General features: G+C 52.2%; 5 protein-coding genes and 1 pseudogene across 18 annotated transcripts; 4 read left to right on the forward strand and 2 right to left on the reverse strand.

Annotated features, from left to right (window-relative positions):
* Window positions 1-3,410: 3,410 nt before the first annotated feature.
* On the forward strand, window positions 3,411-10,671 carry GOLGA7 (golgin A7). Of its 2 annotated transcripts, none has more exons than XM_042801329.1 (5): window positions 3,411-3,642; window positions 4,958-5,110; window positions 5,465-5,566; window positions 6,741-6,804; window positions 9,358-10,671. In XM_042801329.1, the coding sequence occupies exons 1-4, from the start codon at window positions 3,532-3,534 to the stop codon at window positions 6,786-6,788; spliced, it is 414 nt and encodes a 137-aa protein (XP_042657263.1). In that variant the 5' UTR covers window positions 3,411-3,531; the 3' UTR covers window positions 6,789-6,804; window positions 9,358-10,671. The 2 variants fall into 2 exon arrangements, with proteins under 2 accessions (XP_042657263.1, XP_042657262.1); XM_042801328.1 differs by having other exon boundaries at window positions 3,449-3,642; window positions 9,355-10,671.
* A 285-nt stretch (window positions 10,672-10,956) lies between these two features.
* GINS4 (GINS complex subunit 4) lies at window positions 10,957-17,457 on the forward strand. Of its 8 annotated transcripts, XR_006166114.1 has the most exons (9): window positions 10,959-11,112; window positions 11,283-11,369; window positions 11,678-11,791; window positions 12,240-12,337; window positions 12,649-12,737; window positions 13,111-13,201; window positions 13,295-13,401; window positions 15,705-16,526; window positions 16,843-16,929. XR_006166114.1 is itself a non-coding variant. In XM_032997509.2 (8 exons), exons 1-7 carry the CDS (start codon window positions 11,014-11,016, stop codon window positions 13,389-13,391), a joined length of 675 nt encoding a protein of 224 aa, XP_032853400.2. In that variant the 5' UTR covers window positions 10,959-11,013; the 3' UTR covers window positions 13,392-13,401; window positions 17,339-17,457. The 8 variants fall into 8 exon arrangements, 7 of the variants coding, with proteins under 7 accessions (XP_042657261.1, XP_032853400.2, XP_032853438.2 ...); XM_032997509.2 differs by lacking the exons at window positions 15,705-16,526; window positions 16,843-16,929 and adding an exon at window positions 17,339-17,457; XM_032997547.2 differs by lacking the exon at window positions 16,843-16,929 and having other exon boundaries at window positions 15,705-16,831.
* Window positions 17,371-20,651, forward strand: LOC104367411 (annotated as a pseudogene).
* Window positions 20,652-21,314: 663 nt separating this feature from the next.
* On the forward strand, window positions 21,315-28,730 carry GPAT4 (glycerol-3-phosphate acyltransferase 4). The gene is made up of 12 exons (XM_009969856.3): window positions 21,315-21,482; window positions 24,296-24,365; window positions 24,701-24,998; window positions 25,181-25,255; window positions 25,593-25,682; window positions 25,800-25,893; window positions 26,385-26,500; window positions 26,729-26,784; window positions 27,117-27,202; window positions 27,440-27,568; window positions 27,650-27,729; window positions 28,349-28,730. Exons 1-12 carry the CDS (start codon window positions 21,318-21,320, stop codon window positions 28,455-28,457), a joined length of 1,368 nt encoding a protein of 455 aa, XP_009968158.2. The 5' UTR covers window positions 21,315-21,317; the 3' UTR covers window positions 28,458-28,730.
* Window positions 28,731-33,513: 4,783 nt separating this feature from the next.
* NKX6-3 (NK6 homeobox 3) lies at window positions 33,514-36,110 on the reverse strand. The gene is made up of 3 exons (XM_032997482.2): window positions 35,562-36,110; window positions 34,342-34,511; window positions 33,514-34,265 (listed from the first exon to the last, which is right to left on the reverse strand). Exons 1-3 carry the CDS (start codon window positions 35,941-35,943, stop codon window positions 34,035-34,037), a joined length of 783 nt encoding a protein of 260 aa, XP_032853373.2. The 5' UTR covers window positions 35,944-36,110; the 3' UTR covers window positions 33,514-34,034.
* A 1,094-nt stretch (window positions 36,111-37,204) lies between these two features.
* On the reverse strand, window positions 37,205-107,209 carry ANK1 (ankyrin 1). Of its 6 annotated transcripts, XM_032997291.2 has the most exons (45): window positions 106,327-107,209; window positions 78,258-78,350; window positions 68,219-68,320; window positions 61,951-62,049; window positions 61,037-61,135; window positions 60,234-60,332; window positions 59,935-60,120; window positions 59,698-59,796; window positions 59,026-59,124; window positions 58,577-58,675; window positions 58,065-58,262; window positions 57,873-57,971; window positions 57,425-57,523; window positions 57,070-57,168; window positions 56,682-56,879; window positions 56,408-56,506; window positions 56,220-56,318; window positions 54,904-55,101; window positions 54,577-54,675; window positions 54,033-54,131; window positions 53,634-53,732; window positions 53,440-53,532; window positions 53,180-53,252; window positions 52,775-52,798; window positions 51,764-51,863; window positions 51,326-51,473; window positions 51,028-51,125; window positions 50,715-50,939; window positions 50,172-50,326; window positions 49,801-50,012; window positions 49,496-49,700; window positions 49,212-49,308; window positions 48,597-48,825; window positions 48,289-48,414; window positions 48,082-48,201; window positions 47,785-47,869; window positions 47,450-47,524; window positions 46,759-46,890; window positions 46,418-46,564; window positions 44,193-44,745; window positions 43,328-43,586; window positions 41,938-42,021; window positions 41,524-41,691; window positions 41,116-41,237; window positions 37,205-39,490 (listed from the first exon to the last, which is right to left on the reverse strand). In XM_032997291.2, the coding sequence occupies exons 1-44, from the start codon at window positions 106,450-106,452 to the stop codon at window positions 41,139-41,141; spliced, it is 5,994 nt and encodes a 1,997-aa protein (XP_032853182.2). In that variant the 5' UTR covers window positions 106,453-107,209; the 3' UTR covers window positions 37,205-39,490; window positions 41,116-41,138. The 6 variants fall into 6 exon arrangements, with proteins under 6 accessions (XP_032853182.2, XP_032853203.2, XP_042657257.1 ...); XM_032997312.2 differs by lacking the exon at window positions 41,116-41,237 and having other exon boundaries at window positions 106,327-107,206; XM_042801323.1 differs by lacking the exons at window positions 78,258-78,350; window positions 106,327-107,209 and adding an exon at window positions 77,588-77,725 and having other exon boundaries at window positions 41,116-41,246.
* Between the last annotated feature and the right edge of the window lie 10,550 nt (window positions 107,210-117,759).

Here is a 117,759-nt window from a genome sequence, read left to right on the forward strand (position 1 = left end):
CTCCACTGCAGGACCCGTACAGGCTGGGCTGCCTCCCAATGCATCTCTCACGCACACGTGCTCAAGAGGGGCTCACAGCAAGTTTTGAAACGGCGGACATTTTTTTATTTCTTTCCTGATTTGTAATAATTTCAGACCCATGTTATTAACATTAATTAAGTTAATTAGTTATTAACAGAGCTCCTATCAACTGAGACAGCAAGAGTTTTGGAAGTAAAATGTAAGATCGATTTAAACAGTAAAATTATGTCTTTTCTCCCAGGCCTTAGTCCCCTGCTTCACCCCAAAGTTTTGCTCTCTGGAGGTGTGCCCCCCCGTCCCTTACCAGGCACAGGCACGTCTCCATCTCACTCAACAGCCAGTAGTGCTGCTGGGAGAAAGAGCAGGCAGAGCACTGCTGTGGCTTCTGCGAGCCCTGGACATCAGAGACCGCGGCTCTCCTCTTCTGCACGTGCCAGCCCCAAGGCAGCCAGACACTGGGAGCACGGGGGTGAAGCCATGCAAGGACACAGCCAGCCTACGAGCTGAGACATCCCTGGGGTTCACAGCTCCTCGCTTTGCTCAGGGTCAGTGTTCCAGGGCTGGGAACCCGGTCATCCTCTCTCAAGAGGAAAGAGGGTTAGGGAGAAGTAATCTGTACAAACCACAGCAAGGGCATCACAGACAGTGAGCCTGTCATCCACAGACTTCAGTGCAGAATGACGGGTGAATGCCGTGCTGCTCAGCAAGGGAGAACATGGGCATCGGGGGTTTTTTGCTGCTTGGGCAAAGGAAGACACCGATGAGCATGCCCTTCTTCCCCTACAGCTTCAGCTCCAGGAAGGCAGGACTCTTATATCCACTAGCACTCTGCAAGTCTCATTAAGATCTGAAGCGAGACAGTTTTCAGGTAATGTCTGCCGAGGCAGTGCGGGAGTTTGCCTCCACGGAGAGGTGGATGAACGCCAGCAGAGCAGTGTCCGAGAAGCGCGCTGGGGATGTTCCGCGGCCTGGCTCAGCCCCACACCCCCAGACCTGCAGCCAGCAGACCCAGCAACCCCCCGCTCTCCCCACACAGCGTCCCAGCAGGTCCCACACAGCCGTGGCACACGGCCGGGCAGCGTGTCCTCCCTCCGTGAGCCTTGCTGCAGCTCCGGGATGCCTCCTCGTCCAGCACAGCAGCCTTGGTGCCCGTGCTCGCGGGAAGCAGGTCAGACCCTGCAGCCTGCTCTGACCTGGTAGAAATGGCCCAAGCCAGCGTGTCTGCACTTGAGTTCATTCCTCCTTGGGATGCCTGGGACCTCTTCTCCTGTATATCATCTTCAGCAGACTGAGAAGGAGCAGCTGCAGTAAGCAAGTAATGAATGTCCCAAATGCTTTGCTTCCCTTTACTTTTTGTTCACCAAGTGATGGTTTCCAATAACTGTTTAAATAAACATGTCACTGATTAGCTAACTTCTGAACCTTGGAACAGTATCTTTCAGTCGTCTAAGATTTCACAACTTCTGGATGAGAAAAAGACTCTCAGGAATGCTGAAGGCAAGAAATTGGCTTAATTTGCACAAGTCACAGAATAAGGAACAAGGATTACATAGGGAGGATCCAACTAAGACGCTTCCTAATTCTGGCTGATGGTGTGTCTCTAAGACTTTTCTGCCACTGGACCTCAAGCTCCTGCAGTACTTCTGTGAAGTACTTCATTAATTAACACAGACATACAGTAAATAACTCAGTGGCAGCATTTGCAGAAAGGCTTGTTCCTAGAACCTCTCATGTCTGACCTTAGAAAATACTTTGAGGACTGTGCTGAAGCCCAGGCTCAGTAATTGTGCCCATAATTAGTGTCCTCTTTTTTTTTTTTAATCCTGTGGGCACAGCCTGCCACAGAGACCTCAGAAATCTTTAACAAGTTGTATCATTCTCTGGTTCCCCTGCCTGGTTTCTGAATTAGCTGAAAGGGTGCTGTCATTTTTCAGGGTCTTTATGGAGGCTATGGCATTTGTTTTACTGAACAGAAGCATTCCACATCCTGAAAAAGCCCACTTTCACTTTTTCTTCATTCAAAATGTTTTTAAATATTTTTATTAGATGCAGAGGCCATTTAGCTGCAGCAGGTGAATTTTCCACTGTCTAAAGAATTTTCAAACTAAACTATCTCTCTGCAAATCTAATGTCCTGTTGCCCACAACACACCCCACTGGGCTCCCAAAGGCTCTGGAAAACTTACAGTGCTCTTTCAAGCCCATCCCTGCCGCTCTGAAACTGCTCAGCAATGCAATGCTCTACACACAAAAGGCAAAGGCCTCAGCAGAAGAGTCCAGCTCATCGAGTCCCCACCTCGCTGTTCCACACCTCGGATCCACGAGGCCAGCCTTGTCCCATGTAATCCCCGGGCAGAGGGGCAAAGCTGCTCCACAGAGCATTACGCTGAGAGAGACAGGAGGCAGCGAAAGCTCACAGTGAGCCCCAAGGGGCAGGACAGTGAAAGCTCACAGTGAGCCCCAAGGGGCAGGACGTCATCCCGGAGCAGAATTTGGGCTGGGGGCTCAGGGGGACGTGCCAGCTCCCGTCCAGCCCTGCAGCCGCCTCCCCCAGCCCCAGCACAGGGCACCCAGCAGGGACCCTCCCGCCGGCGCCAGTGGGGCGGGGGGTGTCAGGCCGGGACCAGCACTGGGGCTGTTTCCCCAGCCTACCGCTGCCACATCTCACCACGTACCCCAAGCGGGAGAGCAGAGGAGGCACAAAATCCCGGTTTGAGATTGCCAGTCTGCTGCTCGCCTGGTTTCAGTAAACGGTTTTCAGGTTTTCCTTAAACTGAACGATCTCTGACCTCACTCATGCCTTGCGGAACTCCCGAAGCCAAAGGTTAACGGGCCTGGAAAGGACAGCGTGCTTATCAGCAAAATCAGCTTGGAATAAAGCAGCCTTGAACGCCGCGCTGTTCCCGCCGCATCGAATTCCTACGAAAACATCGTGAAATTAACACCCGGGGCAGCAAAGGCCGAAGGAGCGCGGGTCTCCAGCAGCTGCCAGACAGCCCCGATGCCAGCTCCCCTGGGCACGGGGCGACCTCGGGGCCGGTCGTGCGCCGGGCCGCCGCCGCCGCCGCCGCCGCCGCCCCCAGCCGGTGCAGCACCCAGGGCCCCCCCGGAGCGCGGCCGGGGCACCCCAACAGCCGCCCCCCCCCCCCCACCCGCCCACCTCCCCGGGCAGCGCCATGTCCGCCCGCGGGGCCGGGGCCGCACCAAGTGTTGGGGGGGGAGTGTGTGTGTGTGTATGTGTGGGGGGGTCGTCACGCGGGCTGTACCATGCCTATGGTGAGAGGGGGGTGTCTCCGCGCAGCCAATGGGACGCAGGCGGCGCGCACGCATGCGCAGAGCCCGGCATCGGGCCGCCGCGCCTGCGCGCTGCTGCCCCCGCCTTGAGGGCTTCGGCGCGTGCGCTAGGCGGCACTTCCGCCCTTTCCTTAGCCCGGAGTCGTCCCGACGCTTTCGCGACAGCCGTAAGTGAGCGGCGGCCGGCGGAGCGGAGCGGAGCGGAGCGGGCGGCGGGATGAGGCCGCAGCAGGCGCCCGTGTCGGGCAAGGTGTTCATCCAGCGCGACTACAGCGGCGGGACGCGCTGCCAGTTCCAGAGCAAGTTCCCGGCCGAGCTGGAGAACCGGGTGAGGCGAGGGGGATCCGCTCCGTGCGTCCCGGGGCCGGCCCCCCACCGCTGAGGCTCGGCCGGGAGGAGCCGAGCCGGGCCGTGGGGTGCGAGGGCGTGCGGACAGGGACCGGGTGGCGTTCGCGGGAGCCCGGACGGACTCGCGTGGCCCGAAGCCCGTTCTGCGTCTTTCTGGCGCATGTAGCGGGTCTCTTGCACAAACCTCTGCTCCTTCGCCTGAGGCCGACCCCTCGGGAGTAGGAGGGAGGTGGGGGTGCTCCCCCGTGCCCCTGTCCCGGGAGCAGTTCTTCCTCCAGCGCTCCCCGAGCATGCTGTGCTGAGCTCTCATGTTTAGTTTTAAGGGGGCTAACGCTTTGTAATCCTCTGTTTTTGCTGCAGCCCTATGCCGAGTGTGAGAGGCATGATTTCAGTTTAAAGGCATATCCTGCTTTGGGCATTGCTTATTTTTTGGCATGAAAGTGTTCGGGTTTTGTCCAAATGGCGTTTTTGATCAATTGCATCAAGCAAATACTTTTGATTTGCAGTGAAAAGCTGCATGAAAAATAGTTTAGAATGCTTCTCTTTGGTGTTTACAAAATGCGGGTGTTTTGTGCTTTCTTTAATCCTGAGGAAGGCAGCTGCCTTCTGTAGTGGTAAAATAGAATGTGTGCATTATGTCTGTGAGAATAAAGCGTGCGTTGTACTGTTGTGCAGTAACACTGTCCTTTCTTGGGAGTCCAGCCAGTTCTGCTGAGCCAGTCTGGTAGACTCATAAGTACTGTCTCAAGTACTTTTTGTTTAATGCTGTCAGATGTAATATCTTCAACTGATAGCAAAACAAACACTCCTTGCTAACACCTTTTATTTCTCTCACTATACTTTTTTTTCTCTTCCTTCTTTGTTTTGTTTTGTATTGTTTTCTTGAGAACTTGTTTGACCAGCACTGCAGCAGCAGCAAGCCATTATTGATATTAAGAGCAGCTCTGTCAATCCACTCCCTAACTGCTCTTTTTAATCTAGTAGATCTCTTTGTGAATTAAGCTGCCTTTTTTTTTTTTTTTTCAATTGAATTGCGCGTTGATTTAGTTATGTTTACTCTTAATTATTTTATGTTCACATTGTGTTGGAATTCAGACTTAGTTTAATCACTTGGCAGATATTAAACAAAGAACTACAGGTCTATAACTCAAAGTGTCCTTCACACTTTGGCTTTAATCACAGCAGGTGGAAAGTGTGGGAGTGCAAATAAGCAATAAACGAAGGTAGGTATCTGAAGATATTGGTGAGTTCTGAGAAGTGCAGGGCACAACAGCCAAACTTGACTTCTCTTGCAGATTGATAGGCAGCAGTTTGAAGAGACTGTCCGAACGCTGAATAACCTCTATGCAGAAGCTGAAAAACTCGGGGGCCAATCTTACCTTGAAGGATGTCTCGCCTGTCTGACTGCCTATACCATCTTTTTGTGCATGGAAACGCATTATGAAAAGGTGCACTTCTTTCTGTTTATCTTGTTACTTGGAAGGCAGTATGTCTCACAGACTTCAGTCAAAGACTTATTTCTTGGTAGATTTTCTGTGATTTGCACGATTGTCATACAAATTCCATATGGACTCTGGACCTCATTGCAGAATGATTTCAAAGCTACATCAGACAGACTTGTCTGCATTAGTCAGTTTGAAAAACGTAACAATTGCTTGTGCTTCAGAGGAATCACACAAGTTCTGTCTCTTGTGTGCTAGGTTCTCCTCATGTTGCTGTATGTGTGATATTGCTGAGGCTCTGACTCTAATGTAGGGAAACCTGATGAAGGAACTGTGACTTATGTGCTGTTCTGTTACCAGGTTCTAAAGAAAATTGCCAAGTTCATTCAGGAACAGAACGAGAAGATCTATGCTCCTCAGGGCCTCCTTCTGACAGACCCCATTGAAAGAGGATTAAGAGTCGTATCCTTCTGTAGTTTCTTAGATTTTCTTCTGCTTTGTTCATCTATGATGTGCTGCTACCTGTTTATCTCAGTGTGCCACCCTCTGGTCGTGCTTGATCTGTGATACGGCAGGGTATGTGATTAGTCTTGTTATTCTTCATTGTGTACCGTGCTCTGGTCAGATTTAGTACATTAAGATTTGTCACATTGAAAAACAATGAAAATGCAGTATTAGAATCTGCCCTTTGAGACTTCCTTGAAAACACAGTATGTATAAACAGAGTACTTCCAACACTTTAGATGCTTACTCTATTTCAGTCACGTCTAAAAATGCAGTTTGTCTGATTGGAAAAAGTGACCAACTTGGTAGGATAGAAATTGATGAGCAAGAGAACTGTTGTTTAATTTGTAACCCTCAGCTCAGGTTCTGGTGAAGATTTAGCCATATGACGTAACTGCAAGCTGATACCAGCCTAGCGCTTGCCCTTGGTTCTAGCATGGTTTATTTCAAACTTTTTTCTTCAACTCCTGAACCACGATGCAGGCGTTTTATTTAGTTATTAAGTTAGTAGTAGTAAAGACCTTGCATAGCAAATCTAGGTGTAGAATGAGTAACATAGCGTTTTTTGAGAATATTGAAACCAGAGCAACCTGAAACACAGAATGTCAATTAGATACGTGGTAAGGCTAATTCCTTGTAGGTGGGTTATCTGTATATTAGTCTAAATAGCTTATAGCTGTCACCCAAGTGACTTTATTATTCAGTGTTTTATGCATTTTTCTGTGCATACGCTTCCTGGAAGAAAAAAACATTCAACTCAAGTAAAAGCATTTTCAGGTTGGTTAGTGACTTAGTAGCTGAACTGTAGAAGTGTTAACTCTTGTCTAATGCAGAGCCTTTCCTGAAATTTAACAGAATGTGGCAAGGCTCACAAACCCTCCACACACAGCATCTTGTGTTCTTGTTGTCAGAACAGCCCTGGACTGGATAGACCACTGATCTGACCCGACAGGGCATCTCTTCAGTGTACTGTTCCGTTTGCTTTGTAGCTCTGCAGCTAGCCTTGAAACAGCATGTGTGAAGGCAGAAGGATTGAAGATTCTAATATCTTAATGTTTTTCTCCTTTTTTTTTTGTTGTTGTGTTTTCATAATGTTTTTATAGTATGTTTCCCTAACAGCTTTTCTGTGCAGATTGAAATTACCATTTATGAAGACAGAGGTATGACAAGTGGAAGATAAAACTGTGGAGACTCAGGTACACGTTAACTTTATACTAGATTAATCGCAACCCGTTTTCTGTGGTCAGAGGAGTAGATTCTGTCATACTGAGAGAGAATATGTACCCCACCACTCTATGTAATCAAGGCTGTTCACCTAAATCTTGTGTGGTCTAGTTTTTCTGAATAAGTAGAAGTATCAATACTTGGCATTATGCCACTGAATGTTAATGCAGATCAAATGAGATTTACCTTTAGAGAAATCCAGGTCTTGATTGTGTAAATATGCATAAACCTAACTTGTGCTATATTATGTCCAAAATTGTTCTCTGTTCTCTAGATAAAAGAATCTTTTCTTATTCTCATGAAGTCTTTCTGTCATAAGGTTCCAAGCAGACAAACTGAAGACTAGCCCTTAAATCTAGATGTAAAAAAAGGTCACTATTTAAATACTTACTTTGGATTTCCAAACACTTTTAATACTAATAGCGTGAGAGAAATATTCAAGAGAAATCATTAATGGTGCTATACTAGCACCTGCTCTTCCTATACTGCTGTGAAAGAGACGGCTTTTCCTTTCAAATGTTTTCTGTGGTACCCCAAACCAGGGTTTATTTTAGAAGCTTCCACGTTTTGAGCACTTGTGAAATCAAGGTCATAACCACAGCATGTTACAGATCCCCTTGTATTTTGTGTAGCAGTCAATATTATTAGCCCCAGAATCCTGAGCAAACCAATGTGAGTAATTGCAGTTTACCTTCTTGGTTCTAAGATTATAGAAGATTCACTTCTGTATAATGTTGAGTGGCAGCTTCTCTGTTGCAGAAGGGACTGAACAGTAAACTGCTGTTCCCTGGGGTGACACTTTGGTTTCATGTGCCAAGTGCTGGGATGCTGCCAAACCTCTTCTGTTCAGAAATGTTTGATAAGATATTCTTTATTTATACAGTATCTTATCTGTTGTCCAGAATCTTAGAATATGACATACTCTAAGAATCAAATCTTACACAGCCTAAGGGGAAAACGCAAGTTACTGTACTAGGTAGTATTACTAAATCCTTTCAGTGCTTTTTCTAACCTGCCTCTGCCTCATGTCTAGGATTTCTCTTTTGGTAGTCTGCTTATGATGGACCCATATTTACAGTGCATATAAACCAGATTAATCTACTACAAGCTGGAGCAAACAATGACAAGAAGTACTGGTAAAGCAAAACATTGAAGATTCTTGCTGATGCATACCTCTCTCTAAACCACTCTGGCTTGTAACTTGGCATCACTTGTAGATGCCAATTCTGTCTCAAAATACCCTTCTTTATCTGGTTATTAGCACTTGGGAATCTGTTGTATTGCATGGCACTTGTGTTCTGCTATTGGAATAAGTTTGTATTTTATCAACTTCATCTGCATATATTTGGCGTGAGCCATTTGTTATGATTCATTTTACAGCAACTATTGCAGAATGTTTTCCTAGGTGATGTGGGTTTTAAGTAATTACATAAAAGCTAGTTCTGTCAGTGCTCAAACAACTGAAATTTCTAAAATGAAAAAAGATTTGTATCACGAATTTCTGGACAGTTTGATGAATTGCAAATATTTGTTGTCAGTGAACATCTGTTTTTAAAGCAGTATGAGTACCCAAATAAGCCTGATCTGGATCTGGAGCTTTATTAGGTATTCATCTCCTCCTAGTCATTTTGAGCCTGTACACTGTCCTGGATATCTGTTCATGAATATAGCCTACATGGGCTCTACAAAATGTGGACTGTCTTTCTAACCTGTATAGTGGTAGAGGATATGACTCTGGCTAGGAATAGGCGGTGTACTTTAGGACTTCTAGTGGTCACTGCGACATCTATGAAAATTCAGAGGAACTCCTGAGATCTCCTACTGTATTTGAGATCTTATCCTACCCAATAGTTTTAAGTGGAAAAATCTTTGTGTCCCTGAATGTTTTAGCATACAAGTTTTTATTGCAGTTTTTCAGCTGGATACTGTTCCAGTTCTCACTTTGGTACCCTCACTTGTGATGCTTTCAGTTAAGAGTAGCCAGCAATCTCTAGCATTGGTAGCTTTTAGCTGGAAGAAGTTGCTGAAAGGCACTTAGTTTTCATGATACTGTGTGGCAGTCACAAAGTGAAAATAGTGCTCAGCATACTCGAGAGAAGCTAATTTAAAGGATCATGTTAATTGCATACAGTATTGAACTGCAAAATTACTGTGCCTGGACCTGTTGAATTTTCATTAAGCTTTGCTTTTGAAAATCTCAAATTTGAACTGGCTCCCTTGTCTTAGGTACTCTGCAGATCCTGGAGTGGTAGTCTAAGTCTAGATTGTTGGCAATGCGTGCAGAAAAGAGACTGGAAATATTTATGCCTGTTATGCAGGCATAATAAAGATCTTTATTTCCTGTTAGACAAATCCAGAGTGTTGGCTTCTGTTCCTGCTACTCTGACCACAGCACATGGTAACTCTATCCTTCCTGCTACATACCTCCTAAGATAACAGAATGTAACTATGTAAAGGTTTGTGTAGGGTTTTTTTGGTTTTATTTAGTAACAGCTTCTAATAATATGAAACTTCTTTTCTAGAAGATAGCTCAACAGTGGACTTGCTGTATCAAAGTTCCCCTACCTCCTACTTTAGAGCATCATTCCTTTCTCTGCTGCCAGATCCACAGTGCCATCTACTACAAGGACTAACTTCCTAAAACTGCTCCACATGGGGAGACTGAGCTGGTCAGCATCCATTTTACGGCGAACTTTTAAGCAATGAGATCACTTTTTATTTGTTTTGTTTAGTTGTTTTGTTTCGTTTGTGCTTTTTTTTTTTTTTTTTTCAAGAAAAAGCAGAAGTGGTACAGCTACGTACTCTTCTGAAAGAAACGGGGCACTTAGCCCAACAGAAGTCTAGTTTTAGTCACATAAGTGCAGTGCTGTTCCTCCCTAGTTCTTAAACCGTTCTGTACATCAATCAGGCCTTGGAAAGCTACAAGTCAGAGTTGGGAATTTTTCAGAAACAAGGCCTTCCCTCCAGTTGAGTATTGGAGTGAGGGGATACACAATGCCTCTGTCTGGCAAAAAGTGACTCAAGGCATAGAGCATTTTACGTTTCCTGTGCTGATTCTCATGGAAAACCAGAAGGCAAAGTGATGTTTGTTTTAATGTTTTGGCTGTTCCTAGGAGGGGGAGGAATAGTTGGACTTTAATGCTGGTGTTTTCTCTACTACTGTATCTGTGCTGTTATTGCATCTGTCAGTGCTCACCAGAAGAGGGGGGTCTTTTCATTCATAAAACAGTAAGTACAATAAAATGGATGCTGAACCAATAAACGTAACAATTCCTACCCTACTCTGATTAATATGTGAAGTGTAAAACTGTTTCTTTATGGATTTATAATTTATAGGAGAACATTTGATTTCACAAACTGTTAGATGTTGTATAAGATGGTTTCTTAATTCTGTCTGCTGGCACACTATTGAAAAGTAGAACTGTGCATTATTTAGTATCCTCCATGCATCAACATTCCTCAGCAATACCTGCAAAAGTAAAGTTCCTACAAACCAAGCTGGCTTAATATTTTTCTCTTCTATCCTTTTCCCTTTTCAAAGCAAGGGTGTCCTGGTTTAGGTTCTGAGTGTCATTGTCCAACTGTAGAAGGAATTTAAGAATTTAGAGAAGACTTATGCAGAACAGATTGAGTGTTTTGGCTTTTGGTGGTACTGTAGGTGCTAATACTGGATGTGAAATTCCAGGCTTATTACTCAGCCACTGATATTTTTTTTGAGATGTTTTAATATTTTAATTGTATAAAACTTGTTTTTTCTAAACTGTAACAGTGTTTGCCTTTCACATCTGTTGCACTATTGGCGGAAGTACTAACGGATTAGTAAATTTTTTCTTAAACTGTGTCTGTGTCATGTTTGATAGCACCGGTCTGCATAGCACTACTGGCGAGATTCCTGCTCCTGCAGTAGCAGGGTCCTGGTTGTGAACAGAGATAGCGCCGTTTCAAGATCAGTTCCTAACCCTCAACCGTTTTGTCCCCTCTACTCTAGCTTTGTTTTTCGGGCGCCTTTCGCGGCCCCTGACCAAGCAGAGTGGCGAGGCCGCTCCCCTCTCCGCCGCCATTTTCTCGGGGCTGGAGCGCCTGCGCAGTGGGACCCGGCTGAGCGCCGCCGGGCGCCTGCGCGGTGGGGGGGCCGCGCAGGCGCGGAGGGGCCGTAGCGGTTGGCGGGAGGCTGTGGCGGGATGGCGGCGGCGAGCGGTGCCGGGACGGAGGGGGACTCGGATGGCGGTAGCGAGGAACTGGTGCTCACCCCGGCGCAGCTCATCCGCAGCCTGGAGCAGGTGCCGTGAGCTGGGCAGAGCGGCTGCGGACCGGCTCCCGGGGGTGGCCGGGGGCTGGGCCCCCGGGTTCGCCGGAGGAAGCGGAGAGGCTTGAGTTTCTGGCCTCTCTGAGGGCTGGGGCGAATCGTAGGTGCATTTCTCGCCTCTGCTTAAAACGTGCCTTCTTTCAGGCCTGGCTGAATGAGAAGTTTGCCCCAGAGCTGCTGGAGAGCAAACCTGAGATCATTGAGTGTGTTGTGGAGCAGCTGGACCATATGGTAGGTTCTGCTGGCCTAAGGTGGTGGTACAGGCAGGCCGTGGTTGCCTGGCCTGGCAGATACATGCATGGGTTCCTCCGCGATTGCCAAGATTGTATGCTCCTCTGTCCCCGAGATAAGGCTGTTCAGAGGACCACCTTTGAGCTTGTCTTGGTGGGCGGACTGGGAGGTACAAGGAAGTGTGCTTTGTGTCACCAAAAGCAGCTGCAATCTGTTTTTGTGAGCCCTGTGTACAAAGCCCATCTTCCTCTCTGTTTCTTGTTGTTTGGCATTTCAGCCGTTTAATTTCTCTTTGCTTTTCCTTGCAGGAGGCAAACCTGAAACGGGCAAAGAGAGGAGACTTAAAGGTCAGCATTCACCACATGGAGATTGAAAGGATCCGTTACGTGCTCAGCAGCTACTTGCGATGTAGGCTTGTGAAGGTAATACTTGCTATGCTACCCAGAGGATGAAAAAGGGTGGCTTCAGGAGTGATTTTTATCTATACAAGGCCTCCTGCTCCAGCAAGGCACTTAGTGAAATGTGCTCTCCTTCTGTGTCCTCTAAAGTGCAACCCAAAGGAGTTCATTCTTTGGACATGCTTTTCTGTTGTGATGGAGGAAGATCACAGCATTGCTGTGAATACCTCATCTAAGTTGAGGGTGACACAATTGGATGCTTGCATGTTCTACCTGGGGTCCTGCCATGTACACATATGGTTGTGCGGCTTGGGGATCCCAGCTCACCATACTGCTGTTAATTCAGGAGCAGGTATTTGGTCAGGCCTGCGGCTACTGTACAGCAGTGGAAGCCTCTGAGGAGTGGGGATTGTAGGCACTGAACTACTGGGAGAGGTCTGTTTCAGTCTTTGGGATTTTGTTCCAATATCAGATAGAGAAGTTTTTCCCCCATGTCCTGGAGAAAGAGAAATCTCGAGCCGAAGGGGAGCCTTCCATTCTATCACCAGAAGAGTTTGCTTTTGCTAAAGAGTGAGTATGTTTTGGACGCATCTCCCTCCCTTTTTATAGGTTATAAAACTTGCCTGTGTGTTATGCTGAACAGTTCTTGAGACTGTTAGCCTTAGACGGGTTTGCAGTAAGAATCACAGGTTTTACCAGGAGGTTTCCTTATGGACAAGGAAAGAGCTGAAATAAAGTAACACTGGTAACTGAGCCATTAGGCTTGTCTCTGGTCATGCCTGTGGGACCAGGAGATGTCGCTTGCTGGCATTTTGAGTCAGTACTCGCCCTGCAGATCTGTATTTGAATAAGCCAGTAAATACTCCAATGATTTGTTTCAGGTACATGGCAAACACAGAGGTTTATCTGAAAAACGTGGCCCTAAAACACATGCCGCCCAACCTGCAGAAAGTATCTCTCCTAAAATCAGGTAAGTACATCCAGTCTCCAGGGTAAGCTGAAAATTATAGCAGTAGGAGTGCGGGGAAAGCGATGGGAGCATGAAATGTTAAGGGCTAGTCCTCCAGCTGGTGTTCAGTAGAAGCAAAGATGACATGAGGATGTTGTCTTATTGCTGCTCTGCTATGGTACGTGGTTTGATGCTGCTATCAGAGGGTCATGCTGACCCCTGCCATTAAATCTTGTCTTATGTTGAGGCAGTGCAGACTGTGTCTAATTAGAAGTGTCTAGCTTTCCTTTACTGGACATGAGTTTGCTGTCCCTCCTACCCCTCTGTCAGCTCAGTGTCCTGCAGAGGAACATAACCGAGTGCTGAGCTTGTGCTCTGAATCCATTGTCTGCAGTTCCAAAGCCCAACCTGGACTCATTTGTGTTCCTGAGGGTGTTGGAGCGTCAGGAGAACATCCTGGTTGAGCCAGAGATGGATGAGCAGAGGTAGGTGTGCGCTCGTAAATAAGTTAGTTTCACAAAAGTGGAATGGGTTATAGTGAAACGGAGACGGCTTAACTTCACATCTGTCTTTGGCAGAGAGTACACCATCGACCTGGAGGAGGGGTCACAGCATCTGATCCGTTACAAGACCATCGCCCCGTTGGTGGCCTCAGGAGCGGTGCAGCTCATCTGAGGGGCAAGCAGTAAGTGCAGGGCCAGGACCAGGGTGACACCAGGGGGCAACGGCTGCAGCCACCATGTTCCTCCCCTCCCTATTTAGAAAGATATTGGAGCATGAGGCTAGCAAAAGGATGAGAATAGGAGTCCTGGTTTTGCCTTACCTTCTATGCATTGTGTGTTATTCATGTGCTTCCTATCAGGCTAGCACTCTGATTTCTGCAGCAGAGCATTCAGCTCCCTGTGAAGGGAGACTTGAATCAATAGAACAAATGCAAAGTGACAAGTCAGAAGGCGTTTTCTGGAAAGCTTCAGTGTGTAGCTGCTGGGATGCCTTATTTAAGACCAGTGGTGGACAGTTTCACTAAAACAGAACAACTGTGATCATGGGCTGAGGAGGAAGCAGCTTTCTATTATGTGTGGTCTGAAGACCCTCCCTCCACCACAGAGTGAGGGGTTCTGGTACAGCTTCTGATTGCAGTTGTGAGGGTAGAAACTGTCAAACTCCCTGCTGCTGAAACAGCTGCTGGGGTAAGGGGCATAAGCAATTCCTTTGTGCTGGTCACGCAGAGGAAAAGCTCCACTGGCCCTGTTGACCCATGTGTGCATGCTTCTTCTAGTTGGAGAAGCCAGGGTGTCCCCTGCTACCTCAGCTCTGTGCCTGTCAGGTGTGTGGACAGACAGTGCCTCATGTTCCTTCAGGACAGGGTTTTCCCTGCATGGTGATCTGTGTGAGGAACAGCCTGGTGCTCCTCTGGCACTCCCCTTCCTCTGGCAGGCAGGGCGTGACAGTGCATCTTGTAGTGTGAGTAGCTTTGCATATGTGGTTTATAGTATTCCTACTGAATACATTTAGGCAAAGAAGATTGGTTTAAGTACAGACACGACGAGAGGCTGGGTTTAATCCTTAGGAATCAGTAGCACATATCTCTGCACAGCACTCCAGGAAGGGCTGCAGATTGTGCCCTGTCCTTAGCCCAGGCAGATGCACAAAAGTGACTGAAGCTCCTAGCCAAAGTCATTGTTAATCTGCTGCAGAAGAGTACTATAGAAGAGCTGCTTGGAGAATGTCTAGGTAGCATGTCTGGAAGATTTTCTCCTTGGCCCTATTAAGTTTGACTGAGCAATTGTCCAGACAGCTAGTACTTGCCTCACCACTGCATCTCATGTGGCTGCAGCAATGTGAGCATAAGGGGTGCCTGTCCTCTTCTAGCAGCTGAATCTTAACGGGGTCTGATTGTTTCCAGAGTGCCTTCAGTACAGATGCTCTCTGGAGTCTGACAGCTGGCACATGGCAACTTCATCACAGGCTATGCAGGATTTTTGAAGATGGCTAGTAGGCTGAAATCGGTCAGGCTTATAGTGAGATTCACTTTATTCTATACTTGAAAATGTTGCTGTCTGCTCTTTATGTCCTTCCATGACTAAATACCAGGACACTTCTGGGACCGGATACTGCCTTACTGCTAACACCGTGCCTCTGTTCTGGAGGGAGGGGAAGTGTCTGCAACTTTATCAGGGAAGTGATGCTTTGGGTTTGTACTTTTGGATGAAGAAGACCCAACAGTGCATCCAACTTAACCTCTGCCTCTGGAAGAGAATGTGCAGAGTGGGAACAGCTTTTCCAGCTTCCATGGGTTCTGCTGTAGAGCTTAGGCTCAAATAAATCCCCTGTTCTCTGCTCTCTCCAAGATGGAGATAGCATAGGTTTACTGAGTGATTAAATGCAAAATAGGTGGATGGTGAAAGAGGTCTCAAGGAGTGCACTGATGGTGATCTCTGATTTCTGAGCTGGATCCACTCTCCTGAGTGCAGGAGACAGGTGGGGCAAGTGGTTTCAGTGCTAGAAAGACACTTTCATGTCTGGGTTGATTTCTCCCGAGTCACTGAAGTGGGTGGAAACACCCTGTCAGACTGAGAGGATGTGATAAAAGCATGGTTCTCCCAAAGCAGCTGCTGAAAATTGACTCATTGCCTGCATTGTATGTGCAGGAGGGCATCTGTGCTTGTGAGCATGTGGAGTCATCTAGTATGCCACCCATCACAACAGTGCACAGGGGACTGTCTTCCCTTGGGCCTCAGTCATGTGTGAAATGTGGAGTGTGGAAAGCCTGTCCGTGGTATTTTCCTGTGGGTTTTCTCTTCTACTGCTGTGGTTAACTCTGGCTGTAGGCTACTCTGCTTCTGGGTGACAGCAGCTTTCCCAGAATTGAGAAATATGTGCATTGGAGCAGGTATCAAGGGAGTTGTTCCTCTGAAAGTACTATCTGGGAAGAGTAATCCAAATGTGGTTCTATTTTTTTTTTTTTTTTTCCCTGCGTATCTACAGGAAAATGATCTCAAATAACATGTCATTCAGTGGGGTAGCAGTAACTACCTACAGAAACTTTCCTACATGGTGGGGAAACAACTGGGAATTCTGTGGGAAAAGTTTCAACTATTTAGAGGTTCAAAAGCAGACAACTTGCAAGACCGTGAGCAAGAGCCCTTCATTCAGAGAAAAGGGGGTGCAGTTTGCTGTCCTGACCTCAGGAGGTGTCGCTTGGGTTTGTAACTTGGGCGGTTGCGGCCACAATTAAACCTTGTAGGGGTGAGCATGCGGTAGCTGATCCTCCGTCTGACCTCTGTGGAAGGATGTGTCACTGCCTGTCTCTTGAGGCTGGCCTCAGAAATGGGGAACACTGCTTCCCGCTCGGGCCTGAGCGTGGTCACCAGCCAGGGGGCTTCAGCTCGAGGCCTCTGCTGCAGCGTGTCGGCCGCGTGCTGACGGCCGGACGCCTGGCCTCGGCCCAGCAGACAGATCTGTCCCAGCGGCAGGACTGGCCGGCAGCACACACTTCAGCTCCTGCAGGCCCTGCCAGATGAGTGCATCTGGCTCCTGGTCACCCATCAAAATCACTGTCCTCTTCTTCCCCAGGCAGGAGTGTCTGGCCTGGAGTGCCACATGTCCTTCTAGGGGATGGTGCTGCTTTGACTCTCTTGCTGCTTTTTCTGATGTTTTTGCTGACTGAGGCTGGGGCCGAACTGCAGATTTTTACCAGCCAAGCACTTGTGTTCATGCTGACTTCTGACCATCCTGCAAGAGGTGTCTCGGGTTGTGCTGGAGATGTTCAGACACTGGTGATGGAAAGCCATGTATAAATACTGATAGGTAGGTTGTGTCATGAGCTGATGAAAATCTGTGATGTCAGCTGGAACAATCAAGGCTGCTTAACATAAATGGCTAGGCAGCTCAGGAGGGATTAGCAGGTAGTACAGGTCAGGGGTGATCTGATTTAGGTGACAGTCAAGGAGTCGCATGTGAGCTAAACAGTGAAGGTGATTTTGAATATAGATGTCAGGGACAGCAGAGTGTCTCTTGCCCACTCAGATGTGAGTGAATTTCAGGGCAGGGAACTGGGGTAACTGAGTTAGATTCACTTTTGATAGAGGATGAGACTAGAGTCTGGGACTTTCTTTGTGCCTAGACCCCCTGGAAATAGCTGTCTTCAGAGAAGCATCTGAAAAGGGATGTATAAAAACAGTTGAAACCTCCTACAACTAAAGACAAGGTGAGAGGAACATGCTCTTCTTCCTCCTGTAGCTTCCTCTGGGTGTTGATAGTTCACTAAAGGCAAAAAAAGCTGCTAAAAGCACTCGGGTTTTTCTGGCATGAGGAGGTTCGCCCACTTCATGGCTGAGCTCAGCAGCAGGAAGCTGGGCTCCTCTTCTCGCCCCAGGCAGGAGCCGGTACCCGGCAGAGGGAGCCGGTACCCGGCAGAGGGTCCCGGTGCCCGTTCGCTGGGTGCCCTCGGTCCCGGGGCCGGCGGGCGGAGCCGGGGCGGGCACCGCGCTCCCCCATTGGCCGCCCGGCGGCGCGTCCCTGGCACTGATTGGCTGCCGGCAGCGCCGGGGCGGGCAGCGGGGCGGGGAGGCGGCCGGGACACCCCGCCCGACCCCCTGTTCGCTTCCCGGCCTTTCCAGGTGTGCAGTGCCCGGCCCGTCGCCCCCCAGCCATGCCCGTGGAGCTGGCCGTGCGGCTCTGACGGAGCCATTCACCTCCCCATCCACAAGCTGCTGAACTGTGAGGAGCTGTGGTGCAACCGGGGCACAAACCCCTCCGATCCTGTCTCAACCAGAAGCCATGTGCAGAACCTGAGTGGCGAGATACCACCGGGAGCTCCAAAGGCCAGAAGACAGTTGTGTTTTCTGACATGAAGAGGCTCTCACTGATGGCTGTCGCTTCTTCTCAAAGATCGAGGAGGACCTCTGTGACTTGCAGCATACCCTACGTGACCTTGCCTGCTTCTGACCTAGGCTGCGGGACTCGCCCAGAAGCATGAGGGTGTGTGATGGACTTCCCCCAGCCCTCTGTGGACTGCGCAGCTTTCCACAGCCACCTACACAGTAACCTTGTCTGTCTGGAGAGCTGCCTGATCCAGAACCGTGCCCTGTCAGGGACAGTGAGGGTCAGAAACATTGAGTATGAGAAAAAAGTGATGGTCCGCATCACCTTTGATGGCTGGAAGAGCTTCCAGGACATCTCCTGCCAGTACATGCATATCATATACAACTTGGCTGACACAGACATCTCTTTTGAGCTTGCCCTGCCCCAGCCATCTATCTCCCACAGGGCCACAGAGTTCTGCATCTCCTTCCAGTGTAGACAGAAAACCCACTGGGACAACCACCATGGGAGGAGCTACACGATCTGCCACACAGGCATGATCCACCCTCCCTCCCATGCCTTGAAGAGTGTCAGTGGGGCCTGGAAGCATCTTGGCACTTCTTGGGCTGCCGCCCCGGTCCTTTCTCACCTACAGACCTGGCGGTGCTCAGAGACCCGGGCTCCTTAGTGGTAGGAAAGCAGGGGGTGGAGAGGTGTAGGTCCCTTCCCTGCCTCAACTATGGTACCGGGGTCTGGGGGGAGGAGTCAGCTGCAGAAGATGCTCTTCCCAGTTTTAGCTCCTCTCTGTGCCCGGCCTGGTGCTGTATGAGCAGCTGCCGGTGTCCGCAGGAGCTTTGTCACTGCTGGCTCCTGCCGCAGGCTGGAAGCTGCTGCTTGGTGTAACTGCTGCCCCTCGGTCCTCGAGGCAGGGCAGTGACAAAGACGCGGGCCGCGTCCGTGCCCCGTGGGAGTCGGCCCTGCCAGCCGCGGGGCTCCCGGAGCTGCCCCAGTGCCTCGTGTGGAGCTGCTGGCGCGGGGGGGTCTCGGCAGAGCTTGCCTTCCCAGGCTCCGTGCCCGCTGCGGGCTGTCCCCGGGCCGCGGGGCCGCGCCGGGTGCCGGGGGGGCCGCTGGTGCTGTAACGGGGGGTCGCGGGCCTGCCTGGGCCGCGCTGGGGGTGGGGGGTTCGCTTGCGGGCGCGGCCCCGCGCTGACGTCAGCGCGCGGAGCGGGGGCGCGCACGGCACGTGGCGGGGGCGGAGCCGGGGCCCGGCAGCGGCGGCAGGTGAGTGCGTGACCGGCCCGGTTCGGCCCGCCGCGCTGGTACCCACCTCCCCCTCTCCCGCCCCATCCCCGCCCCGCGCGGGCTTCGGCCTGCCGCCGCCTGCTCTGCCCGGCGGGGTCGGGGCGCCCGAGCAGGGCCGGGCCCGGCCGCGGACCGTTAGCCGGCGCCCGCCTCCGGGAGCGCGGCCTGCCCGCCGTGCTGCGGGCTGCGCCGCAGCGCCCGCCTCTTCCTCCACCCCCACACGCCCCCCCCCCCCCCCCCCCCCCGGTCGCCGGCTGCGGTGTGGGCCGGGCCGGGCCGCCGGTGCCACGGCTCAGGGCGGAGGAACGGGGCCGGCCGCAGGCGGGAGCGCTCCCCGCGGAGCACCCGCCGAGGCCGAAGGTCGCGGGGCCGAGCCCCGGCTCTGCCGGGATTCGCTGCGCCCAGGGGCCGTGTCCCGGCGCGCCGCTCCGCGCCGCCGCTGAACGGAGCTGAGGAGGCCCGCTGGCCGGCCCGGCCCCGGGCGCGCTGTCACGCACACCCGTGGATCGGGATCACCCCTGGCCCTGCGATCGGCGGGCCGCGGTGCCGGCAGCCCGGTGCCGCTCTGCCCCGCGGTGGAGGGGCCGGACGGGCGCCGCCTGCCCTTCCCCACGGCTCCCTGCATGCAGCTGCTGGCCATGCCCGCTGCCGGGCCCCACGGGCCGCGGCCGGGTGACGCGGTGGAGGAATGCAGTAGCTGAGCCCCTCTTAGGGCAGCGGCTGCCAGCTCAGGTGGCCGGTCTGACCAGTTTACCAGCACGAGTCCTGGCTGTGATGGGTGACAGCTCTGCCATAATGGGCAGTTACACGCGTGGCTGTAGAGCTGCCTCTCCCAGGACATGGTTTATGCAGGCACGCGTGTTCCTTTGAAACACTATCAGTATTCTTAGCATTACTGATAGAGCAGTGCTAAGCCGGCAGCTGGAACACTGTACAGAGGAGCAAGAGGATCTTCCTAGGCCTCTCTGCTCCTGCGTGCTTGTCGGGTACCTGATAAATCCCATCCTCAGGTTGACACTCCATAACCGGGTGAAGGTGGAATCTAGAGGGAAATCTCCCCCAAGCAGACTCGTCTCTTTTTAGCAGCCTCAGTTGGCCTCACTTATGCATACCGGTGCTGCGGAGGGTGTCCTCCGCTGGAAGGGCTGTAGTGCCGGGTGTTTGACCTTTGACTGGTCCTCATGACCCCATAAGTTCCACTTTGGCTAATCATCAGCACTAATTCACCCCTTGGGCTAGCTTCCTGTCCTGAACTGTTTGTAAAGCTGCCCTGTGTGACCTGGGGGTGAGATGTGTGTATGGCAGAGGAAGTGATTCCTTCCCAGGAATCTGGGTACCTGGCTAGCTCAGTGCTCTTAGATGCCTCTGAAATGAGAGAGGCAATAAGATCTTCGTCATGAGGAGGGGTTTTATGTCTCTCCATTGACTTCTTTCCGGTACTTGGGACCTGATTGCAGCATCCTGCGCTCTAGGCGTGGTTCTGGACAAGTCTGCTCAATCTGAGGTGTGGATGGTATGAAAACAGAGGACGAGTGGCAGCAGGGAGTGATTCCTAAGTCTGCGACAGTGCCAGGCAGTAGCTGGAGTGCCAGTCTGAGTCTGCTGTGTCTCAGGAGCTGCTCTGAGTGATGTGACCTCAGCCCAAGCACTGCCTTCCAGGTTTCAGAGCCCACTGTCCCTGGCCTCCTGCCACCCTCTCTGAGTTGACGTCTCTCCGAGCTGCATGACTTGCCTGACTTCGGTTTCTCTTTCCTTCACTAGCGCTGGTGGCATGCAAGTGCCTTGTCTGCCAAGAAGCCAACTCGCTGTTTGAAGAGCTTTCCTGGGACACAGGCTTCGTTCGTGTCTGTAACAACCCATCAGCGTGACTGGATGCCAGGGGCCTCCGGAATTAAACTTGTTCCAGGCGTCATGCAAAGATCTGTACTTGTGCCTGTGTCCTCACGGAAAGAACAATAATAGCTCCACATACGGTAGGCTCCTGTAAGTGCCAACTCCCTCGATCTCCTCCAATGCAGGCTCAGGGATGGACTCCACCTTGTCCCTGTGAAGAGACTCTGCATGCTGTCAGCAGCCAGGAGGGGATTCTGCTGCCAGCCTCTTCACAAGCTGCCCCACAGCAGGACTTGCTCAGCGGCGCCTTGGGAGGATATCCATTCATGCAGTTGTGTCACTGCAGTGCCCGCTGCACGCCCATGGAGGAACCTGTGTGCGTGTTCCATCTTCTTTGAGCTCTTCCGCCCCCACTGTCTGAACTTACCTGGGATCCTGGCAGACTCTTTGCTTGTTTTCCCAACAGCTCTCACTGATCCTATTGCGTTCCCTCTCTCGCAGAGCCCAAAAAGGATGTGAACTTTGGAATGGGGTCTGTGAGCAGGCTGCGGACTCAGTGCATGTTTGAGACTGTTGCTGAATAACAGGAGGACCGGTTAATCACTGCGGGCAGCCCTTCTGTCTGGCTGCAGGGCACCAGCCTTGCCTGGGCCCTTCACCATGTTCCTTCTGCTCCCCTTTGACAGCCTGGTTGTTAATCTCTTGGGCATTTCCATAACTGTCCTCTTCACTCTGCTTCTGGTTTTCATCATTGTGCCAGCAATTTTTGGAGTCTCCTTTGGCATTCGCAAGGTTTACATGAAAACGTTATTAAAGATTTTTCAGGTAAGTCATGTTTTCAGAATTTTTTGTGTTTACAGGGATCTTGCCAAGCGTGGTCGTGCTGGGGAGAGAGAGGCTTTTGCACCTCAGCAGGGCACTGCAGATAACTGGGATGGGAGGTTGGTTTGTTGGTGACGTGCTGGTGCCATATGACCTGTTTGGGTCATCTCAGCCAAATGCAGTTTACTAGATCTCTGTTCGTGGGCTGTTTTTTTTCCTGTAATTAACCCAGTAAATCTTCAAGTAAAGTAGTAGGATGGTGTGGCCTGTGAGCATGCAGTAGTACAGTACGATCTGTAGATGTGCTGAGAGGAGGTGTGTGCTTGGATGGGTTAATGTCCCAGGCAAGGCAGAGTGCTGTTACAGCTCGATGTGGAAAGAAGCCAAAAGGGGTGTAGGGTGTGATGGGGAGGGACAAGACTGCAGTCAGCAGGTTGCTCCTCTCCAGGACATGTTTGGATGAAGCAAAAGCAGGAGGTAAGACAGGACTTTGTGTACAGCAAGCCCCAAGTGGTCTGTGGCCAGAACCCAGAGCTCTCAACACCCTTCTGTACCAGAGTGCTGCCTGCTTATCTGCTGAGCCCATCAGCCATGTCTGGACCTGTAGCCTCTGGGACGATCTGCAGCCTTTGCTGACCCTTTTGGCACAGAGAGGCCAAGTGGAATTTTCCAGCTTGGGGTCATGCTGTTCTCTTGCCTGCCTTTGGCAGACTAATTTTTTATGGGCTGTCAAACAGCCAACACCTCTCCTTGAGGCAAGTCCCTGGTGAGACCAGAATTTTTGCCAAACTCCTAGTAGGTAAAGTCTACTCCACACTGCCCTGGCAGCCCAAGCAAAAGGAAAAGGGGTGCCCTGTGCTTGATAGGGAGGTTTTAGGCTCTTAAACGTGGAGTTCAAGCTGCTAAAGGATTTGTGGTACGGCTGCTGCTGTTTGAACAAGGCTGGTCTTCCCCAGGAGTATCTCTGTACTAGCTGGCTTGGGAAGGCAGCCCTGGAGCTTTCAGTGTTCAGTGCTCTAAACTGAGTCCTCCCAAAAGCCTGAGATGTGAATGGGAAGACCCTGGGCTTTGTGAGGTGCTTTGTTGACACAGATGTCTGAAGACCTGACTTCAAATTTAGTGACTGAACCAGGGGGAAAAATTAGTAAGAAGATGGTTTATCTGAAATGGAACTTTTCACCTTGTTTTCTTTTTTTTCTTTCTACAATTCAGGAATGTTTATCTCAACACCTATTTTGGTGTTTAATTTTTAAACTTTCTGAAAAGACTTTGAAGTCTATTTCACCTTTTTTCTTTGCGGTGGGAGGGAGGAATGCTCTAGCACAACCACTCACATATTTGGTGGAAAATTCATTCACTGGGTTTGGTCATTCGGAACTGTATTTTTGGGGAGCGTTACTTACCCAAAAGATCCTCCCAGCTCTAGCTGCCAGTGTTGCGAGCCCAGCCCAGAGGGGCAGTGTTCAAGTCTGTCAACCTGTGTGACACAGGCAGAGCTGCGGGGCCTGGGCTGGCAGCTGCACATCTCTGTGGGTGCTGAGGGAGACCTGCCTGGTGCTTCCCAGGTGGGAGTCTGGGTTTTCTGCTGCCGCAGTCGGGATAGAGGCATGCTGGGCTTGTGAGGAATGTCTTCTCCATAGGCTGCCCAGCGCCTGCTGGGTCAGAGCTCCTCTGCTGACTTCTCTTGGGATGGCAGTGTCTAGTCAATCTTCTGCAACTCTGCAGTTCCTTCTGCTGGCAGAGGAGGCTGCTAGGTGAACTGGATACTCCATATGCAATTAGTATTCCTACATCACTGCTTCCTGATCTGATGCTGGCATGGGCTGAGACCAGGATGCCAGGAGTTACCCACAGCTTCCCCTTCTTTGCAGATCCCTGGTGGAGCAGCTAGCCTGGAGCAATAAGCGTGTTGTACACAAGTCCTCCTTTAGAAGGTTCTTCTCCCAGGCCTGTATAACGGAGAAGAGTGTGAGTCTGAGAGGGTTACTTGGAGGGCAGGCAGGAAGACTGGCCGGAAATCCAGCCTGCAGTTTTTGCTGGTGCCCTTGGGAATTAGCTGAGAGAGATTTCTGTGATAGTCTGGGCATGGGATTTGGCAGCAGGTTGCCACAGAGCTGTCTGAGGGTGCTTGCTGCTACTGTTTTGGACTGACCGGTGGGCTGAGAAGCAGCAGCAGCTGTTAGCTGAATCAGAGAGGGAAGGATTCCATCCCGTCACCAGCCTGATGTTTTCAGCAACAGCCTGGAAACACAGTCTTTGCTTTGAGCGTGGAAGAGATGAGGGTTGAAAAATAGCACCAGTCCCATGATCGGCTTCCTGCGCTGTGATGCAGACCACCTCAGCAGGATGCGTGGTCCACCCAGAAGCTGTGCAGTGGCAACCACGTGCCAGGTGCAGCAGAGCCTACGGGACACAGAGACTGCAGAAAACCTTGCTGTGCCCTCCCATCACTGAGCATTCTTCTTCCTCCTGGCACTCCCTGCTTCCCGCTGGGGCTCTGCTCTGCAGAGTGGCACACAGACATGTGCACATCATGGCTGTCCTGCGCCTGTGCTAGTCACCTCCCCACCAGTCCTCTTGTCCCATTGGAGGCAGATCTCTGCTGTAAAAATGTTCTTCCCAGGCTAGTCTCTGCTTCTACCTCAGTTCAGTTGTGTTCATCACTCATTCTTTCAGTTCTGTACAGAAGCCTCCTGCTTTAGCCCCATCTTCTCCCCTTAACCATAGTCTTCCCTGAAAGTGACTGTAAAACAGGAGTTGTATGAAGCAGAGCTACAGGTCTTGAAAATCTTGCTTGTCATGTGTGTCTCTTGCAGTGGGCGACACTGAGAATAGAGCGTGGTGCCAAGGAGAAGAACCATACGTTATACAAGCCCTATGTCAATGGTAAGATCCTGCCCTGCCTGTACATATGAAGTTCAAAATTCTTTTGGGAAGATGGGGTAAATATGGTGTCTCTGAGCAGCTGAGGTATGCTGGGAAGCCTTTTCCATGTAGATGGATTGGAAAGAGCTATGGAGAGGTCCATTTTGTGAGGAAGAGTAGGGAGGCACCCAGGGAGTGCTTAATTTCTAGATAGCTGGTAGGACTGGTTTATGCCTGTCTGGACTGGAGATAGGAAGGCGGTCCGGTGGAGGGCAGGCGAGTAGGGGCCCTGGCTCTCAGCTGTCTTTGAGCGGGCAAGTTGCACTTTGCTCAGAGCTGCCTGTGGCACGCTGCAGGTATCATTGCAAAGGAGCCAACATCACTGGAAGAGGAGATCAAGGAGATCCGCCGGAGTGGCAGCGGCAAAGCCCTGGACACCCCTGAGTTTGAGCTCTCAGATATCTTCTATTTCTGCCGCAAAGGCATCGAGACCATCATGGACGATGAAGTGACCAAGAGGTTCTCAGCTGAAGAGCTGGAGTCCTGGAACCTGCTCAGCAGGACCAACTACAACTTCCAGTACATCAGTCTGCGCCTCACTGTACTCTGGGGACTGGGTGTGCTCATCCGCTACTGCTTCCTTCTGCCCCTCAGGTGAGTGCTGCTGCAGCAGCCTGCCTGCCAAGATGATGCTGATGGCCTGTTCCCACTGCACCAGGGGCAGCTGGTCCCCCAGCCCCACAGACTCTGTTCAACATAATCGGGAGAGACAGGCTACTTGATGAATAGGGCCTGTGGCCTGACTTTTCTAGCATGTAGCTTCCCTCTTTTTGCAGGATAGCCCTGGCGTTTACTGGCATCAGTTTGTTGGTGACTGGTACTACAGTGGTGGGATATTTGCCAAATGGAAGGTGAGTTCGACTCTGAGGGAAGAGGGGATGGCAAGCCCCCTGTGCAGTTTAAGACCTGATAATCCTGAAGTTGTCCTGCAAGGCCTGTCTGTTCTGCCTGCTGCAGACAAGGCAGGTGGTTGTGACATCTGTAGCTTCTCAGGAACAGACACCCTGTAATTTTAAACAAAGGGCCTAGATGTGAACAGTAAACTTGTGGCAGAGCACTCAGCCCTGGGCTCTGAAAGGAATAAGAACAGAAAAAAACAAAGGCCAAAGTTTGGTTCTCGTGTGTTAAGAATCACTGGTCATAGAGATTGTAGAACTGGGGGGTGATGGTCTCTGTCCTGGGCTGCAGGTGTAAGGAGTTCCTGAGCAAGCATGTCCATCTGATGTGTTACCGGATCTGTGTGCGTGCCCTCACAGCCATCATCACCTACCATGACCGGTAAGGAGGCCCTGTCTCTGCAGGATGTCCCCTCCCACTAGCTTCTCCATGCCGTGCCTCTTGCAGGCCTCACACTTTGTTCCTCTGTCCTCATCACTGCCTTTGTTTTGCATTTAGAGAAAACAGACCCCGAAATGGAGGCATCTGTGTGGCCAATCACACATCTCCCATTGATGTGATCATCCTGGCCAGTGACGGTTACTATGCGATGGTAAGGTCTGCACCCCAGTCCCAGTTCTGTCCACCAAGGCCTGGCTGCATGTGTGGTGGGTGCAGCGAGCATATTGCATGGGACAAGGAGTAGGCAGCAAGAGGATTCTGAGCATGCAGAACTTTTCCTTACATGACACTGCAGGGCACTCTCCACCCCTGTGCACAGATACCCTGTTGTTCATGGCTTTCCATCAAGCTTGGTCTGGGACTCAGGGCACCCGGGGTCTCTGGGCACTGCTTTGCAAGTAGAGCTCTGGGGTTTTCTATCCATGGGAGAGCAAAGCACTTCCCCAGCTGGACTTCTTGCAATGTGGAAAGCACTTGGGGCTTGCTACAGCTGTCCTTCCAGTCAGAGCCTGGGATTTTTCCTTTCAGCCTTTCCAGGGCAGGGGTAGAAAGATGAACCTTAACTTGTCTGTGAAGCTAAGAGCTGCCTTGGTCTTCTTGTGTCACCAGGTCTGGTAACTTGTGCCTTCTTGTCCCATTCAGGTGGGTCAGATCCACGGAGGGCTCATGGGTGTGATTCAGAGAGCCATGGTGAAAGCTTGCCCCCATGTCTGGTTTGAACGCTCTGAGGTCAAAGATCGTCACCTTGTCGCCAAAAGGTGTGGCAGTTGCTAGCTGCAGGGGGAAGTCTGGAGGCTGGGAAAGGAGGGGGGCTGCCCACTTCCCTTGGGTGAGGACTCTGCCTTGCCTCCAGCGGGGGGGACTGTGCCACTGTTGATGGCGCCCAGATAGTCCCCAGTGACTGCAGGATAAGGACTGCATGCTGTGTAGATTGCTAGTGATAGCTTCTGTGCCCTGTGCTAATTGGTGACACTCTTTTTGTTCAGGCTGACAGAGCATGTCCAGGACAAGAGTAAACTGCCTATTCTTATCTTTCCGGAAGGTGAGTTGTGAAGCAAGGCCAGACAAGCAGCTGGTGGAGAGGGCACACTGTGACAGCAGCACATCTCTGTGCCTTCCCTTGTGCAGACAAGGGCCTTGAGACCCCTCATGGTGACAAAGGGAACATTGCATCTTTAAAGCTGACTGAATCCAGAATGTGGAAGTCAGATATATGGTGTCCCGGTGACACATCCTGTGCCCACAGAGAACAGGGTTTAGAGTGAGTGTTAGGGGGCACTTGCTGGGTGCCTGCAGCCTGGACCTTAGGTGTATAGCTTAGACTTCTGAACTGGCTTGCAAAGGGAAGTTGAGCAGACTGCTTGCCTCTTACAGGAACCTGCATCAACAATACGTCTGTGATGATGTTCAAAAAGGGGAGCTTTGAAATCGGAGCCACAGTTTACCCTGTAGCCATCAAGGTATGAGAAGGCAAACATTCTTACAGCACAAGTAGCCCTCTGTGTGAGAGCTCAGTCTTGGCAGCCCAGTCTTGGCTTTGTTGGGCCAACAGCCTGGTCTGTGGGCGTGGGGCAGCTGAGGTCACTCTGTGTAGTGCTTTGGGAGGGCTGGCATGTGCCTGGGCTTGGGGTGGAACTTGGAGCTTCAGGGAGGTTGCAGCCGCTGCCTGACTTTCATGAGCTCTTCTGCCGCTGTAGTATGACCCGCAGTTTGGCGATGCCTTTTGGAACAGCAGCAAGTATGGCATGGTAACCTACCTCCTTAGGATGATGACCAGCTGGGCCATTGTCTGCAGTGTCTGGTACTTGCCCCCAATGACCAGACAGGTAAGTAAGGTGAACCTGGCCTATCTGATCTGCTACCTGTTTGGCCCTTGGCTCCTGCTGAACAGTGTTATTTTGCCACAGCCTGAAGAGGATGCTGTCCAGTTTGCCAATCGAGTGAAGTCAGCCATTGCCAGGCAGGGGGGCCTTGTGGATCTGCTCTGGTGAGTCCAGGCAGGCTTTTCTCTTCCTGGTGCCAGGGTTCCTTGTTCGTGGGTCCTAGTATGTGCCTGGGGGCTGTAGAGCTGTCTTGCGTTGGGCAGAGTAGGCCTATGGAGAAATGGAGATACATCTTCCCTGTGACCTCCAAAACTTCTCTTCTGCAGCACAGACCAAAGTTTTTGCTTCTGCTGTGTGTGTTGGGCATCAGGGCTTCATTCTGTGATTCCAGCTCACACTGGGATGCCCTGGTTTTGGCTTGATGCTGCTGAGCAAAGTAGGTTGAGCTTGGGAACTTCCTTTTTCAGGCACTGAGATCTTCAGAGCCTGGGAGGCAGAGGGGCTCTGGAGACAGTCCACTGTAGTGGTGTCAGAGCAGCTCACACTTCTGACAGAGCTGCCGTGCTGAGCACAGTGCCAGGTCATGGGTGCAGCTCTTGTCAGAGCAAGGTGTGAAAGTAAGTCCCCTTGGGGACAGTTGGTCTGCAGTGTGCCCTGGCAACGTAACGTACAAGTGTAGCTGCCTGGCTGTTGTGGGAGCTCTGACCTGCTCTGAGCATTCCCAGCTGAAGTTTCGGACAATGCATGCCTGCAGCTCCTCTGATGTTATGACTCTCTCCCCAGGGATGGAGGACTGAAGAGGGAGAAGGTGAAAGACACATTCAAGGAGGAGCAACAGAAACTCTACAGCAAAATGATTGTAGGTAACCATGAAGACCGGAGCCGCTCCTGAGCCCTCTGCCTCCAGCACTGTTAATGGGCCTGGCCAGAGCCCTCTGCCTCCAGCACGAGCCAGGGCTTGTCTGAAGCAGCTCTGAATCTTTGGACTTTGGCTACTCCAGAGCTGCTTGGACTTGCTGCTTCATCCTCTGGCCGTTCTCTCCTGGAGGCACTATTACTGCCTAGAGTCTTTAGGCCCTGGGAAGCTCTTGGCAAAGATGCCTTCTTGTTACTGTTACAGTGAAGCCCCTTGCAGGGGCAATATTAAATGAAACACTTATGGTGTCGTGCGCTTCCATATGGTGTTTACAGGCCCAGGGGGAGGACTGGTGTGTTGATGTGCATGTGTGTCAGTCGCAAGTCTCCCACGGTACAGAAGCTGGTGAGCTGCACTGAAATTAGCTGCCTTGACAACCAAGGGAGTCTTCATGAGCCTGTGCCTCACGTCTGCAGCATAAACCCTTTATGAACAGTATGTGGTCTCCCAGGCCATTTCCAGCTTTACTTCCAGAAGGAGAAACCTTTCCTTTTCCTTTCACCACCCTCATGTCATAGCCTGAGTCTTCTCTAGCACCTGAGTAACAACCTCTTTGCTGGGGTTCCTCAAGCAGTGAGGACCATCCTCCTTGGAAGTCTCCCTTTATCCCCTGGAACTGCAGGTTGCCAGGCAGTTGTCAGTGATGTGGTAGGTGGGGCTCTTGAGGAATCCATATATGCTATGGTGGGAGCCCGTGGTGGGTGGGAGAGGCTGAGACTCCATGGCTGGGGCAGGAGACCCCTTTTAAATGTCTCCTGAGGGAAACAGTGGGATCTGATCTCGTTATGCACCAATATGCACATACATAATCTCAAGCTTTTTGCAAGGAAATGGAAATCTTGTGCTGGAGGTGGTACCCCCTTTCCATTTCAGCTCTGCAAGTATATTATTCAGTAAAACAACTTGCATTTGAGCATTCATCCCATGTACTTCCAATTTTCCTTATGTCCCCATAAAGCAGCACTTTCATTGGGTCCTCTGCCTGCTCTTACACGCAAATGCCGTTTCACTGCTGCCTGCAGAAACCTGCTTGCATTTTCTAGAGCACTGGCAAAGGCAAGACTTAAGTGCCTCCTTTGTACCCCAAGTGTTATTTGTTGGAGGAGTGCATCTGCTGCTCCCCAGGTCAAGACAGCTATTCTGCATAAGTGTCCTTAAATTTGAATTTCACTGCACTAGCTACCAACAAGGATTCAAGGTAGTTTGCTTCCTGCTTGGTTTTATTTGGGTAAAACACCATTATATCAAGAAGGAGAGACAGGGAAAAAAAAGCAACAAAGAGAGTCCAGAAAATCCCTAACCTTTCGCAAGAGATATAATGCACATATCCTCACTTAGATTATTCCGTTCTCTGCAGCCCCCCTGCTTTGCATTTTTTCATGGCTTCAAACCCTCCTTTTGGGTCAGGTACACAGACAACGTGCAAGCAGGGTATGCACAACTTGTCCTCGTATTTGAGGAACTCCATTCTCCATGGTGTGCTATTTTCCACCTACCCAAGGACCATCAGCTTACGCACAAACAAACTGAACTGTTCCCAGACAATACCTGAGAGGGCACAGTCTTCCTTGCAGTGATGTAAAGCTACACTGAATAGCATATAATTGTTAACGTACAGTTATGGGAAATATTTCTGTACTGAATTGATTTACCTTTGCTACTTGCACTGCTCAAAATATGATTCCTTATAAACATGCACACAGAGACACGCTACCTACCCAAACATTGCATTTAACTATCCGCGATCAGTTATATGATCACCACCAATGTCCAGCCTCACCAAGAGAAACCAGGCTCTTGTTTGGTGATGGCAGCACCCTTACTGGCCCCACGCTTTCCACTGTTACCCCAATTTCGTACTCTCCTCTTCTGCCCAACTTCAGCTATGGCAATTGATCTGGGGGAAAAAAAGAAGAAACAAAGCCTGGTATCTTTTCACCTAAGATAACAAAACAAATGCAGCTGAAGCCACGCAGGAGATAGTTAACAACAGCTACAGGGTTGAAGTGTTTTGCCTATGCTCCTGTGCTACCAATAGAGGACAAAACGACTGCTCATTATTAATAGTTATCTCAGTTACCCAGGCTAGGACCCCTCTCTCATTAGGAGTTTATAATGGCCTTAAGGGTCTTACTAGGCACAGCTCCTAACACCAGTTCACTGATCCTCCATCTGTGTCTGTTAACTGATACGGCTGTTGCTGTATTACTTAAAGAAAAAAAAAAAAAAGTACAACCTTTATCTACTTGGCAGTTGTTACAGTTATGCAGAGGGTTTTGACCATCATCTTTTAGTTGTATAAGAAATGCTGAATATTGCATATGTATTATGGGAGCTAACCTATAGCATAGTTAAGCTTTAGTTACCAAGCAGGTCTGTGTTACCCCGTAGTACTTGCCTATACCATTTAATGATAATATTTTACAAGCTGTATTTGCCCCAGTTCCTGCTCAAGCCATATGCTTGCCCAGACAGCTATTGCAGCCCTGGCAGCCTCTGGCCGGGGTGATGGCCTGGTCCAGCCCCAGCAGCTCTGCTGCTCTGGCCCCAAGGCTTGCAAAGCGTTCGCCTTCAGGCCATGCAAACGCTGGTGCACAGCCCCTGCAAGCTTTCCCCGGGGCAGACCTCACAGGCGCTCCGGAGCCTGCAGCGGCACACCCGGGGGGCTCCGACCTGGCTGCGGGTGCCCGCAAGTCTTCTGCCCACAGCTTGCTCCCCTGGCCCTTGTTGCAGGGGCTGCGGTGACGCGCAGGAGCCCTCCCCTGCCTGCACACCTCCCCAGCTCTGCGGGACCTCCAACCACCCCACCGTGCTCTGGGACCAGCCCCAGCAGCCCCGCTACTGCCAGGATCCTCTGCAGCAGGCAGGGAGCTGGCTGGACAGGTTAGGAGGCACACATCCATCTTTCTTTGGCTCCCCCTTCTCCATGCCCCCAGTCAATATGTCTCTCTCCGATGAGAAAGTTAATAAATTTAGCTCTAGATTAAAAGTATCGATCATTTCATTTGTAAGCGATAAATAACCAGGGGGAGCGCTGGGCGGCCCGTGGGGTAGGGGCTGCTGGCTCTGGCTGCAGCAGCCATGCAGCCCGCTGGGGCCGGAGGCCCTCATATGCATTCTACCCGGATGCTGGCATTGATTTGCTATTAGTCTCCACGCACCACCCAGTAGCACATCATTCCCAGAGCCGCTATTAATGGCCTTTTGATAAATAATCACTTGTAAGTCAATAAATTTTTATTAAACAGTGTGGCGCTTTGATTTATGAAAATCCGACGGGGTTTGTCTGGGAGAAAAGGGATGCAGAATTGAAGCGGAGCTGCCATCCATCTGCCTGCCAGGCTGCCCTGCCTGCGCTCGCACCCCCACGCCCCCGGAGCAGCCGGCCCCAGCGCTGCGTGCTCAGTGGGAGCCCTGCCTGCGTCCCCCAGGGCTGCTCAGGCCCCAGCCGCCGGGCACGAGGCACGTTCGGGGCGGGCAGAGCTGGTGCTCCCCATTGCCCAGGCTCCACGTGCCCTGTCGAGACCCCAGCGCTGGCAGAGGACCGCTGTGCTGCAGCAAGTCGCGGCAGCGCGCGGCCAGTGCTGCTTGCAGGGAAGCAGGAGCCGCGGTGGGCAGAGCAGGCGGGAGAGGAGGGGGGTCCTGGCCGCCGCTCTGGGGCCCTGCGCAGAGCAGCACTGCTCGGGGGACCTGCCCGGCGGCGGGGATGCACAGGGCAGCCAGGCTGCGGCTGCAATTTGTCACTCTCCCCGGCTGCAGCAGGCCCTTTGCCACCTGCTTTATTTGTCTCCCAGCCCTGACGTGGCATCAGACAGGTGTTAAACTACTTAATCACTTTAAAATTGTTTTAATTTTCTGTTTTGTATTGATTTCCACAGCACCAATTAATCAGCTCACTGGACCAGGCAGTTAGTACATTAAAAATTGTCAGCCACGCTGGGCAGCTTAGAAAATGTCAAAAAAATATCCCGACAGCAGCCCCTCACTTCTCCCACTGTGCAGAGCCTGCTCCTGCCAAGAACTGGCTCTGCCCACAGATGGTGACGTGGCTCTGCCCGTCCTGCCACAGGGCCCGGGGTGCGTGGGGTGCACAGCCTCCCCCCAGCACCGTGCTGCCTGTGGGACCCAGCCTCCCGCATCCTCCAAAGGGTTCACTGGCTCTGCCACCTACCGGCATTTGTCCCGTCGAGGCAGCAGAGGGGCTGCGTGGCTGTGGGGGAGGCATTATGAGCCCCACACTCACTGTGGGTCTGGACGGGGACCTGTAGGCGGGGGGGAACCAGTCTTCCCTAAGCCCTGGGAAAACATTGCCAAGGGGTCAGGGCTCCCTGCAAAGGGCCCCCCAGCCCAGCATGTGGCAGAAAGTGACAGGCTGGAGAGGACGTGGAGCCAAACGTGGGCCTTGCAGCCAGGGCACACAAGTTGCACAGTGACAGGCTGCAGCCCCACACCACGGCTCCATGGCACAAGGCCGGTACTCAGGGCCACTGCAAAACCCCTGTGCTGCGGGGGCTTCAGCCATCCCCAGGGCTGGACGTGGCCTGACCTCAGATGCCGCCTGCAGCTGCAGGGGAGGGCAGCTTGCGTTGCAGCCCCCAGCACCTCCGCTGTGCCTGTGCCATGCTGCTAATCAGTATATGATGGGCCGGCAGCACCTTATCTCCTATCGATTTCCTCCTAAGACGCGGCCGGTCTGTTTGCTCACACCTGGCTGGCACTTAGCTGGCTCCCGGCTGAGCAGCCTGCCGGGCCCCAGCAGTGTGCCTGGGCGAGCAGGAGTCCCTCTGGCATCCCGAGTGGCTGGGGCCAGACAGCCCTCTGTGTCACCCACCACTGGTGTGCAAGGTGCCAGAGCAGGGAGTGTGCAGACCCACGTGCACACACATGTGCGTACGCACAGCCCCCACTGATCGGGGGTGCAGCACGGGGGGGAGGGGGGGGCCCCACCAGGCTGGCAGGTAAACACACCAGGGCTATTGATGCCACATCAATCCTGCAGCCCCGACAGGTGAATGGGCTCTCACTCACACCATTAAGATAAATTATATTTATTTGCTGCTAAGAGGTTCCAACAAGAGGCCCCAACAATTGACTTTTGAACCAGCACCTCTTGCTGCCGGTGCACACCCAAACCGGGGAAAACCCTCGGAAATGTCCCCAGGGCTGCCCCGCTCCCGTGGGCTCTTCCTGCCCCACACACAGCACCACAGCCACGGCCCCTTCCCCTGCCTGGCACGCAGACCCTGACCCATATGTGCTGGCTCAGCCTCACCAGGGCACGCTGGACCGCACGCCCACGAAGCAAGCTCTGGGACCTGGCTGGGGCTGGGACCTTTATTTCATCAATGCTGACAGCACAGCTGTGCCTGGTGCTGCCCACACGTGCTGCTCCCAGCCCCACCAGCCATGATCCCTGGGCAGGAGCCCCCAGGAGTGGGGCAGCAGCCGCTCCATCCCCACAGCCAGGCATCTGCTGCGGGGTCACCCCCCTGGCAGGAAGCAGGCGGCTGGCCCCGGTGCCCCATAGCCTGGAGGGGCAGGCTGTGCTGGCACTCAGCCGCTGTGCGAGCCCAAGCCCAGCACTGAGAAGGCTGCACGGTGCTTCCTCAGCAGCAGCCGGATCTTCTCGTCATCTGAGTCGGGGTCCAGGGGCTTGTTGTACTCGTCGTCCTCGGTCTCAGAGGCTGCCCGCTCTCCGCCAGAGCCCCCCGCCCGCTGCGAGGACGAGGAGGGCTCCAGGGCGCTCTTCTTCCTCCATTTGGTCCGTCGGTTCTGGAACCAGACCTGCCGCCCCATGGGCCCGGCTCGGTGAGCAGCCACCATGCCACACACCCTGTGCCACGTGGGGACCAACACTCACCTTCACCTGGGACTCGGTCATGCCAAGGGAATAGGCCAGCCGTGCTCTCTCCGGACCCGCCAGGTACTTGGTCTGCTCAAAAGTCTTCTCCAGAGCGAAGATCTGGTGCCCCGTGAAGGTTGGGCGCGTGTGCTTCTTCTTGTGGATGCTGTCGGCCAGGTGAGCAGGGGCTGCGGGAGAGAAGGAGGGAGGAGGGTGAGCACCTGGGCTCTTTTCAGTGCACGGCTCTGGGCAGCTCTCCCCTTCCTGCACACCGCACCAGCACGCCCGCCAGCCCTCAGCACCCACAGAGTCCCTCCGCGCTGGCTCCCCTCCAAATTGAAGCTGCATTCTGGCTTCAAGGCTTCCGCCTCATACCAGGAGGGCTGAGCTGCCCTCTGTGCAGGCCCCATAGAGCCAGAGCTGGGCTATGCAGCTCCCACTCGGGGACAGCGGTCATTTGTTGTGCTGAGAGAGGAAGGGTAGTTAGCAGCAGTGTATGACCCCAGAACCACGCAGCACCGGGACCACTGTGCCCCCACACCCTATACCTTGCAGAATGCATGACTGGAAGGCAGGCAGAGTTGGTCAGCTCGTAGCTGTGCTGGGAGCAGACAGGTGAGCTGCCTGACCTGTCTGCTCCAGGAGCATTACCTGGAGACGGGGGGGGAAAGGGGACCACGGCTGCTGGTGCCAAGCAGCTTCATCCAGCCCCTGGCCCAGAGCCTCCCAAGGCTCCCACAGGACAGTGGGTGCGCACATCCCACCCACCCTCTGGCACAGCAGCAACATGCTCTGCAATCCCCCTGCCAGCTCACCACCAGGCAGGCAGTGCTGCCAGCCCGGGGCTGGCCATCCCGCCTGTCTCTGCCCCGAGCTGGGCCAGGCAGCGATCCCAGTGAGGCTGCCAGAGGGATGAGGGATCTCCGGGACAGTGGGCTCTGCTTGTCCTTGCCAGCCGTGCTTGCCTGGGGGCTGTCAGAGTTAGTCTCTGCCATTGGAGCTTCCCCGGCTCTTGAGCTGAAGCCTCTGCCGCAAGTGGAGGTCCGGCAGCTCTGGAGCCGGGGCCGTTCCCACCATCCCAGGGCAGCCTGCCGGGCGACCAGCCGTGCTTGCCCAGGGAGACGAAGACGATGCAGCCTGGGCAGCCGCCCCGATGACAACAGGTCGGGGCTCCGTGGGACACCCACCACCGGCAGCACCCACCCACCAGCCACCCGTCCCAGCCCCACTGTACTTACGGCCACTGCACTGCCGGCCGCCCCGCCAGTCCGGGGCCGCCTCTGCCCAGCAGCTCCGGCCCCGCGGCAGGTACTCGCCACCAGCCTTGGGGAGGGCCCCCACCTGCGCCCCGTAATAGACCCCGGGGGAGCTCAGTCCGTTAAATCCACCCGCGTGGGGGTAGCCAGGGAGGAGGCTGCTGTTCGGCGCTGCCGCGGGCCGGCCGAGGATGTCGGAGATGCCGTGTGGGGTGCCGGCAGCCAGCTGGGCGCCGAGCCCGGGGGGGCCCAGCTTGTAGAAGGAGCTCTGCACCGAGTACTGGCAGACGGGCGCCTTGGCCTCGGGGAAGGGGCCGAGCGAGGGGCCGTTGAGCAGGAAGGTGCCTGGCAGGTTGGCGTCCATGGCTCCGTCGCCGAGGCGGCCCTCAGAGCCCCGCTCGCCGCGGGTGCGACAGCCGGCCCATCGCCACCAGCCCGGGGGCTACCGGGCCCTGGCCCCCGGGGGTCCCTGGGGCGGGGGGCGGGGCCCGGGCAGGCGGCCCCGGCTGACCCCGCCGAGCGGCTCCAGCTCCGGACACTCAACTTGGGCTTGGCGAGAGCCAACATTTCTCTGATAAAGACGAGGTGCATTAGAATACCGGGCGCCCATTGGCCGGGCGGCCGCGGGCGGCCGCGCCCATTGGCCGGCGCTCCGCGGCCTCGGCCGCCATTGGCTGCGCCGCACGGCCCGCGCGCGATTGGCCCGGCCCAGACAAATTGCGCTTTGAAAGCCGGCGGCGGGGGGACGCGGCGGGAGCGGCGGGGAGGTAACGGGGTGGGGTGGGGTGGGGTGGGATGGGATGGGATGGGGTGGGGTGGGATGGGGTGGGGTGGGGTGGGGTGGGGTGGGGTGGGGTGGGGTGGGGTGGGGTGGGGTGGGGTGGGGTGGGGTGGGGTGGGGTGGGGTGGGGTGGGGTGGGGTGGGGTGGGGTGGGGTGGGGTGGGGTGGGGTGGGGTGGGGTGGGGTGGGGTGGGGTGGGGTGGGATGGGATGGGACGGGACGGGATGGGACGGGACGGGGATGGGATGGGATGGGGTAGGGTAAAATGGGACGGGACGGGACGGGACGGGACGGGACAAAATGGGGTGGGACGGGATGCGGAGCCGGCGTGGGGTGGGGGAGATGGGCCGGGCCGGGCCGGGCCGGGGCAGTGCGAGCGCTGGGCAGCGCGGCAGGAACGGGCCGGGGTGCGGCGCTGCGGGGCCGGGGTGCGGCCGCCCGGGCCGCCCCGCGGGCGCTGGGCAGCGGCGGAACGCGGCGGGGCCGGGGCTCCCGTCGGGGCCCGCGAGTGTGGCCCGGCGCTGCCGCTGCCCCCCGTGCGGCTGCGAGACCCCCGCTGAGCCCCCCGCAGCGGCACGGCGCGCCGGGGGCACCGGCTGGGCGGCCGCTTCCCGCTCCCCCAGCGAGAGGCTGCTCGGGGCCGGCCCCGGGACCTGCTCGGGGCCGCGCGCGTTCCTGCACCCTTCGGCGTCCCCCCTGAGCCGCAGGGCATAAACAGTTGCCAGCCCCCCCACAATCGCCCCCAGCCCTCCTGGCAACGGGGTGTGGGCAGGGGGGACCCCCGCCTAGCCCCGCACTCCGGCGCCTCAGGCTTCCACACACCCTTGGAAAAGCAGAGACGAGATACGGTCTGGGTTGGTTTCTTTATTAATTCATAGTCTGATAGCTGGTGTACAGGGAAATGATCTATACATTAGGGGCTAAGACAGGGAGATTCAAAAGGCTTGTTTCCATAACAATTAAAAAAAGGAAATAAAAGTAATTTTTAAAACCTCTAAAAAGCTTCTAGTGTGCAGACTGCAGCATTCTCTAGGCTCAATGTCGGGTGCAGCCACCCCCTACCAGCCCTACGAGCAATCTGAGCGCAAAGCAGTGTCACTGCAGGTGCCTGGCACGGTTGCAGCACAGCACATTCCCTAAGGCAGATACAAGGCCAAAGCACAGGACCCACACACAACTCTACTGTGATGCTACGGAGTCAGCTGTCGCAGTGGGTCTAGGAAGGTTATTGTACACAGTAAGGGTGACGGATGGAGAGTCTGTGCCTATATGCCTCAACTTTGGGGTGGGAAGGGGTTGCTTTGCTCTCCAGGGCTAAGCTGGGTCATTTGCTTTGCTGCAGCTAGGCTTCTTCCCGACTGCAGAGGAGCCAGGGACATTCCCAGCAGATCTGCACCCACCGTGACAGGGCTGCCCTGCCGGGGCCACCAGTGCATGGCCTGAAGCTGGAGGTGGGCTGGTTCTGCACGTGGCCACAGAGAGCAAACTCAGGCCCTGCGAAACAGGTCCCTGTCACCTCCAGGGGAAAGAGCAGGGGGTCCCCACACCGCTGTGCTACAAAGACCAAGCCTCCATGCTGTTTTAGGTAAAGAACAGAGTTGGGGACATGGGACCTACTGCCACTACCTGCATCCTGCCCTCCTGGGGTCGAGTATTGTAGGAGATTCAACCTGCTGCACAGCTCAGAGTTGCCCCAGGCAGCTCTGCCCATCACCCTGCTAGAGCCGCTGGCCCCGGGGCTGCCCTAGCTCCCACAGTGACTGCTTGGTCCAGGCTGCTGCAGCAGGACACTTCACCTGGCCAAAGTGCAGCCACCAGGGGAGCAGCCCCCCCACGTCTCTAGGATTGGTCCTGGGAGGGTCAGCATCCACAGGGTCACCAGGCTATCTTCATTTGTGCCCCTGCAGGGAGGCCAGGGGACCCTGCAAAGCCCTTGCATGGGGTACGTAGCGCAGGGCTGCTGGCTTCTGCCAGCTCCTGGCTCATCTCCTGAGCAAATATTGTGCTGAGTAGAGCTAGGCACAACCCCATGTGTGGCACAAGCACCCCTTGCTCTGTCTCACTACCCAGCCTCCCCGGGCCCCAAGCGCCTCAGCGCAGGCCTACAGCTTCACCCCAGCTGGAGCCAACACAAACTGGGACTTGCCCCATGGACAGGCCCATGGGACCGCACCTGTGGGCCCCCCTCTTCAGGCCAGGAGGGGACCAGGCTAAGCCGGAGGGGCACAGGGCAGGGGCACTCTGCTGCCCTTTTACTCCTACGGCCTCCCAGCTCCACTCACCAGAGCTGCTCACGCACCCCAAAGGTTTTGCCCGTCCTGCAGCCTGAAGAGGTATTTGGGAGCAGAGCTGTTAGTGCTTTGTACATACTGCTAGAGTGTCCCTAGGGGTTTGCATAGTATTTATTGGTTCATATACACAAGGCTGATTGCTGTACAGTTTACACTTTCAACACAAGCAACGAGCTCAGTGCTCAGCCCAGAGCCCTGCCCTGGCGGGAGACCTTGCACGTTCCAAGGGGGAGGAAGGGCAGCCCTGCACCAGCCCCTCTGCCCAGGGCACTTGTGCTCCCTGCAGCCCTCCTCTCACACACACCCTGGCAGCTGCTGCCCTACCCATAACCCAACACTCACTGAGAGGGACGAGAATCGAGTCCAGCAGAGGCAGCACGGGCGATGGTGGGGCCAAGCCCCTCTCCTTCCATGGTGAGCAGCGCCGTGCTGCCTCAGCTTCCCTCTTGCAGCTGGAATACAGGCATGGGGATGCATTTACACAGGCAAACGTATTGAGGGTGGAGTCTCCTTCCCTCTCGTTTTCTGCCAGTCCAGCGATTGCTTCCCAGAGGAGCTGAGAGGATGCCCCTGGTGCGTGCTGCTGTCCCTGGGCTCCTGGCAGCAGCGGGGCAGGGACGGAGGCCCCTCCGTCCGTTTTAAGTACTGTAGCTCATGCGTCTTGCAGTCAGTCAGTCATGCGGATAGGACGGTAAGTATGTCTCATACAGAAATCATGCCATTAGCCTATAGAAACATGTACAGCCAGCCCTGCTCCCCTCCACTCTCCGCTCTCCTCTCTTCTCAGGTATGTGTCAGAACGTGTGTGGAGTTCAGTGGTTTGGAGTTGAGGTGAGATCCTGGGGAGACACAGAGAGAAACAGAGATGAGGTTACCAGTCATTCATGGTGGCCCAGCCAGGAGAAAGGGTGGGGGCAGCCAGGTACATGGCAGACCCAGCCCTTTCTGCACCCTGTGCTTGTCCCACATGGATCCATCCTGCCCAGCCTCAGTCCAAGCCCCCAGCCTCAACTAGGGTGACCAACTGCACCTCACTCTCACAGCAGCAGGGAAAACCCCATACGTTCCTAATGCGCACCCTGGGCCACTTTCGCACGCTACAGAAAACAGCAAGAGCAAAGCAGCAGGAGCACTTCCCCAGGGAGAGGCAGACCCAGGGACTGTCTGGAGAGTGGGGCAGGCAGCAGGTGTGGGGACATAATCTGCATGAACGTGCATCCACAAGCACAAGCCTCTTGACTGTCATGCACCCACAGAGAGCCCACTAGAACAGTGGAGAGAGAAGGCAGAGGGAGGACAGACAGACAGACACAGCCATGCATGTGCAGCAGAGGCCAGACGACTGACCGCCCTGCCTGGCAGCCTCCTCCCTGCCTCGGGCATACCTGGCAGCTGGCTAATATGCATGCAGAACCTTCCCCAACTGCTGCACGGCCAGCCCAGCAGCAAGCATGCAGAGAACGATTTGGCTGGGTCCAAGTGAGCTGTGCCAGGCACCCTGCCCTGAGCCTGGTCTAGTCCCACCCAACAGGGAAGGCAGGGGGAGCAGGGAATGAACAAGACTCAGGGGACGATCCAGTGCTCACACTGGGGATCAGCAGAAGAAATGTCCTGGGCCAAAGACAGGTCCCTTGCCCTCGACTCCTACAAGCATTGTATTCCTGCACCCCGCCACTCCTGCATCCCTACAGTCCTGATGTCCACCAGCAGCACCCTGCCACAGCCTGCACCCCTTTCCCAGCCCCAGGAGCTACAGCAGACCTCACTGCCGCCCTCTCGTGCCACGCTGCGTGGCTGGCAGAGGCAGCTGCCTGCATCTCCCAGCCACGCTGCGGCGAGCAGAGGCAGCGGGACACGGCCCAGCAGAACTGTGACTCCCCTCACGCGGCTCATGGCTCTGCCAGCGCCTGGCTGCACCCTGTGGGAAGGGCAGGCAGAGGCACCAGGCTCCAAGGGCTGGTCCAAGGCTGCACAGTTAGTGCTCACGCACGAAGGGGACAGCTCTACTCAGATGCCATGCAAATGCTACCCACTCCCTGGAGCGGTTTTGGACAAAGATCATCCCTCTGTTGTAGCCCAGCTTAACCAGGAGTAATCACCCCGGGGCCCTGTCACCGGGGACCATTGCCCCAAGTGCCCAGGATGCAGCCCCCAGCGCTGTGGCTGCAGTGGAGTGCTGAGCACAGAGGCTGACCCAGCACCAGCAGCTGGCTGGAGCAGCACCGCACAGTGGGGCAGCCCATGCCCACTGCACCCAGGCCCTTGGCTCGGGAGCAGGTTAGCAGCAGGGGCACACCGCGGCCCACCCTCAGCATTTTGCTACAGCACAGAAACCCCTCTCTGCAGGTCAAGATCTGGGCACAGCCCCATTATGCTTTCCCCAGGAGGATGTGCATGACCAGCAGCTCAGTGCAGCCAGCAGCATGGGGAGCTGGAATAGAAGGAAGAGCAAAGGTGGGGTTACCTCAAAAGAGGCCATTTGAGGGGTCACTGCTTCCCCCTTTTCAGGCTGGCTCGTTTCACTATCTGAGCCCCCATCCTGCCCCCGGAGACCTCTGGTTTCGGAACACGCACTCGCACCTCCTCCTGAGGAAGCCGCAGGGGCAGGAAGCAGAACATCACCCAGGTGAACAGACAGACACACAGAAGAGGACAGGAGAGGGAAAGGCAGAGTCAGTTGGCAGAAGATACCGAGCAATAAGACTGGTGCAGTGGGCAAGAGCTTCTCCTGGAAGCCTCAGAAGAGGAACAGGAGAGGAGAGGAGAGCAGGGCAGAGGGAAGGACAGAGGGCGGCGGAGTCCCAGAGCCTGCAAGTCCTGCAAGAGATGGTGCTGGCCCCGGGCAGGGTGCCTGCCCTGAGACACACTGTACCTTGGCCCCCAGACTGTCCCTGTGCAGGATGGAGTATTTCATGAAGTGATCGTCCTCAGCCTCCAGGTCTTGGGGCTCCTGCAGGGAGCCCTCCAGAATCAGCTCCTCCTGCTCCTGCCTGTCAACCATGTCACCAGGGCCCAGCTGATGCATCACCTTCCGGATGACCTGTGGAGACGCGCACAGCCGGGCATCACAGCTAGCCCCAGGGCACCATGCCTCCTCCTGGCCCCGAACCGCTCGTGGCAGGCAGCCTCTGTCCCATGCGCAGAGTCTGGCCGGAGAAGTGTCGTGACTGTAACTGAAGATGGTGGGACGCGGGTGCCCTGCATGGGCCCCTGGGCTGCAGGGAGGAGCAGGGCAGCTGGGCAGAGGGGAGAGGAAAAAGGCTGCAGCATGCCTTTGGTCACTCACCTTTTTGGTGATAATATTGCCCTGATCATCTGTGAACTGCTCCTCAGTCACCTGCTCCCCAGGGAGATGAAGGACTTCATTTCCCTGCAGTGACAGAAAGGACGTCAGGGCATTTCTGGGGGGGTAAGGGGACCCCCTTTGCAGGCAGAACAGTACAACTGACACGCACCCCACAGCCTCTGTCTCCCACCTTGCCCCGTCCCTTCACTGCTCTCCTCTGTGTCTGCCCCAGGGCTGGTCTCTCAGCTCCCTGCTCATTACCTTCACGAGGACACGCCGGCGGACGACCCTGGTGGAGAGAGTCTCCTCATCGTCCACCAGCCCCTGGTTCTCCCCAAGCTCCTTGTCCAGCTCGCGATGCGCATGTTTGAGCAGGAAGCGGACAGAGCCCCTGATGATGTGCAGGACGTTGTGACAGCTGACCAGGAAGAAGGCCAGCAGCACCAGGGCGATCAGCAACTGGGCCAGGAGAGCCCACATCCTGCCTCAGCACACGCAGCGGCGTGCATGCCCTGCGGGTCTGAGCCCGCTGCTCAGAGCCCTGCCATGCTATCTGGCTGCGATGGGCAAAGCCCGTGGGGCAGGAGCAGCCCTGCGGGTCCGCAGCCTGCCCGGCGCGGCTGGCTCTGCAGGAGGACTGCTGTAACCCTAGCTCAGCTGGCTGTGGGCGGTGAGAAGGGGGTGGGCAGGTGGGGCGTCCCTTGGGCTCACAGCTCTCTCAGAGTCACGGGGCCAGGACTGTGACAGCACCCCCCATCCCCAGCCAGGCGGTAACAGGCACAGCCCTGTCCCCCTTTTCCGTCAGCTTGCCAGCAACCTGTCTTCCTGGCTGTGGTCAGAGGGCAGCATGCAGTCCTCCGTCACGGGACAAATGAAGTCCCCTGCAGGAGCCAGGGGCTCGAGGTGTCACTGGAATTGCACGTGACCTGGGAGACACGCACTGCAGAGAGGAGCAGACACCTCCAAGCACAGATGTGCTGCCGGGATGGCTGTGCATGCCCTGGCTAGGGAAAGGTGCTTGCCCTCACCTTGCACCTGCCGGCTCTGCGTGGCCATGGCAGGAAGCCCACCGCCCAGCCGGGCCCCCAGACCAGCTCTATTTCTGGCTCCAGCAGGCTGTTGGGCTGCTGGCCAGGGCAAATCCTCAATAAGGAAGCAGGCAGGGAGGCTGGCTGGATTATAATTGGAGAGCAAGAGCTCAGGTGTCAAGCACAGCAGGCTATTCTGGGCTGAGAGGCACTCCCTGGGGCAGGGGTCAGGAAGCGTGCCAGGAGACTTGTGCCTCCACTAGCACCCAGTTTGACTGGCTGACCTTGCGGCAGCTCAGGAAAGGGCTGCCCATAGGGTCTCCACCTCCTGTGGGGCCAGATCCCCCTGCTCTTACCCTCACCTTCCCAAAGAAGCGGCTGTCTGCCTCCTCTTGCCAGCCACCCATGGGGTGCTGGGGCTGCCATTCGCTGTCCTCAGTGGAGCTGACCCGCATCAGCTCCACGGCCGGCACCAGAACCTGCTCTTGCTCCTGGCCCTGTGCCCCAGAGGCCACGGTGTGCGTCGGGAGCAGCCTTCGGGTGACCCCTTCCTGCCAGGAGCCCGCTGTCAGGTCCTGTAGGCAGGAGATAAAGGAGCCTTCTGCATTCCAGTCCCTCAGCCTGGGCACCAGAGAGGGACAGGGACAGGGAGAGAGAGACAGAGAGAGAGAGGCAGTCAGCTTTGCCATGGAGTGCTGCACACCGAGCACCAGCCTACCTCTGGCAGGCACACCGGCGCAGCCTGCACCCCACCAGGCACTGGGCTCCCCGGCTCCCAGCGCTGCCAGGTGCCCGGCACAAGCAGCACAAAATGCAGATGCACAAAGGGCACACGCCTCCTCCCTGCCACGCTCCCTGCCCACCCCACGGCCTCGCAGCCTGGCTTCAAGGGTTTAAGGCAATGCTGCGGAGCATCGCTGGGCTCTGCCAGGGACCTCACGGGATCGGTGCCACGCAGAACACCCAGGCACCCAGGCTGAGATGGCTCTGGGAAGCACAATTGACATGCAGGGCCTGGCTGCCTGCCTGGGGTCCCTCCCAGGTGCTCTGCAAGGAGCCCCCCTGAGCATCTCCGGAGAGGTGCGAGGCACTTGGCCCGAGCCACTGCTCTGTCTGCTGGGGATGCCCGGGCTGCAGAGCTGGAGACCAGCAGAGAAGCAAGCAAATAGCTGGCAAAGCAGTTTTGCTCCCCTCCCACGGCCACCCCGGTGCCCCAGGCTGCAGTACCTGTCTGCACTCTTCTCCACGACGTGGCTGACGGTAGGTGATGCCGTGATCCTGGCTTGCACCTTCTGCTGAACTGAAACAAAAGAGACTTCAGTCTCCGGATCCTGCTCCCCAGTCCCTGGCTGGAGATCACCGGCTGGCATCTTCCCCTCTGGCCTCTGCCCCTCCTCCTGCTCTAGAAGGTCAATCAGGCCATTCATGGCATCTGAGTCCACTGTGTCATCCTCAACCAGGTCCATAGAGCCCATGTGGTCTGGGCCATGCGTGTCTGCTAGAAGCTGCCCCGGGAACCGGCCTTCGCTTGTAGCATCCGAGTCCTCAGCCTTGCTGCACTCCAGAGAGGAGTCCTCAGCAGTCACCAGCGAGGGGGTGAGCCCTGAGGACCACACCTGCATGTCGGACATCTCCATCAGGGCGTCCTGCTCGGTGGCAGCCATGGGGATAGCATCCATGATGGCCACCTCATTCCAGTACTGGTCGGCGCGCAGCGGGGATGGCAGCGTGTAATGCAGGGAGGCAGGGGACAGCAGCTCGTCCTGCAGCGAAGCGTAACCTATATGGGCAGACAGAGGCGACATCTCCAGCAGCCGTCTCACGCACGCACAAGCACAGTGGGGCGAGAAGGGAAACAGCCTCTGGGAGGGTGCCTGCCCCAAGGACAGCAGTGCTCATGCCACAGACCCCCGTGGCTGCGCTGAGCAGGGCTGTGCACACAGCAGCCGCCACCTTTGCACGGTCCCTACGAGCGCTGCCATGCCTCCCTTCGAGTCCTGGGGCAGGTTGGGGCAGCCCCTGGGGCTGCCCGCTCCCTGAGGGGAGGACTGGCCTGGGGTCCACATGATGCCCCATCCACACGGCAGGACACAGTGCTCTCTTTGCTACCCTGCTCCATCAGCCCCCAGGTCCCTGCCCACAGGCCCCATCCAGCATCAGCTGCCTGACAGTCAGCCTGGAGTCCAGGTGGTCAAGTCTGGCAGGCACTGACTCCCAAAGTCAACCCCTCTCTGCAGCACAGAGGAGCAGGCTGGAAGTAGTACCATGAGCAGGGAAGGATGGCTCCAGTACGTGTCATGCAACCCTGAGGCCCTGTGGGATGCAGCCAGGGCCCTACAACCCTGTCGGTGTCTCCTGGGCTACAAGCAGTTGCCATGTCCTCCTCACCCAGGGCCACGCGCACAGCCCAGGCACAACGATACAGACTGCAGCCAAGCCGGGCACTCCCACCCATGCAAGTGGCTTTGCTCAGCCCTTTTCAGCAATGAGCCACTAGCCCCTCTTCCACCCCCGGGCATCAGCAGAGAACCTGTTCTGCTCCCCAGGCAGCCAGGGATTGATAGCCACAGCCGAGGCATGGGGGACAGCTGGGGCCCCCAGCATGGAAAGGGCACCTCTGCCCCGTGCAGGTGCCTGGCCAGGGGCAAGCAGTGCAGGGCCAGTGAGGGAAGGAGCGCAGGGCAGTGCAGGAGAAGGCCTGGGGTGTCTGCCTGCAAGCACAACAGCAGTGAGAGGGGCAGTCCTGGTGGCATGCAGTCGCTGAAGCAGTATGCAGCTCCCAGAGGGCTCAGCTGAGGTGGAGACAGTGGAGACAGGCAGTGGAGGAAGATGAGAGAAGGAGAGGCCAGGATGATCTCAGAGGAGAGAGGTGACAAGACTTGACCCACAGGAGTGCCCGCACCTAAGGGCGCTAGGTGGCATGTTTGAGAGAGCAGAACAGAGGGAGAGACAGAGAGGGAGAGAGCGATGAGCCAGTGCTGCACGGGGAGAGCCACGGTGCAGGGCTGCAGCAGCACAAAGCCCTGTCCCTGCCCGGTGTGCCGGCTCCCCGACGGCACACGCCATGGCTGACGCCGGCCGTGTCCCCACACCTGGGCACACTCCACCTGGGACACAGCCCAGGCAATCCTCGAGCTCCCGGGCCCCCGCACAGCTCACAGCCAGAGGCTCCTCTCAGGGCATGGCAGGATAAGGAACGTGTGTCCACCCCACCTGGAGAGCGTCTGAGAAGGCAGTACGGCAGGGCCGAGGTTCCTGCAGCAGAAGCCCCAGTGCAGAGGCTGGGTCTGTCAGCAATGCCGGGCGCCCCCTGAGCTCCCAGTGGGCCACTGGTGCACTCTGGTCAGGTGTCAGTTATCAGGCATCACTGGTTAAGATATCAGTCCCGATCTGTCTGCACAGACTCTGCCCCTGGGGCCCTGCTGCGGTCCCTGCCAGAAGCTGGGACTCACCATTCATCTGGGACGGCGAGAGGGAGTAGTCTCTGTCTGTGTAGCACCAGCTGCCCTTCAGGCCGCGGCTCTGCCGGCCGGAGCCCTCCAGCGTGTTGACAATCTCACTGCGGTCGATGTTCCTCAGCGCTGCGTACAGACTCTCAACTGCAGAGGGAAGCTGGCGTCAGCAACCTGGTCACTGAGGGCACACAGCCATGCCCCAGACACACTCCAGGCAGGCAGGCGTACGTGAACCAGCAGTGTGAAGCCAGATAGTGACCCCCTGAGCAAGCACATGCTGCTCTGCACAGCCAGTTCTGCCACCTCCACGCCTATAACAGGGCACCACAGATACTCACTCTTGACACTCTTGCCCTCACGGCTGACCCAGAGGTTGAGTAAGGCTATGCTCTGCTCCAGCAGGGAGTTGGGGTTCTCCACACGTATCCTGTTGATGTCATCCACCCCAAACTGCAGCTCACGTGCTAGCTCTGGGGGAGACATCACATCTCAGCATCACACCCCCCCGCACCCACTGCCAGCTCCCAAGCCAAAAAGGCTAGGGACGTTGTGAAGAGCTCAGCCAGAGCCAGCACGGAGTGCCCCCCTCAGCACATACAGCTGAATGTGGCAGAACATGCAGGAGCAGGAGCTGGGATGGGACAGAACCTGAAGCAGTGTCTCATGCCAAGGAGAAGCGCGGCTCCTGCTGTTGGATGTGTGGCTGCAACAACAGTGCTGGGCCACCATGAACAGCAGCAGTATGTGTGACTTGGAACAAAATCCTAGCTTGGTATCCGTGCGCGGGCATGTGAATGCATGTACAGCTGCAAGAAGGTTCATTTCAGTGCCGTGGTATGCTCACAGTCTAGCAGAGGTGCTGGGAGGCAAGGCTAGCCTGCCAGAGGAGCTAGTGCAGGCAGCATGCACATCAACTGCACCAGGGCCCAGCTCCCTGGACTGTGTAAAGCATATTCAATCCGCTCTGCATCATGTTCCCAGCCTTCCGAGGAGTGTTGTGCACCCTCAGAGCCTCAGGTGTGGACTCACCAGCCCAGCTGAGGCCCAGCTGCTCTGCTATGTCAACCATCTTCTGGTCGGCCTTGTCTGCACTGCTCAGAGAGCCTGGAGGAGAAGAGGGAGTCACAGCTTCAGCTGTGCAGCCCTGCACCCAGGTGGGGAGGGGAAAGGGCTTCTGGCTGTGGGGGTCCCACAGCCCATAGGCACGGCACTGCCCTGCAGGCAGGACCAAGGAAACTCTCAGGGAGAAAGGGGAAGCTGCCACAAGCACAAGTACAACAAGGTTAGCGCCGCCTCTCCACTGGGCTGGGGCACCCCAGGCACTGGTGGTGAGTGGGCTTGAACAGTCCCAGCAGACTGCGTACCGAAACTGGTCTCACTGAGGATGCTGTATCGCTCCCGCAGAGACAGTGGCGTCAGTGTCCTCCTCCGCTCCTCACTGCCGCTTTCCTGTGGGAGTGGGGACAAACCTAGGGGTCACCAGCTTGAAAAGAGGGCAGCAGCTCCGCACTGGCACCACTTGCACAGCCCCAGAGCAGCATGGCATGGCCACGCGGAGCCGCTGAGGAGGAAAAGCTGAGAGAAAGGGCTGCCTCCTGCACCTGGGGGAGGGATGGGCCCCCACTGCCCCCTCCCAGAGGCGCCAGAGACCCGGCACTCACCTTGGTGCAGGGTGGTATGCTGATGTTCAGGTGGCAGAGCACATGCTGGAGGTCCTCGTATTTCATGGCCTTGCGCAAGAAAGACAGGGAGCCACTGGCTTCCCGGCTGCTGTCCCGAACCTGAGCACCAAGAGCCCTGTTAGGTGGCCTGGCACAGGGCTGGAGCAGGGGCCACGATTGCAGCCCAGCCCTGCAACCTGCCCTTACCTTGATGGGGATGGCAAGACGATTCTCCCGGAAGGACTGGAAGAGGAAGGTGCGGGGCTGAGTGGCCTTCTTGACAGGCACCAGGTTCCCTGAGAGCTCCACATGCAAAGGCATCCCCTCTACTACCTGGCAGAGAGCAGAAAACAGGCTCAGACCCCGTGCAGAGCTGCTTCTCCGGCCCCTGAACAGGGCAGGTAACCCTGACTCTCCGCTCTGGGCCAGGGCCAGGCCCCTCCACTGGCATCAGTGTCCCCTCTCTTGGACAGCCCTCTCCCTGCTGCCCCCCACGCACACTGCTGGGGACAAACCTCGATGTCCCTGCTGCGGGCCACCTCAGTGAAGTTTTCATGCTGCTCTAAAGTCTTGTCAACCTTGTCATCAGTCATGCAGTAGCAGCGCAGCCGGCCTTCCCGTGCATCATTCATCTTGGCAAACACCACGAATTTGGCCATGTAGGGCACGGCTGTCAGCTCCTTGTACAGCATGGTGGCAAAGTGCACGGCCTCGGCCGTGCGCGGGCAGTCGGCCAGCCAGAACCTGCGGGAGGGCTGGGTCAGGGCACTGCCGGGCAGGTTCCCCAGCAACACCAGGAGACCTTCCCCCCATCCCCGACAGAAAACTGCACTGCAGAGAGTGCCCCGAGAGCTCTGGGTACAGGAGAAGCCCCATCTATCATGGGGACACACCCAAGAACAAAGATTGGCCCCTTCCCTCTGCACACCCAGTTGTCATGAGTATTTCCTGACACGTGCCAAGGCAGCGTGGGGGTCTCAAGGCTGGAGGTGTCTGCCCTGCATGCGCGAATGGGGCAGCACCACAATGAGCAGAGGGGCAGGAGGCTCCTCCTGGCACAGGCTGTACCCCAAGAGGGCACAAGGAGCAGCAGATGTCCCCAGAGGAGCACGTGCTCACCCAGGACTCACCTGGCAGACACATTGGTGGTGAAGTTAGCACACTCTTTTTCATAGACCAGCTTCGTGGTGCCTGTTATGTCTTCCCACTGGGCTTGGGCTGTCCCTCCTACAGCAGAAGGCAGGGGTGAGCACACTGCCTTTCCATAAGCCTGGGGTCTGCATCCCCCCGGCATTTGCTCTCTCCACCGCCATGCCCTGCCCTTAGCTCCCAGTGACTGCAACCCACGGAGGCAGCCCAGCCCATCCCCACCAGCGAGCACGCTTGTCTGCACGACAGGGCCTGGCAGCCTCACCGATCACGCTGCAGAGCAGGCGCAGGCTGGTGGTGTCACCCTCACCGCTGTCCCGGGGATTGTCCTTCCAGGACGGGGGCAGTGGGATGCGGAGGCCAATGGGGCGGTGGAACTTCCTGCGGCGCGGCTCCACCGTGACGATGGGGCTGAAGGTCGCCTGGTTCCCCAGCAGCTTGGTCACCAGCTCGTCGGGCACGGGCTGCGCCTGTGGGCAGCACAGGCACGGGCATCAGGGCCGGCGTCCCCCAGATCGGGGCACAGCCTGAGCCTGCTGCCTGCCCTGGGCCAGGCTCTCCAGGGCTCACCTGCAGGGCCAGCCTCACTTTCTTGGTGACAGCGGTGTCTGGGAAGGTGGCCTGCACCATGGGCACCAGCGTGCTTTTCAAACACCCTCCCTCGGGGCCAATCATGTCACAGTCCTGGCAAATCCGGGACATGACCACGAAGTAGAGAGGGAAGTCGGTGGTGATGATGCGGCAGACCCTCTTCTTCTCCAGCTCCTCCAGGCTCTCCAGCTCTGCAAGGGCAGCACGGCCACCCGTGCTCACACACCAAGCCCACAGCTGTCACCCACCACCCGCTCTGAGCTCAGCTCCATCCCACCCCCCGGGCCAGCCACAGCCCTGCCTGTGGGGAGCCGCGTGGTGCCAAGTCCTGGGCTGCCTGGCACACTCACCCTCATCCATGCCGTTGAGCAGCTGGTCCATGTAGCTCTCCTCATACTGGTTGCGGTGCTCCTTCCAGACAGAGCCGTTTTCGCTGCGCAACACCACCAGCTCACGGTCTCCGCGCCCGTACGAGGCAAAATGTGGGATCTCCACAATGACAGGGCTGCAGACAGTAGAGGAAAGGTGCTTGCACCCACATACTGGCACCAGGACAAGCAGGCAGCAAGGTGGCCCTGGGCAGAGTGCCTGCCCATGCTGTACAGCTGCTGGAGGAGGAAGGCAGGACTGCTCACACCCCTCTCTCTGGGAAACAGGGCTCTGCGCCTGGTGGGGCTGTGAGGGTCAGGGCTTTTCCTACGACAGCACAGCTGCTGCTCCATTTTGCTGGAATGACCCACCCCAGAAACACGCTGTGCCTGGACGGGAGTGGGATCCCTCCCGCACCAGACCCTCAGAAGCAGAGGCTCCAGAGGAGCCCGGATCCATCTCCGGTCCTGAGGAATGGCCCTGGCGTGGGCAGCCCCATCTGCTCTGTTCCCAGCTGTGCTCACCTGAGGAACTGGGCGCCGGCGGGCCCCAGGGCAATGATCCGGCTGGCCAGACCCTCCTCCTCAGCCAGGTTAGGGGGTGCAGGCAGCTTTTGGGGCTTCACCAGGCGGCAGGTGATGCGGGTTGGCGCGGCGCAGGCGCGGGGCGGGATGACCACGCGCAGTCCGTGGTGCCGGCTGCCCCGCATGGACCCGCCGCGGGCGTCCACCATGAAGCTCACCAGGAACCTGGAGCAGGCAGAGGTGTGGGCAGCGGGGCACCTCGCAGCCGGCTCGCGCGCAGAGCATGCACGGGCCCCGCGGGCTGGGCACTCACCCTGTGTGCACGGGGCTGGCCACTGGGCTGATGTTATCTGAGGTCTCGGTGGCGGGGCTGCTGGGGATGAGGGAGTCCTCGTCGAACTCCTTGGAGGGCTGTGTAAGGCACGGAAGAGCCCCCATGGTCACAGGGTCCTATGTGGGGGTGCCGAGCCTGCCCACTCCTCCATAGTCACACAACCCTCCCTGGGCAGTGTGTCCCCCCCCCCCCCCATGTTCTGACTCGGTGGTGTTGGGGGGCTCCCCCCCGCAGGGAACGCCTCGGGGAGCTGTTGCAGGCTGTGTCTCACGCTCACCTCCTGTGGGGACACTGAGGGCGCATGCAGCAGGCTGACTTGTTCAGCTTCTGTCTCCACAGGTCCTACCTGCTCAGTCTCCTCCGCTCTGGTCACCACAGTCTCAGGTGGGATGCAGGGGACCTGCAGGACAGCTGGAGACTCCACCCTGCCAGGAGAGTGCAGTGACAGCCACTGAAGCGGCAGGCCTGGGTCCCTCAGCCCCCGGCCGTCCCCAGGGAGTCCCAGGGCTGCTGGACGAAGGCAAACTCAGCAGCAGACTCATGTCCTGATGCAGGAACAACACTGACTAGATTTGCCTGCTACGCTAGCTGGTGGGGCCTGGCCTCTGTGATCCATTCCTTGCCCAGAGCAGTCCCTGCCCCGCCGGCATTCCAACCCAGCACCAGGCTGGCCCCGTGCCCTCCTGGTCCCTCCCCACCATCCAGTGCCTCTTACGTTTGCTCCACTGTCGTGGTCACAAACTCCAGCATCTCCCTCTTGCCCTCCTGGTCCCTGGGATCGGGTGTCCTGGGCTTTGGTGCAATCAGTTCCTCCTCTGAAAGCAAGAGCTGGCTCAGCAGGCAGAGAGGCAGAAGGAAAAGGGAGCACAGACATCCAGCCCTTGCCCTCATCCCTCCTCAGGGCCAGAGACAGGACCCATCTCTGTTCCCACTGCTGGCCACACGCGCTCATCCCCTGGGTCGTCTCAGCTAGCCACGGGCCGTCTTTGCCTTCTGCCAGATGGGGTCTGCTGGCAGGGGCAAGACCCATGCTGCGGGTCAGTGGGACAGGAGCTGTGGTAGCTGTCAGGGGTGTCGGCTACTAACCAACCTGTCCCACAGCACCAAGCACAGAGCAGAGCCTGCAGAGGACACCCTGCCATTGGATGCTGGGGACAGGACTGTAGGCAGGGCTGGGGACGTGGGAAGGATGCCCTAACACTGCTGAGTGCATCTGCGCACCCTCCTTGGAGGCACAAGCCCAGCCAGCACTGCCTGCTGGCCCAATTAACATCTGCTAAGGAGTTCACCAGGGTTCGGCTCTCCCCAACGCCCTGTGGGAGGGAGTCCAGCACCTCCCAAAGCAGGGAGAGAGCCCCAGTGATGGGGAGGGGACTGTAGCAGCACAGAGACCCTCAAGCACTCAGGTTCATCCCTGCCTCGGCCAGGATGGCACAGGGTAGTGGTGGAGGGGCACCAGAGCTTTTCACAGAACCAGGGTCTCCTGGGCACAGGGCCTGGGGCCAACAGGGAGACAGGGCTCCCCCCAGGTTGGGGGATGGCCCCATTCATGCAGTCACACCACAGCAAGCAGCACGGACACAGATGGGCAGGGCAGGATGGCAGGGCCTCCACTGGATAGCGCCAGCTCAGCAGCAACACTCAGCAGATGGATGTGGCGTGCGGATGGTTAGTGGCCGTGGGGTGAAATGGGCCATTGAGCTGGGGCAGGGGACACATTTCATACCCATTACTGTGACATGAGCAGTGCCTGCAAAGTAAGAAGAGGCAAAGGTGAGGTCTTGGTGGGAGGGAGCAGGAGCGGACCAGCTGCAGCTGGGCCGGGAGCGGGTACCACCCCATGGAGCAGGGCACAGTGTCTCCATGCCCAAGGACTCTCTGCACACTGTCCCTGGGGCACGGGACCGTGGAGAGGTCCAGACGTATCCTTCCTTCAGAGCGCAGGGAAGCACCAAGCCAGGAGGTGCCACCCCAGGAGTCTGGTGGGCTTCCCTCATCCTCTCTACACCACCACCATGGGCCCACGCAGCTCCCCCACCCCAGCCTTCAGGAACACCGGTGCTCGTCCCTGGGGCTGCTGCCTGCCGCACTGGGATTTCTGGGATGGTGCAACCCAGATCCGGCCCCTCACCTTCATCCTCTGACACATCCAGAATCTCGTCTACCGTCTCCGGGAAGCTCATGCGGTGCTTGTCACTGACTGGCTGCAGGAGCAGAGCGGAGTCAGAGGCCAGCCCATCATTGCACAGCCACCTGCAGCCCCTTCCTCATGCCCGGGCTAGGCACCCAGCTGTCAGCCCTGCCCAGCTGCCAGCCCAGCAGACCTTTGCCTGGCTTTTCCCAGCCCCAGCTCTCCTCCACAGGGTCCTAGTCCCAGTCCCCAGGACTCACTGGAATGTCGGTTTCCTCTGTGACGATCTTGAGCACGTCTGTGACAGAAATGTAGCCAAGCCGCTTCGCGATGGCCAGGGGAGTGGTGCCGTTCTGTGCAAGGATGGGGTGGGTCAGCAGCAGCCGCAGGGAAGCCCGGGCAGGCACCCGGGTTTGCCATGGGGCAAGGAGGTGCAGGCGAGCGCCGTACTCACTGTGCTGATCTCATTGGGAGAGGCACCGTGCTTCAGCAGCAGGGTCACAACATCCGTGTGGCCCTGCTGCGCAGCTTGGTGCAGAGGGGTGTAGCCCAGCTGCAGGGGAGAACAGAGGGTGCTGCCATCAGTTCTGGGAGTCTGCTGCCCCAGAAATGCCCCCTGGGCCTCACACTGTGGCAGCTCCCTCCTTTATGGGGTAAGCAAAGGGCTCTGCAGGACCCAGAACCTGCCCAGGGCTGCAGCTAGACTACAGCAGCTTCCAGCCACGGAGACAGGAGGGCTTGGAGCAATACTGGGGAAGAAATGGAATCAGGGAGGGAGGCTAAGCCTTCCCTGTCAACCTGCATGCTGTTGCCTGGGGCAGAAGGGTCCTTGAAGCACAGGATATCTCTGTACCTTAGTCTTGGCATTGACGTCAGCCTGGTGCTGCAGCAAAAACTTCACCAGCTTGATGTTCCCATAGTGGCTGGCCACATGAAGTGGGGTATAGCCCATCTGAAAGACGAGATCAGGTCTCGGACTCAACAGTACCCTCAACGGTACTTCCTGCCCTCCTGGCTTGCATATGCTCATCCCATATGCAGGCCCCCATGGATGAAGGATGAAGCGCCTATGCGGGTGCTGCCTGAGAACCCAGGACCAGGGCAGAGGGCACACTGCAGAACAGGGCACACTGCAGACCACACCACATTGTGTCCAGGGGTACAGGGGTGAGCTGTGGGAGCAGGCAAGAATCATCCCTCCAGAGAGGTGGAGGGAAGAGGAGGAAGAGTTCCCAAGACTCCCCTTCAGGAGCCCTCCTCACCCCAAGATAGTAAGGATGACTGTGAGAGGGGATACTCTTGCACAAAGAAAAAGAAAAGGAATGCTTCTGGAGCAGGCCTAGCGGTAGTTCCCCCACGTGTTTTGCACCACAGCCATGGTCAATGAGCTACTTTACCCTGGTCGTTGCATCGACTGTGACTCCATGTTTCACCAGGACATCAGCAACCAGCACATGTCCCTCTTGCGCCACGAGATGGAGAGGAGTCAGGCCGTTCTGCAAACAGAGGAGGTCTCAGCACAGTGGCAATGCCATCACTGCAGCTCTACCAGCAGAGACTCTGAGTCAGGTCTCCCACCTGGCAAACTGACCGACACTGTGCTGTTGGCCAGCGCGCTGCTATCCGAGTGCAGGGAGGCACGGGGGCCTGCACTACCACCCTGTCTGCTACTCCCTGCTGGGCTGTTCGCCTCCAGACTGGCAGGATGGGCCGGGACAACTTACTTTGTTGCCTAGGTCGCCGTTGGCTTGTTTGGAGAACAGCAGTGCCACCATGTCTGCATGCCCCTCCTGGGAAGCCAGGTGTAGGGGGGTGACTCCCTGCGCAGACTGCGCATTCGCAGAAGCCCCGTACTGCAGCAAGCTGCTGGCCACTTCCATCTGGTTCTGCTTGGCAGCAAGGTGCAGGGGGGTGTACCCATTCTGCAGGAGAGAGGTTCGTGGCAGTGCCCTGCCCCTGCCGAGCAGACCAGCAGGGACAGAAGGTCCCACCTTGCCTCTCCCGGCCAGGCCTGCCCTTCCTAGTTGCCTCTGGAGCTCAGGGATGCAGGCTCACACCCAAACCATCTCACTGACAGCAACTAGCCCTGACGCTGAGGCCATATCCCACTCTTCCAGCCAAGTCAGCACAGGGGTTTCAAAGACCACCTGCTTCAGGTTCGACCGGTATCGGCTGTCCTTGAGTTTTCCACACAGGAATTTCTACAGCAGTGTTTGGCCACCTGAAGCTGTGAGAGGCCAGCGCAGACAGACACCTCCTAGAACGCGTCTGACTGAGGTGTGGAGCAAATCTGGCAATATGCAGGATTAGTATTCAGGCAGAGACTGCAGGGCCCTGAGCAATGCCTTTGCTGCCACGCTGCAGGAGCAAAGCGGCTGGCAGACACCCTCTGCCCAGGGTGACGTGCAGGCTGTCAGTGACGCAGATGAACGAGGCAGGGATCGGTGCCGATACCGGCTGCTCCCGATGCCTTCCCAGCAAGTCTGCTGGCAGCCTGCGCAGGGGAAGAGGGGGGTGCCAGATGGGGAGGGCCGGCACCAGCAGCGGCTGTCTGTTCTGAGGATACAGCGTCTGCAAACAGTGTGGAAACTGAGGCTGCTGGCCTGCTCTTTGGGGAGATGTTCCTCTCGCTCAAGCAGAGCAGGGCAACTCTTACGAGCTCGTGGGTTTTCTGACTCACTGCTTCAGAGCAGAGCGGCACGCAAACATTCATTTGTGGTTTCCTAAACTGCCAGACTACAGCGCAGGGCTTGCCATGGAAACACGTCCCCAAGCAACAGCCACAGGCTGCCAGCAGGGACTATCCCTGACACAGGCTGTCTGCTGGGACAGGACAACCGCCCGGCACCCCTGCCTGCCCCACGTGCTGCTGCAAGGGACCGGCACGCATGAGCAGCAGGCGTGGAGAGGGGCTGGTGGTGGTCAGTCCCTTGTACGCTCCCTGAGTGTCAGGGAAGGGAGACAACGCTGGCCCCCGGCTGGCAGGCACTGGACACACGACACATCCCCACGTCCCCAGGGACACCCAGTCCAGCCTTACCCAGGCTGAGCTGTGCGGGGTGCTCCCCTTGGGAAGAAGCAGCTTGACGATCTCCAGATTGTTGTGGTGCACAGCCACGTGCAGTGGGGTCAGGCCATTCTGGGGAGGGGGAGAGGGCACAGACAGGTGAGACATAGCCTCTCCCCATATCACACCACTCCTCCCGCTGCCACAGGAGCAGAACTCACCTTCCCTGCTGCATTGGGGTGAGCGTCATGTGCCAGCAGCAGCTCTGCCACATCCACCTTCCCGTACTTGGCTGCAACGTGGAGAGGGGTAAATCCTTTCTGAGGAGAAAGGCAGCCCATCACAGGGTGTACAGGGATGAGCAGGAGAGCACTGGTGCATGCTGCGGCACAGGAGGTGGCTGCCCCTCCTGTGACAGGGACACTGTGCCACCAGCTTGCCCAGCCTTGGCCCAGCTGGGTCACGCCTTCAGCAGCAGTGGCCACAGCAGCCTACCTTGGTCATGCAGGTCTGTGAGGCCCCCTTCTCCAGCAGGCCCAGGGCCGTGTCCACGTGCCCCTCTCGGGCGGTGATGTGCAGCGGCGTGTGCCCCGCTGTTGTAGCCAGGTTGGGGTTGGCGTTGTTCTCCAGCAGGAGTTTGACCATGCTGGTGTGGCCAATGCGTGCAGCACAGTGCAGAGGAGTCTGGTCGTCCTGCGAGGGAGGCAGAGAAGCTGTTTTGGCCTGGCTAGACCAGTCCCTTGTTTGCCATGCCAAATGGGCCCCAGTCCTGCTCCTGCTGTTGCACGGCCCCTGGCAGGCTGGGCTCTGGGCAGTCAAGAGTGAAGAAACCAGCACCAGCTGTTCCCAGAGCTGGACTATCACACAGGTTCTCTGTACCCACCTTGGCCTTGGCATTGGCTTTGGCTTTGTTCTGCAGCAGGTACTTTGCCACGTCTGTGTGCCCAGCTCTGGCTGCCATGTGTAGGGGCGTCTCCACTTTCTGCATCAAGGACAGGATAAAGTGGTGAGGCTCCAGAAGGGGATAGGCCTTCCTGCAGCCATCCCTCTGAGCACAGGAGAGCAGTACCCACAACCTTTGCTGGCCCCTACCAGCTCCTCCTGCCAGTAAAAAGCGGGGGGCACCAGGGATTGCCCAGGAGAGCAGAGAGAGCAGGACTCAGACAATCTCCACCTCCTGATGGACCCCACCATGCTGAATTCCCGCAGCTCCAGCCAGGACGGGTGGTGGGACTCACCACATTGGACACATTAGGAGAGGCTCCACGCTGCAGCAGGGTCTTGACGATGGGCAGGTGTCCCATGAAGGCAGCTACATGCAGCGGGGTCAGGCCAGACTGTAGAGAGAAAGGGGCCAGGAGCCAAGCTGGGGGCTGATGGCCTTGCCAACACCTCTCTCTGCCCCTGCCCTTCCCTCCCCAGGGCACACTCCATCACAGAGGCAAACTCTGGGTCCCCAGCCTGGCCCCAGCAGCCTGGCAGGCGAGCTGACAGGAACATGGAGAGCTGCTGCCTCCCTTGCAGTCCCCCTGCCCTGCAGGGAGATGCTGCCAGGCTCAACAGCTCCTGAGCTGCAAAGAGCTCTAAGCCACAATGAAGAAGGTGCCTGGGGACCAGCAGAGGCAACAGAACCATCATCACCTGCAGCAGCAGGAGAGAGCTGGGGCTGGGCTGCAGCCCACCTACCTCCGTGACCGCATCGATGGAGGCACCTGTCTTCAGCAGCAGCTCCATCACCCGGATGTGGTTCTTCTTGCAGGCAATATGGAGGGGTGTGAAGCCATTCTGCAGACGGACAGATGGACAATCGTTTGCGAGAACATTCTAGAACACTCTCCCTCTCCCCCGCCCCAGCCCTGCCTGCCCCTCCTCACTCACCAAGGCTCGGGAGTTGGGCTTGGCCCCCTTCTCCACCAGGAGCTTGGCAACCCGGTGGTGCCCACAGTGCGCAGCCACGTGCAACGGCGTCAGGTGGTCCGAGGTGATGTCGTCGATCTCGGCGCTGTACTGCAGGAGCAGGCGCACGCAGTCCAGGTGGTCACCCTGCGCTGCCATGTGGATCGGCGACAAGCCGTTCTGCAACCACGATGTGGGGCCTCAGGGCTGGGCCAGGAGGGGGGCCAGGCATCCCACCCAGCCCCTGCCTCGCTCCCCTGGCCACAGCTCTGGGGCAGAAAAGATGGCATTGTTCCCCAGGGTGCTACCAGGGAGGTGTCCCAAAATCCTTCACCAAGACTTAGGTGGTCAGGAAGCTCCTCACCCCTTGGCAGGCCAAAAACTCAGCCCTCGCCCAGCCACAGGTGGCACCCAGCAACTGTGCGGAGCGTGCTACACCCCTGTGCTGCCCTGGAACCTGGCCCGAGCACAGCCCCACAGAGTTCCACGGGTACCTTGGTTTTGGCTTGAATGGGAGCCCCATGGTCCAGCAGGATCTCTGCAATCCGCACATGTCCATTGCGAGCTGCACAGTGGAGAGGGGTCAGCTCATCCTGGGAAGAGAAGGGTCCAAGGGCTCATCATGGGCAAGGAAGGGCAGGGCTCCCTTCACCAGGACAGTAAGAGGGATTTTGAACTTGTTTGCAAAATAAAGCAAAAATGAGCCTGCCCTCAGACCCAATGGCAGACCCACTGTAGCCAGGCATCCTCCTATCACCTCTACAAGCACCAGCGAAAAACCTGGTCCATCCCCTTAGTGCACTGGGGACCTTCCCTCACACACCCAGCAAGATGTTCACAGGGTATGCACTGGGCAGTGCAGCACGGAAGTGCTCCCTGGATACAAACACTTCATGGAGGGAGACAGCCCGTGTACTTGCTGGTGATTCAGAAGTGGCCTCACCTTGGTCCTTGTCTCTATCTGGGCCCCGCGGTCCAGCAGCAGCCGTACCATGATGATGTTGCCCCGGCGGGAGGCTATGTGCAGGGGAGTGATACCATTCTGACAGAAGGAATGACAGCCTGTTAGAGGGAGCAACCCCTTCTCTTTCCCCCCATGGGGCTGCAAAGGAGGCATGGAGTGAACAAGGGACAGAGGGCAGGGGACGGGCTAAATCCCTGCTCAGGGACAGCACAAGGGAACAGTTTGTTTCGCAGGGCTGGGAGAGAGGGTGAGCACCTGTTCCTGCCTGCAGCTCAAGGCTGTGGACAGAAGCTGCACAGAGCTCACAGGAAAGCGCCAGCTCATGGGTTTGGCTGCACCCAGGGGACTGGAAGAGGAATGCCAACTGCAGGGACTATAGGCTCTGCCCTGCAGTGTCAGCACCAGCTTTCCCTCAGCCTGGACACAGGGTCCCAAGAGCTCCCAGGATGCATGGCTGCATCCAACAGAGGGGAGACATAGTAGAAAAGGCCCACGCTGGTTATTAACGGCAAGTCCCCAGACATGCATCAGTGTGCTTCCTTCTGCATGGTCCCACCTCACCAGCGTACCGTGGCAGCTGCTGCTGCACCTACATGGGAAGGAGGCACAGCATCCTCCTCAGTCCCAGCAGCCTTCCCGCTTTGCACTCACCTGGGGTGTGAAGTTGACGCTGGCTCCACGGTTCAGCAGTAATTGGGCCACACTGAGATTCTCGTAGTGGGCTGCAATGTGCAAGGGGGTAAATCCAGTCTAGGGGAAAGAGAGAAGGATCAGCCCAGCCATATGCATGCTCTCTGCTGACAGGATGGATAAATACAGCATACCAAGCTGCTGTTCTCCCTGGGGAGGTGTGAAAGCTCCCAGAAACAGGATGAGAAGGCCACACACCTTAGACAGGACGTCAGCATTGGGGTCGTTCTGCAGCAGCACGGCAGCTGTGCGAGTGTCATCATTGCGGGCTGCAATGTGCAGGGCGGGCAGGCGGACCTTACCCTTTGTTCCATAGTTGATAAGGTGAGCAACCACGTTCTCATGCCCTTGCTGCAGAGCCACAGCTAGTGGCGTAAAGCCATCCTGCCAGGGAGAGGCAGGTGAGAGGGGGAGAGCCGAGGAGCCATGTCAGCATCTGTGACATCCAACAGCAGCCCCAAAACGCAGGGCCCTAGGGTCCTCCCCAGGGGTCTCACCTCTGTGGCTACATTCTGGTTGGCTCCATTTTCCAGCAAGAACTTGACAACTTCCAGGTGGTTTTCCTGCGCTGCCATGTAGAGGGGTGTGAAGCCTTTCTGTAAACACAGAGCCACGCACATCAGCACAACTCCTCCTTGAGTTTCTCAAGCTCCTTGCAGATCTACACACCATCAACACCCATATCCCCAACTCACTGAACTGGGGCAAAATCACACACAGTGTGAGTGGGAGAAAGGAAAACACTGGCAATGGTAGAGTAATAGAGCGCTGAAGCTCAAGGCTCCCCACATCCAGAAAGAACCAGGGGATGCTTCACAACAACAGTCAATCCAGGAGGCACTGCCTTCTACTCACTGCCACTACTCTCCCTTGCTTCAGGGATGTCTCTGCCATCAGGCAAAAGCTGAAGAGCTTGCAGCCCCACTAGGCCCAAGGAAGAGGGAACAAAGGAGGCAGAGTGTGCAGAGCTGCAATGTTACTGGAGCCCTCAGGGCTGTGCCAGGGAGGCACTGGCCGCCAGTCCTCCCAGGATGAGTTCACTGTGCTTGTGTGTGATGCCATGGACTCCCTCAGCAGAGGTATCATGCTGGTCTCCCCATAACCCTCAAGACTCCCTCCCCACTCCTCACACACTCGTCTTGTTTCAGGAGTCTGGCAGAGCAGTCCTTGCCCCTGAGCAGGACTAGCAAGAAACTGTAAAGGGCTGCTGAAATATCCCTGCTGAGCACAGTTCCCACTATGAGGACACCACTATCGTGCCTGCTGGGTGCTCTTCCCCCCCCAGCCCAGGCCACTCTACCTGTGACTGCGCATTGACGTTGGCCCCATAGTTCACCAGTTCCCGGACCACATCCTGTTGTCCAGCCAGGGCAGCAATGTGCAGGGCTGTGTTTCCCTTCTGAAAGACACCACAGGGCAGTGTTCAGGGGCTGGAGCAGCCCAGAATGCCAGGGAAAGATGGGCCTGGTATGTGCTATCACATGAGCAAACAGAGCAGCTGGCCAGGGGAATCCTGTGGGGCCATGCAGCCCTTGCTCCATGCCTCATCCCTGCTACAGACCAGGCAGCTACCCTTCACATTTGCTGGCCAGGGAAGAGAGTGATCTAATCTTTCCCATGAAGTTACTGGCAGCAAAAGCACTGTCAGGCTCTGTGTATTTCCAGCACCGAGGGATGAGGAGGGGAGGGAGGATGGGGGAGCTGAGCTGGCAGCCTTCAGGCAAAACTGCAGCGTGTGCCCTGGTAGCCAAGGCATCCCAGCACAGCTAAGGCATGATAAGCAGGCTGGAAAATGCAGACACAGGCTCTTCTGACTTGTGCCTTTGGGTGGTATGGCAGAATGCCAGACTCTGCTCTGCACCCCGAGCCCTGCCAGAGCACTGGGGCAGTGGCAAGCCAGGCCCCCTCCTGCTCTCACAGCCCTTCAGATGGTGCTGGAGGCTGCTCATTTGTCAGCCCTGCTCACTTGCACCGTTGTCTCACTTGTCACCAAGCAAGAACCACACCCCACAGCGGTGATGCAAGAGAACGATATGGTATTTACAGAGCACCACGGCTCTCTAGGCCCCAGCCCAGCAGCACTGCCACCAGCACAGCCTTTCCAGGGGCTGAAAGCAAAGAGCATGATTCACTGCCCAGCTACTGCTGGTGCGTCTGGCAGCGATGGCAGGGTGCGGAGCTGTGACTAATGTGACCAGACTCCCTTGTCCTCACCTTGGTCGTTGTCTCCAAAACGATCTCCTTGTGCAGCAGCTCCACCACCATTTTCACGTGGCCCTCCTTGGAGGCCAGATGCAAGGCATTCAGCCCATTCTGGAGGGAGCAAAGGTGGGAGAGGGGCATTAGGCACCTGCTGGGGCTGGGGATTTCTGGGGAACCCCCTACTCTGAGCTCCCGTGCAGACACACCTGTGGACACTTGGCCCATGCTGGAGAAAGTCCTGGCTGGTAGGAGCAAGAGCTCCTTGCCCATCAGCCCAGCATGGTTAGCTCCATGCTGCAAGGGCAACTGCACACAGCTGAACGCTGAGGTGCTGACTAATGCTGGAGGCTTCTCCATGAGCAAAACAGGCAGCCCCCATAGATGATTTCCTACGAATGGGTTGCACCACAGCTCAGTGTGTGTGTGTTTGGCCCCACAGGCACTGTTTCAGTCCTTCCTGCTCATGACACGTCCCTGATGTCAACTCCTGTCTTTGGTCAAGCGACTTTCCTTGGGGTGCCCCTCTCTGCAATCGTCTGTCCAGTCAGGCTTTCCAAACCTAAAGCACAGAGCTGAGCTTTGTGTATGGCCCAGACTGAGGATGAACCAGATCTGCTGTGTTAGTGCACATACAAGCGTTAAACTTTAACATTTACACAGACAGAAGTGCAGTGAGAAGTCCTGTCTGGGGCAATGATCTTATCAAGCAGCAGCCAAATTTAATTCACAACAGTTCAGGAGCTTCCAGTCCATCACCTGCCTTCTTCCTGGCTTTGCAGACTGCCCGGCAACAGCCCCATCCTGCAGCCTGTGCTCAGCAGAGGGTCAGCTTTGCTCCCTCAGAGTTTAGCTGCAGAAAAAGGTGCAGAGAAAGTGTTGGCTGTGCCACCGCTAAGCTCTACCAGCTCCAGGAAGCTCCTAAACAACTGAAGTGACTTCTCAGGAACATCTCTGCAAGTGCCCCAGTTTATCTCGCCTTTTCCTACGTGTGGCATCTAAACACCAGGAGCAGAGGGCTGGCCAGTGCCCTTGTAGCATCCCTGGGCTGTCAGGAGGAGGTGTCAGGCCAGCCAGCACCCCAGAGGCTGCTAAAACAGCTTCTGCTCCACTATTTCTGACACCCTCTTCAGCTTCCCAGATGTGAACAAAAGGGCTAGGATATTTGCTGGCAAAGAGGTTAAATACCTGCAGGCAATTTCAGATGTCACTTTTTCCCCATAAGGCAAATGTCCCTTGTCCCTCGCTTCTCCCAGGTGGATGCACTATGTTTGCTCACCCCTACGCAATGCTGTCACGTGGCAGAGAGATGCCAGCTCCTTGGGAGCACACAGTCCTGCCCAAGTTCTCCACCTCCCAGCCATCTGTTTCAGCTCCTGTAGAGTACTGGAAGGTCACCTATTCACAGAATTGCTTCATCCCCTACCTGAATATAGGTAGGGGAGCAAAAAATGCCTGGGGAGGCTCTAGTTCCAGCCCTCAACACTCCAGTTAAACTTAGAACAGCTTCAAGAGTGTTACCATACTGGAAAAAGGTTTTCCACCCTCTCACACTCAAAGCACCAGCTATCCAGGATCATAGTCAGAGTGTCACAGATTCTTTTGCTCAACTCTGATTACAGCACTAAGAGGAAAATCTAAAAATCCCCAGGCTTCCTTAGCACACCAACTCCAAAGTCCTCTAGAGCCTCAAGCACAAAAGGCCTGCTACCAAGGGAAAATGAAATGGGAATACTGCAACACCCACAGAACAGATCCACCAAAATGAAATGCTCCCCACCCAGGCCTGGCTACACTGAGTCCATCGCCTGGGTTAAGCCCAGCTCCTTTGACTAGGTCACACCTACACAACCCCATACAGACGGTCACTGACACCCCTACCTTCGTGGGCTCACAGGTTGGATATGTGGCCACAGACACACAAGCTTTTTCTTGGTTGCACTCACACAACAAAAGCCTGGAGTGAAAGACCACAGATGCTCGGTTGCTCTCCTCAGCACATATGCCCTTTTATGCAAGGGATTCATAAATAACCTTTTGAATGCTGAAAACCTGTGAGGAATCATTATTCTCTGGCCTTACAGCAATAAGCGCAATGTTTGCAGAAGATTGTTTCCCAGTGGCCTATCAATATTTCCGCTCCAGGAACAATACAGGCTCTTCTGTACATTTGCTTTGGCTTGACAGATCATCCGACTCAAAACTGCCACAGGATGGGCTGAATTTGAAAGGTGCAGCTTTCCCCTCACTAAGTGTTGCAAATGCTTCCCAGAAATCCCAGTCTCTGGCTGTCAGTGCGACAAACCCAGCCACACAGAAAAACACAAAAGGTGGGACTTTGCACTTAGCCTGGTCCAAAGCAGAGCCCTGCGCCGGTCTGCCCATCAGGACTGCGACCGGCCACCCCAGAGACTATCTCCTGGCACCATGCTCTTGCACAGGGCTGTTCGCTGATGGTGAGGGTCCTGGCAGCAAGGTGTGCTCATCCTCAGGCTTCCAGCTCCTCTTGCATGAGACGGGAGCATTCAGACATTCAAAACACAAGAGAGGTGGATGATGAAGACACTGATGCAGATGGCAGCAACGAAAGGGATGAAATCAGTGAGATGGTGATCAGATGGCATGTCAAGGTCTCTGCACTTGAGTAAGAATACAGGGCCTGTGGGATAGGTCTGACCACATATATCCCTCTTTATTCTATACAGGACATGTGAGGTTGGACCTTTCCCACAGGTCTGATATTCCTCAGAAGGAAACCCCAAAATGCCATCTAACCTCAGGGAGATGGCAGGAACCAATGCAAAGATGTCACTGAAATAAGTGCCTGATACTGTTGTAGCCACGTGTTCCCCATCAAGGTGTTACATCTCCTCACCAGCACCAGAAATCTGGCTGAAAACAGGACTCGCAGCCAGACAGTGGAAACAAACAGCTGATGACTGACCGTCTCTCTGGGTGAGGAGGAAGTTCAAAGCCATCGTCTTTATCCTGTGGCTGGGTGTCCCTGTTTTAATTCTTTGCAGGCCCCTCTTCAGAACCACATATTCCTCTACGCTAGAGCGGTAGAGGAGCAGTGGGTGCAGAAATCCTTTCTCTGCTTTCAGGCTTGTCATCAGAAAAGAGTGAACATCCGTGGCACGCTCTGCTTGCGGAGTCTCCCATCTCAGAAGGCACGGGCCAGCGTGACCACACACAGCCCCCACCCGCTCTCACCCCTCTCTTCCAGACACCCACAGAAACTGGCAGGAGGGAATTCTCTAAGCCGCTTGTGAACAGGCAAAGTAAGATGATTTTCCCTGCCAGGTTCTGCTTCAGCCTCTGCGCACGGAGAGCATACACAAAAGTGCCACACATGGCAGCATCCCCAGTCCTTCCTGGAGAGGAGAGTGGCACAAATAGCAGCAGCAGGATCTCCCTGCTCCTTGCAACTTGCTTTGCCAGAGGTCCGTAAGGGAGCAGTGGGCACATTAAACACCTACTTGTCTCTGCTCACTTGTAGCTAAGAGTTTGGAAGCAGGAGCAGTGTGACTGCTTCCAGCAACTGGCCTGCTGCTGCTTGGGGGCTTCTGCTCCCCCAAGAGGGTCTAAGGGAGCAGTAGTTGGGTTTAATGACTAGGCCATATTCTGAAATGAGGCACAACGACATGGAAGATCCTTCCAGGTGCAAGCATGCAATCTCCTCAGTGTTGAGTGCAAGCCAAGTCCTGCAGCCCAGAGCTAAGAGCATCTCCTCTTTCCAAACCCTGTACACCTCCAAAATGGTTATGGGGTCAGAGCCTCTAACCCACCAACAGGATCCAATGGAAAAGCTCATCTTCAAAGAAATCCGAAACTGAAAATTTTCTACCTCTTCTCCCTACAAGACCTCTCTGATCTAAATCCCATATGTCCACACACAGCCCCAGGATAGAAGTCTTTGAGAGTATCCAGCTGCTGATTATGAACTAATAATCCAGATTATACAGTGATGAAAAAAATTAGCATCTCCTGAGATTTCCCCAAACCTCATCTAGTGTCCCAGAGAGGTGAATGCAAGCTCTAGTGTGCCCCAGGGGCCTGAAGAAGCCCAGCATCCCTGCATGGTACCATTAATCAGAAAAGAAAAGGAGACGATGCCATTTCCTGGGGGAACCTGTCCACAGTAACCACACTGGCCACTGCAGTGCACAAATCAGTAGGTCTGAACTGCGCTTGATTTGGGGACGTGATACAAGGTGAACAAGGTGAACATACATTTGTGCTACCTGCTAAGTCAGCCTCCCCAACATCACTACTGCTCTGGGAAGCAGCCAGCAGTGCAGTCTGTCTGTCCCCCCTGCTCAGCCCAATCCCCCTGAGTCTCTCCATATAGCACCTACCCCAATTCAGGCTGAGCTGCTTGCATTTGGCAGCTACACAGGTACAAAACGTTCTGTCGATTATGTGCATACAGTTCCTCTGTGCCTGCAGCTCTCCTTTCCTGGGGCAGACCTGTCTCTGCTCTGGGCTAGAAGGGGCTCCACCTGCCCAACACCTCCCAAGCCACCAAGACTGGCATTTTGCAAACATCCTCTGCTTGGGTTAAGCTGCAGCTTCTGGGAATCTGAAAGCCTGGGCATCGCAAGCAAGGGGAAAATACCCCAGAGTGATTCCTGAGACATTCCAGCCACTGTGCTACACTCCTCACAGCTCTCTGCTCTGCCCTCTGATAAGCAGCTGAGCACCTTCCAGCTGTCCCAGCCGCTTGTCACCCTAAAGGAGCCTCAGAGCTCCCTCTCTGCTTACCTGTTAATGCCCTTTGCCGCACTTCAGCCAGTACTGTCAGGATCCCCAGATCTTTATAGCTATTGCTGCCCTCCCTGCGCCAAAGACAACTGGTCCAGATCTGCCTTCTGGTCAGCCGTTCTCCTCCCCAGCAGAGAATCTGTTTCCAGCCAGCTCAGCTGTGGAAGTTTCCCCAGCAAGGGACCATGTTGCAGTCTGCCTTTCGTGGCCTCTCCCCTGAGCTCAATTCTGGTCAGGAGCTCCTGTGCCAGCTGCCTGGCACAGGCAGGGGCAAGGGGCTGCAGGTTGCCTGGAGCCTGGCAGGGGGTGGTGCATGTGAGAGGAGGATGGGGTCTGCCAGGACACCCAACTCCGTACCCCAGGGATCTCCCCACCATGCTGGCAGTCATGGCTCCATGCTCTGCCAGGGTGGTGCACACCTACCTCTCAGCTGGGCATGTGTCTTGGTTTGGGCTGAAATAGAGTTAATATTCCTTTTCAGGGACTAGACGAGTGCTGTGTTTTGGATTTAGCTTTGGGTTTGGTATGGGAAGAAAGCTGATAGCACACCGATGTTTTCAGCTGCTACCGAGACTTCAAGGACTCTCTGACTCCCCATGTCCTGCCCGTGCACAAGGGCACAGGGAGCAGGGGGGTAGCACGGCCACAGCACCTGACCCTAACTGGCCAGTGAAATATTCCATATCATGGCACGTCATGCTCACTATATAACGGAGGGGTGGTTGGGAAGGAGCTCTCTGGCTTCCGGGATTGCGATTGTGGGATCTTGATATCTCGGGGTCACTGGCCGGGAACGGGCTGGGTATTGGTCAGCGGGTGGGGAGCAATTACGCTGTACATTGCCTGTTTTTTTTTTTTTTTTTTTCCCCATCATCATCATTGTTCTTGTTTTATTGCCATTATTAAACTGTTCCTATCTCAGCCTGTGAGTCTCCCTTCACCCCTCTAATTCCCTCCCCCATTCCCAGGTGGGGAGGGGGACGGGAGGGTGACCAGCTGCGTTGTGGTCGGCTGCCAACTGGCCCAAACCACAACAGCATGCCAAAGCTCTGCAGACGTGCCTGGAGACTGCACAATGCCTTTGCAGAGCAGATCATACCCAGGAAATCACCTTCACCCAGCAAAGTTGCCATTGCACTCCACTTAACACAGCATCTCTTTCTTCTCACCCCCAGATGCCTCACCAGGAGCCAGGCACATCAGCCACAGGAGGGGAGTTTAGACAGGACAGTCAGCCTCTCCCACCTAGCTTTTAAACTTCCTTTGCCAGGCAACTTATTACCAGCCAACTTATACTCTGCTCCATGGCAGATAGGACTGTGGGATCAGGGCAGGTGCTCCCGATCAGCTGTGCAAAGCAGAACAAGTGAACAGCCATGGGGAACCTCCCTGCCTCCATCCTATGGGAGCAGTGTAAGGAAGGGGTGCAGTGACTGTCACTGGGCCTGGGCGAGCCATCGCATGGCACGTTTTCACATGAACTAGAGATGGTATCAGAAGCCCTGTGGGTTTCACCTACCTGGTTACAGGTGTTAATATCTACCCCATTCCTGAGGTGATCCAAGGCTTTGTCCAGATTCCCAGATCTTGCAGCTCTCAAGAAACTGGTTGCAGCATCGGCCTTGGGGAAAAAAAGGAAAAACATGAGACTCAGAGTCCCCCTGTTCTCCTCCATCACCAGCACTGTGCCAGCTCTCCACTTGGTTGCAGAGAACATGACTACAGAGACCAGACAGAAAAGGCAGTCTGGGCAGGTCCAAGTGGGAACCGCTGGAACAGCCCGCGGTGCCCCAAATCAGACAGCAAGAAGCAGGGCTGGGACCTGGACCTAGAGCGAAGAGCATCCAGATGATGGGGCAGGAGAGCCACACAGGTCTGCAGCTCGTCCCAGCACTGCAGGTGGGCTAGGGAGGAAGCTCTAAGGGGACTTTTGCAACCATGACAGCCTCCCTTGGCCCAGGAAATGCCTCTGTGTCCTCGCTGAGAGACTGCAGCGATGGACAAGGCCCAGACTGCGGCTGTGGTGAGCCCATCCCAGCTGTCCTCCAGAAACTGCTGGGTAGCCACTGTGGTGAGTGCGAGTACCAGAACCAGGGACAGTGACTCCAGCTGAGCACCCTATAGCCAGGAAAGTCACAACTCTCTTTTCCAACAGAAACAAGGCTGTTTCTCCCTGCACCACTAAAACACAGCCACCCCAGGCAAGGCACAGCAATACTTTGAGCAACAATACTTAGCAGTGTAAGGCAGCGAAGGAAGACCATGGGATCGATCACCAGAAGCTGGAGAACAATAGGCTGGAAATGCAGTGACGTGGCTCTGTGAGGTTGGGACCTTGGACAGGTAAGTACGAGCTGGTGCCTGCCTGCTAGGTCCAGCCCAAAGGGCTCTCTGCAGCCAAGAGCCATGAGACATCCGTGGCAAGGGTGCAGGACACACTCCTCTGCCTTCAGCTCCAATAGAAAATCAGAACTCTTCCTGTTCCACTCACATTGGGTCTGACCAAGGGACCTCCAGTGCTACAAGCACTTATATTCTGTCATCCCAGGCCATCCTGTAGTGCCCACAGCATGGTTGCGAACACCCAGGATTAGGAGGCTCCTGGAGAGGGGCTGGAAGCAGCACAGCCACAAAGGACAGCTCTAGAGGCAGACCTAGGGAGGATGATGCACCACACAGGTTCAGGGCTCCTCTCTTCCCTTCTCTTTGCGGCCTCAGCCATTCAAATTTGGACTTTGGAGCAGCACAACTTGGCTGCTTTCTGCTGTCCTCCATCTGCCTTCCCCAGCCCATCCTTTCTGCCCGACCCCCCTACCCCAGAGAAACGTAGCCACGACCTGGGCCCACCACCCTGCTACTCCCTGCAGAAGAAGGGCCCCCAGAGACGGTGTCCTGGCCCCCACTGTGCTGGGCACTGCCTGCAGAACTCAGCCTGGGCTCCTGCAGAAGTGGCCGGGGGCCATGGCCCCTCCTGGGGCAGCCCACCGGGTCAGAGGCGCTGGTGGGGCAGGGCAGCACCACTGTGCCCTGTCCTGGTGCGCAGCCTCTGCGTGCAGGGGGGGATACATGCTGATCGCATCACCTCCTGCGCCAGCTGGCTCCACTTGCTGCCACCTAAGAGGAGAGCCCTATCCCTCTGGGAAGAGCCCCCAGATGCACAGCAGAGCTGCTGGCTTTGGGGAGGGCTGTGAGCACAGAGGAGGCACAATGCAGTGCCTCCGGGCTCTGCTTGTACAGGATGATCTACTGTAAGAGGCAGAAGGCAGCACCAGCTCTGTGCACATTTGCACTCTGAGCCCTGCGTGCTGTCTGGGGTCTAGCGAGGAAACACTGACAGCTTCAAGCTGAATGCAAAGAGCTTTTCCAACTCCAGACCCTGCTAGAAGCCTCTGTGTCTCAGGTCAGGATCAATGACAGGGCAGCACCTCAGCTATGCTGCCGGCATGCCAGCCACAGCACAGACCTTTGACAGCAAACCCCTTGGAAAGTCAAAGCACAGCTCAGCCAGGCTCTCCCATCCATGGGACACACATGGAGCTGCGAAGATTAAAATGGCAAAACTGTACCAGGCTCCAGCAGCAAAGGGGCCCCCGAAGTCCCAGCACACCCAGCAGCAGAAACTACAGGCAGAAAGCAAGCAGGAAAGCAAAGCAGAGATCTCTGTGGGCACAAAGGAGAAGTGCATTGTATACTCACAGCCACGTCTGGACCGGACCTGCCCCTTCGTGCTGCCATAGCCCGGCACTTCAGCTGAAACCTGAGCCTGGTATCCCCTCTCTGCCTCCTTGGTTATCTACTCCCCAGCTTTGAGAGAGCCAGTAAGTTACATTGCATTCTATCTAAAAATACAGGCTCCCTCCTCGCTCCAACGCAGACCCTGCAGGGATCGCCAGCCGCTAATGGAATTTGTTCATTTTCTCTCCATTATTGTGTCAGACAGGATATTTAATACCAAGCCGCCTCCGGAAAGCAGATGACTGCTGCCAAGTGCAGGGAGTGGGTCAGAGCTGCAGATACCACTCTGGGAACAGCAGAGAAAGAGCAGCCCCACAGACATGACCAGGAGCCTGGCATTTCACAGGTAACGCCTGCTACAGAGGAGAAGGGTCATGGTTCTCTCCTGACCCTCTGGATGCTGGAGGCCAGGGCTTTGGAGAACATGCTGAGGCTTGAGTGCTTCTGAGGTATTGCCCTTCTGCTCCCCATGCTCAGTGTGCACCTTTCAGAGATGCATAGAGGGATGCAGGAACATGGAGACACCAGCAGTCAGACAACACACGCATCCAGAGAAGGGATAGCTCAGCTCAAATGGTAAAAGCAGAGCAAATAGATCTGCAGCCATACTGCCCTTCTGATGTCAGTGTGCATGTTGGGACTGCCCACCTGTCACGTAGCGGGTATTTGTTCACAACAGCTCGCTTTATTTTGGGGTATCACAGAGATCAAGGCAATACTAGATTAGCCAGGGAAGTGAAGTATGAATTGGGTTACTGCCATGTCCTGAATTTCAGCAAAATGAAGCAGTGACAGCCAGAAATGCAGAGACCCTATGGACACAAGTAGATGTGCAGATCAAAACAATACACACATACATCCCAGTCAGCACAACACCAACATACCTAAACACGAACGGACGGACACACTGCACAGTTACCATCCACCAATAAGCACAAAGCACAGCATGTGCATGCTACATGCACCCCCCTGGTATTTGTACACACATGCACAGGCAAATCACTTGCTACCCATGTGCCCCAGGACATACGGCAACTGTATACAGATGTAGACTGCCTCTGCTGTTTTTCCTTTCTTTGGAGTTTCTTTCAATTCTCAATTGCCTTCCTAGCAATTTTCCAGGAAGGAGATATTCCAGGGGAGAAAATAAACTGCCTCACTTGCCATTGTGTACCTCTTGTACTCTTACATGGCTGCTAAATCCTACACAGAGGTGTTGTGCTCCACAGGCTTGCGGACCTTCAAGCTGTGAAGTGTCAGGAGGCTGCTGACAGCAATTCCCCATGGGAGAAGCCTCAGATTGGGACTTTGCAAAGTGCTCCAAGACCTTCTAAAGTAAAAAACGTAGCACAGCAAGTAAGACTGCACTACTGTTCTCCTTCCCTTTCTTTCATTTCAGGAAAAAGCTGCTGACAATCTAAATTTTTCCCTTTCCATCTCCTGGCCCTGATTAGTGGCTTCTTCTGTTTCTGTTCACAGGTGCCTTCCTGCTCTCACAGCCTCACCCCACAAAGCATTACCGCTGCTGGATGAATGTCCTAGCCCCTTCACCCAAACATGAGAAGCCTGGACCTGACCAAGCTCATTGCACTGTAGCCGTGGCTAAGGCAATAAACAAAGGGGAATTTCTGCCAAACCAGAGATCCAGGCTGGATTTCAAAGGCTGCAGTCACAAATTCAGTAATCCTACTCTGTTTTCTGTCTGTGGTTAGAGCCCTGCTCTAATCTCTTCTGGCAGTGCCTGGCTTTCACTCCCACCCAGGGAGGAGGTCCTGCTAGCTCCTTCTGTACATCACCGATAAAGGAAGGGAGGGTCTCAACATTGCCTCCTTCTGTGAAGGGTGGCCACATTTGTCAGGAGCCCAAGTCTGTACAAGCTGCTAAATGCTGCAAGTAGATGATTCCCAAGTGCAAATGAGTTCAGGGACTTGTGTTGATCTCACAGTGTATTCTGAGACACAAAGACAGGCAAGAAGCAAGTCACCACACTGTTCCAGACTGGCAATAAGCACACGTTCATTCGGCTACACTGCCCTCTTTATCCTATCTGCCCATTTGTCTCTTCTATCTGCAGGTCTTCTGCTGGAGCAATGAGGCAGCCTGAACAGGGACTACAACTTCTTCACAGATCACACAGCATCCTGAATGAGGAAGGGCTGAGTTGGCTTCTTGCTGATGAGCTCCCATCACTGCAAGGATGTGCACACAGGTCTCTGGGACTGCCTGGGAACATGTCCTGCTATGGACAGGGCCAAAGATGCCAAAAGAGAGGGACTGGGTGCCCTTTCCAACAAGTCTGTGACTCCAGTAGCCCCTGGCGAACAGCCCTGCCCATGCCGCACGACCACCAGCCCGTAGCACAGGCAGGTGAGGGGCAGCATACCCAGTCAGAGGCTGCTGGCATCCACTAGCATAAACAAAGCGCTTTGATGCTTGAAACCAGCTGATTCCTTGCTCCATGGGAAGAGCTGCAAGGGCTAGTTACAGAGAGGGAAGAACTGAGGGAGCTTGCAGTCACTGTGAGGTTTTTTTAAATGGGCTGTATTTTCTTCACTCTCCATCCAGAGGTAGCGCACAGCCAGATCTGCCCTGTAATTAAGTATGCAGTGCTACAGGGAATTCTCAGAGTCTCAGTTCTCTGTCACATCATTCAGCCCCTGCCTTTCCCCTTCCCTGGTCTCTGACGCGTATCTCGAGAGTCTCTGGTCTCACTGAAGAACAGTGCTGCTCTTACACCAGAGAAAGGAATTGCAGTTCAGACTTTCAAAGAACAAATTCCTTCCCATGCCTTGGGGAGCAAAATGCTTTCTGCCAAATGGCAATCAGACCCACTGCCCCGGAAGTTTGGGTCTGCTCTGCTGCTGAGCCACACGGTTGACGCCTGCATGGGATGAGAGGGGAGATGGCTGTATGGCCGTTTTGCCCTAGCCTCTGCATGCCAGAAGCAGAAGGATGCAGACCAGGCCCATATACATTGTCCTTGGGGCAGGCACCCTCCTGCCAACCCTGACACTCATGCAGTTTTGTTTCTTCCAGGCCTAGCTACTGGAAAACATTGCCAGTGAGGAACTGCATGAAAATCTTGCTATGGCTGCCCTATAGCAAAGATCTTGAAAGCAATTGCACTCAATTATACCATTATGCAGGTTTCCTGCTGTCTCATGAGTTTTGCCACTAATGATAACTCTGCATCTTCAAACTCTTTTGTCTCTTTTGTGTGCTTTGGAAGCCATATGCTCCTTCCAGCAAGGAGCTTAGCAGCTCCTGCTCTGCACACTGCAGGCATCTGTTTCCAGCTCAATTGTTCTAACGCTCTCTCAAAACCCCTTATCAGGAGCAACATGGGCCACCCTTTCTCTCGGATACATTAAGAGCAAAGTCAGCTGAGGCATCTTGTGGACTGGGATGTGCACAGCAGAGACACAGCAACAGGAGGACAACAATCCCTTCCAGGAGTCATGTGCTGCTGCCGAGGGGAAGGCACAGTTTTGCCATTGGCCCTACCTGGGGGAAGCAGCAGTGACTTTCGGCCCTGCCCAGCAGACATACTTCCTCCTGTAAGTGGCCAGTCTGGCAGTAAACAGAGGGAAACAGAGCCAGACCGACATGGGCTCATGGAGCAGAGGATGGAGGAGGTCCAGCAAGGAGACACCTGGCAGTCTGGGCAACACACGATCACCCCAACAAAGACCCCCAGGACCAGCAGTGAGATGCAAACCTGAATCCGGACACCAAAGCCATGTATTGCTACGTGTACCCTACCTAGACTGTGTGGAAAGGTCCAACTCACATCCAGGAGGGCATCCAGTTACTTCCAGTTGCTAGTGCCAAGGTGCTGAAACCTAAGGTCAGCGCTGCCAGCTGGGGAGTTAGTGAAATAAACCTTGCAACTGCCCATGACACTTGCTTTGATATTTCTTTGCTCATGTGGGCTTATGTCTGGTAGTGGGCATGATCCTCATCTTTGAGGCATTATTTCCAGTAGAGACAGCATAACCTTATGTCAGTGCAGTGGTTTACTTTTAAGCAATTGTCCAACCTAGATATTTCTCTGGAGACAGAGTTCATTTGGACCTCCCTGCCTTGCAGACATCAAGTGTCCGGGTCTGCAGGTGAGAACCTGGATCCTTTCTCATTGGACAAGAATATGTCAGTCCTGGAAACACACTAAAACAGCTTCTAAGATTAAGAGCAGTCAAAAAACGGCACCTAGGGTCTCTCTAACATAATCAGGGAAGATCAGGAAAATTGAATCAGAAATTCAACTCAAAACGTACCCAGAAACAGAAATCACACTGTTCCTTACAGGAACTTTCTCTCCTATCTCTATTCACAGAAACTTGACACTCTCAGTGATCCTTGCAGTGGAAACAAAACCTACTGGCAGGTTTCTGCCTTCTGAGTAGAAGACAGCATTTAGCAGAGCACAGCATCTCCAGAGAGGTCATAGTAGCAAACCCTCAGGCAGGCAACCAACAGAACACGGAGAACAGGCTACCAAGCACATACTGCAAACCCAGATGAAAGAGAAAAGCAAAGTTTTGGGAAAATTCATCAGATGAAAGGATAAACCCATATGCCCAAATTTTATTCTCTCATCATCCTCATCCCTGCCCATGATTTAAGACAGATATATTCATAGGCCCAAGTTCTATTCTCTAACCCTTCTCGCCTCTGCCTACATGATGTAGGACAGGTCTACAGATCTTAATAGAACTGATGAAAATCAAGGCACAAGAAGTAATCTCTGGAAGACATCTTCCAGGAGAGTTTGTTCTCACTTTATGCACCAGCCTGAGTAAACCCTTTGCCCATGCTCCTTTCTGCTGAGTGCAGATTTCACAATAGCCCCAGGCCTCCCCAAGGCATGAACCACAGAAGCTAGTGACATATGCCCAGCAGAGATCCTCAGACCAGAATGCAAGGGGGATCCCAATCAACTTGCAGCAATTGAATTGGAGCATGCAGGAAATTAAAGATCTGCTCAGGTTCCTGTGGCAAGCGGCTGTTAGAGCTGGAAGAGAACTCAGCACAACTGGCAGAGGAGAAATCCCAAAGCAAAAGAAGGAGGGACCCTGGCAAGTTTTTGAGAAGGGAGGCAATTTGTCAATTAGCATTTTGAAAGTACTGAAGAGGGGGCAAGCTTTCAGGGGCAGGTACCAGACTGGCCCCTCCATCATGCGCAATCCTCCATCATTATATAATCATGAGGCTTTCAGAAAGCCCATTTTTATGCACTCTTAACAGAAGAGGTAGTTCTGGACTGCCACTGGTGGTGCAGTTCAGGGCCAAGGTTAACTCAGTCCTGCTGAGCATATTCAGATACAGAGAGCATCTGCATTGCCATTTGACTTCTTCCTTCCCCCCTCACAGGTCCCCTTTGCTAGTTGCTGAAGCTGGAACTGGCTCAGGACTGTGAGGAGGGTGGATATCAGAAACAGCTTAATCTGCCTGAAGCAAGGACCTGGGAGCGGCCCCTATACAGCAGACTGATCCTTCTGATAAGGATCCCCTGGTGCTACAGTCTACAGCTCTATGAAAGCCTGCCTCTGTCAGTTCCTACCTGCTACTAATGGATTTTCTAAGTAGTAGCATCAAGATCTTGCTCTGTTATTTGCAAATCATCACTTCCCCAATGAAGTACAGTTCTGGGTCCAGCCGCAATGAGCAGAGAGAGGAACGGACTGATCCAGAAGTCTGAACAGGGATCTGGAGTTTAAGACATTGTTCCTTTCCCACAGAGCCAAAGCAAGGCAAGAATTAACACAGCTACTGCTCCTGCCGGCTGAGGCCACGCACACCCAGGGGAAAGCTGTCACTCTCCTTTGATGTTAGCAGGAGCCTCTGCTCTCTGCATATCCTGAAAAAGAAATGCTATTTTTACCTCACCATAAAATATACAGACTGCAACTGAAGGCAATACATGAGAGCTTTTCACTCAGGCACTACACTTCTTCTGACAACATATCAGGGTTTATAGCTGCTGAGAGAGATGCAGCAGCACTGTATCTGCTTTTTATCTCCTACTTTCCAATGCGCTTCCTTTCTTGGGTCCTGACATGGCTCGGGCAGGTGTGTGAAATGAACACTGGGGAGTTGAGGGGGCTCTAGCAGGTTGCCAGTGCAAGGGGGAAAGCAGAGACATGCTCTGAGCCTGCCTGATGCAAGCCAGGGACTAAGGCACACCTTGCAGACCAGCCTCTAGCCTGCCCTGGGCTCTAGGCAGTGCCCTTGTGCTCAGCAGATGTGCTGGAGTCCAGGCTGTGGCAGCAGGGTCTGCCCTGGTACCTTGTGGAGAAAATTCCTTTTCTTTTCCAGTGGTGCTTATAAACCGCTCTTAATTTCTGCTGTCTGTTCTGACTCGTTCTCTATCTCTGCTTCAGCAGGGCTGGTCCACACCTGCTTTGCCTGCCTGCACAAGCAAAAGTGCTGAGAAGGGGGCTTTCTGCTAGGATCTGCACGCTGCGCCACGGCTGCAATAGATTTACTGCTAGCAGCATTCAGCCAGGCTGGTCTGGCCAGCGCTCGGGGTGCAGCCTCCGGAAGCCGTGCAGGGAAGCAAGCATTGACAGGAAAGCACCTGGAGCACAGGCCTGGCAATATATCTCTGCCAGCTGATCCCTGGTGAGGACATGTGAGCAAAGCCATAGCAGCACAGCCACCTGCTCCTCAGCACAGTACTGTCCCTTAAAAGAAACGTCACCCTGTTCACCTGTCCTACAGCTTCAGGTGGGTAAAATAAGAACGATGGTAACACAGAAATCAACATTTACAATAGCACAAAAAACCCCAACACTTGGGGGCACCTCTCTTCCGCCAGCAAAGCAGTGATGGGAAGGATGAGGCTGGTACAGCACCAGGGGGACCCAGCCATTCTGGATTCAATGCCAAGCTCTGCCACTGGTGCCCAGCATGACCTTGGGCAAGTTCCCAGTGACCTAAGAAGGGCAGCAAACCCCTCCTGCCATCCTATGGTCCATTTAGCTGCAACCTTTTGGGGACAAGGGCTGTTTTCACTGGACCAGACTTCAGTCCATGTTACTGGCCAGGATACACCTAAACTCCCACGTGCAAACCAAAACTCTGAGAACTGACCTGATGCCTCTCCCCCTAGTGCTGCCCAGTGAGCCCCTTACCGTGCCCAAGTACTCACCCTTAAGTAATGCAGGCATGTCATCGCTGCAGGAGAAAGTCAGCTCACCCTGGACAGCCAGGGTCCACAGCTCTGATCAGCCCACTTATACTGAATGTTGCAGCCAAACCGAGTGCGAGCAGCCAGTCTGGAAGGGGTTTATCAGCATCAGGACTGCACCTTATCACCACCCACACCTGCCTGCCTGCAGGCTGGCACAACGGGGAGGCTCCTGCATGGAGTCTGGAGATTACAGGTCCCATGTCAGTGGCCTGGGGAGAGCTGCCAGGCTGGACACGAAGTGTTTAGTGAGCGTCATGCCTGAGGTACATTTCATAAACATATCTGTGAGCCGTAAATAGGGAGGACCTCACATGCGTGAACCCTGCTCTTCAAACAGTACGAGGGAAGATGAAACCTCAAATACAAAGCAAAATGAAATAGGTCTGTGGCCAGAACCACACTGTCTCTTTGTTTGTGCTGCACAAACAGGCTGGGTCAGAGGCAGTTAGCAGAAGACCCCAGATTGCTCACCGGTCTCTGCAGACCTTGTCTGGGCACAGTCCCAAATGAAGGACACCAAAATGGAACTGAAGTGGCAAATGAGGTCTAGTGACAGCAGCTTCAGGCCCTTTGTAGGGCCTGGAGCCTACTGCAATACAATGAACGCGCCCCCTTCCCCCCCTTCTACCTGCACAGCAGACTCCTGCTCCAGCATCCCTTCAGGAGATCCTTGCTTGCAGCAAGAAGGCAAGGGGTCCACAGTGGTTGGTGCATGCCCTCTCTGAAAGACACGCAAGGGAGTCACACCGATTGTTCAGAGGAACAGACCTCCTGGAGACCACTCCCGTCCCACCCTCTCCTCGTGCTCAGGCTCAAGGTGACAAAGCACAGACCAGTGCTCGCCTGGCACTCCTGGCTGGCAGGAGGCATCCTTCTGCTAGTGTTTTGCTAACCCCACCTTGGATCCAGATGGTAAACTGGGGCTGACTTGACAAAGCACTGGAGGGCTGCAGGGGAGCCACGTGGCTTGGTTTCTATTTCTAGCTGCTCTTCAGCTGGCCCTTTTCGCCAGTTACAGGTTAAAGAAGGCCAAGGGACCTCCTCCCGGGCACTGGGGCCAAACCAATGAACACCAGGCCATGAGGTGATCACACCTGGAAAGGCCTGGGCAGCATACAAACAAATACAGCTTGTGACACTTGCAGCTTCAGGGAGAAAAAACCAACAGCTCTGCCAGCTGTATCTCCCCAGGGAATTCCTATAAAACAGTCCAGCCCACCACTGGGAAAGCTTATATCAGCTGAGAGGCAGGAAAAGTAGATAAAGAGAACCCAGCAGAGTGGACAAATTCTTTGTATTACACAGAAAGAGATAATTTTATACCAAGCAAATGCCGTGTTGGAGCATTAGAGCAAAGCAGAGTCCTTACCTCAGTATAAGGAAAACACCTTCCCCTTGTCTAGTGCAATTCAGCACTTCCTTGGAAGTCTGGGATCCCTCTGGTATTTGAGCTGTAATAGACTCCACCTCCAGTTCAGGTAGAGCTCAACTGTTAATTGTCAAAAAGATGGGCACTGCAACTGCTGGCTGGCCCACTATATTTGCTCTAAAAGGTGTTGCTGCTCTGAAGCTAGTGAGCAACGTCATCAATGTCTCAGATCTTGCCTTCCCCCGCCCCACACACACATAACTGCATGTCATGAATGCAAATACGAGTCCTCTGCACCCCGAAGACAGGGCCTTACCAGCCAGAGATTATGAGTCTATTCAAAGTTGCTGCCTCATCACAATGCAAACTTTTTCCAGGACCTGCAGCCACCAGGATAGCATACACCCTTGACAAAGCCCTAGAAACAAGATCTGTGCCCTCCAATCCATTTGGGGTTACCTCTTACCACACCTCAGGGAAAACCAGAGTAGAAGTGCCCATGAGATTGCTCTATCTGTTTGCCGAATGGGTACCCCCGTTCTTCTACTGCGAGAGCTCTCTCAGGCAGGAACTATAATTTAGCTTTGATTTGTGCAGCCTCTAGCACCAGGGAGCACCAGCAGCAGCGACTTTCACAAACGCATTACAGGAAAACTCAGGGATGGGATAATATCTCTACCCAGTGATGCCACATCCTCACCATGAGGGTGGGGAGGTGAGCCCTGCACAGTGCAGGAGGGGACATGGTGCTCACCTTTTGGCTCCAGCCCAGGACTCCCTCATGCACATCATGTGCCCACAGCCACAGTGTGGCTGAGGGAGGGAATCCCTGTGACTGTGTGCAGAGCAGGAAATACCTGTGGTTGCTGTGGGGTACTGTAATGGTAACCGCAGGGTGCTTTGGCACATGCCTACAGTCCATGTGGTGGGCGGTAAGAAGGAATTGCCCCAGGTCCCCACCACTGAGGCAGAGCCTTTCTGCAGCTGTGAGAAATGAGAAAAGTACCGAAATTCAAGAGCCCGACAGGCATGTTTGTAGGTCAGAACACCTCTGATGGACAGAGAAACATTACCACTAGGCAGGGTCCTGACAAACCTGGCCAAGCCATGCAGCCTTTGCTCCCCCATTGAGACCTGGAGTTTTGCCTGCAAACAGCTGCCCAGCAACTTTTCCATACTTCAGAGAAAGTGCTTGGAGGCAGCAAGAGCTCAGGTCACTGAGGTATTCCAGGATATTGGTGACATCCACGTGGGCTGGCAGGTACTGGACTGTAGCAGACCCATGGAGCAGTAGCTGAGGCGGGTGAGCATATCACAGGGCACTAGATATCGGTCTTGAGGCAACTGTATGGAGCTAAGAGGGCTAACTCTACTTTCAGTCACATTTCTTATCTCTAGAAGTGAAGGCAATTGCAGGAGCATGAGTGAACAGGGTCCTGTGAGGTGGCAGGTAGTGTCGGCTTCCTCCCTTCCCTGAAGAAGAGGGAGAACAGAGCACTTTTCTTTGAAGTATGTAGTACACTAATAACCATTTATTTCTTTGGCTGTTTGTGGAGCTAGTGCAGGCTCCATCTCTAAGGGAACTGGTCTCTTTGATACATTAATTGCTGTCCCTTGTTAATCATATTTCCCTGAACACTTCCCACTCATCCCTCTACTAGGTCTCATTTACTCATTACCACCTCACATGAGGCACCTCTAAAGTTCCTCTTATCTAACTGCAGACAGATGAGTTGCATGTATCAGTGCTGAAAACTAATACCTTAGGGCAACTTGCTTTACTAGCAGTTTGACACTGTTATCTTGCCTGTTATACCTAATAGTAATATCCTTGACACAGCTTGCAGTTCTGGAGAAACCAACAGTGTGGGCACAATCCTGTCTGAGAAATCAGAGCCTGGGAAAGCTTGAAAAATGACAAATACAGCTCTAATAAACAAATAGCCCTTAATCCCAAAGAGCTCTTTCCATTTCCATTAAAACATCTCAAAAGACTAAGGTCTCAGGTACTTACCCGTTTCCAGACACTGAACTGAGATTGACTGGTTTACTCATTCCCTAAGATTTCATACTGTGTCCTCTCCTTAGTGACGTCTGAGCATATCAATGTCCCCTTAAAGGCCTCTGAGATTGTACAGGTCAGTGTCATGTTGCATCCACAAAAGCTAACACAGAGTTAAATTGGAGCTCTGCAAAGGGAAATGGTTTACAATTGACATAACAGGAATACTCTTTATGAGAGAGCAAACTTATGTTGAGAAAAAGTGGTCAACAGTTACAGCGAACAATACTCCAACTTAGGCCACTGTGCACCCCCGTGGGCTTCAGGGGATTTTTGCAGGCTAGGGTTCCAGTATTTTCTCAAGTACTGTTCCCTGGATGCTATAATATCTGTCATACCCACAGGAAAAATAATTTCTCCTCCTGCTGTCCTGAGATGGCTCCTGGGATGAGACTCAGCAGCCCTGGTGCCTCAGTGTCACTGCATTCCAGGTTTACACCTGAGATAAAAACACTGAATTCCAGCAGCAACTGGAGACAGAGTTTGTGGGACGGAAAGAAGCTCTGTCAGAAGTTTAGAAGGAAGAGTAGGTCTATAAAGGAAACTACTCCTTCAGCTTCAACGAGTTTTATTTCTTCAAGATACAAAGTTCTGCCTCTGACCTTTGGAGAAACTCTTCAACTGCACTATGATGTAGCTGTGAAGGAATGCAAGGCTCCTGCCTCTGTGTTGTTACCTTCCATGTAACTAGAGAAGTGATCTCCCAGCACCAGACACTTTGCTGGCTGCTGCTAGTCTGTCCTCAGCTGTTCATTTCCTTTCATTTAAGGGAATGGGGATGGTAGTGTGTGCAGCAGAGAACCTTAAACACATTACCTTGGAGAAGAGCAAATAACTTTAACAGTGGGCTTCAGTATTTTGAGAAAACTGCTTGTGCTTTTGCTCAGGGAATGAAGTGCAGCCCTTCCTGCATTCATCAGTTCAAGAAACGATGCCAGGTCTGAAGTCGCTGAAGGAGAACTAATTCTCTCTGAGCACTCGCTGTGCCCTCCTGGTACAAAGACAAGGGTATGCTAAGGGTTCACCTTACTCCAGCATGTCCCCTTTCTGCTTACAGAGGAAACCACCCCCTGTGCTCCTGTCACCTGCTGAGGCTTCAGGGAGCAGCCAGGCTCCCTGGTTCTGGTCAACAAGCTGTTATCTTAGGAAATGTGAATGCAGTTTTAAAGCTGAGTCAGCAACAGAAGCTGAATAATTTAAATCTTTAGCAATTATGCTACTGCTGCCCAGCTATGGATAACAGAAGGTACTCAGATTCATGCAAGGAGAGAGCTGGAATGAAAAACAGTGCCGCTGTCAGGCCACTTCCTCCTGTTAAGAGAGAACAGCAGTGATGTAGGCATAAATAAGCAGGTAACAATGCTCTGCAGTGCTGAACTAGACGCTCTGCTGCTCAGAGCAGGCAGTCCTCTGAGCACAGCGAGACTGAGTCTTGCTTTCCTGTGGCATTTGTGGTTTCTGGCAAGGTGATCCATAATTTCACAGGAAGTCCATAGGAGCTGCTGATGCCTCACCTCTCAGATGGCTAATCCCTCAGCTTCCAAAGTGCTGGAATCATCAGTCATGAGCAACAGGGGAAGCATGTGAAAGGTCCACACAGACACCTGCTCTTCAGCTTTCTGTCAGAGGAGGAGCTATGCAATGGTGTATGGTGGGAGGGGGACAAAGATTTGTTATGCACAGATTTTCTAGCCCTTGCTCTCTCTCTAGTTGTTTCTCCATCTCCTTTATTACAGAGGGTGGGGGTGAAGCCAGTTTACAAGCACTTCTCCCCAAATCAGTCTAAAAACCAGCACCCAGAAGCACGGGACAAATGAAAACTTGAAAGAAATCCAATAGGCTGGGTTTGCAAAGTTCAGCAGGTAATAAGACAAGAAATATCTCCCCATCATACCCCTGATCTAAGAAACTGTTTCATGGTCATCCATCAATTCAGAACTCTTTGAGCTATGAGATTCCCAAAGGAAATCCAGAAATACAAATTGAATAGATGTTTTTCAGGTTGTGTTTCCTGAACTGTGCACTGTTGCCTCCAAAGGCATGATCTTGGAGATGAAGCAGCCTGCTCTCTTACTCAGAGAGACAGCTGCCTTGTGCCAGCATAACCACTGTTTAGTTCCTGGAGGGGAAGCAGTCTGAGCCCAGCCCTTTGCCTATACCCAAGTATGCATGCATACTTGAGCAGACAGCCAGCTTCCTAGCATATGCCTCTCTGGCTACTTATGACACGAGTCAGAAGGTGTTCTTTTTGCTCATCATTTGGATGAGCCAAGCAATGCAACTGAAATTTTCATCACACTGATTTATCTTATACTCATTCACGTGCAAAAACTCAGGAAGTCAGATTCACAGAGTGAAGACATGAAAAAGTTGCATAGCTCCCAAAGGACAGGAACATTCATGGCCCATTGTTTATGCTATGGCTTAGTTCTGTGCTATGCTGGCTGCAAAGATTTCTGCACAGGTAGAAAGTGTTCAGAAACCTCTGCATCCAGCTCTCCTATCCAGTGGACCAGAAGACATCTCGCCCACAGGATTAACATCCACTGTTTTTCCCTGTTAGAGACCAGGCAGTTCTGGGAGCAAAAAGCATCACCTAACTCGCCCTGAATCTGAAAAATCCCAGTTCTGGGAACTCACGAGTTTGGCATTATGCACTCAATACAGGCCAAGGACAAATCACTTCTTAATTACTGCTTATGGTGCAGATTTCTGCTTTCATTCAGGCAGGTACCAATCTAAAAGACGCAACAACACCCTTATCAGAGGCTGCAGTTAATCGACCCCCGCTATTGGATCCACTGGTCCTGCTGTAACTCCAAGATTACATATCCACTGAGATGCCTAAATGTTACGCCTATTTGGGGATCTCAAGATGGAGAGATATCCAACACTTGGCTGTAGTGCATGCCTGGAGGCAGTGCAGACTGACCTCCTGCGAGAGCAGATGAATACATAGTCCTCACCTGACAGGCTGCACTCTGCTCTTCTTGGAAAGAAATTTTCTGCTCTGCCACTGAGCATCGAGCAGGAGAGCAAGAACTCAGATCTCACCCCATACTTCCACTGTACCTTTATTCTCAGTAGCCACCTGGTCTCTGAAGTCTGCAACACAGCTAGATGCCATGGTCTGCACCAAGATCTTCTTGCTCAGTCACATTAGTTTAGGCACTTTGACAAAAACAGAGAAAACATTTCTGTAAACCTCTTCATATTTGTCGAATATTTTCTTCTGGGCTTGGACCAGCAAGAAAAGCCCTCAACTTCCAGGCACTTTTTGGTGTATGCAATCCTGTCACCTGCTTCTCCAGCCAACCTGCCAGGTTTCCAGAGTTCTGCACAGAGCTCATGGAAGAGAGGAGGAAATCTCTATTTTAATATGCACAGCAAGAGACAAAACTAGCTGTACACCTGTGATTTGACACAGACATTCTCTGGAGTTTGATGAAGGGCTCAGATATCAATAACAAGGCAGGAAGGTTTGCCCCAAAAATGAAACTAATTCCAATCGATGTTCACACCACAGTCAGCTGCAACTCATTCGGCTTGACAGACCTGGCATACAGCTGGGCAGAATTAACAGAATAAGGAGGTTCAGCAAGAAGCTTGGTGAAATCGTAAGTGCAGCCCAGCCATTTGTAGGCAACATCTGTGACAGTGCTGTGCTGCAGGTTACTATGAATTTCTGGTCACAGAGTCAAGGTACAATCAAAGGAAAACAAGTCATAGGAAGTCTCCGTTCTCTGCATATCTCTATTTGATTTGGATCTTTAGACACCCCAGTCCTGGGAGCTGGATAAGCAACAACAGCTGTGTTACACCATCAACAACAAATTCCATAGTAAGCATTGCAAAGAATATGTGTGAAAACCATAAAGTGCTAGCAGAACCAGTTTGTCACTAATATTTGCTCCTGACGCTTGTTCAGGGAGAGTCACTGAGATTATAAAGAAATATTTATACTGCAGCAGCTCACAAAGCAGGACTTGTTCCTGCTCTTCTGGCTCCCATGCTAAAAACCAAATTAAAAAAACCACCAAAACAGAAACAAACAAACACAAAAAAAACCCCAAACCAAACCAAACCAACAACCCCAAAACAAAACATTACCTCTTCTCCCAGGAGTTCAGAGCTTCAGCTTCCACCAAAAGCAAACCTCATACTCACAAGGTCACTCCTCTCTCCCTTCTAGAGGTGATGTCTAAAGGGATTGTGATAAGGTTAACACAGTCATAGAGCTGCCCTACATAAGCAGTCCCCTGTCCCAGTAACCAGTATGCAATGTGTATAGAGCTGCCCCTGTGCATAAGGGCCCCTGAGCTAAACCCCCTTGAGAAGGCCTGGGCTTCCACTGCTGTCTGGGCTGGGGGGATGCCAGGGAAAAGAGTTTCAAGGAGCAGAGAACAGGCCCTGAGCAGTAATCAGATCTGAATACTACTTCTGCTTATGGAAGAGCGGGAGTGCCAAGGACAAGGCCTCCACGGCCACAGATACAGAAAATAAAGGCAGTGGATTTTGTCTTGGCCCCTACAAGACAAAAGTCTGGGACAGAGTCCCCATTTCCCATTACCTTCTGTCCAGTGCTCTTTTGATGCTTTATTACTTAGCAGAAGCATGTGCCGTGTGTGTGGTTGTTTTCACCCAGAGGCAATTAATACTTGAACAGAATGAAGTCCAACTTAATGGGACTTTTGAGAGGGATGAAGGTGGGAAAACATTGGGTTTTTACTGTTTTCCAGACTATAACTGAAGCACTTTATATGTGACTATCTGAGCTCAAGGCCATGTTTTAAACCACCACAGGAAGTTGCAAATGAGGGAAGCGGTCAGAGAAATTTTCATGCTCAGCCACACACACCTGCTGATTACACACCTTGCAATCATCAGGAGTAGGTGTCAGCTGTGTCTCAGTGGGCAAGGCACACATACAGCTTCTCTACCTGCAGCACTTGGCTCATAGCAAGGCAGTTTCTGCAAGGGTGGAACAGCTGATTCTAAGCAGCTTCTTCTCTCCACCAAGAAATCCACTCAGAGCAGTAATCCAACTCCTGAGTGACTGCATGACATAACAGCAAGGTACACTGACCAGCACAACAAATGCTGCAATAGTAACAGGCCCAAGAGATGCAATTGGTTGCAGAGAGCAGCTCTGCAACACATTTCCATCCTCTCAATCCTGCCATTCTTGCTCTTCCTGAAGGCTTAATCCAAACCTTCTGAACTGACGAATTAACGCCCTGAGGTCTGGAGTGAAAGTGCACATTCCTACTCCTTCCCAGTCCAATCCTGTGTAGACATTTAAGAGCCTGCAAGCCTGTGCCTTTGTTAATCACCTTGTTGAGCAAGCAGCGGAGCCAAATGCTTTCTTGGATGCATATCCATCCAAGTTCTGATTACCACATGCAACTTTTTGTCATGATTAGCTCTTCCAGATACCATTGATTCACCATTTCTTGAGCACCCTTGGCATACCTGGACAATCTGATATGAACATTACAGCAAGAACAGCCCACACCACTGCATCCTGCTCGACAGCCCGCACCTTTCTCCAGTTACTGCAATGCTCTGAAGAATGGTTTGGCAGATTGACAAAAAATCCACTTGAATCTTGAAACCCATGAGTTCCATTTAGGGTAATTAATGAATGATTCAGAAGAGATGTGTACACTTCTGTTGTATGCCCACAGCCATGCTCTCACTGATCAGAATTTAGGATGATTTCATCACACAGTAGCTTTTCCTAAGGTCTAATTCAATTACATAAGATGCCTCTGGATGAGAGAAGCAGAGTCCCAGAAATACTCACTCATACACTACTTTGGGAAGTAAGCAATTCTGCAGAACAGGAATGAGGATAGAGCTCCACTGACCTAACAGAGCTAATGGGTATTGTTCTAAAATTGAAGGTGATCAACTATTTTATTTCTCCCAGTGGACCTTTTTCACTGAATGTCTGCAGTATCAGCATTTTTCCCGGGCCTCAGCAGTAAAAATTTGGGAACAAAGCCTCTCTGGAACCTGCCTCTCAAAGCTCTGTCAGCTACCATACAGGACATGTGGGGGCATTTATTGCTGGAAGTGAACTTTCCTTGCCATCTGCAAAACACCACTGCAACTGCTCCTCTTCGCAGCCTAGATGAATCCTTCTGTGAAGAATGGGATCTGAGCAAATCATACTCTCTCCAGCTCTGCTCTTAAAGGTGGCCACCACACACCTACAACGAGAAATCTGCCAGCAGGACAAAGCTTCTAGCAGTCACCATCACTACAGCACAGGTACAGACAAAACTGTCCTACCATTGGACACATCAACTGTGTACTCTGCAGCACAGCAGCCACGAACCAGTCCTGATACCTTTGCAATAGCTTCACGATGGCTCGTTTACCTACTTTTTGGGATAACATTAGACCCTACACTGGGAAGGCTAGTTCTATGTGCTGCAGCACTTAGGTACCCACACCAGTGCTAACCCCTTCCAGTGCCACAGAGGGCTTTTCCAAATTCTTTCCCACAAACCTACCCTATGAGCCTCTTAGGCAACTCTTGTTTAGAAGTCACAGAGCTCCCACACAGTTTCTCTTACCACTGTTTCCCCAGCCCAGTCCCCACCATTCCTCCCCCAACATGTACAGTAAAAATGCAGGTCTACAATGTGGGGCATAGGACACTGCACTAAGGCCAAATAAAATAGGGGACACTCTTCCCATAACTTGCTTAGCAAATTATTTACTGTTCTTTTCTTCAGATGTCATCCAAATTTTGGAAAATGAGCTCTGGGCTCCTAGAACAGCAGTCTTTTTTTCCTGCGACATCAGGCAAATGCTTCTGAACTCACCAGCAGTATAGTGGGGCCATTTGCAGACTCAGCCCAGAGAGCAATATGAAACAGAGAAGAAAGCCTGTGTTTTACTTCAGAGGAAAAGATCAGGAATCACCACTGTCAGGCAAAGGCTCTCTGAACAGTCTCAAGAGATGGATGCTGTGAGGCTGATATGGCAATGACCTCAGGGTACAAGGACTGCATATTTGACCTCCAAAAGAGACCGGGGGTCAAGTTCAGAGAAAGGAACAACAATGATGAGAAAAGATGGAGGAATCCCAACAACATGCATACTTACGCACCACGCACAAACTCATATAACCCTTCGTAACCAAGGAGTCAAATTGGCCTCTGCAAAGCTAGCGCCTCTGTGGCCTTTTCCAAAGCAGCCTGCTTGGTGTTCACACTTGCCCTGCAGCCTAATGTGCCTATAAAAGTATACATACAGATTGGAGAACAAGCTTTCAGGTTTCTGGGCACACCGCCTTTGTCCACATCCCCCCTTCCTACCTCAGGCAGGATTCAGACCTTCTGCAGTTTATTGCAGAGAGATCATGCACCAGATCAATCGGGACATGTCCTGAAGTTCCCTTGCTGCGGGGAGTTCAGGACAGCAGTCTCTGCTCTCAGTCACGCTTGCTTGAAATTTCCTCCGTCTGAGACATTCAGTGAGTCTAATTCAGCATCTAGAGAGGCTAAGCCAGCTTCCCAGAGTATCAGTACTGCCGTACTGAGGTTCTTCCAACTGCTCCCGCAAGCACATTAGGCTTGCCTGCCCAGGAGGATGTGGGGTAACAGCAAGGACACAGCAGCATCACAGGAGGTAGCCTGAAGACATCTGTTCATTCCCCTTCACTGCTCTCCCAGTTGTAAGATGTTATCAGGACGGCAATGGAGAGCAGGCTGCTCTCAGGACTCGCAGGAGCCAGCTCCCATGCTTTGCCCATCCTTTCAGAACACACTAAAACCCCCTGGCCTGGCGACTGCTTGTAACCCTCACTGAGAGCTACCCCAGCACTACCTGTAAATGTAGGAAGCCTCCATGGAGGTGGTGGGGAAGGACATCATGCCCTCGCTCACATTTTAATCTGTTCCTGAGCCAGTAGAGTAGTACAGACTGAACATATTCACTCAACTACCCCCATTTTTCCCAGAGTTGTGGATACCCCATCATTAGAAGAGTTCAAGGTCAGGTTGGACAGGGCTTTGAGCAACCCAATCTAGTGAAAGATGACCCTACCCACAGCAAGGGTGTTGGACTAGATGATCTTTAAAGATTCCTTCCAACCTAAACCATTCTGTGATTCCGTGATTCGGTTATTTTAGAGACAGGGAACTAAAGCACTGGTGGAACTGAAAGGGAGCAAAAATTGGATCAGAGAATAGTGGTTCCTGGATCAGCTTACCCTGATCTAAACTCTGGAAAACTTGTGCATGTCAGCAGATGCTCTCAGACCAGCATCCAATTCTGCATTGCAGAGCAGGACCAGGCAGAGTTTAGGGAAAAGGCACTGGCAAGATACCACCCGAGAAGCAGTGGAGAACCCCAAAGTGCTCCTATGAATCCATGCTTCAGAATAAATCAGGTTTTGTTCTCCTACAGGTCTCCTGCAGCCTGGCAGCAAAATCAGCTCAGAATTACTTCAGGGGAAATGCACAAAGAGAAAATTGAATTTATTATAATGACTTTCATGGCCTTTGCTCCACTCCTTTGACAAAAGGATGTCAAAAACATCCTTTTGCCTGCCTTCTTAGTCCTCTGATGTGCGCCCCACCTCCTCTGTTCTGCACCTGCAGCAACAGGTCAGAACTGCGACAATGCAAATACGGTCTCAGAAAATACTGTGACATAAGGAATAAGGACATAAGGCTGCAATAAGGAGGTCCTGAGACTAGACCCCTGCACAAACAGACCAGACATACCCCAGATCCTCAGTTAGACCTTCTGCAGGAAATTGCTGTCGAAAAAGTCCAGTTGTGCCCTAAGACAAGCCTGTTTTATAGGCCACAGCTAGTGCTATGGAAGCCCTCTGGAGACGGGAATTTTGCCTGATTCTCAGAGATGGGCAACAGACATGTACTTTTTTTGCACTTTGGGTTGGAAGGGATGTTGAAGATCATCTAGTTCCAATCCTTGTGCCATTGGCAGGGACACCTTCCACTTCAAGAGCATAATTTCAGAGATATCACATAGAAAATAGATACATCTGTTGGAACGCCCCTGCCTGTAGAAGCACTGGGTCCCCAGATCCATTAAGGAGTCTAGGCTAACCTTGGGTAAGCAGAGCAGTTAATACTGTGTACATGGAGGCAATGAAAACAGAAAGCACCTTTTGTTGCAAATGAGTTTGTAATTCAGGTGATTGCACAGAAACTTGACAGTTTCCTACGCTCGCCGCAAACCGTGGCACCGCCTATTACTACCACCTCATCATCTCCTTTAATTTGCAGTGGCCAACAGCACTGAGGCCCCAAGACTGACAGTTGTTTATGCTGTGGCAGTGCAAGGAGCAAGCGGGGTGCTCAAAATTACCTACTTTCATTCGTCAAACCACCCAGCTGTTCCTGTGTATCCACCACCACACCCCCTAAGGACATTTTCTGTGTGCATGTCAGACTAAGTCACACGTGTGCCTGTCCCCTCAGCAGATACTGGCTGGAGATACCAGGATCACCCAAAAGAGAAATGCTCAGAAAACAGCACTGAATTCCCAGGGGCAATTTCACAGCACACATAAGGAGGACGGGGCACTTTGCTGAGGAAACACAGCCTGACAGACTAATAGTGAGGACCAGCAACAGACCCCTTGATCATGCTGCTGTAGTGTGCTGCCCAGCCAGACCAATATCATATTTCCACAGTGTTTAAAGGTCAGGTTTATGTTCGCTCCCGGAAATTCACTGTACCCAGCATGTGCAGCACTGCAGGGGACAGAAGAGGCACCTGAAGCAGACATCCCAAGGGCAGGCTCACTGTAACAGTGTTAGGCACCTACAGAGTCAACATGTGAAGCAGGGCTTGCTGTCTCGGCTCCCTTGAGAGCCAGTGGAGAGAAACAAGCATTTCTAAGGGTATAATTCAGCTGACCTACTTCCACGTGTGGTGCAGCATGGGAGAGACTCCCTCCTTCTCTCCCAGACTAGAGGGAGCTGAGGTGAGCATTGCAGATGCAGAGGTCTGCATCACAACACCCCTAAACTAGAGCAGATGGTCCCATCACACAGCAAGAGATCCCCATGCCACCGGCAGCACCAGGCACGCTTGTGCCCATGATGACACTGCGTGCCGGTGTGTGGGGAGCTGCCCTGCTCTGCCCCAACACACCCAGCAACACAATCCCACCCCAGAAACATCCAAATCCTCTCAGCTGCTGCTGTCATGGCAACGCCAGGGAGAGGATCCGCCGGGCTTTGATGTGCCGATCTGTTTAAAGCATGCAAAATGCCATTCAGTAGCTGGGGAGCTGCGTGGAGGAGCACCTGACTGCCCTGAAGATGGAAGACTCTCCAAGGAGCAAGGATTAATGCACACTGGCAGGCACCGCTGCCATCTCCTGCCACAGCAAGTCATTACCAGCATGCTGTTTTTGTGCTCTGTCTCACCCACTTAGTGGAGTTTAATATTTAACATCAGACAAGCTGCTGCTTCACGGGGTAATGTGGGTTATTAATAAAAAATCTTCCCCCCCCGATTCAAAAATAAGATGCTGTTACTCCAGGTTATCAGTGCTGGCAGCAAGTGCTGGGAGCTGAGCACCACAAGAGTGCTAGGCACATTGCAGTTAATGGGGAATAAGGAAGGGCTATTACAGGCCACAGAAAAGCCCATGGAGCCAAGTAACATGCAGCATAACACTGTCCCCATCTCCCACTGCATCACAGAAGGAGGAAGTAATTCCAAATGACAAACAGGATGTGCAAAGCACAGGAAGAACAGGCTGTTTGATCCCCACTCCAGCAGCTCACAGGGATCCCCTGCATTGCAAGGACACCTCCAAGCTCAAAAGGACTACATGATTGCTTACCTTCAAAGACGGATACTCTTGTAGCATTTTGCACTAGGATTCCCTGAGACTTTGCAAAAAAAACAGTGCTGTCAGTACCAGGAAATGCTAGACACTGACCCTTGCACACCATGTGCCCTTAGTGAGCGACCAGGTTAGGGTGGTTCAGTACAATCCAAGAAGCTGTGAAATGTGAGGGTATAGCAGAAGATTTTAAACATTTGAGGGGGTTTTATGCTAGACTTCTGACAGCATTGGCTTTACATTGTGAAACACAGAAACCTGAAGTAGTCTACAACAGAGAGAACATCTGTGTCCTGCACTCTGCCATTTCCACCACTTTCAAGACAGCCTACTCCACCATTGCAGTGTTTCTCCTATATTCATTCACCCTCTCGCTAAACTAGTGTTTCCATACCCAGAGTAAGAGGAGGCAGCCTTCAGCAGACCACAGAAATGCTACAGAGAACCCCAGGAACTGGAGAAACAAGGGACTTGAAGGAAGCAGAATGCAATTACCTGAGAAAGATTTTGGCTGAACAGAGGAGTCGATTCACACATGTGTGCATGCATGCATACACACACACTTTCTTGGGAAAAGCATCACAAGATCTTTGACAGCAACTATAGAGGATGCTGGATACCAGGCTCAGAAAGGCAGTCCAGCCTATAACCTTTAGATTTCCTACTTTAAACTTCTTGGAGCATAGGGAGAGTCTAAGTATCTGTTTTACAATGAATACTCTGGCTGTGCATTCCTGTGAATGGAATCAAAAAGTAAAGAAAATCCTATTAATTATTTCCTCTTATGGCTTCTTCGAGTTCTTTTCAAAAGAAAAGAGGACCCATTTTCACCCACCAGCAGGCAGATGTTGAGAAACATGTTTTGGCCAGGATGCCCGCTGTGGCAGAGACATGAGAGCTCACTGGTTTCATTACAGCTGCTTTGGTGCATTACCTGCTGACTGTGTTTGGGAATGTAGGCCTGCTGGAAGCCTCCAGCATAGTAGTCTATTCTTCTACCTCTTTGCAATCCTTAGTGCCTCTTCAGAGGCACAACACCTTCCAAACAACACGTTTGTATGCATGTTTGTTCACGCAGGTCTTCAAAAACATAGCCAAAATTAGGTCCTTCTTTTCATGGTTTCATGGTTTTCGAGATTCCTCGAATCTCTGTAGTTTCCTGGCAGCTCCCAATCACATCACTGCCATGTCATGTACTTCTCTTAATTTAAACATAAAAATTATTTATGCATATTTTCCAAGAACTTTTCATCATTAAACAAACCTAACATTATCCCAGTAACCTGCTGGCAAAGCTTGGCAGTAAACCACAGACAGCTTGAGGGCGGGGAGCTAACTGCAGTGGCTGCAGCTCCAGGAAGAGGACAAAAAGTGCATTACTTGCTTTGTTTGTCTGTTTGTTTGATTGTTTTCCCCAGAAATCTCACAAGAACAATAAAAGAAACTCTGAAGCTTCCTCCTCTGCTGAGCTCTTTTTTTTTTTTTTTTTTCTCCCAGTATGTTACAATAGATTATTTCTGTCAAGAACAAACTACAGATTCAAATGTTATTACCGGGCACCCTCCATTCTGCTCCTCTGTGTGTGATGATGCATTTATTTCCAGCAAAATGGACAAAACACACCACTTCAGCAAAGATGAAGTCTGTTCAGACTAGAACTCCCAATATGCAACGCCCCTTCCCAGTGAATGGACCTTGTCTCCCAGCTTCACGAGGAGGTTGCTTTGCTATTGCAGCTGTGATCAGAGCCTCTGGATCCACTTGCTCCAAGTGTCCTTATAGTACTCTTAGCTCTAAAGCATGATTTTAAAGCAAAAAGTGAATTAGTGAAAGATGCCAGTTCCTCTGCCCAAACATCTGCAATTTACCCCCAGTGTCAGTGGCAGTACAAGAAAGGCAGAATGAACATCCCTCACATTATCCCTCTGCTGCCACCCACAGTGGTGCCACACAGTATGTTGAGAGGTGCTGCTGATCCCTGCTGAAACATCGTCAGGAGACAGTAAATGCTACTGCCTCACATTTTGGATGGAGAGGGGGTGATCTTGTCTGTGCCTTATTGAGCTGCTGCTGGCCTTAGAGAACTCCTCTGGCAGGTCCGAGAGGCATATCTCACCATTGGTGGGGATGAGTTCACAAGTTTTGAGGAGTGTTGCTGATACGGTATGGATGGGCAGCAGATATTTTATACTTTTGTCCTGTGATACTGCAGCTCCTCTTACTGCAATCTCAGCTCGGCAGCCGTTTGACAGCGGGATTGACAGGAAGGTTTTTTCCCATTGCTCACAGAAAGGGGGTCAGTCTGCTGACCATCATGGTGCTCTTTAACAGGAGCACGTTGCTATGCATCAGTGTGGTGGCACGTCCAAGCTGCGTGTAAAGAGAGCTGCCGTGCCATGCTCTGCTGAGCAATTCTTGCCTGGACCAAGTCTACTGTCGCTGTGAGCTGATTCTTCCAGGAAAAGAGCTGAAGAATGAAAAAGCTTAGAAACTTACATCCTGCAGGCCAAATACCGACCCCATGCAGGCGTCTCCTAGAGCTGAAATACCCCCATGCCAAAGACAGTGACCCACAGATATAACTTCTGTTTCAGCATTAAAGATGGAAAGCAGAACTGTAACACTCCCCACTGCAGTACAAGCAAGTCCAACATCAAAAGACAATTAGGCAAGTTTTCCCTTTCTGAGAACTCTCTAGCACACCACCACACCACACTCCACTCCCGATACCCACCACCTGCTTGAGTACTTTCATCCACCACAAGGCAAACAGAGGAGGGAAAGGGAAAGGAAAGAGGAAAAAAATTAAAAAACAAACAAGACCCAAACCCAAGAAAAGCTCTGTGCAGAGATTTGCAAGTGAAGGACACTGGATTATTGAAGTTTAGCATCTTAAAGAACACATTGTTTACCTCTATAACCAAATCCATGGAAATAATTTACAGTAGAACATTATTGATTCAAACAGCAGAGTAAGAACCTAGAAAAAGAATAGATGTTCCTATGATTACACGGTAAAAGCTCACACTTCATTCGTCAACAGAGTACAGCTGATTCCCAGGCAGACCAAAAGGAAGAGCCCTTTTACTCTCTCCCCTCCCCGTTCAGATTAATGAAAGAAGGAGCTTGGCTGGCATCTCATCTTTCCCTAAAGCTCTGACAGATGCTATCCGGCAGTAGCAAAGTACAGCCCAAGTCAGCCATTTCTCTGCTCTATCACTACAGTTTGTGTGACACCTTCAAAAAGAGGGACAACTGACTTGTAAGAATTTGCCTTCTGATGCAATATATTTTCAGTTTTGATATGTTGCATGTTAAGATTTTGCTTCTCCCAGCCAACTAATAGGAGGTGTTAAAAAGGCTCATTGTTTCTCAATCTTTCCACATGCTGATAACACCAGTTTAACTTTGTTTTTAAAATATTATAGAGAACAATAGAGTGAAAGGGACTGCCTTGATTTGGACTCTCCCATTCCAACAGCAAAGCTAGTCATGTTCAATGTCCATCCGAAGCACCAGCATAAGAATGTCTGTCTTTGCAAACCCCTAAGTCAGAGGGACCAGGCATGCAGCAGAGCAGACTACAGCACCTCCAGCAGCGCAGCCAAGGCGTACTACAGGAAACAGTATGACAACCTCACCACAGGAACATCACCAGCACTTTACCCAGAAGGCTGCTAGATGAGAGGAGCTAGCAAGTTGATGGTAAATGCCTTATGAAATTGCCTAGGACCTTCTGTATTTGTACAAGAGATTCCAAGGTCTCTGAGTGCCATTCACAACAGCTAACCTATAAATGACAACTTAAAGCTGGGCTATGGAAGAAACTAGTCTCTACAGCTCAGCAGAACAGTTTCTCCAAGCAAATCAATGTATGGATGCTAGGACACAGCTGTCAGGCCTGAGGGGCAGTGCCTGTAGGTGGGGACAGAGGAAGGAGAGCAAGCTGCTGAAGTATCCGAGAAGACAGTGAGTTTAATAGCAGCATATTTGGAGATGGAAGGGTCAAATGCCTTGGAAGGCATTTCCCGCAACACTTGCCTAAGGTAAGGCTCTGAGACCCTGTGTGACCACAGGCTGGTTCAGTCGATCAGAGAGCTGAGCAGAGAGCTTAGTCCCCGTGAGGTGACAGCAGAGACACTACCCTCTTCTCTTTCCCAGTAGGTCCCTTAAAATAGATGACAGACCCTCAGAGTACATCCCATCCAGTGCTTTAGGATGGCAGGCATCTGTACTGCCTCAAGGCCCACGAAAGTGCCAGATGACATGGGGGTAGAATTGGAATGAGATCTAGATGGAGCAGTCACACTGATAGGTCAGTGTCTTTGCTGCTCATGGCCAGCCATCAGATATCTGCACAGTGCTCATGGGGGCAGCCATAGAAAGGGGCGGTATCTTTCCTGCGTTCAGAGATGCTCTGTACAAGTCGGAAAGTACACTGTTAAAGCTGAAACTGTCCTTAGCTCACCCCACACCTGTCTATCTCACCCACTAAAAAAGCACATTCTCATTGCATTTATCTTATTCTTTGCTTTCTGCTGTAATCAGCAAGTCCTGGAAAAGACACAGTGCACACCATTCCAGGCACGGCATCATGACAGGACTACATGGACTCTGAATACACTATGCATTTCCTGCAGAGTATCTGGAAGCCTTAGATTTTTGGACAAATGACACTGTAAAAAGGTGAAAATATTTATTATTCCTTTGCAGAGACCATAAAATTAGTTGAAAATCGAACAGAGTTTATACTCTGCAGAGGATTTCAGTGCCCTGTTCTCTGCATTTCCCATTTAAAAGGTCCAACATATGCACGTGAACACACCCTAGAAGCCCTGAAAAGTCCTGCACCACAGTGCAGTTAAGGACCCTAGCCTTCATTTCTACTTGTCTTGCTACAGTACCTTTTTGCTTAAACAAGAGTCTTCTCAGTGACCTGGGGACACACACACACATACAAATACGCGCACGCACGCACACTCTCTCCTTCTTTCCTCATCTCTGTATAAATATAGAAACCTCGTCTGTTTTCTGAATGCTCTCCTGCTGCTGCATTCTCTCCCTCCGCCTCCCAAGACACTTTGGTGAATACCTGCTGCTTTGTTTCTGATGTAGATTTTTTCACTGAGGCTGCAACATTTTGAAGCTGCAGATTTAACATAGTCCCCTACATTTGCAGCCCCTACACATAAATGTATGGCTCTGGCTTAATGTTTCACCCAGTCAACAAAACTTGGTTTGCAAATAGGAAAGGAGCTTGAATTTTACTGCTGTTTGCAGTGTTGTGGCTCAAAACATGACATAGTTCGGCTGTGAAAGGAAATGTGAATATTCAGATGGTTCTGGCATACTGAGCAGTCCCCCTGTACAGAGAGTGTCAGGAACTTGCCTGCACCCAGGAGGCTGCCCTCTACTCATCTAAGATTTTAACAGGGCTGGTCTATCCAATCCATGTTTCCAGAATCTACCCTCACGGCACTTTGAGAGCTGGAGGTGAGGACTGAGAGAGAGATGTAAGTAGGGCAGGGAACACAGAAATGTCTGCAATCCTTGACCCATCCTTCCATCACGCACCCAGTGATGCTGTACCTTTCCAGACCAGCACGGAGAGGGTACATCTCTGAAGAACCTTGACATACTTAGACAATTAAAACAAATTAGCATAATTCAGACTAAACTGCTAATTTTAGCACTCTGTAAAGCTGCTTTCCTTTGAGCTCAGATGTAGCTCGCTATACCTCAGCTTCAGCACACTACAGGCAAATTCCTACCATGAATAAACCAAGCCCCACAGCGTGTGAAGCACAGGGCCTTCACAAAGGGCACTGTCCTTTGCTTCTTTGTCCTCCTGAAGATGCTTGCTCTAGACAGAACTCACTCCCTGTACACAGCAAGTGCCCTGCTTGGGCAGACACCTTGGCCAAGGGACCAGGCGTTGAGGATAGGTCACAGTTGGAAAGAACTTGCTCCTGAAACAGATTTCTGAACACTAAAAGGTTTCAGAGGTTGCTCACATCATTCCAGTACCTGGACAATGGGTGGGCTCACCAAGCACATGTAGAGGCCATTATTACCTGAATGATTTAAGAGCCTGCAGAGCAGCAGTGCACAATGACACTGGCTTGCCCTCAGTGCTTCCTTCCTCATCAGCAAGTCCCTGCAGCATCAGGCCTGTTCTGACCTGACATCCCTCACATCCAGATGCCTGTATTCCGCTTATGTTCTACTCGCCAGCCACTCCCACTCCCATCACAGCACTGCATTTCCCTCCTGCCTGGAAATGTCAGGAAAGGACACAGGCACATGCTTTAAAATGCCTTGCTAGCTAAGTACTGTACAAGCTGTTCTTCACTTACAACTGACTTTAGACTTTTGTGGACAACTATTTACTGGGATACAGGCGGACTTCCCAAGTCAAACAATGTTCATTATGTATTATCTCACATTATCTGAGAGCCTAGGCTCTTCTGGCACCACATCCTGCAAAGGGCAAGTCAGACAGTGAAAGAAGAAAAAGGTAAACACCAGAGAGGAACTGCTACCATATAAACGTTCTGATTTTTCTAATTGGGCCATCTGAGAGAGCTCTTGGTCTGTGCCCATTGCAACAAACTGTGCTCAGCCAGAAACTCATGTAACCTCTCCACTGTGAAGGAACACTGAGATCAGTGTAATTTCTGCATGGCCTTTTTCCTTCCTGCACACAAATATGCCATGCCCCATCCTCTGCCATCCCTCCTCCATACTTAATGAAAAGAAAATACAGATTCTGGGAGCACAGATGCTGCCATTATAACTGCTGTATGCTGCATTGCAACCTAATAGAAAAATGCTAGAGGGTGATTGTGAGCAGCAGCAAGTGAAACTGGACAGAGTTTAGTGAAAGTTGAGTCTAAAACAGCCTCTTCTTCCCACTGACTCCATACCAGAGAGACACAGGTAGAGATGGAGTGGAAACCTTAGTGGGTTGTTAGAAAAATGTCCCCTTACAGGCCTCAGACAGCAGAGCAGTACAATACAGTGTAGCACTGATGCTTTTTTTTAACACTCACAGCATTTCCATTTGTACAGTAATCCCGTGGCAGGTCAGATAAACAGCATCAGACGAAGACATCATCACACACAGCCCCTGTACTTCCTAACCCAGCATAAAGCAAGAACTAAATATTTATTAAGCTTCTATGAATCAGAGGTCTGAATTTCCTGACTGTGCAGCCAGCTGACGTAATCGTCCCCAAATCCTGATGGAACTCACTTCTCCAACAACCTTGACAGAGCTTGGAGGGCCATAGTCACCTTGTAGTCACACAAAGCAGTTCCACATTGGCACAATGAGCAGAAGTGGGGTGTAAATCCTCCTCAGTGCACTGGATGACCTGTAAAGGAGATCATGCTTCCCCCCAGTTTGCCAGCAGCTGTGTATACAAAACACCTTCCTAGCTTTACACACTGGACATTTATAGCAGAAACGATCCAACACTCTACTGCTGCTTTGAACCTAGCACATGGACAACACAGAAAGATTTAAAATGGCCCCTTGATTTGCAAAATCCTTTTGAAAGCCTACGTAATAGTTAGACAGCTAATGATTGAGCCCATTCCTAGTCACACAATTTATTTTTTTTGTCTACACTGTCCCTCTGTTTACATTCAGATTGGTAAAAGCTAGAACTTCCTTGAGTCTCAAAGACTTTGGCTGTTCTACTATCCCATGCCCCTTCACCCTGCCACTCCACAGCAGCATCACGTTCCAGGCAGAAGATACCAATTCCTTTGCAGAAAAAGTGCCTCAGACAGAGAGTACTGGAGTCCAGACACCCAATCCTGGCTGCAAAGAGCTGCTGCCGATAGCTGGAGCCTGGCTGAAGCATCTGGCGTCCTCATGGCCTCACCTAGTGCTGATCCCACATGGCCCTAAAGGTGCCTTGTTCAATGCTGTGCCATACAAGCTGCTTAGCTTCTCAGGGAAGTTGCCTGCATAGTCATTGCTCTTGCAATGCAAGGAGAGGCAGGAGGAGTTTTGGCTGATGGAACCAACACAACTTGCAGTGGTAGACAACAGAAGTTGCAGCTGGAGCTGTTGCTGGAGGAGCAGGCAGAGAAAGGAGACAAAGCAGCTTTGTGCTCCAAGATTGCATGTGGCATAGTCTTTTCTCTTGCTGATGAGCTCCAGCTTGCAAGTTAGATACCAGCACAACTCCCAGCAGCCAGTGAAGCCCTGGATGGCTGACAGCCATGTCACATCTTTGGCAGGATCTACTGCCACTGAATGCAAGAATCTCAGCAGCCCAATCCAGCAACTGCATCAGGCCAGCCATCTGTGGGAAGAGTGCACAGTGGTGCTTGGAAGTCCAGTTATCCTGGGGATGTTCCAAGTCATCTGCAGCCCAGGTCTGCTGAAATCCTTTGCCCTTCTGTCCATCGCTCTTCTCTGCAGCCCCTCGAAACCCAGTGCAAGCTGAAGACTGTTCATTAGCGGCAGTCCTTGGAAAGGATGGCAGACAAGCAGAGAGAATAGCCCCAGTGGCTTCTCCTTGTCAGCACTCCAGCAGCAGTTTCTCACCCCAGTTTCTCATGTGCTTATTGAATAATTCTGACAAGGGTATCTGGATTTTCCATCTCAGTGATCCTGAGATTGGACTTGAGTTCCATCCTGATACAGCTCATCAGCGAATGGCAGGTGACCGAGCAGTTTTGCTTTTTACCCAAGCAGCACAAGCATGGTCACCCTGTGTGACTGTTCCATTGTCCTACTAAGGAATCATCTGTAATTGCTCCTCTGATTAAACTTGTGGCTGTTGTTCCAAACTCTGTTTGACTTGTTCTACTTCCCACATTTCCCTAGCTTTCTGAGCATGCAAAAGCTCTTTCATGCAAAAGCATTTTCATTAGCACCCTCCACATTGCCTCAACCTTCTCAGAGCTGTCTGTCCAGGATCTAGCCCCTCTCCCAACTCACCTCACACACCTCAGCTTGGAGTTTCTTCTGACAGTTGACGTCAGTCAGTTATGTTCACATTTATTCCTTATCCATGCTTGACAATACAAAGGGGGTCATTCAATCCCCTGTGCTCCCTTTGCCCTTTCCCACCGTTCCATTCTAGCTTGTGGAAGAGCTTTCTCTGCCATGGTTCCTGGCAAACAGAAGCACCTCTCTCTCTCTTTCCCACCTGTTTCAAACGCTCTCTCACAATTTTCTTGTCTTCCTTCTCTGAAGCACCCTCCCAGCCTCTTCTGGTGGGATGTATTCAGTATTTAATAGCACTAAAATATTTCCTGTTGCAACGTGCAGAAGAAACACTGCACCAAGGTGCTAGCCTATACTGTGGAGGGTCATGAATCCTCAAACTGCTCTGTGTGCTGTTTCCAGGAAATAGACAACTAGAAAAAAAGGCAAGGAATTTTATGCAGGGAATTTCTTATTAGGAATTAAGACTACACTGTGTGAGATACTCTAGAAATCCATAACAAGAGACTGTACCCTTGGACACTTGCAAGACAAAGAAATCAGACAGGAGTGAAAAGAGTGGTTTGTTCCTCATTAACACCACACACACACTCCTCCCTGAAAAATTAAGAAAAAAAAAAAGAAGTGGTAAATTGAGGCAGCTTTGTCCTCTGTTCTTTAGATGCCAAAGCAAAACTTACTCTGAATGTACTGAGAGGATGTATCACATCTTTCATACTAATAATTTATCATTTAAACATTGATAGCAACTATCATAGGAATTTCCTTCTGAGCGTTTGGTTAGATTGTTATTTAATCCAGTAGCCACAAGTATGCTGCACACGCTCTCACACATGCACCTGAGGAGTTCTTTGGACATTATTAGCATTACTGCTGTTACTTAAGTGCCACTGGTCTTATTTGCTGCATAACACTCTTGTCATAGATGTTTTAGAGGTTCCAGCTTCCTGCTCTATGAATCCTGCATGCTCACTTACCAACTGAGGAGCACAGCTTGTATCTGCCTCTTTGTACTCCTCAGATGAAGGTCTTTGCCCCTCCTCATGCTTGACTGGATATTTGGCCGAATTTAGTACCAAAATAAGTATACTTCAACAGAAAGAATGATTTTCATAAAAGTATTAAATTTTTTTATTTATTAGTCTAAGTCAAAGCTTGTCAGGTTGCAAGGCACTGCAGGCATTAGCAACCTATCTCGGGGGCACTTGGTACAGCTGCAAGTTGCTTGTAGATGCATGTTTGAAACAAAGGGTGAGCCAACTACTCTGGGCCCCAGTTTGGGGATTAGACATTTTGGACCCTTTCTAACAATCCGTTTGGTGAGCTCTGCTAATGCCTCCAGAACTCCTGGAAAAAGATTTGTTCCATTTTCTACCTTTAATATATAACCACAACAAGCCACATGCAACTCAAAAAGGACTCAATAACAGTGTGTTCACATAACAAGTTACAGACCTGCCTCACAAATTGCGACAAAACATCACATTCTCACAGTGTGGTGTGCTGCTCCCCACTAACACTGCAGAAGGCAGGACTGTATCTTTTAATTGCTCTGTGTGACTTCCAAGCGAGGGCTTTCTGCCTCTCCAGGTAGCCTGACCACAGCACACCTGCAGTGAAAGGAAGCAAGTGTTCTTGACCATCACCACCTCCTAGAACTGAAGACAAAAAAAAAAAAAAGACAGATAGCTGCATCCAAAGCACAGATACTGCTACTGTCCATCACCACTTGCCTGTCAGTGCAGCTGCCCACGTCAGAACCTCCACATGCATCGCAGCACCTGTAACTGGGTGTCTCTGGTCCCCTGTGAACTGTCCATCTAAGCAAAATGCACGGAGATCTGAAGCTAGGATACTGCAGCAGGAATATCAAGAAACCAACCCAGATGATGTTTGGCAAATTCTCTAATGGTAGTGAACTTCTCTTATCCAGTTCATACCCTCCTTTGCTCACGGGCTGCTCTCGGACACACACGTCTGTCTGCAGGGCACCCTGAAAAGCCAACACATTATACTAGATCTCATAATTCCTTACAGTTCAGCACTTGCATTAAATGTGGGAATAGATGGGACTACTGAAAGCTTGCTCCCTGGGGTCATCCTCAGATTGAGGCAAACTCCAGCCATGATGCAGAGCCCACAGAGCAGGAGCACTCTTCAGGACATGTCTGGCTGTTGAACGGACAGCTCGGCCCAAAACACAAGTGTGGCTAGGCTGCACAAAGAACAAGGGCAAGTGACAAGATGCCATTCCTTAAATCATTGATGCAGTCCCTGTCAAATGAAACATCAGCTCTCATCATCTGAATCACAAAGGTTGGGGGCAGGGAATAGTGGACAAGCGACAAGGTTATACACCTGGACTGTCCCTGTGCTGAGAGACAAACGAGAGGCACACAACACAAAAACAGACAGTACAAGGTCAATCAGGTTCTCATTACATGCAATTAATACAAAAGCCAAGAAATTGTCATGGAGACTAAAAAGCAACAAATATAACCATGGTCCAAGGAGAAGGGTTTTGGGCAACACAGCATTAAATAACAGAACTCACTGCCTCCAGGTATCACAGGAGACAAGGTTCTTGCAGGATTTAACTGTGCAGTTCATGGGACACACACATGGCTGGATCCACACTAAAATGGCTGGAAACACTAAAGGATACAAAGCTCTCATGCCTCAAGACATAAGATCAGCTTGCACGGGATGAGAAGAAACTTGTTCTGGGGCCACCATCTCCTTCCTCTGGACATCTCCACTACTCTGTGTCGTGCTAGCACTTCCCTGGATCATAGGTTACCCCTCTACTAATAACTTGCATTGCAGCAGTGCATGGTGGGCTCAGTCATAAATCAATACACGGATACACTGCAGTATACAAATGCAAAGCAAATAAACAGCCTCTGCCCAAAAGAGCCTCTATCTGTATACAAAGCAAGAGACAACAGGCAGGCAGAGGCGGAGGAGCAGAGGGACGCAGAGACACAGCAGTGGTTCCAGTCCATTCCAGTGGCCAGTGCAGGAGCCTTTTGAAAGACAGACTTTTTGCAGACGTAACACAAGTACCATGCAGACCAACAGAGCACTAGCAGATGCCCGGGCTAACATAGATGAAACCCTCACCACTGCTGCAGCAACACAGAATGAGAAATGCCAATTTATGCCAGTAGCCCTCAGCTTGGCCCCAGGGAGACTTGTACCACAAACCACTACAACTAGAGGGGCTTTGGAGGCAGGGGATAAGAGAGAGTTGGCCCAGTAGCAAAATCTTCTGGTTTGGTGGTTCTTCACACCAGAATCCCTCTAAAGCCCTCTGGCAATGTAAGAGACAAGCTGCTCTATCAGTCTCCAGTAAAAGAGACGCTGCAGGGAAAGGTCTTGGGCCTGCAAACAGTCAGCAGTTATCACTGAAGAAGGCAGCATTTGACATGACAGTGTGGCAGCCGAAAGACCCTGCACCAACTTTCTAGCTGCTGTCTGAAGACTTCCCATCTGTCCTGAACGTGTCCACTTCTCTGCCCCTAATTAGCTGCTCTCTGCAGACACAGACCCCTCCTGGGCTGCCCTGGTCAGATGGCCTGGCATTGAGAAAAACAAACATCCTTACACCCAGCTTTGATCCCAAGAGGAACAGGACAGGCAACAGGGGCCCTGCCCACCCTGATTGCAGTCACTGAGCTGAGAGGCAGGCAGGCCTCCCTTGCCAGCATGTTCCCTGGATTCACCACTCAGGAAGGGATAGCTGAAGATCACCTCCTCCTCATCATACCAGAGCCCTGGTGATTTCTGTCAGGAGACCTTGCTCAGTGCTCTCCATGCTGTGACAATACACAAGGCTTGTTTATCTCTGTAAGGTCTATCCCATCCCAGGGAAGAAGACCCCTTTGAGTATATTCAGTGGTGCTTCTCCAGTTCCCTTGTTTGCGTCACACTGTGTCTTGGTAGCAAGTGCAACTCAGGTCTCTCACAAGGAGCTGGAGAGAAGGTGCCCTCTCTAGTACCTTCCACATGAGGAAGTCCAAACACTTTGCAGGTATTTTTGGATCTCCGAACCCATCACCAAGACACATGTACACTGTGCTGGAGGGCTGGGGGGCAGCGAGGGGAGGCGGAGGGATAGAAGCAGAGAGGATGGTTCTCATAAAGACTCACAGACTGAGCCTTCACCAAAACCAGGGATGAATGAAATTTAGGAATTCCAGTGTCCAGGACTATCCCAGACAGCCTGAACCAGCAGCTGTCCAGCAGTGTGGCAGGAAGAATAAAAGCCTGAGGGCTGGCTAGCAGTGCCTGTCCCCAGCATCTCAGCAAGACTCTTCCCAGGACTCTCAGGGCATACCTATTGCGATGCTCCAAGTAGTAGAGCTCCATGTGAAGTGCATGCTCAGAGGGGGCACCTGAAAGTCTCCAAGTCTTTTGCTAAAGGCAGAGGAGAAGACCACCTAAGACATCCCTGTATTGCAACCTCCTCTCACATATATCCTTGATTACCCTTGGTTTCACCTCTCTCCTCACTGCCTCTCTGTATTGATGCATAGCACATACACCCTTAGGCCCAACTGTGAGAAGAATATTCAGTTCATGAGGTCTTCCCGGGGCAGCAAAGCTATCTTAGCAACATGCCTGCTTCTGCAGGAAGCTGGCAGCAAGAAGAAACTGCCAGTGACTTTCCAGACAGGAGCTACAGCTTGGAACAGCTAGCGAACCCAACGCTCCATCCAGCACGTCAGTGCCAGCAGAGAGGAAAGACACCTCTTCTTGCTCCTCACCCCCCACTCATCTGCTGCCAGCAATAAATGTGCCTTTGTTGGGAGGTATGACCTGTGTCCCACTCGCAAATATAGCCTGCTCTAAGCAGCATCAGAGCTCAGTCCCCTGCACAAAACTGCTTTCTCTGTTAGTGGTCTGCTCCTGCTGTACCCTGGTCTCAGTGTTCTGGCAGAGATCAAACAGGGCATGGAGCCGACATCAAAACTGCTCCTTCACAAGTGAAAGGGGTGGAGGTCTCTTGTACCTTTGCTCTGCAGACACAGAGCAACTCTGAGAAATTATATGAAGCTAGAAGCCAGCAATTTTATCTTAAAGATCAAATCTGTTACTGGGCTGAGTGAGTTTCTTTAGCTGCCCTGACAAACCCCTTCCTCACTTCATTTCTTCCTTCACCTGTTTGGTTTTGTTTGTTTGTTTTTTTTTGTTTTTTTTTTTTTGTTTTTTTTTTTTTATACACCTGTCCCTAAGCTGTCAGGGCAAACAGCAGATTTCTGGCCCCAAAAGTTGTCCTCTGTTTGGCAGACTGTTTCTTGTGCTGACTGCACATAGATTTGTACAGGGACCAGACTGCCTCTCTGTCATCTCCCTCTTTTCTCCCTCGTTCCCCCAAAATGAAAACAGCACTCGCTGCCACGAGCACTGGCATCTGGATAGGGCTGCTTGCCCCAGTGCCACTGACCTTTTTCTTCCGGTCCCGAGAGCGGTTCCTGCGCTTGCGATTGGCTTCTTCCTTCTCCTTCTGCTCCTGCAAAGCCTGAGCCTCAAGATCTTTGATTTTCTTCAGCTGCTTAGCTGCTTGAGCCATGGCTGGTCAGACTGCGGTTCCTTTCAGAGCTCACACCTGCACTTTCCAGACAGCACCCTCCAATGCCTGGCCAAGAAGGTCCCTTCCCCTAGTTCAAATGCTGTCGACCCAGATGAACGTGAAACTAGTAATGCGAAGAAAATAGAAAGCAGTCAGCAAGCCCCAAAGGGCAGCCGATGTCTCCAGCCAATTGCTAGATGGAGTCTGGGACACCTTTATAAAGCATTAATAATCCTAAATCCAGCTCTTCCAGAGGTTCTGTGCACCATTGCAGCAGTCCCTGACTGCACTGGCACATCATGCAGAGTCCTCCTTGTGGGACAGGACACCGGGCTGGTGCTGTGTTTTCTGTCTCTTCTGCAGTATGAGAAGAGATGCAGGCAGTCAGCCACAGGAAGGAAAATAACTCTCAGCAATTAATGCATGATGACAAGAGAGAAGCAGTGAAAAAGGAGGCTCATGCATTTCATCCCGATATCTAGGCTCTCTGTAGCAATGCATAAAGAACAGTAACCAGCGTGTAGTCAGTCAGTGGCTTTACCACTGCAGTGCTGCTGAGGCAGGCACATATTCCAGTCTCTCCAATTCTCTTCCTCTCAGTCACTCTCTGTGCAGCAGCCGCATCACTCGCTCACTCTCTGGGTTATGATTCCAGCTCCTTTCAAGGGGAGCAATAGGGAATTGCTGCATCAGTTAGGAAGCAGGCAGCATCTCTGCTCAGAAAACAGCCGATACTGCAAAGGATGTGCCAAGTACTGGAGCAAAGTGCAGCTTAACAGCATCCTTCCCTCCTCGCATCTCTCCACTGAGTGAGCAGCAAGGGGAGGGGAGGGATCTTGGCTGTGAATGGGAGACAGAAACCAAAGGCTCAGTCTGCTCTTTGACTACACAGCACCAGAAAAATAAGCCAGAGCCATCAGCTCCTGCCCATTCAGGCATCACCAGAACCCGAGTCCTCTCTGAGGATCCCCCGTCAAGGCTCCTGGAGAGTCAGCCACCCCTTCTCCACACACATTTATACATTTCACATGCAGTCGCCTTCCAAAAACACAAACAATTCTATTTTGGAAGCCAGGGGTCAGGCCTGGAGGTGTAACTTTTGTTCCTGCATACAGCAGCAGCATCTAAGGGGGTCAGAATAAAACTGGGCTGGACTCTTAGGTGGCTTCCATAACATCACGTGCAGCAAAGTGTGCTTTACTATTCAGGCACTTCTGAGCAGCCCTGTCTTTATCAGCTCAATTATTGTCCCTCAGGAAAGCTGTCCCCTGTGTGCAAACCCATGGGCAAAGCACTGGGAAAATTATCTGCCCAGGTGAAAGTCCTGCACACACTGCAATTTTCTGGCACAGTCCCCCCAATTCTAGACAGGTAGGGACCCTTTTGTGTAAAAAGATGGCAGAGCAGGGATTAATGTCCATTCCTCAGAAACTATTTCACAGTCACCTACAGGTCATTTAGATTGGCAAGAAGCTGAGATGCAGACTTAACTGTACAGACACTATGGGTCACTTCTCTGTCTGAGTAAGTTTTCCTCCATTTCATTGGAAGTTCCTCCAATTCTGTTGCTTCACCCACAGACCAAGGAGTGTGCTAAAAAACAGGAAAAAGACTGGCGTATCATATAGTTTTTAAAGAATATGATGAGTGAGAAGATTGGGAGGGTCCTAACAAAATATGAAGAATAAGAAATCATTAAATTTTACAAGGCTTTTCTAAGGACAGCTTTAGTTCTGTGTACTGTACCCACATGGATAAATAATACACTCAAGTCTAGATACAGCTGCATATCTTTATATAGCAACATCTTATGAACATGCATGCAAAAAAAAAATTACAAAATTAAATAGAAGCTGCATAGTGAAAGGCTCCACAAATAGAAGGTGCCAGGAGCACAGCTGCACTAGTCATCCTAATTGCATCTCTTCCACATGGGCATTTTGCAGGCCAAATGAGGCAGGGGCCAAACACCAAAAATGACCTGTGGTCAACATTAAGCATATAGGAGGAAAAACAGTTGTCACAATTAACCATAATACACTGAACGCTCCTCACTTCTGTGTTTGTGTTTGCATCCTAAGCCAGCTCTCTGCTAGTTTAGAATTATTTCTGAGGAATTTCCTGATTTTTCAAAACAGGGAACTTGGGAATGAAACCAAGTTCTGCTATATACGACAGCATCAGTTCCCACCACATGTATTCACCAGTGTTTGGGCAGCAGCCTTTCAGTGCTGTGGGGCACACTGAGCTCCGAGCATGGCTAGCAAGGCTGTAGAGAGGCACCACTTTGACTCTACATCTCACCCCTAACCTGAGTCCTGCCTTCCAGGTTCCACGACTTAAGATGGGTCAGACTTCCAAAACCCAGCCCTGATACGTGGCAAGGTTTGCACACTTGCAGACTTTGACATAGTCGTTCCTTTTTTCCCTGATGTCATCAAAGCATCCACTATAGACACAGCTAAAGTGCATCAGACAATGGCAGGACACTCAGGCTTTGCCTGTATGCCTGTAGGACACTGCCTCCTCCTACAAACAGATCCCATCTCTTAACTCATTGTAAACCAGAACAGAGAGCACAGGACAAGATCAGTAATCATCAAAGGAGAACTGGGGTATGTGGGAAAAGATGTAGGAGTGAGTGGAGTCATGCTTTTGCCAGTCCAGAGGGCAAAATAGAAAAGCACCTTCCTGAAACTGTCTGAAAACCTGCTCCCCCCTCAGTGTGCACACAAGAAGAAGGAGATCCAGGCTCACAGAAGGAACAAGAATGTTTTCATGAACTCCTCAATTCTGAATTCAGGATTCTGTCTTGACAGGTTACAGCCCACAGGCTGAATTCCTCCATCATAGTCAACCAGGTAGCTAGCAGAGCCAATTCATTGCAGATGTCCTTATATACTACCTAATGTTTTCCTTCAACAATCTTTGTGGATGCATCATGTTTGCCACTGACTATATAAAGCTGCGGTCAGGAAAGAGAGATGGGGTCAGAGAAGGCAGGCAAGGCACAGGACCTTGCTATCTCTCCTAGGTTTGCCAGAAGTTACTGATTTTTTCATGCATTTCTCAAAAGCCCTTGATTCTGAAGTCAGAATAATGTAAGTTCTTCAAAAATAGCTTCAAACCCTTAATATTTGCAGAAAAAAAGCTGAAAATGATGGGTTAGATGGAACCTACAAGGTGAAGAGCCAACTGCCCATCCCAAAACCTCTTACTATAGAATCACTCTTGCAGCTTAAAAAGAATCCTTATCAGAACTCGGGGCAATTCTCCAAAGGTGGTGAATGATCCTGCCACACATGATCCCAAACAACCAGGGAAAGGGCACACACACTCTCTCCCCCTTTCCCTCCACTCAGGCTCAGAAAAGTTGTTTGCCTTCTTTCACTTCCCCTGTACACTGGCTCTGTTCTATACTTCTGGCAAAAGTCAGACAGCTTGAGGACCAACAATCACAATCTTTAGAGTGGTCTTTACCACTGAGGACTAGATGTGGTCTTTACCAGTGAGAACCACCATCAGAGCTTGTGGAGCAAGCATGGTATTTTTCCCAAGCCTGAGGTAGAGTTCTGCTGTAATCTGCACAGCTCTGGCCAATTGCAAAACTTACCCATGCAGCTTGCTGGTATCAGAAAATGGTAGAACAACACTAAGAAATGTCTGGACATGGTAGCGACTAGCAATGGCTACAGGAGAAAGATGCTACATGGGATGATTCAAGAGGCTCCTGTAGAAGAAAAAAGGGAGGAAGTTCATCCTGTATTGCTTCAACTCTTCAGAGCACTCGGAGATCAGATTTGACACTGTTTCTGCAACAACTGTTCCCATGAACAGTTTAAAACACAAGAGAGTCGGACCATGAGACTGCTACAGCCACTGCTGCCTATGTAGTCCTTGCTGCAGGGAAAGGCACAGGTCCACACCAGTTACCTGAATTCTCCTTCACTCCAGCCCTGTTTATAGAGCAGCCCAAGCACGGCCTGCTCCCGCAATCACTGAGCAGCCAGATTGTTGCCAATGAGACCACGTGGAGACCAGTGGTCCTAACTTGGTATCTGCTTGGTTGAAATACATCCTCCAGCCTACGCTTTACAGTACAGCTCCAGATGAGATCAAAGCAGCAATCTGGAGGGTTACAACTACAGAGCAATTCCACAGTGCGGCACTGTCATTCCAGGAGCAGAAAGTCACCTTAGCTTGTTTCAGTTGAAAGCTAGTTACAAATATCACTGAGAGCCTTAACACTAACACTGGGACAAGAATTGACCGCAACTTAACATGGCACGAATCTGATGTTTGCGCAGTAGGACAGACATCAGGGAATGCTGAGCAACTACGGCAAGAACCCAGGCACTAGCACCAGTAGTGAATCACCCAACAACCTGAGGCTGGCAGGCAGCATGCAGAGTTACAGCACAGAACAGCTGTGGCGTAAGCCCTGACCCTGGGGCATAAGAGCAGGTGTCTTAACATGCAGTCTGCATAGCAGTGCAAGCCCTAACACCGATGATCTTGAGTCAACAGCACATTGTCATTGGGCTGGCAGCATGAACTGAGGGTCTTATGCTTGATCAAGGAGAGAAATGGACTCTGGAGACTCAGCAGGGAGTCATGGTTCAAGCTGCTGGTGTCAGAACAGTGAAATTCAAGATTTCTTGCTATAGTGCTTGTCCTAAGTTTTTCCTTCACTGGCAAATAACCTGAGACTGATAAATTACATACTCAGGCAAGTCAGCCTGTGCATGCTCACAGCTGCAGAGGACGCTGCCTAGCTTGAGGAGATGCCTCTCGGCAGCTAAAAATGAAAATTCCTAAGTTTGCTCTGGGAAGGAGGAGCAGCTCAGCCACTGACACCAGCTCTGGGCAGCACTTGAGGGAAAGGCCAGCCCTGCTCCCACACCTGCAAGGAGCACTGCCCATTCAGGAGAGTGGGATGGAGAAGATGCTGGCTGGGGCACGACTCTTCTGGTGATCAAGGTAGGACCATGCAGCAGAAGAGGTAAGAACCCTCACCTCAACCCAGTTTGTTGAGCCGAGGAGTCTCTTGCAAAGCTTTTTATTTTGTCACTGCTGCTTTTAATCTGCTAACCCATTTGCTGGCTTGTGCATCAGGCACTGTATTCTTTCTTTTTCCACACAGTGGGAAACACGTGAAGGAGAACGTGTGAGACTTCATTTGTCTATTTCTCTTTTTCTCTTCCAGGCAGCTTCAGGCCGTGCTGCCAGATGCTCCAGACAAAGGGCTGCTTTGCTCAAAAAAGGCAGCAGCATTGAAGGATAGGGACATTTAATACACTCAGAGGGTAGAATTCTAGAAGCCATCTATGAAATAGGTTATTATTAGTGAAATAGGCCTGGGACTTACTATTACAAGCTAACATCACAGCTCAGAACTTTGTAGGGTTCAGGAGAACTCAGAGATACACATGCAAGTGCTTGGAGTGACCATAAGGGAGACATTTTTCAGAGAAGGTGCAAGTCCCATTAACATAGGTGTTATTAGCTGCCAAGTCAAATAAGGCCTCACACTGTTGGCAAGCTATTCTGCGAGTGCAAATTCTGATAACTAGTTGAGCGGCCATTCGTGGAGCCTGGATATGCTTAGGCATAGCTATCCCAGTGTTCTTCACTTTTGCCTGAAGGCTTACACCTGATAATGCCTCTAGACTCCTTTCTTTGGATGCTCAGCTGCCATTCTGTTTAATACAGAAAAAAGCACTCATTCAAATAAAAACAGGGAGAAGATGCTCATGATTCTATGAAGAGACATGAAATGCTTATAGCAGGTCTGGAAGGAACCGCACAAATACTGGCAGGCAGACAAATTAGAAGGCAGCTCTGCCAAGCTCCACAGAATTGTACTACGATCATCTGCACTTCACTTTAGGTGACCCTGCTTGAGCAGGGGGCTGGACCAGACGACTTCCAGAGGTCCTTTCCAACCTCATTCATTCTCAAGTCTGTGATACACAAAGGGACAGCACATACTAGCACAGAATCTCCAGACTGGAATAAAGGTCATAAAGGAGCACAGAAAACTATGACTCATACAGATAACACACAAAATTAAAAAAAAAAAAAAAAAAAAAAATCATTATTTTACACAAAAGAAGAATCAGAGGCAGCATATTTAAAATAACTAAAAACCCCTCATATTATTTCTACTCAACATAAAAATGAACTGTGGAATTCACTGGTATGGGATGCTGTGAACACTAAGCCACACATAAGTTAGATAAATTTGGGAAGGATAGGTCCATCACAGACTACTAAATGTCATGGTTTGGGCCCACTCTCCTCTGGAGGCCCTTAAAGACATTAGAATGCAAAGAAGGGATGCTAAAGGGAAGGTGAGATGCAGAGAACTTTTCAAAAGACTGTTCCTGGCCATAGCATTTATCCTAAAACCCTCTCCCTGTTGCCCTATGCATAACTGATCATGGAAAACACTAGACTCATGAATTGCAAAATACCCGCAGTCCCTGCCTGCCCTCAGAGCTGAGCCCCAGGTTCAGACTCCATCTGTGAGGGGGATTATTGAGCTTTAGGTACACCCTGGAGAGCACCAAAAGCATCAGCAGTCATCCCCAGAAAAGAAGGGTGCACCTGAGCAGTTGAATTGCTTTTACCAGTGCAGCTGAGAGGGATACCTATGCTTCCCTAAGGCCAGAAATGTTTCCCAGTTCAAACTCACTTCCCTCACCATCTTATCCAGAGTAATACTGTGTTCTTCAGACTCTGACTATAGCACAGTGATCCACAGCTGTACATACACTTGGAGCCTCCAGACAATGCTACCCCATGACATCCCAAGTCTCTTTCTACCTTCCTCCTGCACCAATACTTGCTGCTCGGGCTCACTGAGCCCTGCACAGTATTTGTGATGAAGGCTCTTGAGGACAGCGGTCACGTTTCTTAGCAGATCAAGGTGCCTGTCTCACAGCTAGACAGATAAGAGAGGTGATCAAGGGGGGCTGCGATGGCCTCTAAAGACACCGTTTTTTCAGTGCTTTCCTTTGTCCTCAGTTTTTCAACCATCACCTGCTGACCTCTTGCTGTATATGCCCAGGCAGTTCTGACCACTTTCTGAGAATGAAATTCTGCTATTTGCTTTGGTCTCAAGAGCATGCTTGCTAACACAAACTAAAGGAGGACAAGGACACTCCTAAAGCAATTGCAGTCTCGCCTACTTCAGACCGCAGATTTTTATCAGAAGAGAACACAAAGCAGAACACAAAGCAACTTGAACCTGCTGCTCTTGAGAATATCTCCTCCCAGCAGAATTGGCTGAAGCCCTGGTTCAGGAAATCTGCTGTCCAGTAACAATTCCATTTTCCTTTTGTGACACCCTTTTCCCTGAAGATACCAGGGAGGATTTCATCCCCATTAAACTTTAACTTCTAAGCTATTGTCCTCGTACGGCCTTAGCTGCCAGCATTGGAAGTTATATATAGCTCTCACTTGAGGGGGAGTAGCATGCCTACTGAATGGTCTTTGGAGTCAGTGGCAGTTGTTTATGAAACATCTGTCTTGAATTTTGACAGCATGATTTAAAAGTCTGAATTAACTAGAATGAGGTATCTCTGCCACAGACATAAGGTTGTCCTGTACAGGGGCTTACACTCACGATGTTGTAAGTTACAAAGCAGTTGGCCTACAACTGATATCAAGCTTTTACGTGCTGTAGGTGTCTGGTTGGTAGAAAGGGACCCGAGAGATCTGCTGTACATGAAGAGAAGCTCATCTTCTTCTCCATTTGTGCTATTTCAGCAGGGACTCCTGGACAGGACAAGTGGGAAAAGAACTTAGTAATTTCACTCAACTCACCACATAGGTTTTTTGTCCAACAGTGATTTTTCTTTGCTTTGGAGAAGTTGTTTGGGAAATATCTGGAACAGTAGATATGTCATATCTTGTTGCTGCTTGTTCTGATTGGATAAAATGGGGAAAAGAGGATGACAGAATTTCAGTAAACAGACTTTCTCCTTTACCTGAAAAGGTACCATGTGCATATACTAGCCAAGATGTTAGTAGAAAAGAAACTTTTCAAGAAACTTATTTAATTATTTGGCACAGAGCACCATATTTTCCTTGGAAACAGATTATTTTTACTATGATAACTCTCTGGTACCTGAATCACAGCCTGGGATTCTACCATGTGACACAAATGACAAATATATGGTCAAGATTCCCTGTTCCAAACAGTTCACAGGGTAAAGTATTTGGCAAGGGAGGAGAAATAGATACTGAGAGGGGAATCCTTAGGAAAATAGTCACACAAACCGAAACAAGGTCATTATGTGCCAATGCCACAGACAGAGCTGTCCTCCAGAATAGAATCTACTATAAGGAAGCAAGCACAGAAACAAATCCCTGACTCGCTCTGCAAGGTGCTGCAGGTGTTTCAAGAGATTAAACATGTAGCTGGAGTCGTGCCTTGCTCTAGGTGAAGACCAAGATTTGGTGAAGTTGCTGAGATTCTTTGTGTTAGTGGCAAAAGGATTTTACACGCAAAGCTCAACTTCAGGGAGCTATTTTTAGATAAATTATTCTGGCTGACAAACTGCGAAGATAAGAGATACTGCAGGCGCCACCTTAGCTGCTGTAAACTTCGGCTGAGGCAGACTATCTGCCTTCCTCTATTACTGCAAAGATAGGATCTCAGCAAGGAGTTCTCTCCCTGAGTTGAAACCTAATTAAGATGTTTCTATTCTTTTTAGCATTTTCTTAATTATCTCACTGATGAGCTCTCAGAACTGCCAAGGCCCCTTTAAGATCATTCTCCTTTCATTTATCCTCTTTCAAAATCACACCCCTAGTCTCCCAGGCAGTAGTTTGTATGTTGCTGTGGGTTGCATGCAAACTCTTCCCTGCATATTGAGATATTGAGATGTATCAACTAATTTAGAGCAAACCTGACAGTGCTGAGTGGAACAACTCTCACCATGTCCACAGTATGATATCGGGCTGTGGCAACGCAGAGCCTGCAGCAACAGCTGTTCACACCATGCTATATGGTACTAAAGGTTTCTACACTTCAAGATAGTCTGATTTCAACTCTGTTCTAGCTTGGCAACCCTTTCTCCAAAAAAAAAAATAAAAGCCCAACAAAAACCTCTGCCCTATTTAGTCATTCTCTAACGGTAGGATTTGATAGTTTGTATGACAAGATTCTAAAAAAGAGGTCACCTTTTTCATGGCTCCTAAATGTGGCTATCATCAAGTTAGCCCACACAAACAGGTTGGTTTTTTTTTGTTTGTTTTTTTTAAACCAGCAGAGACTATTAACATTGCAGCCTATTTGATCAAATAATGTTTTTTATAAACATTACTTAAGTAGTTGTTACTGTTTATCAGCTCATTAACTCTGGAATCATGTTTCCACGATCTTGTTTATAGATTTCTATAAACACTTACCTTGGTTCCTTGTCCCACAAAGCTAGAAAGTTGTTGTAGATTGTCATGTTCTTATCTAGACATTTGCTTTTTCTTATTAAAATAGTTTCATCTATCTTAAAAACTGAGAAATACACAAGAAGTTTCATTTTAATTATTATTAGCATTGCCTCTGCTCACCCCTAGCTTATCAGCTTGTGATTAATCATTGCAAAGATCTCAATTATTTGAAAAGTATTTGATATCATCATGTCTAACCATGATTTGGTGCCAGGACATCAGATGAACACTTTGAATTGCCCTACTTGTCAGTTTATGATACAAGTATTTTACTAGAACAGAACTGTATGCTGTTATTTCATGGAAGTGATTTGACATGACCATTTCAAATTACAGTTATCTAAAGCCACGGAACCATACTCTAATCACTCAGGTCATTCATCCTGGAAGTCAAAGCTATTCTGAATTGCTGGAGGACATGCAAACTGTTGTCAACTGGTATTTTACTTTTAAAACCCATATGGCATCCCAGAAATCAGAGATGTTTCTGAAAATTGGTCATAAATAAAAGCTTACTCTAACAGTATCAATCTCATGTAACAATTCAAGACGAGCACATTTTAATGGTCAAATCAATCTGCCTAATTCAGTGTATACAGAAAGTAACAAACAAAACCCAAAAGACCCCAATCCACAGTCATTTAAGTATGGAAAAACCAGAGCACTCTGGGGTGGCACCCACCACCTCATCACTTTTCTACTGGACAGTGCCAAAGCTTCCTTTAATGAACAACTTTTTAAAATTAAAACTAAGCAACGAGTGATTGAACACAGCTTTCTGGCACAGAATAGTCAATACAGGCTTAACTCCAGCACGGTCTATGGGAAAGTGATACACACGCATAAAACCACACAGGATGTGTACCTACTGAGATCCTGATGACTCTTACCTGTAACACTGTTGATGTACTCACTGTAATTCGCAAGTGATTAAAGCAGTAAAGACCTTAATCACAGGTCACACCGTCTCTCTCCTTCACGCTTGAATAACCTAAAAACTGTCGTGAGAATAAATGAACGAATCACCCAGGAGTGCCCCTGTACGATTCACTTCTATCTGTACCTTGACGTGTTTGATCTGAAAATTGAGGTACCTCAATAGAACAACTGTAGTGAGTCCAAGGAGAAACAGAGCAGCCCCAAGGAAGATGCAGCATCACCCTCACCTTACATAAACTTATGTTTCATCTTGGTGAGGACTGGAGATACAAAAAGCATATCAAACAATTTTACTACTTCTCCAGGTCCTTGTCATTTACTGAGCACGACACACAAACACAGTTTGCTTACTTGAAGACATACTTGTGACAGCACATCTGCAGAAGAGCCTTTGGAAGACTCCTGTTGCCAGTGGGCCCCTCTCCACACTTCTCCACTCGCCGCTCCCTGGAGCCCCTGCTAGGCTGCAGCACAGCCGGTGCCCTGGGCACCCTCAGGCACCAGGAACGAGGGGCAGCCTGCCCTTGAGCTGCCCCAGGAGGCTGAGCCAGTGGTTCTTGCTGCACTGATCGCGGGCAGGCTTTGGCCATGATCACACGGGCGCCGGAACTTTGCTTCCATCTAGCGTTCTGAAAGCGGGGAGCTTGCAGAGAGCTCTACGCAGCGACAGATGGAGCAGGACAGCACCAGACACCGTGACTGAGCCAATTCTGCCTCGAAGCTGCAGGGTAAATAAACCTTGCTGGGTAAAATTTCTAGTTCTTCTATCCAAAGTGCTAATTATAAAGATGAAAGAGCAATTGAAAGGGAGGGAAAAAAATCTTCAAACACACGCTGCGCTTTTAAAGTGCACAAATCAAAATTCTCAAGCGACAGTCCAAACAGAAGCTAACCAAAACCAGTTAACAC

The sequence above is a fragment of the Tyto alba genome, unplaced genomic scaffold (genome assembly GCF_018691265.1).
Source record: "Tyto alba isolate M040663 unplaced genomic scaffold, T.alba_DEE_v4.0 Super-Scaffold_34, whole genome shotgun sequence".
NCBI lineage: Eukaryota > Metazoa > Chordata > Aves > Strigiformes > Tytonidae > Tyto > Tyto alba.

Bases quoted from the DNA above. Each gene is read 5' to 3' on its own strand.
- GOLGA7 (XM_042801329.1), top strand. From the start codon at position 3,532: ATGAGGCCGCAGCAGGCGCCCGTGTCGGGCAAGGTGTTCATCCAGCGC. The intron at 3,643-4,957 runs GTGAGGCGAGGG...CTTCTCTTGCAG, and splicing joins CGGCCGAGCTGGAGAACCGG to ATTGATAGGCAGCAGTTTGA. The intron at 5,567-6,740 runs GTATCCTTCTGT...TTTTCTGTGCAG, and splicing joins TTGAAAGAGGATTAAGAGTC to ATTGAAATTACCATTTATGA.
- GINS4 (XM_032997509.2), top strand. From the start codon at position 11,014: ATGGCGGCGGCGAGCGGTGCCGGGACGGAGGGGGACTCGGATGGCGGT. The intron at 12,338-12,648 runs GTGAGTATGTTT...GATTTGTTTCAG, and splicing joins GAGTTTGCTTTTGCTAAAGA to GTACATGGCAAACACAGAGG. The intron at 13,202-13,294 runs GTAGGTGTGCGC...TGTCTTTGGCAG, and splicing joins CCAGAGATGGATGAGCAGAG to AGAGTACACCATCGACCTGG.
- GPAT4 (XM_009969856.3), top strand. From the start codon at position 21,318: ATGTTCCTTCTGCTCCCCTTTGACAGCCTGGTTGTTAATCTCTTGGGC. The intron at 26,785-27,116 runs GTGAGTTGTGAA...TGCCTCTTACAG, and splicing joins TATTCTTATCTTTCCGGAAG to GAACCTGCATCAACAATACG. The intron at 27,203-27,439 runs GTATGAGAAGGC...CTGCCGCTGTAG, and splicing joins TTTACCCTGTAGCCATCAAG to TATGACCCGCAGTTTGGCGA.
- NKX6-3 (XM_032997482.2), bottom strand. From the start codon at position 35,943: ATGGACGCCAACCTGCCAGGCACCTTCCTGCTCAACGGCCCCTCGCTC. The intron at 34,512-35,561 runs GTAAGTACAGTG...TCTCTCCCGCAG, and splicing joins CGGCCGGCAGTGCAGTGGCC to CCCCTGCTCACCTGGCCGAC. The intron at 34,266-34,341 runs GTGAGTGTTGGT...ATGGGGCGGCAG, and splicing joins TGACCGAGTCCCAGGTGAAG to GTCTGGTTCCAGAACCGACG.
- ANK1 (XM_032997291.2), bottom strand. From the start codon at position 106,452: ATGGCTCAAGCAGCTAAGCAGCTGAAGAAAATCAAAGATCTTGAGGCT. The intron at 57,169-57,424 runs GTGAGTCCCACC...TCCTTGATGCAG, and splicing joins CTCCTAATGTGTCCAATGTG to AAAGTGGAGACGCCCCTACA. The intron at 56,507-56,681 runs GTAGGCTGCTGT...CTTTCTCCTCAG, and splicing joins CACAGACCTGCATGACCAAG to AAAGGATTTACCCCTCTCCA.